Genomic DNA, 116,138 nt, shown 5'->3' with positions numbered 1-116,138 from the left:
GATTTTAGCACAGGGATGCTAAGCTAATAAGACCCTAGTAGATACTTATTTAACCTACTTAATAAATTATTTTCTTTGCAAAGATTCCTCTAATAAACAGTTTAATACCTGTCTTCTATAAAGCTATTATTCTCCACTCATAATAATTCAAGAACCCCTGAAATGTCATTTACACTTTTTTTTCCACTCGGAGGAAGTCATCTTGGTGGTTGTGTGACCGCTGAGTGGGAGGATCTTTGTACTACAGTTACAGCTGCTTATTAAAAATTGTAAATGTCTCACCAGAATATTTAAAGGACTCTGTCAAGGCATTAGTCATCATTTTGAAAATATTTTTTCTTTTATTTAAAGTAACCCACTATTTCCTTGCTAGACAATGTTTTCCCTGCATTTCACATGCATTTGCACCCTGGGTTATCAATAGAAGATTGCTGGGGACACTTGGCTTGGGGTTTCCTTGGTAGAAAAAGACCATTGCTTCAGCTCTTATTGAGGAGAAAGAGGAAAGCAATGAAGGACTAACATGGGGTTTGCAAACAAATTTATAACAAAAGAGGTAGATCAAGTTTTGAGTCTACCAAATATGACACTGTCCCTTGAACATTAGCAGTTTGCCTCGAGAGAGGGAAATCCGAAAACATGTTTGCTTTTGAACTTTTTGTTCATAAAGTATTGAAATGTAAATTATACTGCTAAAAATAGAGAGATGATTTGTCATCAAATCTTGTCTGGCAAAGTATTTTAAGAATGATTATTCAAAGGAGTTTTGTCCACTAATTTATTTCCTGGTCAATTGACTGAAACTTTAAAGTTTGAGGACATCTTCACTCTTTTCCTCAAATATTCATTGTGGGCTCTCATCAGAATTTTTCTCTATTTAGCCTAACTCTCCCTTTTTTGTGACCGACAGGGACAGATTAATTATTTTTTATTTTTATTGGCAGTTTAGGGAGTTTCCTTTCCTTTTACTGCAGTGCAAGTAATTCAATTTGAATTGGTTAAAATGGAATCTAGTCTTACTTTCTAAAAATCTATATTGAAAGACATTTTTATAGATGCAAACAAGGAATGAGACATGTTTCTTTCACAATTGTTGAGTTAATTTGCTATGCTCGATGTGCAAGGAAAATTCTTCTGTTCCTGATAGCTTAGTAGAGCCAAAGAAAACACAGAGCATCCCCTAGTGACAGAATAGAGAAGTGCAGCTTTGTAATTTCTGGGTCTCAACAATCTATTAGCAAAGTCAATGATAAAACCAGTTTTGTCTTGAAAATGGTCTTTGTTATTTTCATATTGCTATAAAACTATTAGTCTTTTCTGGAACAAAAGCCCTCTGTTAGCCGCAACATTTTTTTTCCTCCTTTCACGAGCAACAACAGATTTATTTATTTATTTATTTTGCAATGTTCTGGTATGTATTATAACTGCTGCATTACACCCAAGTTCATGTACTTCAGAGCAGTGATCCATGACATATGTTTATTGTCAGTTTAAACACATGAAATGATTTAGGAACTTTTAGAATGAAATGCTATATAAACATAATAATTTACAGCTAAAAATGTATAACTGTAAACATTGTCATTACATGGTGTCCATTGGTCAGATAATGAATACTAGTCTATATTGTCAGATGTTTGACTTGTATGTTTTTCTTCAATTGCTTTCTCCTTTAATAGCTTATTCATAGAAACGTAGGGCTGGAAGGGACCTTGAGAAGTCATCTAGTTCTAGTCCATTACCTTGTGCTGAGGCAGGACCAAGTGTATCTAGACTATGCCTGACAGGTGGTTGCATATAGCCTGTTCTTAAAAAATACCCTCCGATGATGGGGATTCCACAACCTCCCTTGGAAGCCTGTTCCAGTGCTTACCTATCCTTATAATTAGAAAGCTTTTCCTATTACCTAACCTAAATCTCCCTTGCTGCAGATTAAGCTGATTACTACTTCTCATGCTTTCAATGGACATGGAGAACAATTGATCACCAGCCTCCTTATAACAGCTCTTAATATATTTGAAGACTGTTAGCAGGTCCCACCTCAGTCCTCTTTTCTTAAGACTAAACATGCTCAGGTTTTTTTCACCTTTTCTCATAGGTCAGGTTTTTTAAAAACCTTTTATCATTTTGTTGCTATACTCTGGACTCTGTCCAGTTTGTCCACATCTTCCTGAAAATGTAGTGCTCAAAATTGGCCACAGTACTTGAGCTGAGGCCTCACCAGTGCGCAGTAGAGCAGAACAATTACCTCCTGTGTTTTATGTATGACACTCTTGTTTCTGCACCCCCAGAATATTTGCCTTTTTCACAACTGCATCACATTGCTGACTCATATTCAATTTGTGATTCACTATAACCACCAGATCCTTTCCAGCAGTATACTAGCCAGTTATTCCCCATTTTGTATTTGTTCAGTCTAAATATTTTGTGGCCTGGAATGAAAGAGCTGTCATTAACCATGCAGTGAGTGATGTAGAATGTTTGACTCTACCTGATGGCTATTTAAAAAAGCTCTTACACAAAAGATGCTGTCCCCATTTGACTTGTAAATATTGTACTTATTGCAAGTGATCCTTTATATGCCTGCGTATAACTGTCATATGTAAAGGTCTTGCACTTTCTCTTACTGGAGATGGGACTGTTAAGTATTGGGGTTGAGACTGGATGGCCATTGTTTGCATCTGCTGTCTTTTTGGTGGCCTGTTTGAAATGAGGTGATGGTTTCAGCCAATGCAAGTTCCTAGTGGACAGGTGATCACAGCACAAAATGCATCACCACAGTTGGTGCTAAATGAGCATAAGAACAGCCAGACTGGGTCAGACCAAAGATCCATCTAGCCCAGTATCCTGTCTTCCAAAAGTGGCCAATGCCAGGTGCCCCAGAGGGAATGAACAGAACAAGTAATCAAGTGATCCATCCCCTGTCACCTATTCCTAGCTTCTGGCAAACAGAGGCCAGGGACACCACTCCTGCCCATCCTGGCTAATAGCCATTAATGGATCTATCCTCCATGAACTTATCTAGTTCTTTTTTGAACCCTATTATAGCCTTGTCTTTCACAACATGCTCTGGCAAGGAGTTCCACAGGTTGACTGTGTGTGGTGTGGAAAAACTTCCTTTTGTTTGTTTTAAACCAGCTGCCTATTAATTTCATTTGGTGGCCCCTAGTTCTTGTGTTATGAGGAGTAAATAACACTTATGTACTTTCTCCACATCAGTCATGATTTTATAGACCTCTATCATATCCCCTTTAGTCGTCTCATTTCCAAGCTGGAAATTCCCAGTCTTATTAATCTCTCCTCATCTGGCGGCCGTTCCATACCCCTAATAATGTTTGTTGCCATTTTCTGAACCTTTTCCAATTCCAATATATCTTTTTTGAGATGGGGCAACCACATCTGCAAGCAGTATTCAAGATGTGGGCGTACCATGGATTTAGAGCAGTCTATTAGCAATGCCAACTCTGTCTACCCCCTCTCAACCCTACTTTTTAAAGCACATTGGCAGAGAACATACTGAAGAGAAACGTTTCAGAGTAACAGCCGTGTTAGTCTGTATTCGCAAAAAGAAAAGGAGTACTTGTGGCACCTTAGAGACTAACCAATTTATTAGAGCATAAGCATAAGAGAAACGGTCACCTATGTTTTGTCTGGACTTCAGATTACATTCTTTAAAAAAAAGGGGTAGGTGCAGCCTTTAGCCCAATGCGCATCATCAATCTGTGTCCAATTAAAATGTTTAAAGGCTGTAAATAAGGGTCTTCCATTTGTCATCTTAGTTGTGCTTCTATTACTTCATGTTACTTTCAGATGCCTCTCCGCCTAGGGGGGCTTTGAAAAGGCTAGCTGAAATCGTATTTTGAAATCCAGTTTACCATGCAAATGTAATCATAGCTAAGAAACTGTAAGTCTACAATATGGGGGTGTGGAAAGCTTGACCCAGGCACTGACTGTTAGCCAAGATGGAAAAGCAGGATGGTGGGTAAGAGCGGTAAGCAGCCAGTGGTCAACCACCTGGCAGGCAAGGTAAAGCAAGGCGCAGGTGCAGCTTTTAAAAATGTATTACGGGGCTGCCACCCCGGCTCTGTTTCCGCAGCGCCGTTTCAGGGCTCGCTCCCGGCCTGGGGCTGGGTTTTCTCCTTGCTTTACTTCCCTCCGTGGTGCCTGGGGGCGACACCTCTCCCCAGCGCGCTCTGCAGCGAAGCCCACCCCGCCCACACGTTGAAAGAGGCACGTGAGCGATGGGGCGAGACCCTGCCCCCGCACCCCCCATTCCAGGGGCAGGAAGGGGGCTCCAGCACGCAGCCAGCTCCCAGGGGCTGCAATCCCGGCACGCGACCAGCCCCGCCCGTCGGGGGACAGGCCACGCCCCCTCCTCCGGCCCTGCCCTCGCTCGGCCGGTCGGAGGAGCGCGTGACGCGGCACGTAGAGCGAGGGGCACGGGGCGGGGCTGCGGCTCATCCGAGGCGGGGGCGGGGCTGCGCATCCCTTCGACGGCCTCCGCAGCTGGGGAGCCGCCACCGCAGGTGAGGGGGAGGGGCGCGCGCGCGCGCGCGGCGGCCGCCCCGTCCGTTGGGGGGCGAGGGGCACCCCCGGCTCTCGCTGGGGGAGGGGCTTCCCGGGCCGGGGCGCCGCCGGGCTCTGCCCAGGGGGGGAGGCCACAGCCCGTCTCCGCCCAGCCGGGGTCCCCATGGGGGCGGGGGGACGCGTGTGCCCACCCCCACCGACCTCCCCCGCCAGGGGCTGTGGCAGCCTCGGGAGTGCGGGGCTGGCCGTTACCCCGGGGCTGTAGCAGCCGAGCAGACAGCCAAGGCATATCACCAGCCCCGGGGGGGGGTTTCCTAGCTGGGCGCCCTCAGACAGGGCTCCTGAAAGGTTGGCGGCCTGGGCGGAGTCTCCCCTCCCGTCCCCAAAGCCTGGAGCAGGGACCTTTGCAGCTGCAGCCCCGCTGCATAAGGGTCACTGTTCACCTGCATATACTTGGGTTTGGTTTTTTTCCCCTGTGGTGCCCTGAGTGCCTTTCTCCACCTGGATGTAATCCGAGTCGTTTACCAGGGATGTTTTCTCCCTTGCGATAGTGGGATGCCTGCAGGCAGATGGGTGGATCCAGTAGTGCTTTTCTAATGGCTAAAAAAAAAAAAGGGGGGGGGGGGCGGCAGCCCAAGGGTAGACACCTACACGCTGTGGTGATGGATGTCGTTTTGGCAGGTAGCTGTTTATTTTGGTTCTTAAAAAGCTGTCACTCCCAAGCATCTAAGTGAGGAAAGTTGCAATAGGGTGAGACAAAATCAAAATGGAAACTGTATAGGTCTAATTGAAATGCACAGCAAAATTTTTTAGCTGAGAGCAGTACTCCCAAAACTGCCTTAAAATTACCACCTGGCAAGTGGGGAAACACTCCCTCGAAAAGGCCTGGTAGGGCTGCAACAGGTGTTATAGAAACCAACAAAAATAGGTTCCTTTGGACTGTTGCCACCAGGTGGCATAAGAATGGTTGTCGCAGTATGCTGGCCCATTCTTACAAATAGCGCTGCTCCTGAAGACTGCAAGTGCCAACCTGTCAGGTGAGAAAAATAATTTTGTAGGAAGAGCTGTTGAAGGGGACAATGTGCAGGCTTCTGGTGTTAGTCAGTGTTACTGTCAGCAAATGCAGAATGGGCAGTACACACAGGCAGACTTCATCTGTTCTCTGGCATCCTCTGGTTAGTTTGGATAACCTCTACTTCTAATGCAATTTCCCAGTTAGGGTTGTTACTGCTGGTGATGCTGCTTCCAGTCATATCCACCTACACAGTATGTCTTTTGTTTTAAACTGTTCCTTCTGGTCGAACCAGACAGAATTAATTAATGGTATGTGTGCAAGATACCCTTTTGTCTTTTGCTAAGCATGTCTCATGTACCCAGGCCTTTACATTTACAATCAGTTCTATTACTGACATGTTAAACTGATTTGTAGCATTCTGCTTACCACATGTCAGGGGTTCTTTTGCTGTTTGAGAATATTCTCTCTCTTGTTTGGGGGCAGCTTTCCTTTCTCAGACTAAGGTAACTCTTCTTCCCCAATTTCTCTTCTCCGCTCAGTACACACAAACCCTTGACCATATGGGATTCATTTCAAATGTTACTCCTGATCTTCCAGTAGGCTGCTGTTCAGCCATGCACAACATTCTGTCCCTGCAAAAACCAAGGTTCCCTTGAAATCTTCTAAATCCTCTTAAAATTCAGCACAGAATACTTTTTTACATTTGAATAGCAGTGCTCTGGAAATAGGGTTGTAAAATGAACAGGCTAACTGATCCCTTGTGTTAACTTCACAAATGATACTGGATTATACATTGTTTATGTCATTTTTCATGTACATAACTTCACTGACACCACATCTCTGGAGTACTCTGCCTCAGAAGCAGTTAATTAAACCAATCTGAAAAGAGCTGAGAAAACAGCAATTGTGATAGCATTTGTATGAAACACTACACATACTCTTCCTTCAATCTGGGTTACAATAGAAGGTGAGACAGTACTAGGCATGTTGTCTTCCCTAGAGAATGAAACAAAACTAGCAAAACAGGATCATTCAGTAACTCTGAGATTAAGGAAAAAAACATATCTAGGGGAAAAATGTCAGTTAACAAGTTATGGGGAAGTAATCTTGTCCACTAAGTAGAACAGCAGTTTGTAAATTGGGAGGATATTTCTTTATAATTGGATTATTAGATGGGTCTAAGGTATCTGATGTCTAATTTAGAACAATGATACATCCTATTAAGGAAGTGTCTCCATTCATTTTCTTTTCTAGATTTGGCCTTAGTATGATGTTCTAGAAAAATTAAAGGGGCCCCAGCTACTTAATTTAGGTCCAAAATTTGTTTTTTTAATGTAAAAAAAAAAACGATTTACAAAACCTAATGTGAACATACTTTTTTAAAATAATGAAAATATTTATCAGTTAAACAATTAAAGCAGGATTTTATGAAGGGAGGAGGAGTTTGGGAGCAAATTACTTATTCCCCTGCGCTTCTGTGAACCCAAACATAAGAGCATTGGATTAGTGCCTGAGAATCAGAAAGTGGAACCACCCACTCAGAAAGATTTGCTTATCTTTTTTTCTTTTAGGCAGACTTCTTGTTCCGGTGCTGGTCAACAGTGATAGTGATGTCAGTAATCCATTGCATGCAGGGGTGTCTGAGGGCGAGCAGGAAATGAAGCAGGTTTAGAGAATAACTTCAGCTGCCTATAAATGAACATCAAAATTCAGGTTAAACAAAATAAGAATATAATTTTAATTTTTTTCTTCTGATCATTTATTTGAGTATTCATCTTCTTTTACTAATGACTGAAGCATCTTACTAACAAAATCAATCTGTTCACCTTTTAAAAAAGATAAAATAAATGTTATTACAAATCCTTGTTCTTGGGCTCTGATGATTTACTCTGAGCTTCATTATAGAGGCAATTGTATTGCTGGAAAGTTCAAATGGAAATGCTAGTTTTGTAGCCAAAGTTTTCAAACTTGGGTGCCTAAATGAGAACACCAAATTCCATAATTGGGCAGTCAAACAGGATCCTGTGGAAGCATATTAAATACTCATTTTAGAGGCAGAATGGAAATAAACATAGAAATAGTCTCTCAAATATAGGTGCCCAAGTTTCAAAATTGAGTTCAAAGTTTGAATGTTATCGCTGTGAGTAATCCTATAACTAAGTAACAAGGACTAAGGTAATATCAGTATTTACCAGTTTAGAATCAACTGGGATAGGTTCTACCAATTTTTCCTTTGACTGACCAGTGAAAGCTGATCTTTAAATAACGGATAGATGGACTGTCACTGTTGGATTGCTATTATATGTCTGGATAGAAGCATACTTTTATTTTTCTCTTTCTAACATTTTTTTTCTTATAAAGTTTGGATGATAAAAGTTGATTAAAGGCCTTTGGAGATGGAGTAGGGAAGTTGCAGAGAAACACTCCTAATAATTCCTTCTTCTCAAAGCCTTACTTTATTGGAAAGAGGGAATTTTTAATGAGATTTTGTCACTATTGGTACTTCACAGATTATGATATTCCATGGTTATCCAAAATTCATTCTTTCTCCCTGAAAGTGACATTCATATAGAATCTGAATTTTGTTAATTCAAAACAAACTCCAATGATCTGAAAGATTTGGGAGTCCCCGGAGAAATGTGGATAATTATCGCTTATCAGTAATAACTGTACATTATTATCTCAGCTTCTGTGAGATAAGAACTGGCAATATAGTAGCCAAAGCACTGGCTTTCAAATGGCAGTGTTATAAATAATACATTACCTGTAAATAAGATTGAAAACCTTTCTGTGGCACAGTGCAAGATGTAACCATGCAGCTGAAGGCTCTTGCAAGCTACCATGCAGTTTTAGGCATGTGAAGAAATTATCATTGAAGGAGTCACTACCAACATTATTTTTTGCTTGAACACTCTTGTGCATTTGGGGGGGGGGTGCAGTGCACATGACTTTTGAGTATCAATTGTATTAGATTAAAAATAGGTCTTTATTTCATAACAAGATTTAAAATAATTGCCAAAGCCAAGTCCTTCTACCTTCATATATTTGCCTGTGCATTTTATATTGTGATGAAAAGAGGGTTATGGAATGAAAGCTCATCATCTTTGTAGTTCTAAGATGTTTTTCTAATTACAGTCAGCGCCCATTTCTACCATTTGCAATGCAAATGTTTCTTATTGTGCATATGAGTAATATGTGGCATGGTCTCTAGGCCAGTCCTGTTTGTCAGACCAAGAAACGCGTTACAATCTGATAAAGCAACAAACCCATTTTCTGTTCTCAGAGGCCATATGCTCTGGGTAAATGAGGTTGGATCGTCTTAGTTTAAAAAAAAAAAATCATCTGATCAGCTAAACACAGATAGATACCACTGCCAAGGAAATGAAGTATAATTTGTCTTTGCGGGGTCTGTCTGTAAACTCTGCCAGTGATGGAAAATAATCTATTTTAGGGTTTTATTCTGCTGCCCATCTGCTGAGTATCTGAGCACCTTATGTGTAAGATCAATAGCAATAATAATACTAGCTCTTACTTATCATTTTTCATCTATACATCTTGGAGCACTGTACAAAAGAGGTCAATATCATTATCCTCATTTTGCAGATGGAGCAAACTGAGACAAAACAGAGGTATCCTGATGTGCTCAAGGTCACTCAACCTGCCAATGGCAGAGCCAGGAATAGAACCAGGTCTTCTGACTTCCGGTCTAGTGCTATATCCATTATACAACACTGTCTTGTAGTGCCCAAAAGTGAAGTCCCAAGTGGACTTCATGGACTCATTTCTCCCTTTCAAGGGTCAAAATTCTCTTAGGAGTAAGGTTTTTTTTGTGGGGGTGGAGGGTCATCAGAATTTGGGAATCAATGTGGTGTTTGAATTGCGAGTTTCATTTGTGCGGAAAAATCATTTACAAAATTTTTTTTTTAATGTTTCCTGAAGATGGTCAGATTGTGGATTCATTTGATCTCCTCTGGAAGATTGTTGCATAGTTGTATCCACTCTGTAATGGTGGTTTTATAGCAGCTTGAAAGAAGGAACTTGGAGTGATGCAGAGCTGTATAAAATATTAAAGAAGTACATTTTCTTTGTTGGGATGATATTGTGTAGTCAGATACACCCACAGCCCTGCAAACATAGGGACCTCTGATTACACCAAAATGTAGTAGTAAAGGAATAGCAGTATTTCTAGCAGAAATATAGGATCCTCTGCTCTCTATTTCTCACATTCTGCTGATTACTCTAGTTTGCAGTTTCCTGGCTTGTTATTAACCTATTCTTTACCACGACTGATGCTTCCCCTTTGTCCACCTCCACAGCCTGGGCCAACATGCTTTTCTTCCAAGCTCCAGAAGAGGTAACAAGATATTAGATGACTAACTGCCTCTGTTTCTACCAGATTGTGTCCAATTGTCCAGATCGCTCTTGGTCCTTGAATGACTTCATAATACTTTGCCTCTGTGCTGCAGAGCCGTTTTGTCTTACGTTTACTGAGGCAAAATATTTTGAATCCAAGCGAAGATATTGTTAAACTTGAACAAGTAAAGTCACAGGTTGTTATGATGCTTTGCTCCATGTGTTGACCACATAGGGCAGCCCAGAGCATCACATGGCACCTCAGTGCTGGAAGCTGAATGTAGTTCTTTAGTCTGGTCACTAGTGTCTCAGACTAATGTGTTTCTCTCAGGTGTTGTCAAGAATGATCTCTAGCCACTAGATAATAGTGACCGCAATATAGTTCTTCATCCTTGGACGTGGAATCATAAAACAATGACACTAAACTTTGGAGAAAAAAAATTTTTTAAGTGGAAACTATTGAAAAAGAATCTAAAATCAAACATAAATAGATTAAAATCCTTGGATTTAGCATGGAAGCTACGATATCTTTGCAGAGTTCCAGAAGGAATGCCTAGCCCTAAACAAAAAAGGAAGCTGCAAGGCAAAGACATCACTAGAATGCCTAAGTGGCAAGATTCAAGAGGTAACTCAAGCCCAACAGTTACCCTTCAGATAATGGAAAACCAATAGGAAAGAGCATAGACTATTGCAGGTAAAATGTAAGATGGAAACTGGAAGGGTTAAGAGAGAACAATTAACCGAAGACATGAAAACCAATTAGAATAAATTGGCTCTGGACAAAAGACTAGAGGTTGAGGATAGTTCCCTTGATTACAAGTCTTCTGAGGGAGCTGTTCTCCAAGGAAAGGGTTCCTCTTATTACTTTCCCACCTTTTGTTGCAGGACTCTCTGTGGGAACAGTATATAAATCTCAGTAATTCCAGCTCCTGAATGTTACTAATCCCAAATCTCCCAATGGAGCCTCTACCATGATTTCTTCTTTTACGTTTGCAGTGTTTGAGCTGCAGAGAGCAAACACAATGTTTTAGGGTCCCAGTCTGATCTGCTCCATTAGGCAAAACTGATATGCTCCGTCAGGCAAAATCACCTGGATATTCAATATTGATGTAGGGTCTAGGACTGCTTTTAGCTATCTTCATTACAAAAAGGGCATCTGCTCCATTGCTTTAGCTTTCACAGGTCTTTAATTGAGGATGCTACATTTTGTTTGTTCGGAGATCTTCTGCTAAATCATCTTGCCCATTTCCTGGCTCCAACAGATGAAACTTTCCCTGGCATTTGTGGTGAGTGTGGAGTTAACTCTGTTCCTGTTGTGCCTTTTGATGTAAAACACATTCCACTAGCATAAGACACTTGTTATAAACCTTTATGCTGTACTCTTTAAAATAAGTTGTGTATCTTTTTGTAATACGCACGATTGTAATCTGTTATCTTCAGTACTGTATATTTCCTCCCTAGGATGTTTATGGAAAAGAAATACTGACAGTTTTTCCTATAAACATGTTAAAAATATGTGTAGTCACTAGGCAAGAAATGACCTTGTTAATTTCAACATCCAATAAAATATTGGTGGTAGGATCAAGCAGTTCTTAGGGAAATCTGATTAGGGAAAATGGAATATTTTCAAGATAAGAGGCTACAAACAGTGGAATATGAAAATATAGTAGCTAAGTGACCTTTTAAGGTACTTACCCCTCCTTTTGTGCTAAAAGTGAGTTGGGAGAATGGTTAATATCCCCAGTGGAATGCACATGCAAAGTATTCTGGTGTGTGTTGCTTTTGGAGTAGTAGAGAAGGGAATTCTTTGCAGTTAATATAGCTGGAGCGTTCAAGTAAAAAAATATTTGGCACCAAGAGCTATTCCAAAGCTAAAAGTTGAGAGGTTTATTAATGGATAATACAGTCTTCTGTTAGGTCTGTATTTCCCATCATGAATAATTAAAGATTTTTATTTTGGGGCTGGTTGGGGCTCAATTCTGCTTGCGGTACATCAACTGGCAGAAAAATTAAACTGTTTCCTTTTCAGAAGAAATAGAGGCCAGTTGGTTGCTTCATGAAACGCTTGTTTTGATTGTTTTCATCTATTGCCGTGTCTGTCAGAAAGACACTGAGGTGGCTGTTGCTATTATAAGCCATGCTTTCCTTTTTGTTCAGTCTTTTTAAAAACACTTTTTTAGGGGGTTGGGGATTAATGGAAGCTAGGGCCAGTGAAAGGTGTTGAACTGACAACCCATGGAGACTGCAGTTCTCCAGCTGCAGGACAGATATAGTATGGGAGGCTTTCTACCCTCAGCATTCCTCAAATCTGAGCTGGATGTATAGACTCACCTCTAGAAGGTATTTTGGTATCTATGTCCATTAAATCATTAGTTGTTAATGTTAACTGCCCACTGCACCTTGAATAGTCTCTTGCAACATGTTAACTCATTATTTGTTCCACCCTTGTATTAGCTGTGACACTCTGAGTACCTTTCCCAGACCTGAAGATGAGCTTTGCGTAAGCTCAAAAGCTTGTTTCCTTCACTGGCACTAGTTGGTCCAGTAAAAGATATTACCTCACCCACCTTGTCTCTCTAATATCCTGGGACCAGCATGGCTACAACAAGGCTGAGACTGCCAACAAGATTGCTAGTTTTGGTGATTTTTTTAATTTTTTTATAATGTTTAAATTCTATTCTCTGTGGGTTCTTATGCTGTGTCCATCACTGTAGTGTCTGATGGGATCCCCCGGAGATCAGGAGTTAGACCACCAAACTCACTTCACATAGCCTGCTAAGTAACCATTGATGGTGGTTGAAACTCTCCTACAGGAATAATGTTTCAGTGGTTAGGATGCTAACTTGGGAAATCTAGCTTCAATTACCTGTTCAGCCACAGACTCCCTATATGATCTTGGGCAAGACACTTAGCCTCTCTGATCCTCTCTTTCCTCTGTGTAAAATCGGGACAATAGCACTGCCCTTCCTCACAGGGATATCATGAGGATACACACAGTAAAGATTGTGAAGTGCTCAGATTCTTTGGTAATGGGAGGCCATATAAGTATTGTAGTACATAGCTAAGTTGAGAGTGCTGGTGTATCTGACATTGGGGGTGCTGATGGTTGCAGTTTTTTAAAAAAAAGCTGTTGTAGACATACGTGGACACTATCAGGGATAGCTGGTCCAAAATTAGGGTTTTTTTGGTCAGGTGGCAGAGGGTAAAGTCAATTCTCTCACTCCCTTTCAGATAAATGATTTGGTCATATTATTACTATTAATTTATTTTTTTAAATAACTCAGTGCTGGTATCTGTTACCTGTGAGCAGCTTGGCTTTGATAAATAAGTGACATCAGATAAGGAAGCAGATCACTGTTAATGTAGAAGCTTAAAAACAAGAGACACTTGAAGTGCTAGGTTTTGAAGGACTACTGCAGACGGGATCCGAGAATGGAGAAAAGACTCCAGGAACTCATGCTCCTTCAACCAGAAAGGGTAGGAATGTGGGGTGGAAGCAGATGGTAGCTAATTACAAAGAGCTAAATTGTTGTGGGAGAGGCTACTGGTAGCCTGTTTTCCTGTGAAATGGAAATAAAAACTGCTTAATAATACAGTTCACAGGTTGGTTATACTAAAAACTGCAGAGTTTCTTTATTTTACTTTCTGACAGACTGAGAGCAGTGGTGATGGGTTTTGAAGGGAATTCAGTCCCCAGGCTGGAGGGATGATGAGGACACCCTGTGGATGTGTTGGAAATGAGGCTAGAATGCCAATGTGAGAGAAAGATAAGACCTGTAAGCAAAGGTCCTAATATTGGAGTGATGCTTGCTGCTTTGAGCAGTCCTGTTCGTGACAAAATACCAGTGTCCAGCCCAGAGTAATAACGTAAAAACCAGCTGCAAACTTAAGTGAGAATAATAGGATAACAAAGTGTGCATGCACTGCTAGAAATCTAAAAAGTTGTTTAAGCTGTGGTGTTTTTCCACTTGCAGAATGTACACAAGTCTTTTTAAAGGAGCAAAAGACCACAGCGAGAAAACAAAGTGTAGAGAGTGGTGGCAAAAGAGGAGGATTCAGTGCTGCCTGCTGTCTTCCCTGTTCCCTCCCTTACTAATTCCCCCCCACACTGCACAGAAGAGAGCACAGTATTTCCACCTGGTTGGCCTTGCTTTTCTGCTACATAAGATGGGCCTTTATTATCCACATCATGCTGCATCGGTCTAAATTCACAACAGTGTGAGACTCAATTCACAGGAAAACTTCGTCAACGTGTTTGTGGTTAGAATGCTAGATTTGTAGCTCGTTTTTTGGGGTTAATATTTTACATGAGTTGGTAGAACTGCACCAGAAGCCTTCAGGTAAGGCACAATGTGCAGAAAGCCCTGCTATAAGCATCTGAAGCTACTGCACTAACACACAGCAGAGCCAAAACTGCTTTGAAAGATGCAAGATGATTAAATGACTTGACAACATTATTGTAAACAATGACGGGATTACTACAGCACAGTCCAACCAATAAGAGAACAGCTTTCAGAACACAACTCTGTAAACAGCCAATTGCAATTTAGCGGCAGGTGAACCAATAGTTAATTGGAATTCAGCTGGGAAATGACAGCTCTGCTGCTGAAAAGAACTAAGCCAATCAAACACTGAATTGGGCAGCGTATGAAAATCAGCATTTTATTCAGCCAGTGACAGGGGTTCTCCTGCTCTGAGTCTGACAGGAGATTTCTTGGCACTGCTGGGCAGACTGCATTCCTCCAGATATATGTGCATCTGTGAGCTTGACTCACAGCACAATAATAATCATCCCTCTAATGATTCACTTCCCAATAATAACAGTGTCCTAAATTATTTGTACAAAGCAGGACAATTATGTCTCTCTGTCAGCCCTGTGATTGTCTGCAGCTGGTAGGGAAAGTATCCAGATAATTTGGGTCTTGTCTCTCATTTAGCATTGCCACGGCTGTCTGCCCGGCAGACCTGGTTACAAGAGCCAGAGGGATGGTGGTAGTCACAGCGCAGAACAAAGCCAGTGGAAATCTGGACGATGCCATGTCGAGTTCAGATGCAGAGGATGATTTCCAAGACCCTGGCACTCCTACTGCAACTCAGGCAGGGCACTTGCTGCCTCAGCAGGTAAGAGTGGTGTAAGACTGTTCTCCTCTGAGCTGGTGAGGTGCTTACATTTGAGCCTCCATTGTACAGTATCAGGGAATCCATTATTTCTCATGCTGAAGTCTCAAGAGTTTCTAGTTTAATTTCTATTGCCAACTAGCTTGGTGAAGGAAACTGAACTCCTTTTTTGCATGATAGCCAGGCGTATTACCCGCGAAACCCGTACCCTCCCCTCATCCACATTAGGATTTATCTGCTGTCTTCTACCCTAGAAAGAGAAGTGCTTGCTGCCTTATTGTAAATATAGGTAATTCTTACCCTCTAAACTCAGCACAACTCTTCCTTGACCTATATCTGCCAAAAGTTGTTACCCGCTCATTTCTTTCTCTGAACTGCTTCCTTCATTACCTTGTTTCACTCTTGGGTTATTGCCTTTCATGCAGCGGCTCTATGCTTGGAACAGTCTCCTCCTTCCTTTGTGCCAGGAGGTTCCCTCTCCCTATTCCTCCGCTCTTTATGAAACCTTCAGACTTCGATCTCCTCGCAGACTGTGTCTTTGTGCCATCTTGGATCTGTAATCTTATCCTGTGTTTCGTAGAGATTCTCCTCTGTGTGGGTCAAGGGATCTTGTCATATACATGTTTGTGAAGCACCACAGAATAACTTTTAAATAGTGATATGATTGCTTTTCCAGTTCCCAGAAGTTGTTCCGCTTAATGTAGGAGGCATGTATTTCACTACCAGGCTGTCAACACTAAGACGCTGTGAAGATACCATGTTGGCTGCTATGTTTAGTGGAAGACACTACATTCCAACAGATGCTCAAGGCAGATATTTTATTGACAGAGATGGAACTTATTTTGGGTATGTGCACTGTCCTTATTACTCTAATTTTGAAACTGTTACTGTGTTAGGAATCATTAATTTTAAGAATGCAAATGAATTCTTGCCTGTCTTCTGATTCAATCCCATTTGAATTGCATCTTTTTATCAAAGATTGGTGTGATTAACATGCAACTACAGTTTTTAAAACTTCTTCCAGAAAACTGTCAGATTTCTTGGTATGTTGTCGTGCAAAAAACCCTATTATTTAAAAACTAATTATTGTAACTCACTTTACAAAAAAACCTGAACAATGTTTTAGTCCTCAGCAGAAGTGTGTGTACATACAAACACACAAAAAAGCTCCATCCAGGGAGCCAAGTTGCTTGTACATTAAAAGTTGAGTATTTGACACCATTTCTTGTAATAACATGATTGTGGCCTCTTTTTTGTGATTTTTGTTGGTATTATCTTGTTGTTTTTACCCTAAAAGGGGATGGCAGTGATGTTCCTAGGATATTTGATAAAGTCCTCTTTTTGGTTGTTATGATTTTCAAATGTTTTATGGAACATTTGTAGAGATTCGTCCAAGTTTAGAGTATAACAGTGCTGTTAAGGAAAACACAATGCTAGTTGTCTGACTAATTTACAAGCTTGACTTCAGTGTAAAATATTCTTCCCTGTTAATCATACTATAATACTTAGAGGGGCCAAATCTTGTTTTGGATAAAATGGCAAATTTTTATCTTTTTTTCTTCCTCTTTTCTGTTGTCTGCGTTTTTATTTGCCTGAATTTCACATATCTGAATTTCAGGTATATGTAAATTCAGGTGAACAGATTAACACTACATGCTGATGAAATGTGTGGCACTGTTTCAAGCCTGCAGATATTTATTCACCTCCAAAATTGCCAGATTTTCTCTGAAAGAGAAATTGTTGTTTGAAATCTGGCCCAGCTCTAATTATAATGCACTTTAGAAAGCTGAAGGTTTAGGTAGAATCTATGCCTTTCGGGGATTTTCACTTTCCAACAAATAAATTCTGCAAAATGTAGTAGGATTAATCTTTGTTTTGCACGTGGACCAGCTACTCCCTGGACCAGTGAGAAAGTAAGCATAATAATTTTTTATTGTTTTAAAAAGACCTGTTTACATATTATAGGTGGAAAAACAATGCAGGGGTCAAAGAACTTCTTTTAAATTGCTGATGTCTGGTAGTGTTATATTCAGAGCTCTGTTATAATCCTTCTAAAGGTCTCAAACAAGATAGTAGCTTTCTTTTTATTATTTATTTATTTATTTTGAGCATGATTCTGCTAATATTTAGTTCCACTTGTTGGCAGTAATTGCTGCTCCAAATAATAAGCTTTTTCATGATCAGATCTTTGCTTGTAGAAATATATATTGGACATTCTAACCTCATTTCCAAAATACTTTTCCCAGAGGGATGTTCTTCATCTATCCAGTTGAGGACCTAATTCTCTTCAAAGCCAGTCAGTGCTTAATCCACCACAAAGTGCAATCTATATCAAGACAGAATTTCCTAGTATGATTAAGCTGATTTGTTTATTTGAAAACAAGTGTTGGCATTTGTGAGTTTCTTATTGCTGGCAACTGTCTTATTGGAAATTGAGTTAATTGTGATATACACTATCGAACCAAACCAGCACTTTATATATTTCCTGCAACATTATAAAGAAGGGCCAAGTAGCAGGTGTGTTCTTTGTTTTAGGTCATATGTTCACTAATAGGATTAATTAGTGAATGTTTGTAAAGTGGTTTTTCCATCTTCAAAGCATTCTGATCTAAACCATTGTTAAACACATTCAAATGAAACACTTTTTCTGTTGTCAGAATAATTGCAGAAGGCCCTAATCCTGTAAAGACAACTCCACAGCCAGACATTACAACCCCACCTGGAGCTCTTCAATGTTAGTGAGGTTTTCAGTGGGCCGAGGGATCTGCCCACATAGTTCTTTAGCAAAATCGGGTACTTAATGAATACAATTATCACTGTGAAAAGAAAAGGAGTACTTGTGGCACCTTAGAGACTAACAAATTTATTTGAGCATAAGCTTTCGTGGGCTACAAAAAAACTTCAAAAACAGACTCCACCGAGAGACTGCTGAATTGGAATTGGGGTGGGATCTGAGTTACTCAGGAAAGAAATTTCTGTAGTATCTGGCTGATGAATTTTGCCCATATGCTCAGGGTTTAGCTGATCGCCATTTTTGGGGTCGGGAAGGAATTTTCCTCCAGGGCAGATTGGAAGGAGGCCCTGGAGGTTTTTCGCGTTCCTCTGTAGCATGAGGCATGGGTCACTTGTTGCAGGATTCTCTGCTCCTTGAAGTCTTTAAACCATGATTTGAGGACTTCAATAGCTCAGATATAGGGGAGAGGTTTTTTGCAGGAGTGGATGGGTGAGATTCTGTGGCCTGCGTTGTGCAGGAGGTCAGACTAGATGATCATAATGGACCCTTCTGAGCTTAGTATCTATGAATCTATTTCCCCATGTTTATTCCCCCTCCTCCCCCTCAGATGTTCTTGTCAACTGCTGGAAATGGCCCACCTTGATTATCACTACAAAAGGTCCTGTCCTGTCCCGCCCCCGCTCTCCTGCTGGTAATAGCTCACCTTACCTGATCACTCTGGTTACAGTGTGTATGTTAACACCCATTGTTTCATGTTCTCTGTGTATATAAATCTCCCCACTGTATTTTCCACTGAATGCATCCGATGAAGTGAGCTGTAGCTCACGAAAGCTTATGCTCAAATAAATTTGTTAGTCTCTAAGGTGCCACAAGTCCTCCTTTTCTTTTTGCGGATACAGACTAACACAGCTGCTACTCTGAAAATTATCACTGTGTTCTCAGTGAGAGACTATAATCTGTGTCCTGTTTCAGTTTAAGAGATTAAACCGTCCTGAATGTTTTGTTTGCTGTGTTTTTAAACTGGGATCCCAACACTCCTAGCTTCACATACATCACATTTTCCCGCTGGAGGCTCAAAAATGCCAAATGCAACTCAAAATGTGCATTTGAAAATAGAGTTCACAGTTCATATAAGAATGAGAGCTGCTGCTTACCTTCTGAATTTGAAAATTGCTGGACTGAGTAAAATGGTGTCTCCATTTCATGTCAGATTAACAATTAAATTCTTTTTTTTCCCAAAATTTTTTTGAAGACTTGTTATTGAATAATATTTTCCCCCCTTCTGTTTAGAGACATACTTAACTTTCTGCGATCTGGTGACCTGCCTCCGAGAGAACGGGTGAGGTCAGTTTACAAGGAAGCTCAATATTATTCCATAGGACCATTGCTGGACAATCTAGAGGAAGTCCAGCCTCTTAAAGGAGAAAAAGTTAGACAAGCTTTCTTGGGCTTAATGCCATATTACAAAGGTAAACTAAAGAATATTGACAATGTATATTGTATCTTAGTATGTGTAGTATAAATAATGCTCAGAAGACTGAGTTTACTTTCTTCCTGTTCATGAAAACCCCCTTTGCGTATTTACCTCAGAACACTTAACACTATTAGAAAGTCCTGCGGTTCTGATGCTATTTCCTCTACACTGGAGTAATTTTGACCCAGATCCTCAAACTTATTTAGGCTTCTGATTTCCATTTCCAAGCTTCAGTTTTTGGCTTTGCTTTTGGGTAGTTACGCTCTAACATCCTAGCTCTTGACATCTTTGAAGCCCCCACACAGCACTTCCACCTGCATCATTCAAGGTGATGAGTGTTTTTCCTTAGACTTGAATGAGAGCAGGATCAAGCCCATAAAGTGTGAGAAGAGATTCTTGAACAAAACTATTTCTTTGAATCTGCATTGGTGGTTCTCTTGAGGCCTGCATCTCTTTCCTTGCATAAGAGGTTGTGCGTTCAAGGTCTTTAGGAAATGTTTCAACAGCTATTTATTATTTCATGTATTGTGCCTAAATGGGCTAAATACTTTATGGACATACAATAAACAGGCCCCTGCCTCAAAGAGCTTACAGACGACAATCAATTTTTTTGAGACAATAGCAAAACTACTGTGTTTTGCATTGTTCCTTGTAGACACATAATAACATTACCAACAGATCTTATCTGAACACAGCTTATATTAAAAATACGCTAGTCTGAGACCAGCCTTGAACTGAAGAGAATAATGCCATACATGTGACTTCACACCTAACTTAAAGACCAAAAAACCGGAGTTTTCTCAGTCTTGTGATTCTTTGGTTATTTCACAACTTGAACTTTTGGCATACTGCTCAAGCAGTCGTTATAAAGCTTGCAATCATAAGGTTGTGTATAACTGGAATTTAAAGTAGGGGTATATACATGCACACATAAGATATAAAATCAATATCACAGACACTAAACTCTCAATATGAATATGGATAATTTCATTATTGTAGGCCGTATCTAACTGCAAGCAACCCTTGAGTATATCTTTTGTTGCCTCTGGCATTGTTTTAAGAATAATTCATGCCACTTTGATGCAGTAATTAGATTCCACATGAAAACATTGTGTTCTGTTCCTCGCATGACATTCACTGTTTGTAACTTTTGTTGTTGTTTAGAACACTTGGAACGGATAATTGAAATAGCTAAGCTTAGAGCCATGCAGAGAAAAGCAAGATTTGCAAAGTTGAAGATCTGTGTTTTCAAGGAAGAAATGCCCATCACCCCATATGAGTGTCCACTTTTCAACTCTCTACGTTTTGAAAGAAGTGAAAGTGAGACAAAACTGTTTGAACATCACTGTGAAGTAGATGTATCTTTTGGCCCCTGGGAGGCTGTAGCTGATGTATACGATCTTCTGCATTGTATTGTGACAGACCTGTCAGACAAGGGAATTGCTGTGGATCATCAGTGCATTGGTGTGTGTGATAAACATCTGATAAACCATTATTACTGCAAGCGCCCCATCTATGAATTCAAGATTACTTGGTGGTGAGTTATTCTTTTCAGAAAGTGCATAAAAAGTCTTTTCTAGACAACAATTGCTTTTAATATTATCTTTTGCAATATGTCTCTGGAAGTGCATTGCTGCTGAGATGCACTGGAATCGACGTGCTGAAATGTTGGCTAATGCTTAGCTGTTCAGCAAATGGGAACCTGTTACATGATAATGTCTTGAAAAAACGAGCCTGAAACAAGATTCTTGGCTCAGGTATCTTAACTTGACACCTTCTGAAAGGTCCCCACCTGCTTGGTGCCTTTTCTGTAACAGCAGGGTCTGAAAAGTGGACAGTGCAACTTTCACTCTCTTTGGAGCAAAGTCATGGCTCCTGGTGGTGCTAGCACCATTTGAGAACATCTGTGGCTTCAATTTTACCAGCTGGTGTAATGGTTTTAGTCACTTCTGCTAGATTGATCACTCTATAAAGCCAAATACCACTCCGGTACAAAGATATTGATAATGCAACTCAGAAATACCTGATAGTTTAAATAAATAAGGGAAAAATGTCCTAAATGTTAATGTTGGTTGTGATTATTTCAGTTTTTCAAAAAATAGCTTTATTGAGACTCTGCATTACAAATATGTATTATAATAGTTCAATTATTTCCATTTTTATGACCAGAAGAACATCTAACAAATTCAGGCTACGTTCCTTAATACATTTAGGACAAATTACAATTCACAGAAAGCCTGTTCTCAGCATTAGAAATTCTAAATGTTTATTACACCTACAAAAAAGAAGCTATACAGTATACAGTAAAAGTATATATATATAAAAAAGTATACAGACGGGTCATTTGGAAAGGTTTTTGGAAAATGGGAGAACCCTACTGGTATGCCCCAATTAGCAAAGATAAAATGGGCACTCAAATATATGAATTACTGTAAACTTAACTCTTCCAGATCCAATGATAATTCCACATGATTCTGAAATGGAAGCTGGATGGTGAGACTTTATAAGCCAAGCCCTGAAAAAAAAAATTAAGTTACATGATGAATTTCCCTGTTTGTAGCAATAAGAAGTGTAATTGTTGACTTTGTAATTAATCTTTAAAGATTTCTCCGGCTACCAGCCAATGTGTCTCTGTAGCAGATTTCCTTTTAGACTGAAAGAGGCTATCCCAGGATCATCTTTCTTCCCTGAAAGTGATAGTTGAAATACCGAAATTTGTAAATGTCTCTCTTGAAAGCTCAAATACATCATTTTATCTAAAATGTAGGAATATATTTAAATCCTGGAAATATTACTATTAATATGGAGTATCTCAAATCATCTCCACTGTTTCAGGAAAGTCACTTGGGTTGGCCTCAAAATTTAATCTTGGAAATATTTATGTAAATTGTAGGCTGCTGTGTTACATTTCATTGGGTTGATTAATCTAATTTGTTGACCAGAAAGATCTTTGGGAAGGCAACTTGCATGTAAAATGTTTATCAAGAATTTCAGTAAGAGTCTTTGAATAGCATGTTCTGAACAAAAAAAATTGATTAGCCCTCATCCATACTGTTTAATTTAAGAGATTAGTGTAATCTCTTCTTTATAAGGCTGTACTTGGGGGGCTCATGACTTTGTATCTTTGTAAAGGAACAGTGTCAAGTGCTCGGGTTTAGGACTAGAATTTAGGTTTTGGAAAGGAAAAGGGGGAAGGGAGATAAACAGATTTTGTCCCCTTTTTTGTTTTTTTTTTTAATTTAGTTGAATCTTTTTTTAAATGTTAGGATTTCCCTTCAGTCTGAGAAAAACACCACCAACCTATTAGTGCATGAGAATCTGAAACTGAAACAATCTAGAAATGGCAAATGAAACTAACCAAGGTAGTTCACTAAGGCCTGATCTACACTGCAGAGGTAGGTCGAAGGAAGCCACCTTAAGTTGACCTGTTAATGTATGTGCCTACGCTACCGGGTTCTTTATGCTGACCAAGTCGCCTCTAATGTTGACTTCTGTAATCCACTTCTACGGGAGGCATAGCACTTAATTTGATTTTCATGGGTCGACTTCAAGGTAGTGCAGACGAGGCATTGTGTAATTCGACTTAATTGGCCTCCAGGTGGTGTCCCACAATGCTCATCTGTGACCACTCTGGAGATCATTCTCAATCTGCTGCACTGCAGCCAGGTACCCAGGAAACAGCCCCTCCCTTGCTAGAGCACCGGGAATTTTTGATTTCCCATTTCCTGTTTGATCAGCATTGGGAGCATGCCAGCTTAAGCACAGCTAATCATGGAGATTACATGCCCCAAACGTGCTCCAGCCTGGTCTGCACAGGAGGTGGTGGATCTCATCGCTGTGTGGGGAGAAGTCTGTGCAGGCAGAGTTCTGATCCAGCAGAAGAAACGCTGACATCTATGTAAAGATCGCTCATGGAATGGGGGAGAAGGGCTACATGAGGGACACACAGCAGTGCCGTGTGAAAATAAAAGAACTTCGCCAAGGGAGGCAAACAGTCGTTCTGGTGCTGAACCCCACACATGCCAGTTCTATAATGAGCTGCATGCGATTCTTCGGGGTGACCCTACCAGTTCCCCCACAAGCAACATGGACACATCACAGGTGTGTGAGTCTAGGGACAACAAGGAGGACAATATGGTGGATGAGGAAGAGGAGAATGGGAGACAGGTGAGCGGTGGGTCCATTCTCCCCAAGATCCAGGAAATATTTTTAACCCTGGAGCCCTGTGGGTTGCAGGACATCATGGTGACCCACCATGATGCTGGGGAAGGCACCTCTGGTGAGTATACAGTTACAATCAAAGTCCAGTTAAACTTTAGCGGGCGCACACATTCAGTGGTATTGCATATTTACTCTGAAGAAAAAGTGAGGTGCTGTGGCTCTTTGCTTACAAGAGGCTGCTCCAGCTACGCAAAGGGTGGCCCCCGGAAGTGACTGTTTGTGTGGACTGGGCTAGCCCGGGAATCATCCATGGATATCTCTAGGACACTTTCATGGAGGTACTCTGCAATCCTTTGCAGAAGATTTCTGGGCAGGGCAGTCTTATTTCTTCCACCACAGTAGGACGCTTCCCCATGCAACTCCTGAATTAATTCTGCTGGCATCATTGTGGTACACAGCATAGCAGCATAAAGACTGGGTACGTACCCAGACGCTTGCAGCATCTCCTTCCTTTCCGCCTCTGTTACCCTCAGGAGACAGTTAGCACATAGGGTCACCTAGGGGAAACGGTTGAAGTTCTCAGTAAAAGTGCTCTTACAAGGGGTAAAAAAGAGCATGTAGACCTCCTCCCCCAACCCAGATGCCAAATCGCCAAACCACATGGCCGCTAATGTGCCTTTACTGTTCTCGGCATGGATTGACAAGTAGTTTAAGTGGCTGATAGAGGATTGGGGCCCACATGTGAGATTCTGCAATTTGAGAGTGAAAATGCCCCCCAGCCCCTGTTTGTAAACAGCTTCCCGTGGTGCTATGGGGAAAGGCCATTGTTTGACTAGCTACCTCTGCTTCCGACATGAGCCTGCCATAAACTTCATTAAAAGTGCGGTCACCCGTGACTTGGGGGGCTATTCACCATGGCTGGAACAGCAAAACGCACAGTTATGGATTTTGATTGTTCTGGCTTGCACCTAGTGTAATAAAAGTGGGTTGGTTTGTTTTTTTTTAATGAAAACAGCTTTGCTATGGAAACATTTTATGCATGTACAATGGCTCCTTTCTTTTTTCCCATGACTGACCCCCAGCTGGAAATGTGTCCTTTGGCATGTCATCAACACCTGAAAGCAGACTTTCGCTGATTAGAAGAAGGTGAAAGAGAACACGGGAGGACATGTTCACCGGGATAATGAACACCTCCGGGACAGCTGAGACAGAGCTGAGAGCGTGGAGGATTTAACTGTCTGAGAAGTTAGACGTGAACATGAAGAGCAGGAAAGCTTCCAGTGAGCAAGAGTGTGCGGTGCAGGATGAGATGCTTTGGATTATGAGGGACCAATCAGACATGTTGAGGCATCTGGTTGAACTACAGGAACAGAAGCAGGAGGGTACAGTCCCTCTGCAGACTCTAGTGGACAGCCAGCCAATATCGCCTGGCACAGAATCACCCTCCGCCAAGCGTTCCATTAGTCATGGGAGAAAAGTCCATTATCCCTTTCACTTACCTCAGGAGGAGGGTACAAGGAACAGAAGGTGCTCGTTCACAGATCTTTAATGGTCTAGAATGCAGTGTTACGTTAAACAGCTAAAAATTTTACTCCTGTTCCAACTTTACAACCCCTTTTCCCCAAGGCTAACTTTTTTTTCTGTTTTCCATCTTTACTTATGTTTGTTAAATAAAGTAAATGGATTTGAGAAATACATGTTCTTTATTGAGTAGAAGGAGTGGGTGGGGGGTTGGCTTTGCAGGGACAGTGATGCAAGGCAGGTGAAGGTTTGGGAAAGCACAGTGCAGACAAGCAGCTCACATTACTGTGCCTCATTATTGAAACGGATTTTCAAAGCCTCGTGGATACGCAGCACCCCATGCTGTGCTCTTCTTATTGGTGTGTGGCTCTTCAAAAATGGCTGCCATGCAATCTGCCTCAACTGTCCACCCCTGCGGAAAATTTCCCCTCCTTTTTCCCCCACAGATATTATGGAGCACACAAAAGGCAGCTATAACCATGGGGATGTTCTCTTCACTAAGGTCCAACCTGGTTAGTAAACTTCTCCAGTGCCCTTTTAAACGACCAAAGGCACATTCAACCTCCATTCTGCACTTGCTGAGCCTATAGCTGAACTGTTTCTTACCGCTGTCCAGACAGCCGGTGTATGACTTCATGAGCCATGGGAGCAAGGGGTAGGCTGGCTCCCCCAGGATAACTATAGGCATCTCAGTGTCGGTTTATATACTCTCTGGCAAGGTGGTCTGGTTCCAAGATGGGAATATGCATGCCATCTATCGCCCCATTGCAATTAGGGAACCCCATCACGGCAAAACCATCCACTATGTCCTGCACATTTCCCAGACTCACTACCCTTCGTAGCAGAAGTCGATTAATAGTCCTGCACACGTGGAACACAGCAGCTCCCACGGTTGATTTTACCTACTCCAAATTGTTTCTGCACTGACCGGTAACTGTCTGGCATTGCAAGCTTCCAAACAGCAATCGCCACTTGCTTCTCCACTGTCAGAGCAGCTCTCCTTTTTGTGTTGCTGAACTGCAGGGCAGGGGAAAGCTCTGCACAAAGTTCCTGGAAGGTGGTCTTCTGCATTTGAAAGTTCGGCAGCCACTGCTCGTCGTCCCATACCTGCAAAACGATGCATTTCCACCAGTCGGTGCTTGTTTCACGGGACCAGAAACGGTGCTCAACAGAGTGTAGCTGCTCTGTGACTGCCAGCACCAACTGTGAATTTTTTTTTATTTTATTTTTTTTAAAATTTTCAGTGGCTTGCAGCAGGGCTGCTTGCAGGACATCGCGATGTTCCGCGTGGCGGACCCTACTTCAGCTCTGGAAATACTGCAGGCAGAGGCGTGAGGTTTTTGAGATGCTCACAGCAAGAGTGCACAACTAAGCAGGCTCCATGCTTCTGGGGTTATGGCTTACGCGTGGCAGTTTTAAGGTGTGAAAACCGCTGGGTTGTTTGCCATTGATATGAGGGAGGGAGGACGGTGCATCATGGGATGCCGACGCACTGTTCCCATTCTCCTGTGCAACATTTTGGTCCCATGAGGCATTGCACAAAATTCCCAAAACACACTGTTGCAAGTTGCACTTTGGGATAGCTCCCCACAGTGCACTGCTTTGTGCATCGATGTAGGCGCTGCTAGTGAGGGCGCACTCCATCGGGACAATGAGCATGGTGTGGCCACACACAATTGACTTAATTTGGAGGCTTGAGGTTGAATTAGACAAAGTGACTTAAATTTTGTAGCGTAGACAAGCCCTAAGTTGAGTGAAGACTTGAATGAGTTCTTCACTTGTCAGCTCGCTCCTCAACTTTGGTTTCTTTGTAGGGGAAGGGATCCTTAAGCCACAGACAGAACTTTTTACTAAACAGCCTCCTTCAGATCCAAAATACGAAACTTATGAGCCTAAGCTTCTTGTTAGGAGAAATGCTTTATTTAATGACTAAGTAGTCATCATGAACTGGGTAGTTCAGTGGTGCTTGCCCAATTCTCATGTCTTTGTATAAATGGAACATTGCTGTGGTCTGAGTTTCAGCATTGTTGACAGAAATGGGAATCTCAGCTGCAGTGATTAAAAACATACTTTTGGGCTTGACTATCTTCTGATCACATTTTAGAAATTTCCAAGAGAAGCTATGATGGGGATTTTGTTCTTTTTTATCATGTTTATTTCATGAGGTAATATTCTGGCACTAACATTTGTGCCAGTAGATTACATGCCAACTTATTCTGGTTCACTATATTAAAAAGAAATGGACAGGAGGAAGAAAAACTTGTTCTTGTATCATTTGTAACTTAATTAAAGCCCTACCACATTCTCTACCAGACATTGAAAACTTTAAGTCCAGTTTAAAGAAAAGCCCAGACATAAGAACCATTGTGCTTTCATTATGAGCATACTTTCTGTGTCTTGTGATTTTAATTTGTGAGAGTTGACAATATTGCTATTGGCTGGACTTGTTCTAAACAAAATCTTTTACCGTGATTTAGATGTTGTTACTGCCTAATATGTGTTCATTTTTTGACAGAAACTGAGAAGAATTGTGCAGGAGGATGTCAGGGGAGTATACTCCGATAACTGCTTTAAATAACTTTATTGACTTAACTTTTCTTGGCAGATACCATCACATTTTGCAAGTTCTAAATTTGAAAAATAAAACAAAACAAAACACTGATCAGCTAACCCTCATATATATTTAATGAATGATGTGTAGTTGTATAATGACTCCAGACATCTGCATAACACTGAATTTTTTTCAATGACTTTAGAACCTTTCTTAGGGCTTATACCCAGGCACATCCAGGAAAATTCATCCAGATAATTAAAGGTGTGATTTTAAAGTGGATTAGTTAAACTTCATTAAATCTCTTTGTGGGCGCTGTTATTCAGAATTAAAGTGGCCTTAATTCAATTTAGTTTAGTTAACTTCCAAACTGAATTAAGGCCATTGCAAGTTTTGAATGAAGAGGTTCTTGCAGGATTTTAATTTGGTTTAACTAGTCCACTTCATATTCACAATTTTAGCTAATTCAAATTAATTTTTCCTGGATGTCCCTGTGTAGACAAGCCATTAGTTAAACACTCTGTCTCTATTCAGTTATGTCCCTGCACATCTCTCCGCCTATCTGCCTATTTCTCTATCTCTGCCTAGTCTAAAGGCTGGTCTACACTAGGAACTTACATCTGTATAGCTACATCTCTCAGGGTATGAAAAATCCACACCCTTGAGAAACATACTAACCTAACTCCAGGATAGATAGCGGTAGAAGAATTCTTCTGTTGACCTAGCTACTGCCTCTTGGGGAGGTGGATTACCTATGCCATCGGTGTAGGTAGTGTCTAAACTGAAGTGCTGTTGCAGTGCAGCTGCAGCATTAAAGTGTAGACATTGAGTATTTATACCATTCTGTCACTGCAGTATCTGAACACTTATAAGGTATATTTCCTGTGCAGAATCTCTCGCTTATCTGGATAAACATCAGGGCCTCTGTTCCATTCTGATAAATGGATCATGTGATTGTTTCATGTCATCAACATCGTTTTGTTATGAATGTCATGCTGCCCTGCCTGTTGTCAGAGGAACGGTAAGTGCAGCCTGTTTAGCCCCCAAATGTATATACCTAGAAGTATGGTGCATCTTTCGCAGCATCTTTGGAGAGGACGACTATCATTTTTTCGTTCTCCAGTGATGCCGAAGGGAACCTGCTAACAGTGAGTGGAATATTTCATGTAAACCTTCCAATTGTTTTCAGTGTGCAAATTGCAAAAGCTGGATTACAGTGAAATCTCTGCTAATTGTGATGACTTAGGGGAGAGAAATTGTTAAGAACTGAGTTCTGTTTAATTATTTTTTAGGTTGCTGCATGCTCAAATATTTGCATTAAAATTATTAGCCTCTTAAAAACCTCTGTATATGCATTGGCTAGTGGTCTGAACAGAGCAGAGAGACCTGGATCCTGTTATTGGTTTTCCAGCTGACTTGTTGTGTGGCCTTGGGCAAGTTGCTTAACCTCTTCGTGCTCCAGTTTCACATCTGTAAAAAGGGAATAACGATACCTCCTCATCTTTGTGACATACTTTGAGAGCTTAATATTAAAAGTGCAAAGTGGTACATTTTAAAATGTTGTATCTATGAAAGGCACCCGCCAGGAATGGGATGAGGTTTATTTTACTTTAAGGAAGGTATGTTTTAGTGTCCCAACTAGTTGACAATTGCTTCTTGAAAGGTAACTACAGATTCGTAGGACCTAAGAATGTAACAAAACGAGACAATGAGCCTTCCTTGTGCTGCTCATAATGGCCCTTTTTGCCTATATACCACAATACTACATGAGGGTTGCCTGGCTATGATACAGAGCAGAACACATTAGCTGTATAGGCAGCTAAATAGTGGATTAAAATAGGTGGTAATTAATAGTTGGAATTTTTTGGGACATAAATTATACATTTTGTCTCATGGGTGTAGAGATTTTGTTCCCCTGGTGCTGGCATCTTTGTTGATTAATGATGCAGACTGGCTAACAGCCACTGGCACAGTTTACTTCTTTCCCTCCGCCCTTCCGTGTTCCTGTTTTTCCTTTGAGACCCTTGATTTGTTTTTGTAAACTGTTTTTAAACCTAGTTCCTGATCTGTTCTTTACACTCAACATAGCATGTAACTTTTTTTTTTTTAAGTATTGCCATTGGTAGAAGCAATAAGATTCAGATTTGCACAGCAAAAATGTTCTGGAGTCGCCCTGACAGATTGAGTAGAAATGTAGGGAGTCTATCAGGGGAATACTGTACAATCTAGTAACAACAAAGAATGAATTCATTAACCTGAAAGCTGTAGGTAGGCATCTTTTCTTACTTTGGCTTTCCCGGCTTCAAGCACTCACTGGAGCGGAGACTAGCACAGGGGCTTGGGGACACTCTTGCCAGACACTCAGGGAGGACGTTTATAATTTATTTTTTCCACAGGGGACACCAATGAACCCTAAAGCCCTCCACATAGCAAGCATCAGTGTTGTGTGTGAAAGATATTTCAATGTATCTAAACTGAGCTGCACAAAAATCCACAGTAAATGGTGTGTGCATTTGTTTGAGGGAATAAATGAAGAATGGTGCATTGACCGTAATTTTGTATTTCTAGACTTCTTATCTTTCTTTTATTTAACACAGTTATTATATACTAGGTCTTTTCTATAAATATTTAGCTGGGTCATTGAGAATGAGCAGAAGTATCAATTTACATTTGCAGTGTAATTCAAAAGGGGGTAAATGTGTCTAAAATGTAATTCATGTAGGCCCCAATCCAGCAAACAAGCCTATAAACTTTGATGGGATATATTTGACATTAAGAACGTGTTTAAATGCTTTGCTGGATCAGACTCAGACTGAATTTTAAATGTGCTATTGTGACTTTTAAATATGTAGTTCTTAGAGCCTGGTATGGACATTTCGAGGTCTCTTGTTTCTACACATGCATTACTCCTGTTACTGTCAGTGGGAATTGTGCGTGTAAAATAATTAAAATACATAGCCCTGAGTAGTGGTGTTTAACCTTCAAAGCAGTTTACAAATATTGACAACTGAATTCTCACAATAGCCGTTTCATGTCACGAGCTAGCCTTTCTGTTTTACAGATAGGGCAACTGAGTCAGGTAGATTAAATGACTTGTCCAAGTCCACAGATCGTGTTTGAGCTGGAGTGAGCATATAGGATATCCTGGTTCCCTATCCTTGTGCTCATACCTATCCCTAGACTATAGACTATCCCTATTTTATTTAAATTGCTTATGTATGTCAACATTATTTGAAATCTTGATCACTGACTTTCTTCAGTAACAATTTTCCTTTTGAACGTAGTTAGCCAAGATATGCTGCAGAAACTGAACTTTCTGTATCCTAATGTATGTGTGTTTGGCTGGTACAGACACTTAAAATATTCCATATATGGTCAATTGTAAAATATAGTTCAACTAATCATCCATTCTGGAGTCTCAGAAGATTCAAATGCGTGGCACAGACGAGCATGTGGATATTTGGGACTAATTGGATTAATGCTAACCCATGAAAATGATTGTGAACACTTGCCAGGGGAATGCTTTTTAGAGCATGTCTCTCCTGTGTTTAGGAATGTTATGTGTGGAAAACTTCCATTGAATTAAGTAATTCTATCATGATCATCAGCAATTGGTTTCTGGATTCTTGCAGTGAGGTTTGCTTTAGCTTATATGCCCCCCCCCTCTTTTTAGACAAATAGGCATAACCTGAAAGCATTCCAACAAATACAAAGTTCAGTCTGTTATTTACAGGAACTCTTCCTTGATTCTTAATAAGCAAGTCCCTAAAGAGGATCTAACCATGTACTTGGCAATCTAATTGAAATGTATTTCGACAAACCTTTGCTTAGAATGACGATTGATTAAACCGCAAGACATAGCAGTCAGCATAGTGGAGCTGGGTAATACAAGTCCTTGAAAGTAAGAGCCAAAGCCTCCTGTGTATCCAAGGATGCATTAATTTTACTGAATACACAGCCTGGCTAGCTTTAGTGCCATTTTAACACAGACACTTTGCTAAACTCAAAGGGTTAGTGGTACTTTAAGGTTATTTTTTTTAAATGGTTACTGTGTTAAACAGTAATCAAATTTTACTGAAACTTTTGGGGGCAAATTATCCTGATTTATACCCTGTAAAAGTCATGGCAGAAATTAACCAGTTTTCTTGTTTACGGTTTCCAATATATTTTTATGCTTCATGACTGAATATCTATGTTCTGATGTATTTTTCTATAATGCATCCTTCCCAGTGCTTTTAGCATTTTTAGCATTTTAGCACTTTTTATTACAAACACTGGAACTGGGAAGGTTTTTTTATTTCATAACTTATTTCCCCACTCTAGTTATGAATGACAATTTCAGTGAGATACTGCTCCCCTCCGCCCCCCTTCCAGTTTTCCAGCTTTAAGAGGCATAAGGAGATCAAGTGACTAGCCTGAGGACACACATGGAAGTAATGACTGTGACTGGATTCTTCCTTGTTCCCTGCTCTTTGTTCTAACCTCTAAATCATACATATGTAGTCTACTTAAATGCTCTAGGTTTAGAAAGTTTATCTTGTATGCAGGAGTTTCAATATCTACAGTGAGAGCCAGAATACACCTTAATTAAAAAAATCCCTGAAGTTATTGGTTGGCAGTTGCTATAGAGACACTGAAGAGGTGTCCTTGAGTCAAACAGTGTCATCTTATTTCTGTTGCGTCTCCCTTTATTTCACCACTCTCCTTTTACTCCCTATAGAGCATTAGTAATTTTTTAAAAGTAACATCAATTTACACATAAGCGAGTTCATAGTTTTTGGAGGTTGTTTTTAGTAACGTAAAGAAGTTAGGCCAAGGATGCCCATACTTTGGGATTCTGAGGGGCTTACTGGTGGACTTGCCAGATCCTGAGGACTACATCATATGTGAGTGTCTCTTCCTGTTGTTCATCTTAAATTAGGACTTGATTCTATAAACATGGTGGCAGGTCATGATCTTTTGGCCTCAGTCAGCAATAGTGGTCAACGAGGCACATTCTTCCCCTAGCTTTATCTTCACAGGTCACCCTGGCTTATGGATGACCTGGGGAAAATGACATGATAGGGAAGACAGATGCACTGGTGGTGAAAGTCTCATGCCAAAGCTGATAGTTTGCATCATACAGACTTTTTGAATTCTCATGCTGTGGTAGTGCCGGAGGCAAAGAAATGTTTGTCTCCATCATAGCATCTGTGAAGTCTGTCGGTGGATCTGTTCCTGGTGGTGGATAGCTTGGCTAATCTGGGTTGTCTGCACCTGGTTGCCAATGTGAGTCTCTTCTGTTGTAAGGTTTCAGAGTAGCAGCTGTGTCAGTCTGTATCTGCAAAAAGAAAAGGAGGACTTGTGGCACCTTAGAGACTAACAAATTTATTTGAGCATAAGCTTTCGTGAGCTACAGCTCACTTCATCAGATGCATTCAGTGGAAAGGTAATGCAGGTTAGTTTGGGGGCGAAATGGATCAGATTTAGACTGAACTATGTCCATGGAGGCAGGGTTTCCCCTGCTTGAGTTTCAGCCAAGGTCGCTTAGAGTTTGTGGATGTGTTGGAAGAACTTCATGCCATATCCTGTGCTTAGGATCCTTGTGCTTCCTGGGTGGCAAAGATCAGTGCAGAAGTACTGGGTCATACAACTGATCATCAGCCAGAAAGGGCAATGATACAAAGCACAGAATATAGCATGAAGTTCTCCCAACACATCCAGAGCCTCTGTGAGCTAGTGCCCGGGACACTTTGGACACAGGTGGCTTTAAGTAAGCACTGGAAGTACTGAGCCTTGTAGTTATGCTGATCTATATAGTTACTTACAGCTTCAAAAAAGAATAAATTTTTGTAATGCTTTTTAGATTGTCCCTTGCACTATAGAGGAGATCTAAGATGGCTTTAAATTTTCTAATTGTTTAACATTTTTAAAAACAAACCCTCAAGGTTGTTTCATTTTTCTTTCTGTGAATGAGCTGAGTCTGATCTGGGAATTCTATTTATTTATTTTATATACAGATCTTCAGATGGATGTTACTTTCCAGGACAAGAATTTTTGGTCATTTTACTTTCACAGGTTTAGTATGAGTTTACAGATAGTGCTTTTATAAGGATTTTTATTTTGTCATGTTTTACATTTTGTCAGCAAGATGTTGTCTCTATGCATTATAATCCTGAATGCCTTTGAAAAACCAATCCTAGATACTGATTGAAAGTTGGAGATATTCAGTGTCTGCAAATGTGTGGGGTTGTTTTTACATTTTAAATAAGTTTGTGAATAATGTTAATTTAATATTGTGGATATTGTAGCACTTTGTCTTATGTATTTTCAATTCCATGTAAACTATGTAATCTATGTATTTCATTTAATGTGTAAAAGAAAAAAAATTATGTATAGTCTGTTGTGAAATAAAATATATTAACTTGTTTTTTTATAATCTGAACAAATATAGATGTGCACAAAAGCCTCTCAACCAAAATCTGATTTCAGAAAGTTTTGAACAAAGTATTAATCTATTGGATTTTATCTACAGTAGAGACAGAAATGGCCTTGCCACACACTAACTAAAACATTAAAGGTATTCATAGGATAGGTAGGGTTTTTCTTTGACTTAATGGATCCAGTGCTGCTCCTGTTGTCGTCTTTCTGGATATGTGTTTGGTTTGAGCTCTGGTATCTTGGGGGAGGGGGGGATCAATGGCTGAAGTCATAGCCTTGGAACTCTGCCCCACTACTCACTACTACCTCCTGAAATATTGTTGAGCATCATGACTAATTGACATCAATGGCCTGCTTTCCTCTCTTTGGTATGCCTATGTTGGGGCTGTTGTGCATGAGAGATGCTTCCCTTGCTCTGTTATTGCAGTGCCTCCTTCCCCAGCTTATCAAGTGGAGTGGATGGAACCTAGGGTCCTCTGTGTAACAGACGATTGATTATGGGTGAGAAGTAAGACACTACACAACCCGTTCAAACTTACTTAGGTGGTGGCGATTCCCACTAGAAGGATTAACGCAGTGTTTACAGTCTCACTTTGTGATGGAAAGAGTTTGCCCTTGTTTCAATTAGACATTTACAAATCCCTCCCCACCACCTCATTCAAATTCAGTTGATAGTTCTTTTCCTACCTAGCCACTTGCAGCTCTTGCCACATGCTATACAACGCTAAAACTAGGAGCAAGAAGCTTAATGGTAGTTGCTGAGCTGCATGTACTCAATAAGTCAAATGCAGCTCAATTCATTTAACCGGAATTTACCAAAAAACCCACACCCCATGCACAACCAACCCAACAAGCACTGCTCATGTCTGTGGTGAGAGCTGGACGGTTTCAGACCCAAAGGTGAAAGTTAGAGCCTTTGTCAATGAAAGGCAGTTGGGGAGGGAGGGAGGAAACTGTTTTTGTTTGAATAGAAGTAATCTTAACTATTTTTCTCCCTGAGGCAAGCACCATAAATAAAACATGCCTCCTAAGCATTCATCGGGCTGCCCAGTCTGGAAAATGCCAATGTTCTGATTTAAAGGCTAAGCAGCTGTGGGAGTAAGGCCAGTTGCAGACTGTAAGGGGAGCAGGGATGCCATTTCTGATGGTTTTGGAAAGAGAAAAATGTGAGCTTTGCTCCTGCAGAGAGGTCAAATTCTGAGTGTGGGTCTCTTCCCTCATTCATACACTATGTAACACATGTAGAATAGCATCAGAGGGGTAGCTGTGTTAGTCTGGATCTGTAAAAGCGGCAGAGTCCTGTGGCACCTAATAGACTAACGGACGTATTGGAGCATAAGCTTTTGTGGGTGAATACCCACTTTATCGGCTGCGTGTAGAATAGTGAGAGGTAGGTCTCTTGACGTTATCACATTACAAGTCAGACACAAGCCTGGGGTCACCTCAGTATTATCGCAGCAACAGGCTGTTCATGATGCAGCAGCCAGGATCATCCTTTCCCACTTCCCTCACCATGTCTTTTCTTACTTGAATCTGCAGTGGCTTTTTTCTCCCCTCTGCATGAGTCAAGCTTCTCCTTGTCTACATTCATTTTCTCCATCTGCCCTCCCTTATCTGTGACACCCACTTCTGCTTTCTTTCATGTGATCCTTGGAGAAATTTCCCATTAATGTTCATAAAGCAGCCCTCCTTTCCTTAGTTCAGCAATCCTTTTTTAAAAACAAAAAACAAAAAAAATCAAATATGTTTCCTGAAGTGTAACAGCAGTTCTCAGAACATGGTCTTCTGGGGTCTTTCATGCTGGCCTGCAGAATGAAACATTTTGAGAATCATACATTGTGGTACTGGATTGGTGGGAGAGGGACGTGGCCCATGATGGGATCTTTCTCTTATAAAATGGCCAGCAGTGTGAAAAACGGTAATACCCTTTCAATATCTGTTTGTTCATTCTGTACTGTATTTCACCCACTTGTGATTTTAGACTGTAAGCTCTTGGGATAAAGACTGGTTATTTGCTTGGCACAGTCCATCCAAACTGCAGTGCAGCATACCCTTCTGCAGCTGTTGGAGTAAGTTACTTATGTCAAAAATGAATATTCTTTTAATGAAAGTAATCATTTATAGGCGCGTGTGTGTGTGTGTGAGAGACAGAGAGAAAATTTGGTACTAGTGAAAAGTGTGATGGCTTTGGAGACTGAAGCACATTTATTCAAAGAACAGATACCAAACTGGCAGCCTGGAGCAATCACTATTAAATGTTGGATGAGGGAAGTAATTTTGTCTCCAGGATCTGTTCATGTCTGGTGAGATGGTCAGCAAGGAGGCTGATTAGCCCCAGCTATGTGCATGGCTTTCATAAGGGGGACACCTTGTCCAATAGGAAAGAGAGAAAACTTAATGTATGTTAAAGAAACAAATCTGGCATCAATTGAAGCTACTACTTTCCTGATTTTTTTTTTCTCATCACTTACTTGGTTTTGCAGATAGTTGAAAAGTAGAGAGAGCAGGAACTCAGCATTGTTGGTTATATTGTCAAGATTCTGATATCAGTGTGGGCTTTAATTTTGGCTGCTTTGTGGAGCAACAGAACATGTATTTTTACCATCCATTCCATTAGCTAAATTTCACTTAATATTGTAAAATATTATTTGAGTGGTTTTCTTTCATAAGCTCTACAAGGCTTAAATCTATTAGCAGTTGTCATGTTTTATATCCTTTTGTCTTCTACAGTTTTATACAGTAGAACCTCTGAGTTACGAACACCAGAGTTACAAACTGACCAGTTAACCACATGCATCATTTGGAACTGGAAATATGCAATCAGGCAGCAGCAGAGACACCTCCCCCCCACCCCCACCCCGAAAAAAAGCAAATACAGTACAGCACTGTGTTAAACATAAACTACAAAAGAAGAGAGAGCACCATTTTTCTTCTCCATAGTAAAGTTTAAAAACTATATTAAGTTGATGTTCAGTTTTAAACTTTTAAAAGACCAACTATGATGTTTTGTTCAGAATTATGAACATTTCAGAGTTATGAGCAACCTCCATTCCTGATGTGTTCTACTATATAAACTTTTTTTTACTGGTGCCCCCTTTCACCTAGACAGCCTCTGAGTGTGACACCCCCCCTTCATAAATTAAAAACATGTTTTTATGTATTTAACACCATTATAAACGCTGGAGGTAAAGTGGGGTTTGGGGTGGAGGCTATCAGCTCACAAACCCCCCCCAATAGACTCCTGAACCCCTGTACTATACACTCCTTAACTGGTGGGCTTATGCTTTTAATAGTTTAAATTACTTTAACTATGCTGCCTGACTATACTGTAGAAAATAACCCTAGGTTCAAATTGCACATGAACATTCTTTAGAATTACAATAACAATCTTACAGACTGTTATAGCCCTTTATTTCTGTCCTGGTATAGCATATGCAGCAAAAACAGTAGTGACTGACCTCAGACTTGAAAAGCGCTGTAATAACACGCTCACTCTGGTAAATCGGATATTTGTGATGTGAGCATTTATGTCCACACATTGCAGCTCGGAAACAGTCAGCAACCACGAGGCTTTGTCAATGGAAGGATCAATATTCCGCATGATCTGCTTGGTAACAGTGCTAAACACATCCTCTTTTATAGCCCCGATGAGCTATTGTGGCAGTCCTCTTCGTTAGCTCATTTGCCACCGTTCCTTATTTTAAGGGCTATTACAGATCTCAATGAAACTGTCTCCATGTCTGGCACATCAATGAAATGTCTAGGGGATTGTTGGCGCTCTTAGGAGGGGACAGATGCATCACACTATGGTGACATACATTGTGATACAGAAATTCTTTGGGGCAGCTGGAAACCACCCTGTGCCCCCTGAAGGAGTAAGACTTGAGTAATAGCCTCATCCTTGCCAACACCACGCCCATCACAATCGGACTCTAGGCCAGCCGTTCTCAAACTGCTGCAGGACCCTCACGTGGATGGCAACCATGGGGTCCCCAGGGCTAGCATTGCATGCTTGGGAGCTGGGGCTGAAACCTGAGCTCCACTCCCACCCGGGGCAGCGGGTCTCAGGCTCCAGTCCCCTCTGCCCCCACCCGGGCTCATGTCATAATGGTGTTGGCCAAAGGGGGTCATGGTGCCACCACTGAGCTAGGCAGCCCCGGGCCCGGCTGGCTGCAACATCCCGTTGCCAGTGACAGGGCTCTGCAAGCAGGGCCAGTCCTGCAGGTCCTAAATGTGTGTGGGGGGGAGGGCTTAACCCTCCCCCCAGCTGGGGACAGGGCCTGCTACCCCGATTGCCCCCCCCCCATTCCCTCTCCCTCAGCCACTGCCCCAGGTGCTCCGCCCACTCCTTAGCCCCGCCCCCGCTCGGGCCCCGCCCCGCCGAAGCTACCCGGAAGTGACGGCGCCGCCGCACGCACGCGCACGCGCGCTGACGCAGCGGCAGAGGCTCTGCCGAGCTGGCCTGAGCTGAGGCGCGTCGCGTTCGCAGGCGGCGCAGTTGGAGGGGCCGGAGCGGGACTGAGACGCAGGTGGGGCGGCCCCCCGCGGCGGGAGCCGGGTGCCTCCTCCCGGCCGGGGCGAGCGTGGCGGCGCGGGGCCTTGCCAGCCCCCGGGGCGTGGGGGGAGCGGGGCCGTCCTGCCTCTTGCTGGGGGCGTCGGGGGGTGTCAGGGCAGCGCTGAGCCGGTCCTGACCCAGTTACCGGGGGGGGGCGGGTTCTCATCCCCCGACCCCGTAGGGCGGCCCCTTCTTTTCCCCCTTCCCCTCCCCCGCCGCGAACACGGGTGTTTCCCCAGGGCCGTGTCAGGAGCTCGCCCTGATCCCGCCCCCCCCGGCGAGCCCCTCCTAGCCCGGCCCGGAGCGGGGTCAGGCAGGCGGGAGGGAAAGGCCGTAGACCGTGGGGTGGGGCTGTGCTAGGAGTCCCTGGGGTAAAGGGCCCCCCGGGGCTGCCCGCTCCAGCCCCACCCCCCGCGCGGAGAGGCTGCGCTCTGAGCCGGTGAGCGCAGGACAGTGGTTCTCAAACTTGTGAACTTGGGTGACCCCTTTCACATACCAAGTCTCTGAGTGCGACCCCCCACCCCCCCCTTATAAATGAAAAACACTTTAAAATATGTTTAACGCCATTATAAATGCCGGAGGCAAAGCGGGGTTTGGGGTGGAGGCTGACAGCTGGCGACCGCCCCCACGTAATATCCTCGCGATCCCCTGAGGGATCCTGACACCCAGTTTGAGAACTGCTGATATGAGAGGAGGGATGGGGTGGTGGTTAAGGCACTAGGCTGGGGCTCGGCAGCCCTGGTTTCAATTCCCAGTTCTGCTGCAGACTTTCTGTGTGTGATCTTTGGCAGATCTCTGCCCAAATCTTGTGTCTCTGTGCCTTGGTTCCCCATCTGTGAAAGGGAAAAACTTCCTTTTTTCTATGCTTTGTCCATGTAGACTGTAATCTCTCTGGGATAGGAACTGTGTCTTACTGTGTATGGTGCCTAGCACACTGGGGCCTCTATCTTAGTTGACCTCTAGGTTATATGATAATATAAATAATAATTTGTGACAATACTGGTGAAACATAGTTTGATCTTTCTGGTTGACTGCTGTTCAGTTCAAACATATTTTATTGGCACAGCAGGCTATACAAGTCCTGTCAAAACATCAGGGAAACCAAGGTTTGTGTGTCATGGGCGTATATCAAGCTTCTGCCTAGAGCAGACTTCACAGACATTTGGAGACGTTGTGGCAGTGGGGAAAGGCTCCAGCAGCTCCCTGTTGTGGGGAAAGGCTCTGGCAGAGAAGCAGCAGCGGGAAGAGACTCCAGCATTCCTCTGCTGCTGAGCGTTTCCCCACTGCCTCCCCCTTGCCAGAGCTTTTCGCTGACACTTGTAGCTCCACACCACAGCGCGGACGCAACTTCTCACTGCTGCATGTAGCTACGCATACCCTACACATGTTGCTGCAGGTGGCATGCAGTGTAGCCATAGCCTTTATGTTATTGCTGTCCATTTCTGTTTTTTGACGGGCTGCTCTATAATGAGGTGCTGTGCCTTTTTTTTCTTTTTTAGAATATCTTGTACTTCTTATGGACGGACTGGTTTATAGGGAAACATAGAAACTGCATGGAATAACCTTCAGGTGATTTTTTTTTCTCTTGCGTTAACTCTGGCGGGATGGGAGAAATAAACTTGTTTCACTCATTGCACACTTCAGGCTATTACTTCATGCTGACTTCCCAAGAGCATCCTGGAAAATTTGTCTACTGTCTCTTCTACTTTTGGTTAACAAATAATGTAGCTTAATCATTCAAATAGCAATTGGTCCAGCCTTGAAAATGTATTTTGAATGCTTACTAGCCCAAACAGTCTACTCACCTGTCCATTTCTATGATAGCCATTTTAATATAGTTCCCTGGGTATCAAAGGTTTATTATTTTTGTTTGTAACTTACACATGCATTTAGTGTTCATAGAAACTATAGAATGACAGCTCTGGAAACTGAAGTTATCTGTTTAAATACAGGCCAAGTACAATTTGGGGCAGCTCCAGTAAAAGTTTATACAAACAGTACTGCAGGTATTTCAATCCTGACCTTCAGGAGAGCACTTCTAGGGTTGAAAGAGTAGTGCAGTCTTAATGGCTAGTTCACTCCATTGCCAAATACTTAGTGGCAATGCCAGTGAAGTTACCAGTAGTTGTTGTGGCTTTTACAGTGTAAACATGTGTGACCATTGGAAGCAAGACTTGAACCATTACTGATCTGGACCAAAACTGAACTGGTGATCTCAATGTGAAAGGCTCTGTATCCCCGTGACCATTCCCCTGAGTTTTTGTTTAGCGGTCAGGTATTTTAAAAAGACATACAATGTTAGCATGGATTGTGACACTTTTTTGGTTAGCTCACTCATTTGAAAGCAAAGTTTGGAAGGGGTAAATAGCATAATTAAAATGGCATATTAACAATATAAATTGGTTATGTAATATATTTTTCAAGCTAATCATTTTTCATCGACATGTCTTATTTTAATTCCGTACTGAGTGCTCCTGGACAGCAAGACATTTTGACCCATTGTATAAGGGAAAACAAGGTAAACTTGGATATTCTGAACCCAGCTAAGGAGTCCTGATTAAGTTTCCACGGAGAGCTAATGCTTAGATGATGGCAGTTGTTAGAGGTCAGAGAAATTGAGATTGTACTACGTCATATTCAAATGCTTTCAAGCATAGGTATAGTAGTATAATTTGAGAAAGTTAAAAATTCTGTATTAGGGACAGTGGGTAGGTTGGAAAGTTTACAGTGGTGTTTGATCAATAAAATAATACTACTAAGCATGATCTTTTGGTGGTTTGGGAGATTTTGTAAGGTATTTATTGAGTCTTGAATCTTAACGTTATACATAGCTAGGAATATGTATGGAGTTTAAAAACAACTAATTGGTGGATTCCTACAAACATTTGTTTCCGGTTAGTTCATAAAATATTTATTCAGTGATAAGTGAATAAAACTGTGCAAAGCAAAAATGTTTTTTTCCATGTCTCTCAGTGTGTAAAGTGCTTGTCATGCAACGTGTGATAGTATCTTAATTAAAATGGCTGTTGTATTTGCTATAATTAAAAAATTGTAACTTCCTCAAAGTTGGCAATAACAACGCAAAATAAAGTCATTTTTTGTGATGAAGGGAAACCTTGGTGTTATCGAGAGAGTCCATTAATAGACTCCCCTTTGTTCTGATAAAAAAGCATAGCTGAACTGGAATAGCTCATTTTCCTTTACTAGAGAGCTATATTGCAGTCCACATAAGGAGCTTTCCCTTAAGACTATCCAGTTCAGTGTATAGCATGGCTCCCATATTAATTTATTTTAAGTGTCTTTCTGTGGCTCTTGTCACCATTGTATCTAAGCATTTCACAGTACTACTTCTGTAAAATCAGGAGTAGTAATATTCCTGTTTTACACAAAACTGAGGCACAGAGATTAAGTGACTTGACCAAAGTAACACAAAAAGACTGAGTCCTAGTCCAATACCTTTGCCATAAGACCGTCTCTGAGAGGTGCTTCTTGCTGCAAGCACATTACATCAGAACTTTGGGGTCTGTGCTGGCTTCTTGTTGGCTTTCAGATTGAGTTTAAAGTGTTGATGTTGATCTACAAAACCCTGACGGCTGGTTTACACTGGGAACTTACATTGCCACAGCCACATCTCTTCAGGATGTGAAAAATCCACCCCCCCGAGCGATATAGCTATGCCGACCTCACCCCTGGTGTAGACAGCAGGAGGTCGACAGAACAATTTTTCTATAGACCTAGCTACTTCCTCTTGGGGAGGTGGATTACCTATGCTGATGAGAGAACCTCTGCCATCAGTGTTGCTAGTGTCTACACTGAAGTGCTGCAGTGTTACTTCTGCAACATTTGAAGTGTAGACCTAGTTTAAGTGGTCTGGGTATCTCACTCCCTGAGACATCACTTCTGTCCACGTGTTACCGCATCGGTTCCACTAAAAGGGAATCCAAGCTTGTGGCCCTATGGCTTAAAAGGAAATGGTACCCTCAAGGAAGGTTACTTGACTGTAGGAAGCAAGTCCTCCAACTAATATCTGTAAAAACTTGAAATTGTTGACCACCTGGGCATGCTGTAAATCCCATCATTAGTATTTTGTGGAGTGGAAGTGGGGCAAGAGGACTGGGAAGAGTTGTGATGGCTAGATCAGGAGGGTTTTTTTGTAGAATGATCTGATGGAGCAGATATTTCTATTTAGGATTTTTATCCTGTGTGTGTGTGTGTTTTACATTGTGCAAAAGGAAAGCTCAAGTTATGGATGGGTGCTTATTTTAAATTTATTTCAATTTGTATTACAGTCTAGTCTGTAAGTCTTCCTTAGCTTCCCCTTTCTCTTGCTGCCATTTGTCATAAACTCCTGTTATGCTTAGTCTCTCTGTATATCATTGATGTACTTCTTGTGACCAAACAAGTCCTCAGACTGTAACATATAGTCACGCTTGTGATACTGACAACACTTCAGTCAGGTGCAAGTTTACACTAAGAATTGGATATCAGATGTCAACTCCTTAAAACTGCTTCTCTCTGCCTTCAAGCAGGCAAGCAACATAATCTAGCATTTTGATAATGTATATGTGGAATAGAATAACTGATACTTCAGAAAGCTTACTTTCCATCTGGATTTTTGGATCAAAATTTATTTAAAAATGCATATTTAATGTGATACTGAATTACTTGTTTCCTTTCTTCTCAGTCATAGCAGGAAGCAATTTTCAGGTATATATTGCATGGGATTTTATTTGCCTCCTTTTCTGTATGAGGCACACAGGGTCAAGATATAGACACCTGGGTGTGATCTGTTAATTCACAATGTTCATTGCCCTCTGTGATGGATAAAATATTATCATTAAAGATGGTAGCTGAGAAAGATCTGAGATTCCATAATAAGATATACAGACAGTGGGCATGTGGACAAATTAAATTGTGGTTTTAGTTTGCACTGTCAGCACTGCTGAGGGTGGTGCTTTACTTGCATATAACATTTAAATTACTTTTTTAGAGTTGGAACAAATAGTGAATTATGTTCACTAAGATTTATAAAACTTGTGAAGCCTGGTGACCAGGACATTGGATTCCAAAAATGCTAAACAGTGGATGTAACTTCCTTTGCCAAATATTGTTACGAAATCTTATTGTGATGTTTCATTTCCATGTTGTTACCAATATTCTAACCTGGCATTGTTGCTTTAAAGTAGTGTTTGAGCAGTCGTTTGAATTCTGAATAAAAGATAAAACAATTTTACTAAAATCTTTTGACTCTCTTCCTAATGAACATATATTTAATAGGCTATAGTAAATATGCAAGAAAATAAACTTGTCTCTAATTTCTTAATATTTTTAGTGTGAATTGGTTGCTGATTAAGTTTTGGGGATTAAGTGCTGGTTCTGAACAAAGTGGTTACTGTATGATTGGGTTGATGTTAGCTTGTTTTGAAGTTATTTGTTTTCACAGAATCATGGATGGAAAATATTTACGTCATCTTGTCCCTCCCTTTTCTATGGGGGAAACTGGTTCCTAGTTTATTACAAGTACATACTAATTATATGCCTAAATGATTATTGTAGAGTAGTGTGTGAATCATGAATATTTAAGCACTTACATGACTTATAAGAAATTTATGTGCCATGCAATTCAGTGATTGCTGTTCTGAATTGAATAAATATTTGAATAGTGATTGAAAATAGAATGGTTAGTTACTTCAGTCTCATAAAGACTTGTGGCATTTAATTAAAAGAAAATTACTTGAGGTTCGTAATCACTCTTCTGAAGACGCTACTGGTAATAATGACATTACTGTTTCACTCAGGCGCAGCCAAAGAAATGCTTGCTTTCTAATGGACGCCTTTCTCCTTTTTGAAAATTTCCATTTTCGTTGCCTTTGCTCTGTTTGGGAATGGGTTCATGTGGGAGCGTGTCGTAGCCTCACATACAGTGTTTTTTCCCCCTCCGAAGTTATCCACCATCACAGTTGTACTGGTACAGCTGTACTCACGTGAGTGTTAGTGTGAATCTGCTGCTGGCAGATACCGCTGTGTCATTTAGATCTGCTCTGGGCAGGTTGGACAACTCGATGGCTAAAATCCAGAGATGCCATTCTATATTAGACTGGACTTCGGAAGAAGTCTTTACTTTGCAGTAAAGACACCGTGGTCCATCTCGTAGATTTGTACATGATTGTGCCTGGTCTATGCTAGAAAATTAGGTCTGCTTAACTACGTTGCTCAGGGGTGTGAAAAATCTATACCTCTGAGCAGCCTAGATAAACCAACCTAAACTCCAGGGTAGCCAGTGCTAGGTCCACAGAAGAATTCTTCCATTGACCTAGCTACTGCCTCTCCTATGCTGATGGAGAATCCTTCCCAGTGGCTATGCTGAAGCGCTACACAGCTGCAACACTGTAGCATTTCAAGTGTAATCAAGCCCCAGGTGTTGAAAGTGTGCTGTGAACTAGAGGTGAGCCCTACCTGAAAGCTTTCTAATCTGATGTGGAATCAATCGGTCATTCCTCCGCTAATAAAATTTAAAGCTTCAGCTGATATCTTGGCAAAATGTATACAGTCTTCCTCACCTTCCCCTTCTCATCCTGCTCTGAGGTTTAATGCTTAGCACCCAGAACATGACAATCGGGCAGTCTTGATGTTTGTTTTTGCTTCAAGAGTTCAAAAAACTTCCTTTGAAACATTTTTTGACCAGTTCTAATTAAAAGAATTAATAATGCCCACCATGAAATTCATTCCAAAGCATGAATAATAGAGGTTAGACTTAAAATAATAATAATAATCTGGATCTTGGGCAGATCAGTCTGATAGAAAGAGCAGTCTGGATTGTCGCGAAGGAATGTGGTGGAATTCAGGAATACTTCTGAGTCTCTTTGCTTGCTTCTGGAGATAGAGGATAAAAGCTGGAAGGGAGGGATTCAGGAGTCAAATGATAACCATGTTGGGTCACATGGCATTTTACTGCTGTTGGTCATAAATTATAAATGCTGGCATACGCTTAGTGTGCCTAATTTAATATGAAAGTGGATGACTTACCTTTTCCTACTAGCCTGTTTGGGTTTTTTGGACTTTCATACATATTTAAAAAAAGGAAACATTTGTTTGAACCTGTGTAACTGAAATATCATTGTTGACATTTACTGCAGTCCTACAAAGTCACTTCTTTAACCTTCACAAAGTGCAGTTATTGCTTATGTTAAGGAACCATTTTTCATGTGTTGTAGTAATTACATCATTGACTTGTACAGATGCTATCCCAGAAGTCCAGGCGCTCATAATATATGTTAATTTCTGCTTAACTCTGCCAGATTTCTGGGTTAGTTTTTGTTCTGCTGTGCAAAGATGACCCTAAACAGAATTTACATACTGTTGTATATTATAGGAATGTCATCAGTTTCATTGGCTGTGAGGATGAATTTATTTGCCTATTCTGCTTCTTGGGAGGAAAAGGCTAGGAGAGGTGGCAGAAAATGTGACTGAAGTACTGTATGACTTTTACATGATAAATTCTAGACCTAGTATGGATGTGTTAGTTAACAAACAACAGTTTTCCCTGAAGTCACAATTTTGCCTTCAGTCCTTGTAAACACTGATGTATTCTGCAATTTATTTTGATTACATAGCTGAAAAGGACGTCATTACATAATCTCAGTCTTTTATGTGCACACTAAATAAATTATGCGTGATAAATGCTATTTTGATGATGAAGGTGCCCTTTCTTTACACTATATTAAGGCTGAGGTCACAGCATTATTTTTTGTAGTCGTTCTGGTAATTTTAGTAGCTCCATCATGGGTTTGGTGCTGTGTGTTTGTAGATATTTTGCAATCTGTGTTCCCTATGAAAACTGATAAAATATAGCCTCTTGTTCCTCTTGAAAGAACTTTATTCTTAGCACAAGATGTACAATTTCCCAGGAGAAGGATCACTGCTATTTCTGTGCCTGTTGTACAGGACTGACAAATATGGCCTCGGGGATTTATACACATGTGATTGGGGGAGGGGCCCTTTTTGGGTTTAAGGCTGGCCTTGTATGTTATGTAACTGACTTAGAAATAAAGCTGTTTGCTGTGGTGTTGTAGCCTTGTTGGTCCCAGGATATGAGAGAGACAAGCTGGGTGAGGTAATATCTTTTATTAGACTAAGTCAGTGGTTCTCAGACTTTTGTACTGGTGACCCCTTTCACATACCAAGCCTCTGAGTGTGAGCCCCCTTATCAGTGAAAAACACTTTTTAATATATTTAATACCATTATAAATGCTGGAGGCAAAGCGGGGTTTGGGGTGGAAGTTGGCAGCTTGCAACCCCCCATATAATAACCTCGTGACCCCCTGAGGGGCCCTGACCCCCCGGTTGGAGAACCTTGGACCAACTTCTGTTGGTGAAAGAGACAAGTTTTTGAGCTTACGCAGAGCTATTCTTCAGGTCTGGAAAGGTTTTCAGTGTCACAGCTAAATACAGAAAAGGAGGACTTGTGGCACCTTAGAGACTAACAAATTCATTAGAGCATACGCTTTCATGAGCTACAGCTCACTACAGAGGTGGAAGAGATAAGGAGTGAACACGCTGCAGGAAACCATTCAAGATGAAGTGGGCAGTTAACACTTCTACAGTCATAGAACAAGGAGGGTTAGTGGATTATACGTTGTAATGAGCCATAAATCCAGTGTGTTGTTAAGTCCATAATTTTTAGTATCTAGTAGAATGAAGTTAAGTTCCAGGTTCATCTTTCAAAAGTATTGTGCAGGTTTTAGTTGGGGGTGAGGAATAAGAGGTCAGGAATAAGAATGATCCTTTTGTGAAAAGTGCTTACCTGTGGTTGATGTGATTGGTTTTTTTGGTCTTTTATAATTTTTCTGTATGAGTTCTCCCACTTTGTCTCTCTAGAAATAAAGATAGTGTATAAATTCAAGCATATGAAGTTTGTTTTACAAGGTGCATTCTTATTATTATCCTCACGATTGTATTGTGAAGCAGTGTTCATCTGAGGGTTGCATGTTCAGTTCCATTAAGATTTTAATGGAAGATGTTTGTGGAGATAGGTTTAAGATGCGTAAACTGATCACCGTAGACTTTCTTTAAAAGAAAGTAAGACAAGAAAATCATGTCGTCCTTCTGGTTGCACTTCCTATTTTACTGTGAGCTAGCTAGCCTCGTATCTCTGTTGCTGATCAGTTCGGTTTGACATACAAATAACTTAACTGTCCAAAAGTTGGCTAATTTCTAAGACCAATATTTTCAAGAGTCCACTAAGTTTGGACATCCAACCTGAAACACTTCAGAGTCTGAAGGCAGGGGTGGGCAAACTTTTTGGCCCCGAGGGCCACATTGGGGTTGTGAAACTGTATGGAGGGTCGGGTAGGGAAGGCTGTGCCTCCCCAAACAGCCTGGCCTCTTTCCCCTCCCACTTCCTGCCCCCCTCAGAACCCCCAACCCATACAATGCTCCTTGTCCCCTGACCACCCCCTCCCGGGACCCCACCCCCTATCCAACCCCCTTCCTGTCCCCTGACTGCCCCAACCCCTATCCACACCCACGCCCCCAGACAGGCACCCCTGGGACTTCCACGCCTATCCAACCCCCCCGTCTCCTGACTGCCCTGAGCCCTAGCCACAGCCCCGCCCCTAACTGCCCCCCAGGACCCCACCCCCTATTCAACCCTCCCTGATCCTTGACTCCCCTGCCCCCAGACAGGGCCCCCCCACCCCCTTCCGGGACTCCCACGCCTATCCAATGCCCTCTGTCCGCCCTCCCCCCCCCAAACCTTCGCCCCATCCAACCACCCCCTGTCCCCTGACTGCCCCCCAGGACCCTTTGCCCCTTATCCAACCCCGCCCTTACCATGCTGCTCAGAGCAACAAAGCCCTGTTGCCTTACCAGAGCCAACCACGCCACTGCTGTGCTGCCCGGCAGGAGCAGCGAGCCAGACCACTAGCGTCACCTCCCGCTGAAGCTGCAGGAGAGAGGGGACAGCTGGGGAGGGGCCAGGGGCTAGCCTCCCGGGCGGGGAGCTCACAGGCCTGGCAGGATGGTCCCGCGAACCTTAGTTTGCCCACCTCTGAGCAAAGGGGTGGGCACAGAAATATGCTATAATGCACCATAACACTGCCCCTTTCCTCATCTTTATACTCCCAGGTAAATCCATTCACCTCCCCCTAGTGCTCTGGCACCTGTTTGTCACATCTCTCAACTGTATTGTGTATGGAAGTTCGGAAGGGAGTGGATTCAGCCTATGACTGGGTCACAGAGGATGCCTCCTTTCTGGAGTGTGCCCGAACTATTCCTATCTTCCTCCTAGAGGGAAATGCAAGAAAAGGAAACCATAAGTTTATCTACAAAAACAAAATAAACAAAATAATGCACAAATATAAACTGCATAACTGAGCTATCACTATTGTCTGTAGTACATAAACTTGTACAGATTACTATACTCCTGAGAACAGGTCATTATTGGGATTACATAGTCAAATCCCTTTGTTTTGTTTTTCAAGATTTCCATTTAAAAATTTTAGTTCCAATCCTCCAGTGTGCTTCTATGATAGGGTCTTTTCTTTGTATTTAAATGAATGTACTACACACAAGCAATAGTTGTCTGGAGCCTACATCTGGAGGAACTTGACTTAATTAGTTTGTTGAACAGACTTAATTCAGAAGTTTATTTTAATTGCATTATTTTGTTCCTTTTTTGTAGATAAACTTATGGTTTCCTTTTCTTGCATTTCCCTCTAGGAGGAAGATAGGAATAGTTCGGGCATACTCCAGAAAGGAGTTGTTTTGGTCCTTCCCCCCGGTCTAGAACTTCTTCCTTTAATAAGGATTCATTCAGCTACTTCAAATCTAAGTTGCTGAGTTTTTACATTGAAAAGAATCTGGTTTTTTTTGTTCTGATGTACAGAAGAGCATTTGCAGCACACTAAAAAAATCTTCTTGGCCCTAGTATCTGGCTTTTCTCTTTTCTTTTTAAAGCAGTTAAAGGTCTGTTTCGATATAGGGAGCCAGATTTGTCTGTATCTCTGAACTTAGAGTTGCAGAAAGCTGTGGTAGGGTCTGCATCACTTGGATATAAAGGCAAGCCCTTTCATAAAGCAAGAAATGATGCAAGCTCATAAGTGGTTTGAGGGTTTTGTGTCTGTGGGCACTTTCAATTTGCGTCCCTTATTTCCCCAAATTCCTCCTTCATTGTGTCTCTCAAGCACCATCCTGCTCTTTTTAGCCAAAGAAATTTAAATATCTAGATAGTCAATGGACAATACTGAAATATTATTCTTGTTACAGTATGGAATGTAGGTGATTGTGTGTGTGTCGGGGAGGTAATAATTTGAGATGACAGTTGAAAAATATATGGCTTATTTCCTATAATGGTTAAGGCAGTCTTATAGAATGGATATAGAATTCATGTTGTTAGAATATTCTATGTAAAATCTCTTTCTTAAAGCTCCCAATAACTTACAAAATTGGCATATTTTTCTTCAAGCTGATCCTTCCATTGACAGTCAGCTCAGCATTGATGGAAGCAATTGAAGTGTACATTGTCACTTTCAAATAAATCTGTTGCTGATGCTGTGTGAAAAGCCTGTGGCTCTTAAGAAGTTAACATGCGGCTCCTTGTCTAGGCACCAACTCTGGGGCTGAAGCTACAGGCGCCAGCTTTCCAGTGTGACAGGGGTGCTCACTGCTCAAACCCTGGCTCTGCCACAGGCCCTGCCCCCACTCCACCCCTTCCTGCCCCCTCCTCGGAGCCTGCAGTGCCCTCACTCCCCCCCCCCCATTGCATGCCAGAAACAGCTGATTGGGAGGTGCAGGGAGGGAGGGGGAGGTATTGATTGGTGGGGCTGAAGTAGTTTGGTTTCTCTTCTGCATCAGGTCTCTTAAAATCTCTTACCTAAGTCATTGGGAAATGTCGAACATTGTCATAGTTTCTAAAAAAATAGTCTATTATATACATTTTAACCTGGTACAAAATGTGTGTGTCACTTTCCATACTATAAAACTGTGTTCATGGATGGTAATGTGGGGGAATAAATTGGTTTCTTATTTCTTCCGAAGTGAAATAATACTATGTTTCTCTAGATACTTTAGTTGCTGATTGAGCAAAATCAAACAAGCTTAAAACATGTTTTATTATCCACAACCTTTGTATGTGTGAATTTCAGAGGAAATGGAAAGATCTTTGGTCATGTTCTTTTTCCCTTTCCAGTTAAGGGCTACTATTGAATTAAAAATCAGTTCAAGAAAACAAAACAAAGCACCTTAACACCTTAAACTAAAACCATTTTTAAAGAAAAAATATTTTTCACTATGCTAGTTTCATTTTTGCATTTAACTCAGTCTAGTCCATATCAGCTGTGTGTGGTCCAGTTCCTTTTTCATGTTCCCTTGCAATAGTCAAACATATTTTGGGGTGGAGGTGTGTGTATGTAGGAGGATGTTCAAATCCAAGCTTTAACATTAATATATGCATAGTGCTTTAATGCTGAGTTGCTTATGTTTAGAGTCATAAGTGAATTTGTTTGTTTTGTCATAAATGGAGCCAAGCAATTGAAATTAGAATGAAGCTATCTGGCAGTTAACTGCTCCATCACTGTGAAACTGTCCATGGGACAAGCTGTCCTAAAAGAGTAAAGACATTTACACAGTTTATTTCCAATCTGTGTATTTGAGTCAAATTTAATTATTTTCAAACAATTCAGAGGCTTAGGTCAGTAAATGTAGTTTCATTTGTCTTGTTCGGTACTGCATCAAATAGTTTAAAATTCTGAAAGTTGAGACCTACTGCTAGATAATGAATACCTGACTCTCTAATACTATGAGACATTGGTGCAAATACTGATTCTTACTCAGTTGTATAGACTCGTTGAAGACAAAAATGAGAAAAATGATCAGGAAACTAGGGATCTGGTTGCTTATTAAATTCTTGGATCAGTGTTAGATGGTTGTAAATCTGTTCAACAGAAATATTGCCTTACTTGCCTCCATGCTAAAATGGCTGACAATATTGGATCTGTCATGTCTTATTACCATGGCCCTACCAAATTCAGGGTCCATTTTGGTCAGTTTCGCAATCTACAATTTTTAAAATCCTATAATTTCATGATTTCAGCTATTTAAATCTGAAATTTCACTGTGTTGTAACTGTAGGGGTTCTAACCCATAAAGAGGCAGGGGGGTTTGCAAGGTTATTGTAGGGGAGGTTGCGGTACTGCTATCCTTACTTCTTTGCTGCTGCTGGTGGTGACGCTGCCTTCAGAGCTGGGAATCTGGAGAGCGGCGGCTGCTGGTCAGGAGCCCAGCTCTGAAGGCAGAACCACCGCCAGCAGCACCGCAGAACGAAGGATGGCACGGTATGGTATTGCCACCCTTACTTCTGTGTTGCTTCCTGCAGAGCTGGGCCCTCAGTTAGCAGCCACCCAGCTCTGAAGGCAGCCATGCAGACGTAAGGGTGGTAATACCAAAGCCCCTCTTCTCCCCCTAACTCTCTTTTGGTTCAGGGCCCCCAATCTGAGAAATGCTGGTCTCCCCATGAAATCTGTACAGTATAGGGTAAAAGCACACAAAAGACCAGATTTCATGGTCCGTGATACTTTTTCATGGCTGTGAATTTGGGGTAGGGTCCTACTCATTAGTTTGACTTCTTCAGAGATGGTTAGATCCTAAATACAAATCTAGTAAATACAAATACATCCTGTATCTGTTCATTAAGGAGCCATGTATTTTACTATGTTTGACATTCTCCTGCCTGGCATGTTGTGTAATCACTCGTACCCACACACTACCCTGGTGAGAGTGGAGTGTTCTGCTTTGGTAGCCTTTTACGTTTTTTTCAGAGTTGTATGACTACACAAGGTGCAAGACAGTGAAGAATCAGACCTCCTGTATTAAGAGTTGACCTGTACATAGCACTTTACATTGACAAAAGCTGTACACATTTACATTCATCCTGTGACTGTTTTGGTACTGTATGATTGTATAACCATCAAATGATGGTGTTCTAACTAGTGAAAATTGCCCTGGATCCTCTAGCCTTTGTGTTTTTACTACTTGAATTATCGAATAATTCGAGAGAGGATAGCTTCTCTCTGTAAGACAAATGGACTCTTCAAAATATTTACATTTCTTTATCAAAGTATTTTCATTGGATTTCTTTAACTGTCTGTCAACAAGTTTCTCTTCAGTTCTTTAAACAGGAAGAAATGAGCCTAAAGTCTGAACGCAGAGGAATTCACGTTGATCAGTCAGAACTACTGTGCAAGAAAGGATGTGGTTACTATGGAAACCCTGCTTGGCAGGGCTTCTGCTCCAAGTGCTGGAGAGAAGAGTACCATAAGGCCAGGCAGAAGCAGATTCAGGATGACTGGGAGCTGGCAGAGCGGTAAAGATGCCTCTTTATTCCTTCATCCCTTGCAGTCAGATGGCTTTGCCAAACAGTATGGCCATCTTTTATTTTATAGTTCTTTTTACCCTTCTTGCCTTCAGTTGCCAGCTGTGGGCTTTGCAGGAGGAGACCGAATCAAATTTCTGATCTCGAGGAAGAAATTTGTCATTTGTGACATTTTTGCATAAAAAACACTTCAGAAGAGCATTGCTATGTGGTAACTAAGGACAACAAAACAAAACCCCAATAAATATTCTGCATAATCTACACGATAAAGTCTGGAATTCCATGACTAATCCTTGGCAGTGTACAAACTCCTTTTATTTCAGTCTTTTTTTCTTAGATGCTGATTAGATTAAATTACAGTTGATTATACTTCTCAGCTAATATTTTTGTCCTGGCAGTAGCAAGGATTAAAAATGCCACCATTTTCAGCATTAACTGAAATTTATAGTTCCTCTACTGTGAAACATGATCAGCAGCATCTTGGGTTTAGCCAATAATTAATATGAAGTTTCAGTTTTAAGTACTTTCGTTACTTTATAAGCAAAATTGGCAAAAGTACATCTTGTTTCTTTAATATAGGCTTGTGTCCCCAGGCAATTATTTCTGATTAGCTATTTCTGTTTAACTCCGCATGTGGACATTCTTATTCTGGAATAAGAGCATCCACACGTGGAGATAATCAGAAATAGTTAATCTGTTTTAAATGCACATCCTACCTTATTCCAGATCAAATTTCATGTGTAGTCAATCCTAGCAGCAAAGATTTGTTTTTTACATCATGGGTGAGATGATGTTTTTGCTTTATGCCCATTCAATAAATGGCATTTTAGTAACTTCTGCTATCTTCAGCTGGCCTGGAAATGTCCAGCTGTGATTTCCAATGCATACTGCACCACAATTATCCATGCCTCCATTACCTACAGGCTGCAGTACTATAATGCTTAAGTTTACCTTTGAAGGTTGCTTGCATGTTTCACCTAGTGGAGAATGTGGCCACATCTGTCATTAAGGGTTTGTCTACACTAAAGTTTTTTTTTTTTTAAAACTTTAGTTGATTGCCAGTTAACTTGCATTTGCTACTCCACAAACATTGGTTCCAGCAATTGAACATTTGTGGCATATCCTAGAATTCAATCTGGAATAAATCTCAAACTTTTTTGGAATGTCCAGGCTAGAATGTAGACACTTGTTAGCTAACTCAAGTTAACTGGCAATCAATTAATCAAGTTCTAAAAAAAAAACTTCAGAAAAACCTCATGTAGACATACCCTAACTCAGTGGTGGGCAACCTGCGGCCCGTCAGGGTAATCCGCTGGCGGGCCGTGAGACAGTTTGTTTACATCGACTGTCCGCATGCACGGCCACCCGCAGCTCCCGGTGGCCACGGTTCGCTATCTGTCACCAAGATTGACATAGACGAAAACAAATTTATAACCTCTTCAGGAGGGAATAAAGGGGGCAGGTAATAAGGGTGGTGGTATTTTTGTAACTGTCCAAGTACCATGGTGTTGGGTCTGTAAGAAATCCTTTTAATAAGTGATAACTTTTCACTGTGGATGTTGAAGCAGCAGATAAGCTCTTTATGATTATGATTAACTTGTTTAAAATAGTAAATACAATCCCTGCCTTGAAGAGCTACAATTAAGGTGAAAGGAAAAATGTTTTTACTGTGTTGACCGTGAGGAAAGGAGAGATTTATATAACGACAAAGAAGTGATGCTTGGAAGAAGAGTTGATAGAGGGGTGAGGGAGGAGAAAAGAGTCTGGGAACAGGCTTGGGGGGCAGAAAGGATAGTGGATTTGACAGTGCTTATTAATTTTTTGTTGGCGCTAACTAGCTACACTGTCCCAAATTCTTTTAATTTTAGACTTCAGCGTGAGGAGGAAGAAGCCTATGCTAGTAGTCAGAGTACACAAGGGGCACAGTCGCTCACCTTTTCCAAGTTTGAGGAAAAGAAAACCAATGAAAAGACACGCAAGGTGACAACCGTCAAGAAATTCTTCAGTGCGTCTTCCAGGACAGGAGCTAAGAAGGGTAATTCTTACATTTCTTTAACCATTACTATATAATATATCCTTTATGGATTTTTAGAAGGCTGTGTATAATGGTTTACCAAATATAAGCCAATAACTACGTTGTATATGGACCTCCATCCTATACTTGTATAATTACAAGGTCAGAGTCATCGCCACTGTTAAAAACAATACTGATAAAACTACTGTTTTGAATCTGCTCCATTGTTTTCCAGAACTACCATGCTGTTTTACAAACTGTATGCCCAAATAAAGCCTCTAAAACCTTAATTCCCACTGAGTTGTTAGTAGTTCCTCTGATCAGCATACAGGGGAAATAATACCATCAGATGTGACGGCTGACTCTGTATTGATGGAACTCCTGGATCACTTTACACTATTGACAAGAGTTATCTGTGTGAATAGTTTTAAGTCTTCCCAAGCTATTTGCCACTAAAATAAGTTGTGAAAGGGACTTGAAATTCTAGGGTCTGTAGACAGTGCATGTCTGTGATTAACTCAATTTAAAACAAGTTTTGTTGGTCTTGGATTAGTCTAAATTAGTGGTTTTCAACTTTTTTTCATTTGTGGACCCCTAACAGATTTTGGATGGAGGTATAGACCCCTTTGGAAATCACAGGTTGAAAACCACTGGTCTAAATGAGCAGTGGTTCTCTTTGCAATATACTCCATGTAATTTGGCCAAGTTGGGTGTCCAAACTGAAGCTTAGACTAGTTAACAGAAAATGAGTTACCTGTCTTCCTAAAGGCGCTGGGTGAGGGTGCCACACGCTTGCGTCCAAGGCACTTAAGTTTATTAATTCAAACCTTTATTTGAATGAAAAGCTTTTCTTGCAATAATAATTACACTATTAAAGCAAGATACAACAGACATACAGAAAAAGATAATGGCCAGTTACCTTCTCCTGGGTTATAAGTCACTCATGGTGGGTTTCCCCAATGAAGCTCCAACTGTCCCCTCACGTTTTAAGACACTTACACACATCCAATTACATATTCATTAGTTCTTTTCCCACTCACCATTAAGTATCATCAATATTATGTATCTTATGTAATTCATACAATAGGCATGTGTAAGCTTCAATTTGCAGGACTTTTGCAACCTGTGCTATTTTCATGTTTCTCTTTTCTAATTGGGTTATTACCACTGACCATGCATACTTTGACCAGGTCACTTTATCTGATATTAGGGACTTTTTCTCTAATTGCCTTTTGGCAGCACATTTTGTTTATCTGTTGTCTTCCAATTTAAGCCCATCCTGTGCTCAAAATATTCCTTTTGTCCTGTACAGCAGCAGCTGTAAGCAAGTTCACTTAACAAATTAGAGCAATGCTACACTCATTCAAACAAAGCTGAGGCCAGCCAAGTCATAAGTGTCTTGATCTGTCCAAACTTTTTATATAACCCATTCTTATGACAATTCCCAATAAAGGCCAGTGTGCTGACATTAGAAACTGTTCAGAAGATCTTTGTTCCCTTCACCACTTCTTGTGTTAATATATCCCTGAAACAAAGCAAATGGAATTTTCTCCTGGTATCACTGTTTGTAAAAGATCCTATAACTACAAAGCTGTGCTAAGGAAGTTTGCAGCTAAACTTCTTGTGTTTTTTATATTGAGCATGAGGAAACTTAGTATTCTTTCTGGGTTGCTTTGTCAGTTAAAATCACTGTGAATAATCCTATAAAATGTAACTGAGGCTTCTTTACGTATGTTTTATGTAACAAACTATATGGAGCAGCATCTGAAGTCCTATAAGTATTAATTAGGGCTTCTGATTTTCAGTTTCAATTGATAAACATGAATAAAACACTCCTGATACAAAAAAAAACCCCATACTTTTATCTAAGGCCTTGTCTAAACAGAGCAGTAATGCGGAGTACAGGAGTGTGATTTCTAAAATGCACTAACCATGTAGATGCTGATGGTGCACAATAAAGATTCCCTACTGCACCTTAAGATAGCTCAGCTGGAAACGTAACTATGTTAAAACACATTGGGAAACATTACAAAGATTACAGTAGTATACACTGTAATGAGTAATGCATATGATTTACATTACTCATTACAGGTTTCAGAATAGCAGCCGTGTTAGTCTGTATCCGCAAAAAGAAAAGGAGTACTTGTGGCACCTTAGAGACTAACAAATTTATTTGAGCATAGTGAGCTGTAGCTCACAAAAGCTTATGCTCAAATAAATTTGTTAGTCTCTAAGGTGCCACAAGTCCTCCTTTTCTTATTACTCATTACAGTATATGCAAGAGAGCTCTGAAAAACCCTGATTTTTGTACATGTACATAAAAGTCAAAAATTGCTAAAAATCCCAAAAAATGAAACAAACCTTAAAAAAACCCAGAAGCCCTAATGTTGTAATGATGTAAATAAAGTTACTAGTTAACTGCCAGGAGTCATAAAAGGTAACCATAGATGATACCATGGTACACTTCAAGCAAAGTGATTTACTTTATCAGAGCAAAAGCAAACCATGATCAGCACTTGCAGGGAACAGCTATGATACACTTTAAAGCAAGCACCTTGACGAATGTCGGCTCCAGTAGAGGTGTAACAAGGAAATGTACATATTGGTCAACCAGTGTAATAAATTCCTTCTTACACAGGACAACAGTCTCTTCACCCAAACAGTTGTTTTAAGAATTAGCCTTATTAAAAGTGACTTTCAAATCATTTAACAAAATGACCTTTATGTTAGCAATATGTGCTTAATGTTTACAACAGCCAGACTAATAGAAAATTCAGTTTAAGACTAAACTTTACAAAATAGGCTAAATGCAGGGACTGAATGAAGCATATGTTTGAAATGGCTGGAGTAACAATTGTTTCTGGCAAGCTCTCCTCAAAATCTTTTCAATAAAGATGCATATGGACATGGGTATCTTTTTGACTATATATAAGGTTGTTTTTTTTTCAGAAACATAAGTTTTTAAATTAGTGGACAATATACAGTTTAGAAATAATGTTGAAAGTGGAATGACTTCAACTCATGTTAAGGGAGAAAGCTTTCAGGAACCTTATTCATCAAAAATGCTTCCAGCTGGAAGTTCTATCACAACTTTATTGTAAATAGCTGGGTGGAAGGGCCCTGTGACTTCTGTGAGACGGGTTTTTGTTGGAACCAAGAATCAGCCACATTTTCAGTGTGATGACTGTATGGTTTAGGAATTGTAGGGGAATACTCTATGAATAATAATAGATTATAGGGCCCTGAGTTTTAGTAATATTCAATAAACAGATGTCTAAATGTTGTGGAAATGCACTTTTGAAGCAGTAAGCAACACGTGTTCTGAAGACTTCAGATAATTTTGTAAGGAAAACCAAGATTGTGTAACCTGTGTATCCTCAAGGAAAATAACGTGAATAAACATTGTTTTAAAAAAAACAAAAAGGGAGTTTCAGGAGGAATACTAAGTTTGTTCTTCACTAAATATTTGTTATCCATTGTAGAGTCTGTTGAAAGAGAAGAAGAAAAATTGCATCATTGTCTTTGCATAGCAATAACTTAAAAAAAGAAACTAATTTTGTAATTATGCACTTTGGCTTGGGTAGTAAATGGCTGATAGAGAACTTGACTCTTGAAGAGGAACTCCAAAAAGCATGGAGTATATTTTCCTATAATGGAAAGGTGACATTGCTGGGTCTCCAGTTTTGTAGACACACTGCATATTTCCTTGCGATAAGAAATTAAATATACTTTGCCTTCATTTTGGAGTGTCTGCCTCTCAGTGCATGAATGCCACCTGGTTAAACACAAAAGCATCTCAAATCACTGATGTCTTAACTCCTTGTCCCTGATCCAGAATAGTAACATTCATTCTTCTCATTCCCATGTTCTTCCCCTCCCCCTTTTTTTTGGGGGGGGTCCTATTCTCCTTACCACTTGACACTCTTGCTGTTGGTGTCTTGCTTGCTTTTGCATTTATTCCAGTGGCTCAAGAGAGAAACCTTAAGCAAGGACAGCTTGGGAGGGAACGAAATGCTGATAACATTCTCAGGGACTTGAAGGAGATTTTTACTCCCTCCTGGGAGCTGGCTTCCCCTACTGAAGGTAACACAGCACAGCTTGGAGAGCTGTCTGCTTGTTCTAGTAAGCTTATTTAGTTGGGCTTTGCAAAATCCAAACTAGGGTTGTGCCAGCTATAACTTAGGCCATTGAATATGATGACGACAAGAAAGGCAATGCTTGAAATCATTATGTACATTCTAACGCTGGTTTATGATATATGAACTTTGAACCAACAAGTTGCCTTTAGGGGAAAAAAATGAAACTCAAATTTCTTAGAAGAGATTTGTTTCGTTGCACAATACTTCAGGAATCAAACTATGAAAGAAGACAAATTTCCACTTTTTAAAAATAGTGAATGAATCCGTGCTGCTTCATCTTTATTTTTAAAAAAAAGCCTCTAAAATGCTGCACTAAAAATAACTATGCTAGAAATGGGACTTTAGTTTGTGTAAATTTGCTTGAATTATACCCAGTACATTCTCAAAATGTGTCTTCAGGACATAGTTACATAAATCAGGGGAAAGCAATTTTATGTTATGAGAGAAGCGACATTTTTATAATCTGAGTTGAATAATAGCAAAATTGACAAAGTAACTGCTTTAGGATCTTGTCCAAAATCTTACCTATAGCATGTTTGGCATTCTGATGTTCTGGTCTCTAAAGAAATTCTAAATTGCAAAGTGTCTTTATTTTACAGAATATATCGGGTATATACACATGTTAAGGGAATTTTTTGGGGGGAAGTACTAGAAAATACTTTTTTTTCATATTCTTATTCATTGACTTTAGTCCAAGTAATGGCACAACCATAGTGTGAAGCAGCTGGAATGCTAATGTTCTGCTGGGGCACCCAAACGCCACATAGAAATGAAAGAAAAAGGAGATATTCATGTAGATGATGATTATCCTCCTTGTAAAAATTATCCTTAAATCCCCACACTTCTGTTTTTTGTATTGTGTTGATATAGCTCCTCTTGCAGGCTCTTCCTAACCTGCTCAAATGGGCTTTATTCCTTTTCTGTGATTAAATTATCAGTAAATACGCATGCTCACTTACTATGGAATAAGTGCAGTAAGGTATATAACTGAAATTACATATCTTACAGAATGTAGTGAGCAATACACAGTATGCTGCTTCACATGTCTTAAGCCAAAATTTCTGTGTAGAGAGTAGTAGCAAATAAAATTGCAACCTCCCTGATTCATATTAAATCATTACAAATTTGGGTGCTGTAACTATTAAAGAGTGAAGTTATTTTAAACTAGAGAGCAAATGAAAACAGCGCTCAAATTTTGTAGCCATGTCTGTAGTAACTGTATCTAGATGGAGGCTATTAATATTTTACCTTTACTAAGCTAAAAGTGTCTCAGATGAAGCTTTCTAAACCGAGCTTTTGTAGTCGTTAAACAAAAACTAGAAATAGCAGAATGAGGGTGCCATTTTTATGGATATCTAATCAGCCAAATGTCATAAGAATAGATGGATGATAAAACTTCATGCTGATAAATTTGAATATTGAAGGAAGCCAATTAGCTAATACTCCACATTGATTTAATGGTGAATTAAAATATATCATAAGATTATTTGATATAATTTAGAGCGAATACTTTTTCAAAATTAGTGCTTTTTTTCTTTTTAATTGTATCTTATAAAGTGCATATTTGTAACCAACTAGTTATGTCATACTAAATTTAGTAAATTATTTACTCTGTTATGGTAGTCTACTAGATTGCATTTAAGTAGTATTCAAATTACTATGTAGACTCAATCTTGAATACTGCTTTGAATCTTCAGAATTTTTTAAAATTCCTTTTTATACTTAAAGAACAACCTTTGGGTATAAATAGAAATGAATGGATTTGCTTTAGCAATATTGATCTTAACTGATAGAATTCAAATATTTCTATTTATATGGCTTATAAGGAGTAAAATTTTAACACACACCGGTACAGTAACTCCTTGTTTAATGTTGTAGTTATGTTCCTGAAAAATGCTACTTTAAGCAAAACGATGTTAAGCAAATCCAGGTTCCCCACAAGAATTAATGTAAATGGGGGGTGGGTTCGGGTCCATGGAAATTTTACATATACACAGTATAAGCTTTAAACAAACAATTCAATACTGTGCACAGCAATGATGATAGTGAAGCATGGCTGAGGTGGTGAAGTCAGAGGGTGGGATATTTCCCAGGGAATGCCTTACTGCTAAATGATGATCTAGCACTCGGCTGAGCCCTCAAGAGTTAACACATTGTTAATGTAGCCTCACACTCTATAAGGCAGCAGGAATGGAAGGAGGAGAGACAGCATGTGTGTGAGAGAGAGAGATGCATTGCCCCATGAAGTATGCTGACCCCACTCTAGGTACACTGGCTTTTTAAGTAGATCAAAAAGTTGAGACAGCAGCTGCTCCCTCCATCCTGAGCCCTGTGGTGTCGTGTCTCTCCCCCCACCCCCCCATTCTGTGGAGATGGGGTAAAGGAGTGGGGGGATGGGACATCCTGACATTAGCACCCCTCTCTCCCCACCCCCTGCACAGTAAGCAGGAGGCTGGGGGAGCAGTACACGGCAGTGGAAGGAGGGACAGCTGAACTGTCTGGCTATTGATAGCCTACTGGGCGGCTGCTGCACAGGGAAGTTAGGGGAGCTGATGGGGCGGCTGCCGGCCCACCCTGGTTCCAAGCCCCCACCGCCAGCTCCAATGGGCTGCTCTTCCTGCAAGCAGGGACAAAGCAGGCTGCTGCCAAACAACATTATAAGGGAGCATTATGCAACTTTAAATAAGCACGTTCCCTAATTGATCAGTGATGTAACAACGTTAACTGGGATGACGTTAAGTGAGGAGTTACTGTAACTGCATTACTGCTAATAGTGTCCATACCGGGGGTGGCCAGCCTGCAGCTCTGGAGCTGCATGCGTCTCTTCAGAGGTTAATATGTGGTTCCTTGCATAGGCGCTGACTCCAGGGCTGGAGCTATAGATGCTAACTTTCCAATATGCTGGGGGGGCACTCACTGCTCAACCCCAGGCCCTGCCCCCACTCCACCCCTTTCCCCAAGGCCCCTGCCCCTTCCCCGAGCCTGCCATACCCTCCTTCCTCCCCCCCGAGCCTGCAGCTCACGCAAAACAGCAGTGTGGCAGGCAAGAGGCATGGGGAGGAGTAGGAGGTGCCTGATCGTTGGGGCTGCCGGCGGAAGGGAGTCACTGGGGGCTGGAGGGGGGAGCTAATGGGGGCCTGCTGACGTATTACTGAGGCTCTTCGGCAATGTACGTTGGTAAATTCTGGCTCCTCAGGCTCTGGTTGGCCACCCCCGGTCTATACTGATTTCTATCAAGAGAAGACTATATTGCTAAGTGAGAAGCCCTTGAAGAGTCTCTCTCTTAAACATTGCTGTTCAAATTCATCACTGGTGTACAATTCCATTGAAATATGTGAAGTTAAAAATGAGAGATGAATCTGAGATAGTGTTGAGCCTATAAAAAGTCATATTGAATAAGAAACCAAATGAAATACATGAACTTAATGGACAAATTATTTTCCTCTTATTTAAAGTCCTGCATGTATGGCTACTGACACAGTGCATTCTCTTGTTCTGCATGTTATAAATGGGTTTGTTTGCGCTGAAAATCTGCTTATTAAGAATATTTTCATGTTTTTTCTCTCTTTGCTTTTTGCTTTTCATCATGTTCATTTACATCATCTTGCATTCAATCATTCATTTTGACAGTGTTGGCTGGCAGACTGAGAGGTGGGTGTGCTAAACTTGGGTAGAGAAGATCCTATCAAGTTTGTATGACTGTCTTGTAAAGTGCAACCAATATTTTCTGAAGTACATGTTTCCCGAAGAGAAATGTTTGGAAGCCCCATGTTAATGTATACATTTCCAGCTTTGTAAACTTGCATACACAACTGGAACAAATTCCACTAAAAAAAGGGGTAGGTTTTTTCCCGTCTGTTGTTGAGTTCCATGTAGAAAACTGGACCATATTTGGTGTTTTTGCTCTGATTCAAACATTAAAGCCAGATTCTCATTTACACTAACACTGCTCTAGCAATATAAGGGGATTTTCAAGTGAGCATGGAACTGTAACTTGCACCCACTTTGTCTCCTTTATACTGTCAAAATTAATGTATAGGGTCATTAATGTAAATGAGAATCTGGTTTTAAATATTTGTGACTGTTAGCTTAATAAGCAGTTTCATATAGTTGTATTTAGTGATGGTTCAACATGTCACTATTTAATCCTGTTCTCTTCAAAAGAGAAAAAATCATCTTTATGTATAGAAGTTTAAATTAGGTTTGTCCTTCTATAATTTTTTTAATCTGATACATTAATTGATTAGTACAATTAATCTCTAATTGTTTCTAATTTTCCCAGCAGAGATTCATGAAGCTAAGGCTCCTAGCCCTTCAATAAACAGGCAGGTCAGCATTGAGACAGATCGAGCGTCCAAGGAGTTTATAGAGTTTCTCAAGACCTATCAAAAATCTGGTCAAGACATTTATAAGCAGTGCAAAATGTTTTTGGAAGCAATGCATCACAAAAGGGTTGGTATATCACATGCATTATATAAGTGACACATTAAAAACGAGGGACTTAGGCAGAAACAAAAGCTTTTAATCCTTTATGCAAAAGCTGAACCGTCAGTCCTCCGCTGAAGTATTGATGTGGCTATGGTGCCACCTAGGGTTGAAATGATCCAGCATTCATAAGGCCCTTCCGTTTTGGTTTTAATTTTGTTTGAAATTTCTCAAGAATGTATTGGTGTTTGTTATAAAATTTGAAAGGTTTAAAAAAAGGTGCAAAAAATAACTTCACAGATGTCTGGGTGAATATTGGGGGACAGGAGGACAGAAAAAGCAACAGACAGAGAAAAGTAAGAGTATCGAATGTGAACACCGTTTAATGCTGTGGTTTATTTCATGGACTATACATTAGCAGTACACACACTTACACAAGCACGTGTTTGCATATATTCCATTACATTGGACTAATTTATTAGCATAAATGCATTATTGGATTTTTCTCAAGATAATCAGTATTTTTGTGTACTCCAAAATTTGGGGAAAATTGATGATAAAAACAATAGCTTTTATAAAACCTGGGAATTTTTTGGTAATTGTTTTGTTTTTTAAAATGAAGGGCTTTAAATATTGAGTATCTACTGTTAATACTATTTTCTTCTGCTTCAACTATAGCAATACAAATGGCAACCTGAAAATTAACTGGAATTTTAGATTGTCACCATTTTCATTACAGTCCCCCTCCCTTTCTCTCATTTATAAGTCATAGGAAAATCAGAAGATTTGTGAACCTGTCTCTTTATTTTATATTTAAAGTAAGTTGCGTGTAAAATGCTTTTAGGGCTCATGGAACTTTAAAATGTTAAAATTATTCCTTTTGTCATTCCAAAATATAAGTCATTGCGTTTGCTCCTTTGAAAACTGAGGCCACCCTCAGCTTTCTGTTGCCAGTTTGCCTGTGTACTTGCACGTTCATGTACAAACACCACTGAAGCTCCAGGAATTGGTCAGCAGCTGAGGAAGACTGCTTCTCTATTACTACCTGTGCAAATGGTTCTGTCATGAAGTTTTCCCTCCAAGTAATACTTATTACCTTCTTACAGCACTTGTTGCTCTTTCTGTGCACACAAAACATGTAAGCGCATGCTTAAGTTCCATTGACTTTAATGCGACTTGAGGACATGCTTAAAGCTAAACAAGTGCTTAAATGCTTTGCTGAATAGAAATGGCTTGCTGAATCATGGTCCAACACTAGAAATTAATCTTGTAGTGTTCCAAAGTGCCATTGTCAGTAGTAACAGCACTTGGCACTTTTGTAGTGCCTCCATTTAAAATTGCTTTAAAAATACTAACAAAGTAAGTGTCACAACTTCTCTCTTAGGTTAACAAACTCTTTCCATTTTACAAAATGAGAAAATTGAAGCATGAAAAGATTAAGTGACTTTCTGCAGGTCACACAGGAAGCCTCTTGCAATGCCTAGCCCCATACTTTAAATACAGCTCCATCATTCCACCCATTCGGGTTCGTGGTATTGTGCAGAACAAATAAATATAGTCTTCAAATCACAATACGGAGAAGATAATTTGTCCTGTGTTCTGTACAACTCTTGCTGCTGTTAGATATTTTCCATGAAAAAATAGGTACATGACTACTTCTATGTCATTTGCATGGCACCATGCTGTTTTTTTTCACTTAAGATCAGTGTTCTGTCCTAGGAATTAAGTATTGAGGAACAATCTGAATGTGCCCAGGACTTCTATCAAAATGTAGCGGAGAAATTACAGACCCGTTGGAAAGGTATCAGACTCTTCTTTCTCTCACACCTTACCATTGAAACAGTATAATGTTTGGGCCACTTGCATCTCCCGAATCTCTCATGCGTGTGCTCTCTCTTTCTCTCTCTGTCCCCATGTGACATTGTTACTTTTTAGTAGTAAACACTCTAATTAGAGCTATTCCAAGTAACATCACTATATTTAAGATTCTGTAAAGTTCTGCTATCTAAATTGATTGTCAGAGGGTATTTAAATATTTTAAAGAAACCCTGCCAAGTAACAGTTCAGTTCACAAAACATTTGTTGGTCCAAAACTTAAAAACAAAAACCAAAAAAACCCCTTAATTGTTGCTGTTTTTAAACTGGTATATTCAGTCCCTTTTTAATTTTCTAATTTTCATACCTATGCTTTCATCTTTCTTTAAACTGTTCTGCAATTTAACTTGTATTATTTGTATGTAATCTAACTGTCTGTTTACCCAGTATTTGGTGTATTCCCTACTCTTGGAGTGGGAAATATCCCAGGGAGTGTATTTTGAGTGGCACGTACCTTCTTGTGATTATTCTCAAAAACTTTAAGCCGCCTTGCCTCTAGGTGTAGTTACATGTGCATGGAAGTGCATAGTAAGTTCATGAGGCCTCTAGCTCAGATATTTCATACTATAAAATGCATAGCAGCAGAACCAAAATTAAAATTCATAGTGCAGAGTAATACTTCAGTCCACTTCTATGTCTCTCGAGCATGTCTACAGTCAGTACAGGTCTGACTGTACAGGCATGACTATTCTGACCCTTGAAACAAGCCCACTTTCCTTTTGGTTCCTGAAAGGCAGAAACTCCAAAATTGAAAGCAGAGTATATTAAATGTCTCCACATTGTAAACTGTGTCAAGGACCATGTCTGTTCAGGGGTTTAAGTAATTTTTTTTAACCTAGATATTAAACCTCTTTGGAGCTAGGAACCTGTTTGATCTTCAGCTTCATGCCTTGCCTTCATATGCCTAGACATATGGTTATCTCAGAGCATCCACACTTGCTCCTTACTGTTGTATTATTCTTTACTTCTGAAAAGCATTAGATTCAGTACATCGGTACCTATTGTTTAACTCACATTTGACTTGAGCAGTAGAAGGGAATAACTCATACCTGTGCTGACTCAGTGGTTATTGTGGCCAACTGGCATTAAGTCTTCACAAACAATCTTATGGGTCCGTAAACCATCTAATTTACTACGTTTGGGGGATGGGTTTGTATCTTTCAGTTTCCCCAGAAAAAGTTGAGAAAGCAATGGACCAGATTGAAAAATATATCATGACTCGATTGTATAAATATGTGTTCTGCCCTGAAACAACTGATGATGAGAAGAAGGATCTGGTTGTCCAAAAGAGAATCAGGTAAGGATTTCTGAAGAGAAATAATCTAGAAGTCCAAAATCGCATGAGTGGTGTCTGCCATTCATGCCGAAACTAGCATGCTGAAATCTGGTGCAAGAGTGGCACTAATTTATTAACTGAAGACAATGTTTTGGATTAATTCTTTTGTAGCTTTTTGTTAAGGTAATAGAAATGACTACACTGGGTTATTTCATTTGAAATAATCATGCACTCACTTGTAGCGTATTAATTATAATATAAATGTTTTTCTGGGTAGTAATCTAGTTTCCTCAGTGGGTTGAAGTGCTTGCCTTGTCAAACAGAAGGCTCCTTATATGATAGCTTAATTAAAGAAGCTGTTAGCATACTGTTAACCTTTGCCGCTGACCTCAGACGACTTCATTGCTAGGGGTGGTGTGTGTTTTCATTTGTTTCTCTTGATAGGGCTTTACACTGGGTTACTCCACAAATGCTGTGTGTTCCTGTTAATGAAGAAATTCCAGAGGTCTCCGATATGGTTGTGAAAGCAATTACGGGTTTGTGAACTATAAACTAGCTTATCTTCTCCAAATTAACTATCTGAAGAAGTAAAAAGTATAAACACTTGCTTTTTCATAGAGACTGTATTTTTTGCTTTAAACAAGTGGCTACAATCCTGAATATTGTATACATAAATTCATTCCTCTGCAGAAACGCTTTGGACAAATTTGCTTCTGTAACTCACATTTGTTCACTGGTATCTTAAGGGGTAGATATGCCTCACTTAGGCCCCAATTCAGCAAAGCACTTAAACCCAAGCTTAACTTAAAGGATGAGAGTAGTCTCATTGAGAAGGTTGAGATTGGTAAAATTGAGATGCTTAGCAACCATACTGAATCAGGGCCTTGGAGCATAGCTGTTGTCATTCTTCTGTGAATCCTAATATTTGTACTGTTTACTTTGTCAACTATTGAAATCAAACAAAACTTAGTTCTGCTTTTTGGGAAATGGGTTCAGTTTTTGGATCTGCCACAGACTAGTAGAGTGATGTTGGGCTAGTTTCCCACCTATAAAATGAGAATAATATTTCCTTACCTCATGGAAGTGTTGTGAGAATAAATCCCAACAATGTTTACTCTGGAACTAGGTTGAAGTGGGAGGCATATAAATACTTAGTTTTCATACAGTATCAAGTGGAGTAAATTAAACACAAATAGTGCAATCTGATAGCAATCCAGTGGGTCACCCTTTACATATGGATTTACTTTTGTGGGCTTCTGATGAATGGAGATCTAACTATATAGGGTTTTTATTTTACAGATATTATCGAAATGGATTCAAAACGTGTCCCTCGTGATAAATTAGCATGCATCACCCAATGCAGCAAACATATCTTCAACGCTATAAAAATCACAAAAAACGAACCAGCTTCTGCTGATGACTTCTTACCAACACTTATCTATATTGTTTTGAAGGGAAACCCACCCCGTCTGCAGTCCAACATCCAGTATATAACCCGCTTCTGTAATCCAAGCAGGTTAATGACTGGAGAGGATGGCTACTATTTTACCAACCTGGTAAGTTCAAGAACAGTGTTGAAGCTCTATACCATACTATCATCTGCTGTTTGATCAAGGCATTCCCAGCAAAGGTGAATGTCTTAATACTGAAGGAAACAGAAAATGTAGTCGCAAGATAATGTGAAACTATTCTTATGAAACAGTGTACTGCTGTTCAGGCTGGAGTGCACTCCCTTCCACTTTTCATTTCTTCTTCTCCCCCCCCCCCCCCCTTCTAAGTTAGGTGAACCTAAGAATGCCTTGGTTTCCTAGCCACTTCTTTAACCAGTTCAAGCCCTTGATTCTGACCAGTATTTTGCCCGTGCAGACCTGGGCAAGCTTTTATTATGTAAGAAAAGTGAAAGTTCAGCTACCACTTGATTTACGTTAACCTCAAGGTTCAGGCATTAAAGATATAACAGATGAAGAACCATTAACTTGTAACAGTTTTGAGAAGGTTGACTTGACTACTAGCTATTCAAAATCTGCTGAGGCTCGATTATGCAGCGCTTGTGCATGCTCGGTTGCCATTTGAGTTGGCAGGATTTCATCATGTGAAAGGCCTGCAGGATCCAGCCATTGATAGAGAGGGACAGTCCTATGGAAGTATCCCTAGAACAGGGCCGGCGTGTGTGTGTTTGGCTGAACAAAACTATGAATTTGGATACCCTGGAATTTGCATATGTAACAATTCTACAAGAAAAATGAATTTTTTTCTTAATATGAAATACTTCAGTGTGTGTTCTAAATAATGCTTTCAGAAGGAGAACACTTCAAGCTGAGATGCATTCCTCCCATTTACTTTTTCAGAAACAGATTAGAGGTGTAGCATGAAATTATGCTCAGTACATAACTAAAACAAATGCACCTAGTATAGAGTGCTGCTGTCAACTGTGTCTTTTCATTCTTTCACTTACTGTTCTTTTTCAAAATGCAGTGACCCCATAGTTTGCAATGGAGCTTCCTCATTCAGTCAGCACACAATTGCTTTGTACAGCCAAGATGACCTGCTCTGAATGGTGTTCTGCAGTTTCTTAAAATGTTAGTTATTTTTATTTTTTGTGAACGGCCTTATTTTAACCAGGCTACGCTGAGAGGCTTTTCAGGAGAGCAGCAATTTGCTGTCAGGTGATCTATTGAACCATTAAACCAACCACCATATTGTTTGTATAACAGCACGATTAAAATGCAGAACACTTGTTGTTTTGGGTTATGACTTGCATCATGTACCCTGCAATGACACTCTCTCTCTGTTCTGTGTGTAGTGCTGTGCTGTGGCCTTCATTGAAAAGCTGGACGCTCAATCTTTAAATCTAAGCCAGGAGGATTTTGATCGCTACATGTCGGGCCAAACGTCTCCAAAGAAACAAGAGTCTGAAAACTGGTCATCAGATGTGTGCCTAGGTGTTAAACAGATGTATAAGAACTTAGACCTCCTATCTCAATTGAATGAGAGACAGGAAAGAATTGTCAGTGAAGCCAAGAAGCTTGAGAAAGACCTTATAGATTGGACTGATGGAATTACTAAGGAAGTCCAAGATATTGTTGAAAAATATCCATTGGAAATAAAACCAAAAAATCAACCCTTAGCAGCTATTGACTCTGAAAACGTAGAGAATGATAAATTGCCCCCACCATTGCAGCCTCAGGTTTATGCTGGATGATAATTTACCATGAAAGTATTAACTTCAAAAGGAATTCTTACACACCTATTACTATTTGCTGCTTGGAAAGGGGAATAAGTTTGAGGCTAAAAAAATCAAATGAGTTTAAATCAGTACATTTTTAAAGGTACAATTATTTTGTTTAGAGTGTAATAAATTGTATTTATTTTAGTCAAAGTAGGTTTCTATTAGGCTTTTTTGTTTTTTTGAACTGAATTTAAATTTTCTACACAAAGCCAATGTAATTTTTAAGCAACACTAGTCCATTGACAACTTTTTCCTGAAAGCTTTCTTCTGGGCATGCACTTATGTGTTTTTAAATAATGAGTTTAATTTAAATTTAAGAAGAAAAAGATTAGCAGTACTTCTTGAATAATGCAAGGCTGGGAGTTCTAGCAGAAACTCAAAGGTACCAGTGTTCCAGGGTCTGAATTTATTCTGTAGTTGTAATGATGAAAGATACAGTGTAAAATAAATATGTAGAATTGTAAATAGGTTTAAAAAAGTAATGTTTCAACTGTGCATGGCACCTTGTGTATTAGTACAAAATGATATATAAAAATGTCCATTTTTAGCATCTTTTATTTAGTTCAATATTAACTTCACAGTATATAAGGAAGTACACCATTAATGTATTTTAGCAAGCTGGATGGTGCAACGGAATGAACTGCAGATTTGAAAGCTTGACAGAATTATATCATAGTATTCATAGCTTTTAAACGCATTCTTTATAATAACTCTTGGGATCTGAAAATTGAAATATTTTTTCATCTTAACATTTCCCTCCATTTTTGTCAGTATACTGGTGGTCTGTTGAGTTGCAGGTAGGTGCTGGTGTTGCTTATTTCTAAGAAGAAAGAGCATTGAAGCAGGTTTTGGAAGGAGAGGAAAATGACAGACTTGGAACCCGTGGTGATAGTTGTGGGGGAAATGGCTCAAATGCTCAGCCAACAGTGACTGACTCCCTTTCCTAATACAGTGAGTTTGTATTGTTTAGCCATTTCCCACTAATGGGTTGGGCCTTGACCACTTTCTCTCCTCCTTCTCCCCCCCAATCAAGGCATGCATCATATGAACCTGTTTTAGAGGCTGCTTTATTAAGAGCATGACCCTTTGCTGTTAGCAAGAAAGAGCACATTTACTTTTACAAAATTGCACTATTCTGGGCTTTAGTGATTTTTGAGTACTGAAAGTGAACAAGCTAAGCATCAAGGTTAATACAGTTCACTTCCCAAAAGCTTTAAATCGCTGTGTACTGTATTTCATTTGAAAAGTAACCCGCTGGTTCACTCCACAAAACGTGTAACCATTTGCAGATTTTTTTATATTCCGGTGAAACATTTTATATATCATTTTAAATATCTTCCAGTTAATTTAGTCTGCCATGGCTTCTATGTGTACCTGTGATATTTAATGCTTTTCAGAGATACGTTCCTTAGCTTGGCTAAGGGCTGTTCTTAAGCAACTTTAAATTTTTTCCATCAAGGGGAGGGTACCTACCTCTTCATTGTATTCCATTGCTTTAAAATTACTGATACTTCAAAATTTGCACTGCAATAATTTCAGACCAAAACTGTGACTTGTCCTATTTTTAATTCTCAAATTGCTGTGTTTAACGGTTTGAACTATGCATTCCTAGTGTTTTAAAGATAACTAATTACCCACATTTCCCTGCAGAGATGCAACAATGAGTCAGTTGATCATAAGAAATTACTCTGAGAAGTTACTGTTCATTGATGAGACTCTGCTCCTAGACTGTTCAAGACCTTATCAATGCTTGTAGTGAGCCTTTATTTTCTCTACATACATTAGGTGCTAATTCTGATATCCAGGTACACATTTGTCTCTTTCCTAAAAATAAATAAGTAAATAAATAAAATGTACACATCTTTTAGCTACTGCATACTAAATTGCTGTTAAATAAAAATATGTGCATTCTTCCTTTGTTAATGAGTTCTTTAAAAATCCTGCTTTTATTGTAATGCCGCTATTGTTTAAATATTTGTTTACTTATGTCAGGCACCTGTTTTTTCCATATTTGTGGAGGGGAAGAAACATTGGGTTTTCGTGTGTTCTAGATTTTGGATTTGAACTTCTGACTCTAAACACATCAGAGTCTCAGTAGCAGAACTGTTTTTGACCTTGGAAAAAGATCACTGAAGCAGAGAGCAGTGGGGTAATCAAATGACATAATTCTTCTAAAGTGCTTTTCTAGCTAAGGTATTTCTAATTCATTTATCAAACCACCAGAGTTCTGTCACAGGCACAAATTAGTTCTCAATACCTCTCTGAGGTGGGTGAATTAGTTTCATACTCATTTTACAAATGGGAAGACAGGTGGAAAGGTTGTGTGACTTACCCAAGGCTCTAGAAGAAGCCGGTGTCAGAGCTGTAAGGAGAACTCAAATCTCTGCATGCTTCCTGGGGTAATTCGGGTTCCAGTCTATCACTTATATAACTAGGCTGTGTCTGCGATGGAAAATAAAATTGTGACAGGTTTTTAAAGGAAATGGCTTAAGATATTTAGCCTTGCCCACGGGCGGACAGTAAACAGACAAATCAATCTACAGTGTAAGCTATTTAGATGGCATATTTAAGCAATAATGTACTTTGCAGTGTTTAAGATATAAAAGGAAGTTTTTCCCAGTCCCAAACAGATTATAAGGAAGACAGACACGAAAAGACAGGATACAGTGGGAAATCCAAAGCAGGAAATAACTTGAAGGGTTTTTATATTTGTATTGGCCTGCTTTTGAGGAATCAGAGAATAGAGAGTCTTTTTGACTGCTGAAATAGCAGCAGTAGCCATGAACATCTGTAATAGTAAACAGGAGCAAGTACTTGCCAATCAAAATATTCAGCTACCCGATAAGGGCAATAGAGGTCGCTGAAATGGAGAAGACAGGCTGCTAACATGTCATGTCACAATAACTGTATGTAGTTAGAGATTGCTTCTCATTTTTACAAGTGTAGAAAATCTGTACCATAGTTGGTTAATGCTACTGAAAATAGAGTGTTAGGGAATTTCTGATCAACGAGCGGCACAAAGTTGTCTTTGAACATGAGCCAACTACTTACTGTGCCTAGATCAGAGAAGCTACTTTACAGTAAGAACTGTTACCAAACTGTGCATTCTTCTTTTAGTAGTGTCCGTATGGGTACTCCATGTGAGCCTGTGTGCACGCCTGTGCACTCTTAACTGGAGATTCTTAGCAGCAGTGTCTGCATCTGTATCCTAGACACTCCTGTGCTCCGGCATGAGGGTACACAGCACGGGGCTGATCAGCCAGCACTCCAGTTCCTTCTCAGTCACCTGCAGCTTGAGACAGAGCATTGTGGTGGTCTGTTTAGCTAGCCACTTGGCTTGCTACATCTCTTGCTCATATTTTCTTTATTTCATAGTATTTTCCTTTGATTTTATTTTTTCTGTTTTAGCACAGTTTGTACTTTTGGGGAAAGGGGTTCCTTCTTCCCCTTTTTTTCTTTGCCTGATCTAGGCCTCTGTTTAACTTTTCTCAGGCCTCAATCTGCAGCCTTGAGTTTGGGTTATGCCCAAGACCCAGAGGTCAGACCTGCAACAGGTCTTTTCCCTGCAGTGATGGACATTCAGGCTGTCTCCCTTGATTTGGGGAGTCTGACATCCCCTCTAAATGAAACATCTGTGGAGGTTTCAAGAGTAGATCTAAGAAATTGAGGAAGGACAGGCTAAAACTCCTGTTAATCAAGCAGTCTGAGACCCACGGGGCCTAGGTCACCCCCGTGTACATCAAATATGCCAACCAGCTTTGCTCTGGCAGTAAGTGGAGACGTTGGGGGCCCTGTGCCACCACTCAGAACTCAAATGTCACCCCTTTGGTATTGGTCTTAGGAGACCTTGTGTCTTGTTACAGGCTCCCATCCCCTCCAGTACCAATACTAAGCTGCTGGCAAAGAAAGAGTGCACCAAGAAGCCTCCCAGAATGGCACCAGACTCAGTGCCTTCAAAGCATGAGGCCTCCAGAGTCAAGGCGAAATGCTCGTCATGCACAGTTTGTTTTCAGTACCATCTCCATTATCACCTGACATACTAACTCCTGAAGATCCCTATCCAGAGTCCCGATTGCTCTCCTGACTCCTGTTCCATGAGGACCTTCGCACCCTGAATGATCCTGAATCACCTCTTCTAAGCAGGTTTGAGAGAGACTCTTTGCCGGTACCAACTCTTTCTAGACCCTACCTACTCTCCATCCCTGCCATATATGATGGTAACTCATCCTCTAGTGCTGCACCATCCCCATGCAGACTCAGAGGGTATTGAGAGATTTCCAGATGGTACCAACTTGACATCTCCAGGTATCTTCTCACTAGGCAGCCTGCACCTCAGTATCATTACAAATTCAGGTCCTTCTCCAGGCCCAGTACTGGCACCCTCCGCCCCTGTGTTGGACATGGGATGATACCTCATCTGACTCAAGTGTCCATACGAAGGTCCTCTGACTTCCTGCCTCCCTCCTCCCTCTCTCCTTCAAGGTTCAACCTGAGGAAGAAACTTTCAGCAGGGGAAATATCCAGAGACACTGGCAAGGACAGCCTTGGGGCCCACCCTTATGCTCCACTTCAGTGGGCACAATGGAACCCAGTTCTACTGCATCCCAACTTGTAGAAGGCATGTCAGGAACAACAACCAGTGCCCTTGACCCTTGCTTCTCAGACACATCTCATGGAGGAGCAAGAACCAGCTGAGGAGGAAGAAATACCTCCTTCCCATAAGTCCTCCTCTTCAGCAGTCGAGGCTGTCATACCTCCTCCACCATCTTACTCTGATGATTTCAAGATCTTTCAAAACCTGATGAAACACGTAGTGGACAATACAACTTCCATTGGAGGGGACACAGGAACTCCAGCATTCCTTGTTGAACATCCATCAGACATCCAAGGCGAGCTCTCCCCAAGACTGTGCCCATTAACAATGCTCTCTTAGCAAGCATAGTGTGGCAAAATCCAGCTCCCATCCCACCTATGTCGACCACAAGTGGGCACTGAATGACGAGGTATTCTGAGAGAGATGTCTTATGTGGGGTCATCCACAGATAGGTCTCTTTGTAACTCTATCCAGTGCAAAGGGCAGATGATTCTGCCTGAGGGGAAGGCATGGCTGCAACTTGATGGGAGATGCCCCAGTCATTCCCTTAGCCTCACATACTGCTTTTCACTTACCCTCCACCTCCCTTTCTGATCAAGGTCCTGAACAAATTGAAACAAGAAAAATTATCCATCTTCATAGCACCATCTTGGCCAAGACCTGTGGTTCCCAGAGCTGATCTGCCTGTCCTTGCAACCACCTCTCTCTTCTCCTGACGGTGAATCTCCTGACCTAGAAGTCAGCATCCATTGCTCAACCAAATTTTTTGACACCTCATCTCATTGAGTCCTCCTGGGAGCTAATACAGAGGACTTTAACATGGGAGTCAGGTTATATATGCATCTAGACTAACCCAATACTGAGGTTTGCTGCTGAATTCCAAATGTGTTGGTGTCTGGTACCCCACTTGCTAGACCAGCATACAACATTAGTCATCTGGCTCCTCCATGTTCTAAAGATGGAATTACAATTTTCACATTATTTTAACCTAACACCACCCAGTGAATGGGTTGGACTGAAAGGTTTACTAGGGAATAAATGATTGTTTTAGTTGAAGACTTAAGGTGAACAGGGGCATTCTCTTGGCAGTGGTTCTGCAATACCTATTGTCCCACAGTAAGATATATCATCAGAAACAATTATTGGAGCTTTTGGAATGAAGTACTTAGAGACTGTCAAAATACACTGTAGTTAAAATGTCCCTTACTCCTGTTCCGGAAACTGACAGTGAGCTGACTTCAGATCTGGCCTAATGGGCTACAGCTCCCTCTTCAGTGGGTGTTTTACACCAGACATTGATCCTTTAAACAGTTGTCCAACATCTGATAAAGCAATAATACTTTTCAGCTGTAGATCTCAAAGTGCTTTACTATGGGGGAGGAGGGGAGAAGGAGGAGATCTGGCCCTATAATTGTAGGGCACCTTAAATGCCTCTTTACTCATACATTTGCAAGGTTGGGCCTTATACTGTGGTATGTAACTCACAACAGTAAAGGAGATTATATAGGGCTAGTAGGTGGGGTCAGTGGTGAGCTGGAGCTAGTTCGCACGAACCAGTTGTTAAATTTTGAAGCCGGTTTAGAACTGGTTGTTAAAGGGGTGGGCAAACTCCGGCCCGCAGGCCACATCTTCACCACGGGACCGTCCTGTCCGGCCCGCCTGAGAATCCCTTTTTAATTTTTACTCACCCGGTGGCGCTCTGGATCTTTGGCGGCGGGGTCCTTCAGTCGCTCCTGGCCTTCCGCAGCGGATCCTTCAGTGCCGCCAAAGACCTGGAGCAACTGAAGGAACCGGTTCTTCAGCTTTTGGCAGCTCATCACTGGGTGGGGTCATGCATTTGGGAATCTTTCACTGCAAACACTTTGGAGTATCTACTAAATAGGATAGGTGAACTGCCGAAGAACATACTGTAGACCTTTCAAAAGAGTAACTGAATAACTTTCTTTTATAGAGTTTCTGTTGAATTGGGCTCTTATTCGTCATGCTTTATTGTGTCCTTGCAATTTAGATTTCCAAGTTGTAATACTGCTATAAATTGTCTCACCAATGATAAAAGCAACCTGAACCTAGTGTGACGTCCAGGGGATGGAATTGTGTTGTTGAAGGTCCGGATTGCTCAGTGAATTTGTGGCCCGCCAAACATGGGTTTTCCAGAATCTAAACGTTCTTTTCAAAAAGGAAAGTTCCTACTTCTCCTGGATGCAGAGATAATCTTCCAAATGTGAACTAAATATAAACCACTACAGCGTTTTCATATCAGTAAACAGACATCATGGCTCACAGATTAACTACGCTCTCATTCAACTTGATAGAATATTAATTTCAGAGCATTTTGTTACTTCACGTCACCTATAATTATTTAATGGCTGGTCATTTTAGCAACTGTGATGGAGTTGAGAGCAAAGCCCACATAAAAGGGAGTTGAAAATGGGAGAGACCAAACCAAGGGCAGAAACAGCAGTGCTTGTAAAGATGAGTAGTTGCCCAGTGAGAGAGAATGAATGCAGCTAGAAGGGACTGAATAGAGTTTAGTGATGACATAATGGCAATATTCTATCCTTGATCTTGGTGTAAACCACCTATTGATATCAGTAGGAGGCCCATTGTGGACTGAGGGAATATGGAGTTCTAACTTTATACCCCAGTCTGTGGACATAAGTAAACATTTAAGTTGGTCCTCTCTACAGCATGAGCTTGCCGCTTCATTGCAGGTCGCAGATAGTGCTGGGAGCACTAGCTGTCACATAACTAATATCACACTGTATGGTAAATATACACATTGCCCTCCATGTAGGGTGACCCTACGTCCTGTTTTGGCCGGGACAGTCCCTATTTTAAGCCCTGTCCTGGCCGTCCTGACTTTTTTGGCAAAATTGGGTATTTATCTAAAAAACAGGGTGCAGTGTGGAGGAACATGCAGAGGGGCAAGTGGTAACCCCAGCCCTGTGTGGGGTGGGAGGGCTCGGGCGAGCAGTGACCCCAGCCCCATGAGGGGTGAGGGCTTGGGCCAGTCCGCTGCAGGGTCCAGTTTTCCCTTTGGGAAATATGGTCATCCTACCTCTCTAGCTCACCTTTAAAAGAATATTAAATATTATAAAGGCACAAAGCTGTTCAGTTCAATTTTTTGCACATTTATTATGACCCTAAATTTTTACTTTTTTTTTAAATTAAGATTATAAATTCATCTTCCTCCTTTCCCTCTTCTCCCCTCCCTGTTGTTCCTGGAATACTATGTGTGTGAACGGTGGACTGGTCCATCTGACCTCCTAAATGTTAAGGAAATGACACCTGATTAAGAGGGGAAGGGTTTTTTTGCAGATTGTTTAAAATTCATTGTCTTCTGTTTTGTTTTTATTTAACTCAAAAGTCTGACAAACAGCTGAAAGAAAAGTTTTTGTCAGTTTTAGCAAAATACGTGCTGAGAGTACAAATCCACATATGAGTCCTTTCACAGACCTCCAGCAAAAGCAAGGTAGACAACACTTGATATGCCCAGTAAGTCTGACGTTTGGGAAAAATTTTTTTTTTAAAGATGCGTGTTGGGTCTTTATACAGCATAAAAAAAGCAATTGTACAATATCAACTTCTATGCATCCCTTTAATGTTAGTATTGAAGGATCCTTTTAGGTTGTCCAGGTACCAGTAGCTGGGTTGTCATAGCAGAACAGTGTATGTAAATTAGAATTAGCCCTAACTCAAGATTCTTGGAATCATACACTTTAGTGAGAATTTCTCTTCTTTTAATTTTAATCTAGTTATGTATGACCCAATGTGACTCAGTAAAGGGAACTAAAGACAATTTTTGTAATGGAGAAAAAGTGTTTGAATCCCGAATAATAAACAGAAGGAAACTTAAACGTCCAGTTGCTAAGTGTACTCAAGAGTAGCTGGACTGAACTGGCCAGCTGCAGGTGCAAATGACGTTATGTACAACTTTTAAAAGCCTGGCTCTACCAGCTGTGCTCTCTCACTCACTGCTCCAGAATGCCTCTTATCCCAAAAGGCCCTGAGGATAATTACAAAAGTTGTGTTACTTTTTGCCACACTGGCAGATATAAAAGAAAGTTTCTGAAAAGTTGCTTCTGTGGCTGAAGTTGTGACAGAGGAACCTAAAACCCAGAAATCAAATGTGTAGCATGTCAGGCACTGTAAACACGGCCTGTACCCTCCTTTGAAAATGGGCAGGGGCTGAGGGAGTCGATTTCCCCCCCGCAGTGCCCACTAGTTGCCAGAGGGCATTCAGGGGCCAGTTTTGACCAAGTCTCCCCGTTTGCCTCCATGAGGAAGCCTGTGGGTAAGCTCAGACTATAGGGCTCTCTTCCCTTTCTCCCTACTAGTCCCGGGGGAGCCTGATGGGCCTCCCTGGCTCAGCCCACTAGCCACTGGGGGAGCTTTGGGGGCCTCCCTGGCTCAGCCCCCTCCCCACTAGCCACTGGGGGAGCTTTAGGGGCCACCCTAACTCGGCCCCCTCCCCACTAGCCACTGGGGGAGCTTTGGGGGCCTCCCTGGCTCAGCCCCCTCCCCACTAGCCACTGGGGGAGCTTTAGGGGCCACCCTGGCTGAGCCCCCTCCCCACTCACCACTGGGGGAGCTTTGGGGGCCTCCCTGGCTCAGCCCCCTCCCCACTAGCCACTGGGGGAGCTTTAGGGGCCACCCTGGCTCAGCCCCCTCCCCACTGGGGGAGCTTTGGGGGCCACCCTGGCTCAGCCCCCTCCCCACTAGCCACTGGGGGAGCTTTGGGGGCCTCCCTGGCTCAGCCCACTCGCCACTGGGGGAGCTTTAGGGGCCTCCCTGGCTCAGCCCCCTCCCCACTCGCCACTGGGGGAGCTTTGGGGGCCACCCTGGCTCAGCCCCCTCCCCACTAGCCACTGGGGGAGCTTTGGGGGCCACCCTGGCTCAGCCCCCTCCCCACTAGCCACTGGGGGAGCTTTGGGGGCCACCCTGGCTCAGCCCCCTCCCCACTAGCCACTGGGGGAGCTTTAGGGGCCACCCTGGCTCAGCCCCCTCCCCACTCGCCACTGGGGGAGCTTTGGGGGCCTCCCTGGCTGAGTCCCCTCCCCCCAGCTACTGGGGGAGCCCCCCCTCTGCCTATCCACTCCCGCTACCGGGGCTGCCCTAGCTCTCAAAGCCCCGCCCCTTCCAGCGAGGGGGAAGGAGGCCGGCGGGGCTGGGCTGGGCGCGGCGTTCCTGTTGGCCGTCAGGGAATCTTGTCCCCCCTGAGCCGCCGTCCGCGGCTGGCTGGGGGTGAGAGGTGACGTGACGGCTGCGTCCCCGGAAGCCGCGGGACGGGAGGGAGGGAGGCCGGCGGAGCAGGGCGTCGGAGCAGCCGCCTGGCCACAGCCTCCCGCAGGGCCGGAGAATGGTGCAGGGCCAGGCGCCCCGCCGCCTGTGAGCCCGGCCGCCGCCTCCGGGCCCCGCCCTGCTCCGCCCCGCCCGGGGGCTTCTTCCCCTTGCGCCGCCGGTAAGAGACGCCGAGGCGGGCGCGGGCCTTGGCGGTGAGCTGCGCCCTGGGGCGGGGGCCGGGCGGGGCGGGGCGGGGCAGGCGAGGCGAGGCGAGGCGGCCCCGCCCCCACGTGCCGCCCGCCCCGCCGCTGGCATGGGAGGGGAGCCGCCTGGTCCCAACGTTTCCTGTGAATTGTGTCCCCCCCCCCGTCCCCCCGAGAGAGGCGGCGGCGGCGAGAGAAAAGCGGGTGGGGCGTTCGGGGGTTTCGCAGCTCCGCGGGGGCAGAGCTTGGCCCCGTGTCAAACGGGGTCCCCCCCCCCCCGGTGTCCGCCTGAGCGCTGCGGCTTGTTGTGTAACGGCCGCCTTCCGCTGGCCCGCTGCAGCCCTGGAGCAGGAGTCGCCGCTGCGAGCTATTTGGTAACGAGGATCCTCCGCCGATCCCCGAGCACGGGCCGAGTGAGCTGACTAGGTCTCCTCTGCCTCTAGCTTCAGGCCTGTTAATCTCCATGTCCATGTATTTGCGCTGCATACTTTACAGAAAGGGGATTAATGATCAGGACTTGATTTACCTGGTATTTTGAGGTCGCCCTTAAATCACGAAAATAAAGGTTAGGTTGCTCTTAGCTGGATTTCCATATTTTAGGCTTGAACTACTTCTGCGGATTCGTGATCGATTAGTAAAAAGAATAACTTGAATGGCCACAAAAGCTGGTTCAGATTCTGAGTGATTTTGTAATTAGTTTACTTTGTTTACTACACATATGCTATTTATACTGATTTGCTGTTAATTCATACAAGTGAAGATGTTGCTGTATGCCAGAATTTTCTTATAAAAGATAATGTATCTGAAACAAGGCTGCTAGATACATAGATTTGAATTTGAGCCACGTCTCATAATCATAGTTACGGATACCCTGGGAAACATTCCTGAATGTAGAGGGAAGGACTAAATTACAAAACAACTCTTTCTCCTCTCTTCTCCTCCCCTCTTTTAATTTGTTTCTAAAGGCTTGCCTACCTAAGGAAATTTTACTAGTATAATTATAACCCTGGAATTATACGGGTATCACTGAAGCTGTATAATTGTGCCTATAAATTTCCCTGTGTAAATAAGTCCTAAGTCCAGATATGAATCTAAGTAGGGTTGCTTTTCAGGTCGATGTCAAACTTTTGAAAAGTTAGGTGGCTTAAAGTTCAGAATTGGATGTGTACAATTTAGGGCTGCCTTTCATAATAAAACCTAAATGCATTTTAAAAAAAAAAACCCCCACAGGTTAAATTCTGGGGATTGTGAAATGGACACTAAGCCTTTTATCGCTAGGTTGCTATAGTAAGTAAATATCATCACCATCTCACGGCTTTTCACTGGCCTATGTGAAATGACCAAATGGTTTCAATCCAGTTTCTAGTGGGCATGTGTCCACATATCAATTGGCACCTTTTGTTGGCAGACAGGGTATACAGACTGAGGATTGAATTGGCCTTGGAGACCATCTCTGATTCTAGATATGGTCTCTTGAGGCACATTCTGAGAGGGTGGCACTGGTGAGTTCCATTCTTTACAGGCTTTCAGTAAGACTTGGAGGATTGGTATCATTGCTGGGGAAATGTGATTCTCATTTTCCATTTTAAATTCTTTTTTTAATCAACTATGTAAAATGGAAACTGTTTCTGCAGTTTAAAAAAAAAAATCAGAGATGTACATGCATCTGAAGACAATAACAACCAGACGTCTGTGTTATCTGGCTAAGCCAGATGCATCCAGCAACAGACAGGATCTGAAAAATACCCCTGCCACTGAACGATTATTGTACTTTGATAGTGCGGCTCTATTTTTAGTGATTCACTGAGTGTTCTGGCAGTTTTGGACTCCTTTTCAATATGAGCAGCTTACAATTTTTTTGTTAAAAGGAGTTGAGACTTTTTTTAATTAAACATTTACATGTCTGGGCAAATAAAACAGAATTTTAGGGGTCTGTTGGGTAAACTAGCACTTAATAGGATTTCTTGATGACACAGTTCTGCTGCTCCCCACCCTAGCTCTCCTTGCAAAACAATTGTGTACTGCAGGTTCTGTTTAGGGGACCAGCCAGACTAGTGCATTAAATGGGACTGAGAGTCACAATTCCTGGGTTTTGTTCCTCATACTAACCTTTTTTGTAGCCTTCAATACATTATTCTTTGCCACAGATTACCCATCTGTAAAATGGAGGCAGTATTTGCCTGCTTAATTTAGGAGTTGAGGTTTAACAAAGTTAAGTTGTAGTTTGTTTTGAGACCTTTGCGTGAAACAGGATATAGACATGAAAGGTACTCTTTCTTTGACTCTTTTTTTTTCTCCAAGTTTTTCACCTTAGCTATTTTTTTTTGTTCTTTTGCTGCACCGTGTCCTCGGTTTCCTTCACAACTGTCCACTGTTTTTTTTGGGTTTTTTTTGATGTTTTAAACAAACACTTTATGTGGTTATATGCTGAATGCCTAAATATAGCAGAGATAAGAGGGGCAGGTAAGTGATCATAAACCCACCTCCTTGTTTCTTTGCAAGTTTGAAGTTTCTTTAAGTTTTGTTTTTGCTTTCCCTAAATACCCTATGGTAAACCTGCTTTTTGTTGCACTCTGCAAGTATAGGTTCAGTTTCTGCAGTTGGATCTACTTGCGTGGACACCCTCCCCCCACTTCCACATAGACATCCATTGAAATCTGCATTGGTGGGTCTGATACTATAATTGGACCCATAGTAATTTTTAACAAAAATGTGCAGATCAGCTAGCAAATGTAACTTGACATGGGCCAGTGTGAAATCTAGCCATAAATTACTAACGGGGGGTGTGTGTGTGTCACATTTTGGAAATGCATGTTTTGCAGAAGTACTACTGGTTTCCATTAATATCGTAAAGACACTAAATGATTCATGAAAATAAGGAAACATGGGAAGAGCCTAGAAAGGGCCGAGATTAACTGTGCAGCTGGAGATATGGAAACATCTCTTCTGAATGCTGAGCTGCACTTTAAGCTGCTAATAAAACAAAATGTCTGTTTATATTTGGCTGTTGTGATGTAAAGATCTTAGCTGGTGGTGTAATTAGGTTTTTAAATCCATGGGTCTTACTCAACAAGTCTTGATTCCTGGTCTTGTTCTTTACTTTGTGAAAAAGACGGATGTCATTTAGTGTTTTTCTTTGTTTCCTGTTGTATTATTCTTTTTTTAAATCCAGGACACAGAAGAGTGGGAGGGTAACTTGAACGTTTGAAAGGGCTGGGCACTGGAAAATTTACAGTCAATGTCAGAGCCTTGAAGTAAGGCTCTCGGGACACCTCTGCCAGGCAGCTTGCTGTCTGTTACTGGGACAAGTTTTGAAGCCATTCAGCTGGGAGCTGATGTGATTCTAACAGGATGAATAAAAACATCTGTGAACTCTTAAATTCTTAGTTTTCTCCCATTAAAATCAGTGGTGAAAGAGAAAATAAGAAAACTATGCAAATTAATAGGTAAAAACTTTTTTTTCTCAATTTCATATTTTCTTAGTGTAGCAAGAAGTAGTTCTGAAATTCCCATAGGAAGAGGGAATGTTGATAATTTATAACCTGCTTTCATTGCTGCAGTAAATCAATTTGTATGTCAGTTTGGAGACTTACCTTACTTATTGGTGGTTTTTTGTTCAGCATTCCAGTGCCTTTAGGTTCAGAATTATTAAAATGAATGATTGTCTTGAAATTAATCAGTCTCCAGAGTAGCACTGTAGAAGCCACTGGTATACCTAGCAATTGCAACAGGCAGTGTATGTTGCTGATCCTTTGGGATTTTATCTTTATAATGCCTGCCTGGCTTTGGGTTAACTACAACATCCCTGTAACTTTTGTGTGTGTGTGTGTGTGTGTCCTTAAGGTGGAGAGTGCATGTTAGTAACTTAACTCAATTTTAATACAGTTTTTTGTCTAGAGTATATGTAGGTATTGACAAAAGCCAAGTGATTTGGATCCAAGGCCGAAGTTCTGGACTGAAAATTTTTACTTATCCGGTTGTACTTGAGATAGTATGTAGATTGCAAAATAGTATGCATATCCTTAATCCTGCAAGGTTTAGGCACAGTGGAGAGAAGTCAAGGACTGTGCATTCACCTGCCATTGGAGCCTCTCTTTAAATTTTATTAGCTTAAAAAAAAGAAACCTGATGCTGTCACTTTGCACATTTCTAGCACAGTTCCTGTGAGGCTCAAAGTGTTTTGAATTAAGCCTCATCAATGCCTTGAGGTAGTTCCGTTCCTCAGATTAATCATTTGTAAAATTCATGTAATGGAGTTAGGGACTTTCTCCCAAGGTCGCACAGCAAGCCAGTGACAGATGCAGAACAGAACTAGAATTGGTAGCAAAACAGAGGTTCTGATAGGTTTCAGAGTAGCAGCCGTGTTAGTCTGTATCCGCAAAAAGAAAAGGAGTACTTGTAGCACCTTAGAGACTAACACATTTATTTGAGCATAAGCTTTCGTGAGCTACATGCATCCGATGAAGTGAGCTGTAGCTCACGAAAGTTATGCTCAAATAAATTGGTTAGTCTCTGAGGTGCCACAAGTCCTCCTTTTTTTAGAGGTTCTGATGCACTTTTTCGAAAGAGATGTAAATATGACTCAGGAGTTCTGATGCCCAGTCCCTGCCTGAACCAGTAGGTTACACCCACTCATAAAAAGTCTCATGGCGATGGAAATGCATATAAATATATTAGTCTGTGGCAGAAATATTTGGACACTGAAAATTTACAGGTTTCAGAGCGGTAGCCGTGTTAGTCTGACTCCAGCGAGAAACTGCAGAATTGGAATTAATTTGCAAACTGGACACCATCAAATTAAGCCTGAATAAAGACTGGGAGTGGATGGGTCAGTGCAAAAACTAATTTTCCCCTGCTGATACATACCTTCTTGTTAACTGTTTGAAATGGAAAGGAGTACTTGTGGCACCTTAGAGTCTCTAAGGTGCCACAAGTACTCCTTTTCTTTTTATGGATACAGACTAACACGGCTGCTACTCTGAAACCTGTTTGAAATGGGCCACCTTGATTACATTGGCCTCATTAGTACTACAAAAGTCCTTAATTGAATTGGCTCATTAGCACTGACCTTCCCCCCCCCCCACACACACACACTTGGTAAGGCAATCCCATCTTTTCGTATGCTGTGTATTTATACCTCTCTACTGTATTTTCCACTCCAGGCATTCGATGAATTGGGTTCTAGCCCACAAAAGCTTATGCCCAAATACATTTGTTAGTCTCCAAGATGCCACAAGGACTCCTCACTGAAAAAATTAGTTGTGTTTAGGTGCTGTGCTCCATAGTTTCAATCAGGAGTGTGGAATCATTCCGAAGTTACTACGGATTTGTATATGAAGGAGTCTTGATACACTGAGCACGTGCAATTGCTGGTTTTCTCCTCACCTCTGATATTAACCACCCACAGGTTTTGTTGTAAATACTCAAAGGGCCTGTTATCCTTTGGAGATAGCATCCTATAACACTTCCTGACTGTTTTCAAAGTTCTAGGACAGTTTGGTTTCCAAACTTTAACAACCTGTGAACCCCTTTCAAGTCTTGTGAACCTGCTCTTAAAAATGAATATTTCCAGGGATTTTCTCCTTTACCTGAGTATAAATTATAAAAGCATTGATCTTGGACATATAAAGTTTGTTTTTATGATATGCTTATTACACACTATTTATTATTATTATTATTTATCATTACAGTATTTTTATTACATTATGAAAATGGCAACACTCTTTCAAGATCTCACTTTCGTAGCTTGTATCACTTTGAATAAGTCTGTTATAGGACAAGGCTCCTAGGTTTCATCAAGGAGTATCAGATGTGAAACAGCATGAAGGGATTTAAGAAGCCAACTTAAATCGTTCCTCCTACACAAGCATTCAGGTCTTGAGCAGTCCAGGCAAACAACGCACGTTACAACAAAGCTTAAACTTGTTCTTCATAATAATTTAAAAAACAGCACTAGCTGCCTATTTAATTTTTAAAACGGCAAAAAATATCCACCTCCCTTTCCATTTCTTATAAGGAGTCTGAAGTTTAAATCTCCTCAGTGTGATAGATATGCTTGCTTTGATCCGCTTAGCACTTGGAATTCCAGGGGCTGTGGGCTGCTGTCCCCGTGCTGCCCGGTGTTCCTAGGGGCAGCTCTGTCTGCCACTAGGGAACTTTTTCGTGAGAACCCCCTGTAACATTTCGCAAACCCCCAGGGGTTCACAAACGCCAGTTTGGGAACTACTGTTCTAGGAGGATGTTTGGCAACAAGTCCTCAGAAAAGCTGGTGCTCTTTTAGCAACAAAAAATATTTGGGCAGATTTTGTTTTAATGAGTTTTAGCACATCCATTTTGGTGGCTGACTGAAAAGAAACCCCTGGGGAAACCAGAATTCTAATGAAATTGCTGACGGTCCCTTAAATTTACAGTAAGCTGCAATACTGTATTTGCTCCTGGGTAACATTCAGCTTTGATTAAATGCTGTAATAAACCTTGCCTCTTGCTGGGTGGGTTTTTTTAATAAGAAAATATGGAAGGAAACATTGAATACAACTCTGCTCTTGGTTTTTGTTTTGCTCTGTTTCCATCTCAACATGTCTCCAGTGTTTCTAGACTGACATTTGTGATGAACCCTAGTTGAAAAAAAAATTTCAGAAATTTGCTGAAATGGAATCCTGTCCTGCCAGTGACAAGATAGGAGACAGAACTTTAGAATTGGGTCATACCCAATTAATTTTCTTATCTGAGGCAATTCAGCCCTCCCCTATTGCACCTGCCTTTTCTTGACACCTTAATTAGCTTTTCTAGCAGTAGCGCTGTGTGTCTCTGAGAAGTGTGGGCTCTGGTAGGATACGCTTTCTCTTCTTTCTACCTCTTCTTTCCTTTTTTCTCCCACTTCCTTCTCTATAGCTCTTTCCTATATCCCTCTCCCCCTGCCCACCCACACACAGGATTTTTACCATTAGATGCTTGTAGTGCTGCTACTGATCATTGTTGGCACAATGGTGCTGGTTACCTTAGTCTTTGGGGAGTGGATAGAAATCAGTTAGTGGAGCAAGGTTGTGCACCCAGGATACGATCCTGCACTCTGAAATGAACCCTGTTTTAAAAAGTTGTACCAAGGAAAAGAGAGAGAGATTGTATGTTAAAGTCTGCTATGTTTGGAGGAATGCAATAATCTCCTCACTGAACTTTTCTGTCTCCATTGGAGCAAAGTGATTTTTTCTTCCTAGAAGAAACTGATGACAAAGTGTAGGCCAGTAAAATATTAGGAATACTGATGTGAAAAGCTGCAGTTATTGTATGGATCATACGTACCGTGTGCTTCTAACAAGAGAGCACAAGGCACACAAACTTGCAGGGAGCAGAATCCCTGACTTAATGAAAATTCCCAAGAGATGGATCTTGTTTTAGTCCTGGATTGCTGAGTCATAACCATTAAAGTGCTATGCTCTTGAGATGCTTGGTTTGCATCTTTCAATTGCTCAAAATTCGGATGGGCAGCACTGGTTTCTAGACAAAAGTCCTTTCCTTTCCTTCTGTGTACTCTAAGGATTAAGATATTTTAGCATGACTACAGGTAAAGCAAATAAAGGAAACAGGATTGCTTGTGGTGTTCTCTGCTTGCGCAGTTTCTGAAGTAGAGCCTCAGAGCTGCACTTTAACACTTGACTGCATTGTTTTCTTTTTGGGTGGGGGTGAGTAATTCCAATAGACCTTAATCCCCTTCACTTGCATAATGGAAAGACAGGAAAACTCAAAAGAAATGGAGAATCAATAGGATTAAATGGAAAGTCTGCTTCAACTCAGTAGACCAAGGGTAGTCAATAGGCAGATCACGGCCATGGGCCAAACCCGGACTGCCATATGCTTTTGAACAAACCCTGAAATCTTTTTATTTACGTATTATTGTTATCTTCTCTGGAGTCTGGACCTTGACTAAGAAATTTGGATCTTGACAAAAATTGACTACCCCTGCAGTAGACTTAGGTCTGTAGAGTAGACCTGGCCTATCTCAGTGTAACTACATTGCAGAGGTGTCTGGAAAATCCACCCTCCTGGGTGGTGATGTTATACCTACCTAAACCCCCCCGCCATGCAGACAGTGCTATGTCGACAGGAGACTTCTCCTGTCAGCATAGCTACTGCCTCTCAGGGAGGTGGATTGACTATGCTGATGGGAGAAGCTCTCCTGTCAGCGTAGGAGTGTCTTCATGTTCGTGCTACAGCAATGCAGCTGCATTGGTGCAATTGTGCTGATGCAGCATTTTAAGTGTCACTCTGTGTGTTCACAGTCCTATCTGCTTAATTTACTGACTCAAGTAAGTTTGTACTTCTTTTCATGCTGGAGAATGAACGGAGAGATGAATCTTCTGGCTCATTCAGTAAATGGAGTTTCTGATAACAGGACTTTAGTTGACGTGTCAGCTGGAAGTGTTGCAGCCTGAGTCTCAGATCCCAGTTTGCACATCCGATGGCTAGAAAAAACATTGGTTTATTGATAAACTGATCAGATTTGGTCAAGATCCAAATGCATAACTTCATGAGGCTTTTCTCTAACCAGATCGCTTTTCAAAGTGGAACAGTACTTTGCAGCTACATTGAATAATTCTCACTTATAAAGTGCCATCATCTATTTCACACTTGGTACAGCTGGGTCTTAAAATGGCTTTTAAAGGCTTTTGTCTTAAGTTTGGAAGTATAATAACTTAACTGGAAATTTGCAGACCTTATCTGTGGGCTTCATTGAAACTACATTTCCATTATAATCTTATTAATTCAAATACTGTTCTTATGGAATCCAAATACAGCTGTGTATGCTATGCTGGGTGACTAGTCAAGGAAATAAAATAAAGAACTGTATGGACCACTGATTCTCATTGGCTGTCAGTAATAGGAAGCGTGTTTGATTCTGTTAAAAGCTATGGCATCTTTCTTTTAATTCCATTCTTTCTGGAAATTGTAGTGGTTGGGAGAACAAAATCTGGCACCTTTTCGAGGAATTTTTTTTAGATTTGTTTAATCCGCAACCACATTTTTCTGTTGATTGATTGACTTAAATTATCTCTTGGAAAAAATCACGTTCTTCCTATGTGTCACTCTGTTCTAATGCTCTCCATTTTCAGGTGGATCTAATCAGAATAATGTTCAACATAAACCCTTTGGAGAATCTGAAGGTTTACATCAGCAGTCGCCCTCCTCTTGTGGTCTTTATGATCAGTGTAAGCGCTATGGCAATAGCTTTTCTGACACTGGGTTATTTCTTTAAAATCAAGGAGATCAAGTCACCGGAAATGACAGAGGTATGGTATAATAAGATATGTATACTGACATCCTGCAGTAACACACTTCCTGGCTTTTGTGATGGGACATGCTTATTTAACAAAAAGAAAAGGGAGGACTTGTGGCACCTTAGAGACCAACCAATTTATTTGAGCATAAGCTTTCGTGCTTACGAAAGCTTATGCTCAAATAAATTGGTTGGTCTCTAAGGTGCCACAAGTCCTCCCTTTTCTTTTTGCGAATACAGACTAACACGGCTGCTACTCTGAAACCTATGCTTATTTAACAGTTTGTATGTTTTCTCCTGTGCTAGTGCACAGGACCTGATTGTTTTCATTTGCATTACTGTATTTTAATCTCTAATCTAGAAGCAGTCATTTACCTTGCAAGGAATAATCTCGATACAATTCATTTGACGGGGTCGGGGGGGAGGCGAAATTAATGCTCTCTCATTAGGAGAATGTGTTTGTAAGACTCCCCCCTGCAACTGCTAACCTTATTCTGTTCTAACAAATGGCTTGATTCATGGAACTTCTTCTGATCTTTGTTTTAAGTTACCTTGCAAAACTGTTCCATAGTTTGAGTGCATTTTGATAAAAGTATGTGAGCTAAACTTCATTGGGAGCTCTCTGTATGAGAGAGACCAGGGCTCCTCACTAAACAAAGTTAATGTAAGTACACCAACATTATTAATTTCATTTGTAGCTCTGAGGAGAGTATTATTCTACCATGCTCTTTATAGCTTTGAAAATGAGTAATTGATCAGTGGGGTGAAGTGGGAATCAGAATTGGCATTTGATTTATAAAAACAAACAAACACAAGCATCAGATATTTCTCCTATTGAGAGTGTTGCCGCTTACTTCAATGGAGGGTAGGATTCAGATTGTCTTGGTGACATGGAATAATATAGATTTAAAACTAGATATTAAAAATCTGAACTGCTCTTTGAAGAAGTGACAGTACCGAATAATTTTGCTAATCTAATCTGTCATCTAATCTAGATTTTTGTCTCGCTTTTTAAAGGACTGGAATACTTTCCTCTTGAGGTTTAATGATTTGGACTTCTGTACATCAGAGAATGAAACCTTAAAACATCTCATCAATGATACCACAACTCCAGAAAGTACAGTGACTAGCGGACAAGCCAGATCTTCTACACAATCTCCACAGACTCTTGAGGACTCTGGTCCAGTAAACATCTCTGTGACAATCACTCTGACACTGGACCCACTCAAACCATTTGGCGGGTATTCCCGTAATGTCACACACCTAAGTTCCACAATTTTGGGGCATCAGATTGGACTCTCAGGTATGCAAAATTTGATTGTTCCAAGAGTGAATAATAATTACACTTCTAATATTACAAATGTCTGAAGAAGGAATATAAAAATCTAGCTCGTCACTAAAGAAATGAATCATTGGCTTAGACATTATGTGCATTGCTAAAATTTTTGTCAGTACTTCACAATCATGAGCCTGTCTCTCTCCTTTTTGGCAAAAAGTAACTTTTCCCTGTATTTGGGGTAATAGGGAAGATGTATGTACAGTCAAATATATACACACTACTTTGCAATCTAAAAAAGATCCAGCAGCCCAGTCACATTCGTTTGAAAGTATTTTCAAAACAAATTTCTGAACTGGAAAAGCTGCTTCTTGCTTATGCAGGGTACACTTGAGTGCTGCTGATCAGTCCATCGGTTTTGGTGGTGGTGAATCCTTCTGCATCAATGATCCAGCTGTACATTAACTGAAAACCTCTTGTTGATTTAAAATCTAAAATACAAACTCGTTCAGGATAAAGCTGCTGAAAAGAAGGAACGATCGTAAAACTTTCCAGTGATGCTAAGATGATGAAAGAATCCTAACCTATTCTGTTGGCTTGCCTGGCCAGACAGACAAGTCAGTGGGTTGTGGAGACTTTGTAAAGTGGTTTACAGGAACTGTTTAGAGTTGAAGTTCAGCATGTTTAATTTTACAGTGGTGCTATAACATCAGGGTGGCTTGCACCTGAAATATCCTATAGCAAACACATGCCACAACTAAAAATCTCTATTGCTTACAGCAACTTTCTCTACTCTTTCCTGAACGATATTGTGTAACTTCTGTTGATCAAACCACCTGGTTTTAATCTGCATATCAAATCTGGTTTATCCCTGGGGACCTACAGTTTTATCATTTGGAGAACCCAGCGGTTTAATCTTATCTCTTATAGTTTTATCTATTGATGAGGTTGTGCATATTAAGGCGCTTTTCAGCAGTTATATCTGCATGGATTTCTCTATAGTAAAAATTAAACTGCAGAAAAAGCAGATGATGAACTAAGGTTTTAGGAGGGGAAGGGCTAAAATTCGAAGATGTAATTACTGATAAAATTGTTGCAGACAGTGGCCGGATTATGCACAATTATAGAGAGGTTTTCTAAATTCAAAAGCTTGTAAAGGCCCAATGGTCATGGGACCAGGTCCAAAACTGTCATCAGTGCTAATAACTGGGTGGTTTGGGGCAGGAGGGGAAATGGGAGTCTGTAATTTTCCAGATATTTCTTTGCTTCCCGCGATGATGGCCACAAAGCTGTGTGTCCACAAAAATACAATCGACCACACGCCTTTTCCTAGTACTTGTTGCTGTTACTGCTCTCATCATACCAACAATTTCTTTCTTTCTAAAAGGCAGAGAATCCCACGAGGAGATAAATATTACGTTCACCCTGCCTGCTGCTTGGAATTCAGATGACTGTGTTCTCCATGGTCACTGTGAGCAGGTGGTATTTACAACCTGTATGACTGTCTCAGCAGCCAGCAATGTGTTTCCTGTCACAGTGTAAGTGCCTTTCTAATTATTTGTTTTTAGGGTTACCTCAGATGTACCCACTACTCTCTTAATGCTTTGGATGCTTTTCTTATGCTCCCCATGACTCTCTAACATTGACTTTGGAAGTAAGTGATACATTCTCTCTTTAGTAGTATAAAGTCCAGTTTGTTTTGAAAAGACATTTGGTGACCTTACTAACACAGTAGAATTTCCCTGGATGTTGTTTAGCTCCATCTCTCTCTTTCTTTTCTCCCTCCCCGCCTCCCGTTATTGTGTGGTGGTGGAGTTCTAGCCACAATCCAGGGAATGTGGACAGGAACTATGGACAGGAACTATAGAACTCATAGTTTTGAAACTATCCAGATAAAGTTACAACTGTTTAATAATGACTCTCATGTTGGAAGGATATTTACACCTTGTGCTTCAAGTTTAAACCAGTTTCTAACTATTAGAGACCAGGATGAGACCTATTTGGGGTCAGATTATTCCACATATGTCTACTGCAGGGTTCTTACACCATTCTCTGAACTGTCTGGTTTTAGCTACCCTCAAAGAGAGGATACAGGGCTGGGTAGATTACTGGTCTGATCATAGAATCGTAGAATATCAGGGTTGGAAGGGACCTCAGGAGGTCATCTAGTCCAACCCCCAATTTTTGCCCCAAATCTCTAAATGGCCCCCTCAAAAATTGAACTCTCAACCCTGGGTTTAGCAGGCCAATGCTCAAACCACTGAGCTATACCTCCCCCCTCAGGTATGGCTGTTCCTAGTTGTGTTCACCTGCAGAGTTTCATTTTAGTACTTGATGTCCTAATATCAATTTTTCCTTCATTTCAAAATAGCATCACTTTGGTTTTAAAAGTGCAAAAGTATTCAAGGGCTTTCCGGACTTCTGCATCCCTAACTTGCTGAAAAGGGCCAGTTCAGAGCCAACTTAGCCTGAGTCATGTCTACTTTAAAGCCTCTCAGAAATGATGCTGATTGTCTTCAACATAAGCAAACTGCGGTTGTTGTAAGAGAGAGAAATGTTTTCTGAAAACCTTCTTTAAACTGTAATATCTTTAAATGGAACAATGAATACAGCTAAAGTGATATACCATGGGGAAACAGATGGTTCAGGGGATTGGGATGGCATATAGATCCTTTAAGTGCTATCTAAAAGCTAGGTGGTCGTATTATTTATTATCTCTAAGTAGGTAGCTTGATCAAAGCTCAGATCATTGGTGACCAAAAGTTGATTCTTTCTGGCAACTGGTCTGTATCTAATGAGTTTGGTCTCAGTCTCTTCAGCAGTAGAAGGGTGTTCACAAAGAAGGTATCATGATTGACTTCCCCCCACTTCAACAACTGTGTCAAGAGGACAAGGCTGAATAGGCATTGGCGAGTGAATGCCTCTCTTGCATTGAGGTGGCATTGCCAGGTCAGCGCCGGGAAGCTAACATTACCACTGCCTGCGCTGTATCTGTTCTTTGGATGGAATCCTTCAGTTAACAAAATCACACCCTCAAAACAGTAAAATCCAAAGCAGGTGGAGTGTTAGGTGAGGCAAGTGCCACACTACTTTGTTCCTGATGGTAACAAACTTTCCCCTTGTCTTCTCTACACACCTGTGGATCAGGCACACCAAGTTCTCGTTCTTTATCCCCCTTCTCTTCTAGAGCTTGGGGTGGGTTCACCTGAAAGCTGTATTAAAAATATCAGAAGTTTTTTTGAAACCTAGTACATACTCCTCTCGTTAAATGACGGGGGGTTTGACTTTTTGAAACAGATTGCAATGAAAGTTTAATGTTGCTATCGGTTCTAGATTTTCTTTTCCTTTAGCATTATATTTTGCCATTACACTAGGGATGATCCTGAATAAAAACAATACACTGTTTACACTGTTCAAAGAGAGAATGACCCTTACTATGTTCTGAAAGTCAGCCATACAGGACACTGAAAATGGCAATTCATCTGCTTGTTTGTTTGTTTTTGTTTTTTTATCCTCAGTCAGCCACCGCATTGTGTTCCTGAGACGTACAGCAATGCTACCCTCTGGTACAAGATCTTCACTACAGCCAGGGACTCAAATACAAAATATGCACAAGATTATAACCCTTTCTGGTGTTACAAAGGAGCCATTGGAAAAGTCTATCATGCTTTAAATCCCAAATTAACTGTCATAGTTCCAGATGTAAGTGTCAATGCTCTATTCTGACTGAATACCTCCTGTCCATTTAACTGAATAAGGTAGTCTTCTCTTGCTGACCTAAAAGAGTTGCATAGCACTGCATTCTTAAATAGTTGCTTGCAGTGGTGGTGTAGCCATGTTAGTCTCAAGATATTAGAGTGACAAGGTGGGTGAGGTGGTCTAACAAAAGATATCAACTTCTGTTGGTGAGAGAGACAAGTTTTCAAGCTACAGAGGTTTTTCTTCAGGTCTGGGGAACCTGCACAACACCTTCAAAAGACATGCCTGAGAGCTTAAATTCATATCTTAGCTAGATGCTAAAAATCATGGTCTTAATAAAGACACTGGATTTATGGCTTATTACAGCGTGTAACCCACTAACCCCTTTTTGTCCTATGATTGCAGAGGCATTAACAGGCCACTTCACCTTGAATGGTCTCTTAGAATACGTGTTAACTTTTTATGCTAAACAATCTTTCACCTTGTATTTAGCTGTGAGATACAGTACCTTTCCCAGATCTGCAGGAGAGCTCTGTGTCGCTTTAAAACTTGTCTTTCACCTCCAGTAGTTGGTCCAATAAAAGAGAGTATGTCACCCACCTTGTCTGTCTTAAATAGTTGCCGTAGCTATGTCAGAGATGGCTGCATTTCAGTGGTGATCTCCATATATCTCAATATGCCTAACAGCTTCTTTAATTAAAGATTTATAATTTGAAATCCTCTGATTAAAGGTGCCACTGTTTTATAGAGAAGTGCAAGAGTAGTGTAATGAATGTTGTTAAAATGCAGTCACTAGTGCAAATTAAATAATGTTAGGAAAATGTGTAAGTTATCCTTAACTGCCAAAGCTTAGAGCTCCCTTACTACCTTCAACTTTCAGAAGTTCTGCATTAACAATGTAGAGGAAATCCTTTGTATTGAGAAGAAACAAGGTTGGGAAAGTGGCTTCTTTGCTAATCTGCTAAACGTTGCTTGAATGTCAAATGCCTTCTCTATGTACAGAATCAGTAAACGGTTTTATTTCTCTGTGCAGGATGATCGCTCACTAATAAACTTGCATCTCATGCATACCAGTTATTTTCTTTTTGTGATGGTGATTACAATGTTCTGCTATGCAGTTATTAAAGGTAGACCAAGCAAACTGAGGCAAAGCAATACAGAATTCTGCCCTGAAAAAGTAAGTTTACTTAAGATAATACATACAGCATTGATGGGGGGCGGGGGGTGGAAATTAGAAAAGATCCCTTTTATATACAAAGTTTACATTATTTAATTGGTATACAATGATGATTCGCTTCTGTCCCAACCTAAAAAGAAAAGGAGTACTTGTGGCACCCTAGAGACTAACCAATTTATTTGAACATGAGCTTTCGTGAGCTACAGCTCACTTCATCGGATGCAAGCTCACGAAAGCTCATGCTCAAATAAATTGGTTAGTCTCTAAGGTGCCACAAGTACTCCTTTTCTTTTTGCGAATACAGACTAACACGGCTGTTACTCTGAAACCTGTCCCAACCTAGTATCTCATTGGAGGACAGTAAATAATGGCACTGTAAAAGGTGCCTTGTTCTCTGCCTGTATAATCCAGCCCATGGATGTAGTGGAGAAACAAGGCAGAAGATTCCATTCAGCAATTAAATGCCTTGATTAAGAGTAGGGTGTATAATCTGTGGCTAAAGCAGAGGATTGAGAATCATGACTACTGGAGTCTCTTGTATCTCAGCCACTGGCACTAAGACCTTGAACAAATCACTTAATGCTTTGTGCCTCTGTTTTGCCTCCTGTTTGCAAGGCATAGAATAGTCCTCTATGCCCTGCGGGTGCTCAGAAACTTAACAAGTACGTATGTCTATAGTGCTGGTAGATCCTTCAATTAGAGATTCTTATTCTGTAAGTATAGGGTATTAGTTGCACTTCAGTAAATGCAGAAGTGATTTGGCGTTTTTTAATACCTCTAACATGTAACATCAAGTAAACTGTATTTACAACACCGTATATTATTTGCACTTTGGCATATATCAAGTATGTCTTACGCAGCTTGAAATAGTCTTAAATTCTCTTATTACAAGAAGACAGCATACATTTATTAAAATATTGCTATCACAGCTAGTTCTAATGGTTGTAATCAGCATTAACGAAAATTAATACTGATGTTGGTTTAAGGGCAGTTAAACTAATTATATATACGCATACACACATTCACTTCGCTTAATGGATTAAATATGGATGTATTTAACTATGTAACAAGAAGCTACAATGTACTATCCTTCATTATTAGGGAAACTTCCTACCAAGAGCTGAATATCTTTGAATATTTGATAAATACCAATTACAAAATATCTTCAGATATATTTTGGTGGTCTTTCCAACCTGGAGTCCTCAGAATGGCAATGACAGACGTCCTAGCTGCATAGAGATAAGTAATGTGCAAATAGAGTTGATTTCAATTATACACAAGCTCTTAATTCTGTAATTTTTTTTGTTTTACTTCCAGGTTGCTTTGTCAGAAGCATAATCCATCTCCTTTTACTGAAAATGGCTGAGAACCATAATCATTGCCTGCTGAACCCAGACTGGGTCTTAAGACTTTGTGAATACATTATCTTGCAATGTTGGTTTATTCCAACCAAAGACATTTCAAGTGCCTGTAATTGATTTGTACATATTTATAAAAGTATATTCAGATGACGCACTTGTTCCGCACAGTAGTGCGGCGAGAATCTTTAAATCTTTACCTGTGGACATAGCTGAATGTTTGTGTAGATAATAGATGTGTGTAGTGATAAGGATCACGTAGTCAGAGCAAGATATTTTTGTCTAGCTGCATCTGGGCAGGTTAAGATGCCTTTCCAAATGTCTCAAACAATACAAACCCTTTGTTTTTGCCCAATGATATGTACAGCGTGTTTGAAACAGTATGCATCTTTGATATAATATTGCATTTCCAAAGCCACTGATCTACTACATAAATTCAGTGTGTGTATGTGGCTTAATACTTTTTTCCATTTTCTCCTTGCTTGCAAGAAAAGATATCAACATTTCTAGATTTTTTTTAAGAGAAATACATATTCACATTTTAATATTGCTGTAGTTAGGACAAACTTGTGCTTTTATCCAGAATTTAATAAAAAAGGCAAAGTCTTATTTTAAAATCCTTTCTATTGTAAAGTGCTAAGATTCACTTTTCATGGGGCCTGCTGGAATGGCAGAGCAGTGATCTGCATTGGGGTTGTATGGAAAGTTTTCCACTTACTTTGCCTCTGCTCCACAGCCTTCAAATCAGCAACTTCCTTGGTATAAAATAGCTTTTTATAACCTGTCTAAAAAGTGGATTTAAAAAAAAAAGGATGCATTCTATTAATAGTCAGTTGTGGCTCCATGGAGCCTGGTCAAGTGCAAATAACAAAGGGAAAAGGAAGATATAGTAACTTAAAGACCATTGTAAGTGCTTCATGTTGGACCTTCCATACATCTCTAAAGGGCAGCTGAAAATGACATATTTTTATCTACTGTTGTCTTCTGAGGGGAAGATGACAACTAGTGGGCTAGTCCTGTTGTGAATAAGTTGAGGGAAACCTTACCTGAGAAATTTGTATTGGTCTTTTTGTCCATTGTTAAAATCAGAGTAGACTTGATTTCTTGGACTGCTTTTGTTCTGTGGGTTTTTTCCCATTTCTGGCTTATTCCGTCTCCTTCCAGCCTGTCCTCCAGTTACCTTTTTAATTCTCGTAAGACAGAAGTTTCCTGTAGACACTTCCACCACAGCTTTTAAAATCTCACTGGTTGCCTTAATGACCCTTCATGTCATCTTTCAGCTTTCCTGTCAGGTAGCGCAATTCTAAATGTGGGTGTATACATTTTTCTTTGATACGTTTCATACTGCCATGTGATACATGAAACCATAAATCCAATTCAAAGACTGTAATCGCTGATATGTTGGCATAAAATCCTCTGTCTAGACACTGTTGATTGCACATTGCTGTGTTCTGCACACCATCTTATATATTGTATAAAACCACTTTTCTTCAGAAAATAGTTCCTCATATAATTGTGATCGCTGTACACAGCGTATTGGTTATTTCACTAAAATGTGTTTTCTCCAGATACCTTAAGATTAAACTTTAGAGACAGCCGTTTAGTTTGAAATCCATAAATGAAATAACTAAGGCTTCTGATCTTCAGTTGAAGCTACTGTTCACTAGTAAAACTCCACCAACGAAGCAGTAAATTTACTAAATAAAAATATGTAGAAAGCTTAAAGTGAAATTCTATTCTACTGCTCCTAACTTACGCATTCCCCACCTTTTATTTAGTACTCGTCTTTGAAACTGACTGAGGGGTGGTTCAGAATGGATAACTGCGGAAGGAGGTTAGTGCTGGTACAGTCAGTACCGGAAAATGCCCCGAGAACACTTACATCATCATGTAAAGATACTTGAAATAAATCCAAAATCAATGCTCTAGTTCAGCAAACTAACGTCAAACCCCAAAAGCCCCAAACAGAACTACCTAGAAAGAAAAACACAATTGGATGTGTTGGGGGAACAGGTTTTTATAGGAGGTGGTTTTGGTAATTAGAGGGGCCAGCTTCAAAAATACATAGTCAAACCCCACAAACAACTGTACTGCAAATAAACATTAAGCTCAGATTGCAACCCACAAATGCAAGGAGATTAGCATTAAGGGCATATTTTTCATTCTTAACTTACCCCTTTGTACCTAGGTATTGCAGCACACAGGTGAGGTCACCCAGTAGGCTAAGACTTTATCATACTTACGAGTATTGGATTGTACCTAGGCACAATATACAAAAATTAAATGCAGCCAAGCAGAAGGGTAAAAACTTAATATTAAAGTGGTTGTTCAGATCATATTGATCTTTCCTTTTTGTTTTCTTTTTCTTTTTAACTATGACTTGAATCAGTTTTGATTCTATTTGTAAGTGTTTTCTTGTTGTTAGAAAGCTGCCATTTCTGTTGCATTTTTCTTTGGCATTACATAGAAAGTCTGAGCCTTGGTTTACAGCCTTCCTCTGCAGGTGATGTAGGGTTAAGATGGTATTTTTAAAAAAAAAAACAACACATTTCACTTGTATTGTTGCATGATGGTTAATAGCAGATTTGGTAATGACACTTCTCTCCTATATTAATTTTGTGTTTGTAAGATGTGCATATTGCTTTGCAGAATAAAAAAAAGTTTATTCCGTTGTCTTTTTTTTTTTTTTAACCAATTCCTTATGGACGTTTCATAAATCCTCTCTTTAGGTTGTGTGCAACACAAGGGAATTTGTTTTGACAGTGCACAGTAGTCTGGAATTTCAAACCCTATCTTGTGCGTATGCTCCAATAAACACTTCAGTTTAGAATTTAAAAAAAAAAAAAGTAAAAATGTGTGTTGTGCAGGAGGAGACAGTTGTTTTGATGTCCAGCATGATAAAATGCAGCACTCATGACACTTAAACCCATTTAACCCAGATATTTCTCCTTGTGCTTGAAGCTCCGGTATCCTGCTGTGCAGTTAAAGGTAGATCGGCAAGCTTCATCAATGCAGTACAGATTTCCGCTCTGAAAAGGTAATGAGGGCTAAGATGAGAAATGCCTGGTGGGGGAAGGAGTAGAAAATAGCTTCAGTTACCTTTGAGACAGTGCAAAACAGGACAATTTCACGCCTCAGTAAGAATATTTTTTGTCTTGACCGTTTCCCTTTAAAAGTTAATCTCCTTGGCTATGTTTTCCTGTAGCACTGTAGATTGCTTCCTTTTGAGATCTCTAACAGTGTGGACAGTGAAGGCAAAATGGTCATTTTCCCTCTTGTCACTTTTGCTTTCTGGTTCTCACGCCATACACACGCGCATGGGCTCGCTGTTTGGCGGGCGGGAACAGCAATGTAAACCTCGACTCCAAACGATACCATTCATGAGCATTTTGTCTAGTCCCTTCACCGAAGCTTGCCTCTAAGTTTTTGCACATATATAAATGTTTTTGCAGCTTTTTGCTATTCTCTTTCCGGGTCACTTGTCTTATGCCAGAGGTTTTCAAACTGGGGGTAGCACGGAATGTATTCTGGGGAGGATGTGAGAAGCTTTGGGGGATTAACCCATGCATTTTACCCACAGCAATAAATCACCAGCAAAGCTAATTCCTCCAGGTCCCCAGATGGCGCTGTCCATTTTAATGGATTTCTTTTAAGCTGGCATAGCATAATACAAAGTCATTGCCATCCGTACATTCATCTGTTTTGCTATGACAGTGTGCACATTTAATTGTGAGCATCGAGCACAATCACGGTTTTGCTTCAGCTCTTATTACAATGGATCGTTGACTTTGTTTCAATCAATGCCTTACTCTTTCGAACGTTTAGTGGAAGTTTGCATGTTTTGTTTTAATATGTACTTTGTGGGGCAGCAGCGCTGTGTGTGTAGAGTACTGCAGACTCACAGAAGGGGAGTGCTCTCAGATAAATTTGAGAACCACTGTCCTAGGCCATTATGAATAAGGCCAATATTGGAGGTGGAGGATGGGGAAATGCTGATCTGGCTAAAAGTTGAAATAAAGCGAATCAGACGGGGGCTTGTTCTTTCCCTGCAGTAATCTCCACCGCTATGCAGTGAGCGGCTTATGTAACTGAATGCCGAAGAGAGGCCTCCTTGCCACAGGCATGGCCTAAATTATTTAACTGAATGAGATGTTGCCCCCAGCATGGATCCAGGGGACTTGAGGGAAGGATGTAATTGGCTGTGTCAGTTGGTTACTGTTGGTATATAAAGGTATGGAGCAGAGACGAACTAGTTCAGTCTGCCTGGAGCCAGTTGCTACACCCTCGTTTCTGTGTCTGGTGCAGAGGAAGACTGAACAGCACCTCATGGTTCGCCTGGGCCTCACACTAGGGCAGCAGTGGAGGGCAAAAGGGACGCCATGCAATCAATCACAGCCCAGGCACTCGATGTTTGACGAGCACAAGAAAGCCCATCCCCCTTGAGTGGGGTGCAAAAAGCTGTCTTGCTCTAGCTTCTTCTGCACAGAAGCTATCAGCGGATGTAACCTCTCTGTATTGTTTAAAAGTGAATGTTAAGTGGCTGGGCCATCATCAGTCTCATGGAGAGGAAGGTCTGATATCTGTAGCAGGACCCCCTCAAGGCCCTAAAAGAATGTTTTCCTAGAGCTAGCAGGCTCGGGGGTACCTAGGTGGTGTAGGGTAGCTGTCCTCGCTTGTAGCACTAACGCTTACCTCATCTAGCGCTATGCTGGCTCCTGTTGTAACAAAAAGATCTTCTCCCTCAGCCCATGCTAAATCCTTTGTCCCAAGGCTGACGAAGTGGAGGAAGCAAGACTCTAGGACACGTATTCATTTGTTTTCCCTTTAAACAAACATACTTTTATAGCCAAAGGAGGAAGCAATACCGGTTGGCAAACAAGCGAGTTTACGCTCTGAATTTCCTGGCAATGCTTATGCTTCCTGAAAAATAGATTTGGTCTGCAAACAGCGCCGTATAATACATTTGTGTAACCTTGGAAGGGCAGCGGGGGGCTGTATTTCTCGGTAAGCATTTGAAAATACGTAACCCATGGTTTAATCTGGTCTATTGTAAGGATGGTTTGTTTCAGTACATAAGAGAGGCAGAATTTTAACATAGATCCTTGGGCTACCTCCTTCTGGTATATGCTAGATTAAGCATCTTGATCAGGTGGGGAGCATCTTCCACTGCTCTTGATAGTCAACAGGACTCCTTCTGGAGCAGGACAGGTAGAGGAAGCCGGATGCAAAAGGGATTCATTCTGTAAGAAATTAACCCAGATGCCATGTCCAGGCTACGAATGTTTTTATAAGAAACCCCACTAGGAGCAGTGAGAAATCCCGTAAAGCTTGCACATCTGGAAACAATGCCAACACCCTGTTTGCCATCCGATTACAGCAACCATTAGCTAGCTGTTCCACCCGTGAATGAGACGCACCATCTGCCACCAGCCATGACGTTTCCATGATCAAATATTTTACCCCCACTATTTTGATACTTTTGTGAAAACTGGAGCCCAGGACCATGTCCCTCTTTACAACAGGGTGTTTTTTAGCAAATGCCTTCTGCATCCCTGTCATGGCACAATTTTCATAGAAACAGTCTCCTCGCAATTGCACATCAGCAGATCCATTTGCACTTGCTGATGTTCAGATTGTTTTAGGGGGCTGGGCTGTAGACTTCATAAAGACTGTGTTCATAGAGTGGCCTAAAAGGACAAGCAAATCAACTAAGACTGAAGGGTTGAATGCCATAGGGAAGGGTTTAAACCCTTCAAACTTGGGGACCTGAAATTAGGCAGCTTTTCCAGATGTGCTGAGACCCGACCTGCAGCTTCCATGCAGCACCTCTGAAAAAACAGGCCTCCAATTTAGGTGTCTAAATCTGGATTACAATTCAAACCAAAGTAATACCAGTTGTGATCTCTTGTCCACAGGCTCTGCAGGGCCTAGTGCATAGTGTACAGGACTGGGCCTCAGGAGATTTGGGGCCTATTGCTGGCTCTGCCAGAGACCAGCTGCATGACCTTGGGCAAGTCACTTCACTTGCCTCAGTTCTGTGCCTCAGTTTCCCATCTGTAAAATAGGGATAATGATACAGACTTTTGAACAGTGCTTTGAGACCTATGACTAGGAAGTGCTGTAAAAGAGCAAGGTGGAATTATGCACCTTGCACTTGTTAACCTCAGCTATGCTGCATATCTTTAATAATGCTTTGGCCTTAGAGTACTGTTCATCTATGGAGCTCAAACAACTTTACCAAGCTGTCTAAGCATCATTGTCCCTGTTTTGTGGATGGGGAAACTGAGGCACAGGAAGGTAGGGTGAAGGTGGGGGTCTTACTACACTTTCAGACTCTATCAGCTGGTTTTATGATGTCTAGGCTGTGTAATCCTTTGGCCCACCGTGCTTCCCACTTAATAAAAGTGCTACTTTGCAGAGACCTCTTATGTAGAAGTGTTTGCGCAGGAGACAGTAGTAGTATCACCGCTGTCTGGGGCCCTATTTCACCTGTGCTGTCAGCTAGTATTAGCCTTCGTACTGTGACTCATACACCCTGCTCAACCAAGTGACAGACTAGGCTGAACTGTAGATCTGAAGCAATAGTGGGTGGCATGAACAAAGTTGTGGACCAGTTTTGCTGTGGGCTGAGCTACTGCCCCTTTGAAGAGTACCTGCTGGACATTGCTTAGCACTGCTTTTTGAAGAGGAGATGGATGAGTTGCATTGGGCTGTGCTTGAGCTTTCTATCGCCCTGGAAGGGTGAGATCTCTAGGGACCCTTTCCTCCTAAGGCACGTCCCAGAGAGGAATCCCCTGCCTTACCAGTGTGATGTAGCCGCTGCTGATGTGGAAGGTGGTCCAAGCATGCTGTAGCTACAAGGGAATTTTGGCTAAACACCTGGGGGCAACCTCAGTCTCTTAGGTCCTTGTATCCGTCTCATCCCAGAGCCCCCCCATTCCAGTGTCAGCCCTAGTTCTTCAAATCTGTGGCCCTAGGAAGGCTAGGTACTACAGACTTAGGCTCAGGTTCTCTGGACTGTCTAAGCTGCAGTCAGAACAAGTCCAGGGGGAAGGGGGCTTTGAGTCCTCTTCACAGTCCCTTGCTCCTGGCCCTGCTAGGCATCAGCGTACTTGCCACAGAAAATAATATTTTCCACTGACTGCAAATGAGCAGCAGGCTGTCCTGCCAAGCAAGGAGCAGCTCGTTTCAGGGGTTCCCAAGCCATCTGCACTACCCTGGGGCCTAAAACAGGGTGGTGTATGAGATAATAGAAGGGCCTTACAACAGAGCTGAAGACCTGGCCCTAGAGGTGTAGATCTCTAGTTACCCCAGCTGTCATCAACCTACTGCAGGGACCACAACTAAAAAGCCTGGGTGGGATTTTCGACAGCAGCCAGCAGTGGCCTCGGTCTGTTCCCAGGGGGCTCGAGCCGTTGGTTTCAGTTGGGAGCAACAGTTAGGCCAGCGCTGAGCACGTTAGAAGATCCCAGCCCGTGTACGTGGCCCTTGGCAGTTTGTCTGGGTTCCCCAGGCTCTATAAAAAGATACAGACGCTCTCGCAGAGCGATTTGGGGCCTTGCTCAGTCTGAACAGTCACATTACCACTCTGGGCAGCACCTCTGAGTCTCAGAGCAGCAGTTCAACACGTGCTAATCAAGGCCCATGGCACCTGCTGGTTAGACTGACATGGCATCTTTCCCAGGTGTGGGTGATAACCTCTGATTGCACCTAGGCCTGCCTGACGGGGAGGGCACTAATTGAGCAGCACCTGTGTGAGCTACCTGCCATTGAGCCTCTCTGCTCTGAAAGCAGCTCGCAATCTTAGCCGAGTCCTGGGGCTGTTTTCTTTTACAGACTTTCCCAGGATGGGTCAGGAGGTGAGCTGGCTCAGTTTGGATTTCGTAGCCCAGCAAAGCAGGATTAAACACCCAGGTGAAAACTGGATTCCCTCTCCCAACAGCTGAGCTGGCTGCAGGCTGTAGTTTCCTGGGAGGTGAGTCGCCCTACTCGGGCCTGTGGGGAGCTGAAGAGAATGCGATGATTGTGATTTTTGACAAAATTGTGCTTCAAAGTGAAGTCAAATGGGCTTGAATGGGGCACTGAAAACTGGTAGGCCTCTAACCCAGTGGTTCTCAAACTTTTGTACTGGTGACTCCTTTCATAAAGCAAACCTCTGAGTGCAACCCCCTCTCCCTCAATTAAAAACACTTTGTTATATATTTAACACCATTATAAAGGCTGGAAGCAAAATGCGGTTTGGGGTGGAGGCTGATAGCTCATGACCCCCCATATAATAACCTTGTGAACCCCTGAGGGCTTCCAACCCCCAGTTTGAGACCCCCTGCTCTAACCAAAGGGGAATGTGTGATGGTGGGGTACTGAATTGTGAGGGGGGCCAGTATATCATGTGGGTTAGTGTTCAATCCAGTTTTATTTACCACCGCTATTAATGAACTGGAAGAGAGTAAACAGCCTGGTAATAAAATCTGTAGAGGAAACAGGGCAATTTCCAATATTGCTGAGATGAGAACTAGATTAGCAGGACTAAGAGACATCAGAAACATGGCTGGGGAGGAGGGCATAATCTGAACAGATTAGGAAGAGACCTTTGTGGGGATCTAATTCCAAACACCCGCCCCCCATGGGGGACGGGGGAGAGACATAGGAAGTAGTGAGGCAGGAGAGAGTGTGGGTTGCAGACGAGATATGATTTTGTAGTGCAATATGGCGAACGAGAGAGGCTGGCCTGCAGGGATGATACCCCAGGGCAGGGAGGTCATAGACTTTCCCCGTGGAGCTCTGGGGCTACTGCCTGTGGAATATCGCGGTCGGCCCTGGGCACCCCTCTACCAGCAGACTAGTGGTCCAGGGGGTTCAGAGAGCAGCAGAAACAATCGCCGGGGCTGGATGATCTCATTTCTCAGAAGAGATTAAAGGAAGTCAAGCAACAGGCTGGCTAAGTGACAGAGAGATGAAGGCCATCAATTCCAAGGGGGGGGGGAACATTCCTCAACTGTTTAGGGTGGCCCACTGTATATAACAGAGCGGGGGCAATGTCTCCAAGGCAGGAATACATTCCTGACAGTGAAGGCCTGTCACGGAGGTGGGCAAACTGCGGCCCACAGGACCATCTTGCTTGAGCTCCCGGCCGGGGAGACTCGCCCACAGCCCCTCCCCTGCTGTCCCCCGCAGCCTCAGCTCGCCGGGCCGCCAGCGCTCTGGGCGGGGGGGCTGCGAGAGCTGCTAGCCGGCCCCGGTGCTCTAGACTGCGCGGCAGGGTGGCTGGCTCCGGCCAGGCTGTGCAGCTGCCAGTCCTGGCGCTCTGAGCGGCAAGGTAAGGGGGTGGGGAGGGGGGGTGGTTGGATGGGGCGGAGGTTCAGGGAGGGCAGCCAGGGGATGGGGAACAGGCGTGGGAGTCCCGGGGTGGAGCCTGTCAGGGGGCGGGCGTGTGGATGGGGCCAGGGCAGTTGGGGAACAGGGGGCAGTTGGCTAGGGCATGGGAGTCCTGGGGGGGGGTGGGGGTATGGATAAGGGGTGGGGCAGTCAGGGGACAGGGGGTATTGGATAGGCGTGGGAGTCCTGGGGGGCCTGTCAGGGGGCGGGCGTGTGGATGGGGCCAGGGTAGTTGGGGAACAGGGGGCAGTTGGCTAGGGCATGGGAGTCCTGGGGGTGTGGGGGTATGGATAAGGGGTGGGGCAGTCAGGGGACAGGGGGCATTGGATAGGCGTGGGAGTCCTGGGGGGCCTGTCAGGGGGCGGGGGTGTGGATAGGGGGCGGTGCAGTCGGGACAGGGAGCAGGGGGGTTTGGATAGGGGCTGAGGTCCCGGTAGGGCCCACCAGAGGGTGGGGGTGTAGATAGGGGTCAGGGGGCATGGGAGTCCTGGGGGGGCCAGTCAGGGGGCGGGGGTGTGGATAGGGGGTGAGGTCCTGGGGTGCAGTTAGGGGCAGGGGGTCCCGGGAGGGGGACAAGGAGCAGGGGGGGTTGGGGGTTCTGAGGGGGGTGGGAAGTGGGCGGAGGCCAGGCAGTTTGTGGGGCACAGCCCTCCCTACCCGGCCCTCCATACAGTTTCGCAACCCCGATGTGGTCCTCGGGCCAAAGAGTTTGCCCACCCCGGCCTATCAGAATGGTCTCAGAAGGGGGCCATCACATGGCTCCCTTAAGCGATGAGAGGACCCTGCGTGAGTAAATGTTCAGTAAGGAGCAGTGCTGGAATGGCTTCTGGACTAAACAGGATCCACGAGGGCTCTTTCGCCTCTCACGTCTCTGCAGTGAAATCTCTTGCGCTGCTGCTCTCTTACGGTCTTGTGTTCATGGGGGGGGGGGGGGGGGCAGTTTACACTTCAGGGCCACGAGGTGGCAGTAAGAGTCTGTTAGGTAGGTCTGGGCTGGCCGCGTAAAGTCTGAGCGGCAAGCAGTAGTTCAGAAGGACAGCTGCCTTCTTGTACGGGGCTGGGTAGATTCAGTGGCCGATGCAAAGTCTTATATTATCTGCTTGTTGCATGGTTTGCTATGCGTGTCAAAATTATCTGTATGACGTTATGAGAGGCCGTGTTGTGCTCGGCGCTGTACATACAGAGTAAGAGACTGTGCCCAGAGGAAGGTACAATTGAAACGGACAAAGGGTAGGAGGGAAACAGAGGCTCAGGGTGGGATTCTCCTTAAATCAGGCAGGAAGTTGGTGTCAGGGCCAGGAATAGAACGCAGGTCTCCTGACCCCCAGCAGGGACCCCTGGTTCCCTACCTATCCTTTGTCTGTTCACACGGGAAGCTGCCCCTTGTTGTGGGTTTGTACGATGCCTAGCATGGGCGGTACTAGTCTAGGTGCTCCTGTGATACCAAGAAAGCTGCATGAGTTGGCTGCTGCGCGTGTTGCTGAAAACTTCAAGGGGCATATTGTCCCGTCAAGGTTCGGGGCATAGCAGCACCTGTTCATGCTAAAGGAAGGCAGACAGGTAAAACCTGCATTTGCATGGCCTGTATCTGGACTGTTTTGTGCTGTGATTTTCCCCTGGCCGCACAAGCCACGCTGGGACAGGCCAGCTTGGTACTGGGACGGGAGGTGGAAGGTGAACACTTTGGTGTTGATGATCGAGCACGTGGTGCTGCTCCGTCGGGCACAACGCCTGGGTAGAGCAAGGGACCTGACCTTTCGTGGTTATTTAAGATCCCGTCAGGAGAGGATTTACCATGAAACAAACCATGCGGTGGCTCTGGGCCCCCAACGTGCAGGACAAATATCTGACAACCTGCCCCTGAGTCCCGGCCAGTGGTGCAGCAGGGCTCAGGCAGGCTGCCTGCATTGCCATGGCTGGTGGCCCCACGCTGCTCCCGGAAGGGGCTGGCTGCTGGCATGTCTCCGCATGCCCCTGGTGCAGGGAGGGGCAGGTGGCTCTGTGCGCTGCCCCTACCCTGGGCAGCACACAGAGACCTGCTGCCCCCCTCCCCCCAAGAGGTGTGCAAAGACGTGCCAGCAGCAGGGCTAAGGCGGTTCCCTGCTCGCTCTGCCTCCCTCCCGCTGCGTCACTTTACTCCTGGAAATGGCTGGCATGTCCCTGCAGACCCTGGAGGGGAAGAGGGGGGGGTTTCCGCACGCAGCCCGAGCCCTGACTCTGCAACTCCCATTGGCCAGGAACTGCAGCCAATAGGAGCTGCGGGGGTGGACCTGCATGCAGCGGGGCGTGGAGATCCCGTGGCCTCTCCCCCCCCCCATTTTTGTGAGCCTAGGAGCTGCTGCTGCAGTGGGGGGGGAGGGGTGTTCCAGTCACTTTGGGAGCGGCGTCGCCCCCCTCCCACACCTGAACCCCCACCCCAGCCCAGAGCCTGCATCCTGCATCCAAACTTCCGCCCAGAGCCCTCACCCTCTCCCACACCCCAACCCCCTGCCCCAGCCTGAAGCCCATACCTCAACTTCCTCCCAGAGCCATCACCCCTCCTCCCAACTCCCTGCCCCTAGCACCCAAACTTCCTCCCATAGCCCTCCCCCTGCACCCTTTCCTGCACCCCAACCCTCTACCCCAATCAAGGTTCCTCACTTTATTTTCATTTACTTCCCATCACTTATAATATAGGAGGAGGATGAAGGGGGGAAAAAAAGGAATGTTATTTTCCTTGGCTGGGTCTTGAGGGAGGGCCTTGAAACTGAAGCTGTGCACAGGGCCCCCTAACTCTCAACCCGCCACTGTCCCCTGTGCGTTTTGCAGGAGCGGGGGGAGGGGGGGATGTTAGTGCTGCAGCCCAAGTTCCAAGCAGGCCAGTTACATTCTGGCACCCTGCAGTTCCCTGTGTGGTTTCAATTGGGCATCGCGGGTTTGTTTTCACTTCCTGCGCTGACCTCTAACGTTGCAGCTTAAACAAATGAGCTCTGCTCCCTTACTGTGCCGCCCTCCCAGGGGTATGCTGAGGCCGCTCGTGTCTGCGGAGCACGTCTCTATCGCTTCCCCCCGGTGTGCTTGCAACCCATTTACTTCTTTGCTCACCGAGCTGTGACTGATGCTGACCGGAATGAGCCATCTGATACCTCCCGATTACCCTGCCCAGATTTAGGAGCCACTTGAATTAGTTTTGTTGTCTAATCTTACGTCGCCCAGGAGAGACCCCATACTCAGCAGTAATCTGCTGTCAAGCCCCTGTGAGGAGGAGAGGGGAACTACTGTGTCTGTGGCGTATCCCAAGTGACTTTGATTTGCTGCAGAACCAAGGCTCAGCAGAAATGGCTTCTCTCTTAATACCTAGGAGGTGGTGGGTGCTTGTAATATTGTGACCAGTGTAGGTAGAGCTGTGGGTTTGATTTACTGTGCTGGCTGCTGTACAATTACCAAGAGCTCATTCAGTTAGCCCGCCCGTTGCCAGGTAAGCACACACACCTTACCAATAACCAAAAGACAATGCAGGGAATCACCTGCTGTGAAGTCTATTCCCCCCTCTCCCCTGCTGGTGGGCTGCATAAATTGGTTTGACCAGGCTCAGGAGTTGCAGGGAGGCAAAGAGCTTTGGGCCTGACAGAAGGACGGGCCTTACTTTGCCTCCAAGCTTTGCTTAGCCAGGGGAAGGGAGAAGCCTCTTGCCAGCAGGAGCTGATACTGGCTTCAGAAGATCCCTGTGCCGAAGCATACACGGTGTTGTTCCGCTCTGCCTTTGAGACCTCAGCGTGTCAGATCAGGACAGACCCCAGTGACACATGATATCCAGAGCGAAATGATTTACGTCATTAAAGAGGGCGGTGTGGTGTGATGGTCTCTGTTTTCGGAGGGAGCGTTTCCTTAGGAGACGCAAGCGTCCCTCCCCTCCAACAGCGTCAGCTCATTGTTAGCCGTAGCGTGAAGGGTGGTGATGCCGGGGATATGTTTTGTTTCAGAGGCTCTTCGGTAGCGGGGCGTGAACGTGGCAGGGCACAGTGATGACTGAAGCACGGTTGGTTATGTCTGCCGCATCCCCCATCACAAGGCAGTTTGCCTGGGCGCAGGGGATGCCCCTGTTACTGCACCCTGAGCTTTCAAGCTCGGCGGTTCTCTTGCACTGTGGGTGTAGAAGCCCTGCACATAGAGATGCTGGATTATTTTGTGGGGCTTGGGGGAAGGGAAAAGGTCCAGGCTCAAGCTAGGGCGTGTCCAGCTGGAGAATTGGAACTGGACAGTAATGCAACATGGCCCCGCTTTATAACCCCAGGAGTGGCCCTGAAAGGGGGGGCAGGGCGCAAAGATGGCCAAACTGAGGCCCCGCCCCCTGCACCGCCTCTTCTCCCTGAGGCCCTGCCCCATTCACTCCTCTCCTCCCCCTCCCCCCGTCGCTTGCCCTTTGGGCCAGTAAAAAGTGGGAGGGCCCCTTGGCACTCCCCTGTTGCAGCGCCCCTGTATAAACCCCGGCTCTCCCAGGGTGACGGTGCAGTGCGGAGCTGCTCGGTGCATGAGCTGAGTCAGCTCCACTTGCCTGTATTGCCACGTCCCTGACGCTGGCTGCAGCTGCTGAGAGAGCTGCCTGACACCCTTCTGCTGCCCAGCACTGAGCGCAGCCCTGATGTCCTTCCTCCCCCATGGGCCTGTGACTGGAGAGCACGTTCCCAAAGGCCGGCCGCCAGCCCAATTCCCCATCCCCGCCGCTTTATAGGGTTCTAGCCTGAGTCCTCCTAACAGGGCCCTGGGGCATGTGCACAGCTCCCAGGGCAGGGGCAATTTTTGAACAGTGAGAGTAATTCACCACTGGAACGATTTTAAGACCCTGTAGGCGAATACCAAGCTCCACAAGCCGTCCATTCGCCCCTCCCCTGTAAATCACTTTCTTCGGGCTGCGGCGGATAGCGCCAGCTGAGGACAGGATGGCTCAGGTATTAGTATTGTCCCCTGCCGGCAAGGTTTCAGAGCAGCGACTGCGGGGGCTTCTCTAAAAAGTGGAGCTGGGCGAGACTGAGAGAGAAAATAATTGCCACCCAAGAGGCCTCCGCCTGAAGCTCTGTGTGAAATTCAGGCTGCGTTCCTTTATGTGCCCAGGGTCTGAGTTAATGAACAAACTGACCCAGGCAGCCGGGAGAAGCCAATAGAATAAAAATCATTGCCAACCCCATTTGAGGTGCCTGTTAACCCCTTAGCTGGCTGTTCGGGGTTGTGGCGAACGAAGACGTAGGTCAATTTCAACAAGTGTTTGGAGGGTAAGAAAACAAAAACCCTGTGATTGAGGCTAAAGCTGCCCCCTGCTGGCCTCTGAAGTGTTCGCCCCGCTTTTCACAAGGGTGGATTGTGCCGGTTAGAGGGATGACAAACCCGCCTGGGCAGGGTCAGTCGTGGTTTCCCAAATTGTAGGATTCCTGACAGGGGACCATCACATTACTGTGATGGCTGCCAAACTGTCTGTCTCTTTCCTGGGTTACCAGCCAAGGGCAGTCCTGTGAGGAGGTGTCATCAGAGTCACATGCTTGTCTCGGCGATTCTCTATGTCCAGCCATGTTTCCACATCTCTGCGTATGACTCTACAGCAAAGAAAACCCCATGGCTGGCCTGTGCCAGCTCGCAGAGCTCGGGCTGCTGGGCAGTTTCACTGCTGTGTAGACTTCCGGGCTCAGGTTGGAGCCCAGGCTTTAGGACCTTGCAAAGAGGGAGGGTCCCAGAGCTCAGGCTCTGGCCCAAGCCTGGAAGTCTACACAGCAATGAAACAGCCCTGCAGCGAGCCGTGGGTAGCTAGTTGCTGTGTGGACGTACTTTTAGTGTGTAGGATTCTATTATTATTTAATGTTTCTATTGTGGTAGTACCTAGAAACCCACCAGTTTGTACAGCACCTGTCCCAGCAGGGCCCCAGACGCTGTTTTTATTAGTTGTACGTTTCCCCTTCCTCGGTGCCATTTTGAGGCACTGTTCTCTGCTCTGGGAGAGAAATTAAATCCATCTCTTTCTGAAACGGCCTGAAAGCCTTGCTAAAAACCTCATTTCCCAAATGCTCCCTGCATGCTAACGCCTTCCCCGTGAGAAACCTGCATGGCTTTTTGGTCACGCTGTTGGATCTCCACATAACAGCTTTGCAAAATTCAAAGGCATCTCCTGGTCATGAGCTTTCGATTGAATGTGTGGCATGTGGAGATACAAAACCGAAGCAGCAGAATAACCGAATGAGCCAGCTTGGCTTTAGGAGGGGCAAGTCTTTTCTGCAAGTGTCTGTAGCTTTATATCCGTTGGGAAAGATGGGGTCTCTAGCGTGCTGTAATGTATCGTACCTCCCCAAACTCGCTGTGTGATCCTTGGCTAGTGAGGAAGCAAGTGACCGTTATGGCTGATGAAGAAAGAGCTGTTGGACCAGATTTTCCCAAGAAGCTTATTAAGCAGCCTAAATACCTTGGCTATCTAGTGGGGAGGCTCAAACTCCTAAAAAGACAGTTGAAAAAATGTCAGTGAAACCCACTGTATTCCCCTGCAATCCTGCTGGGAAGCCCAGCAATCCTGATCATCGGGGCTCCTGCCCAGCTGTCAGGAATCTCGCTCCTCTTACACAGAGGGAAACTGTAATAGGGTCGTCTGTTGAGGCTTCATTATTAAAACGCTCCGATTCCAGTTCTTCTGTTTTCTTAGTCATTCCATCACCGTTTTCCTGGGGATTCCATGGCTGGGATCTTAACGGGCACTAGGCCAGATCCTCCCACATGGCAGAGCTGCAAGGGTTGGTGGGGCAGGCCTGGGAGGGGCTCAAAGACAGCTTTTAAGCCTCCTTTACGCTTCCCTGATCCTGGGGACAAGTGGCGGCTAGCCTGGCCCCCAAAGCACCTGATCCAAAGCCAATTGAAGTCAATGGGCTTTGGATCAAGCCCCAAATTATGCCTGGCTGTCCCTGGACCTGAGCAGGGGGAGAAGGGTGGTCCTTCACAGCCAGGGCTTGTCAGAGCACAGGGATGTCCTGGACACACCCACTTCCCCTGACTGTGCCCCCTAGCCTTGGGACGGGTTGGGGAATGGGCCAGGATAGCTGCAAACAGAACTAGAAAGCATCAGTCCTGGTGATCTCAGGTTCTAACCCCAGCCCATCAGTGGGAACAGTCACTATTTAGAAATACCAACATTGAGGAATGATGAGACAAGTATCTACCTGCTGTTGGTTCAGATGCTGGTTCCAGAAAGGCCCAGGATCACCACTAACTAGGAGTGCTAAGCACGATACCCATATGAATAATTATTACATTAAAATAAAACCCACGACACTCCCACGACGTATCCCACTTCAAGCCATAACTAAGAGCAAGTACAACTGGGATAATCTCTCTGGTTTACCCCTTCATGGCAATTTTAAATAAACCTTTAGCCCCTCTTGCTGCTGCAGTGTGTAGGTTACTTCCCCCTACCTTCCTCACCCCTTGTTTTCTGACTAAGATCCTCTCCAGCTGTCCCCCTGGGAGGCCCATCGCCCTGTTGGGGATTGTTCTGAGCAAGGGAACAAACTAAGTGGGGATAATGGGGGAGTTGTACTGGTATAACTGTATCCGTATAAAGGAAAAAATCACACTATAAGAACGGCCAGACTGGGTCAGACAAAAGGTCCATCCAGCCCAGTGTCCTGTCTTCCAAGGGTGGCCAATGCCAGGTGCCCCAGAGGGAATGAACAGAACAGGTCATCATCAAGTGATCCAGCCCCTGTTGCTCATTCCCAGCTTCTGGCAAATGGAGGCTAGGGACACCATCGCGGCCCATCCTGGCTAATAGCCATTGATGGACCTGTCCTCCATTAACTTATCTAGTTCTTTTTTGAACCCTGTTATAGTCTTGGCTTTCACAACATCCTCTGGCAAGGAGTTCCACAAGTTGACTGTGCATTGTGTGAAGAAATACTTCCTTTTGTTTGTTTTAGACCTGCTGCCTATTAATTTCATTTGGTTCTTGTGTTATGAGAAGGCATAAATAACACTTATTTACTTTCTCCACACCAGTCATGATTTTATAGACCCCATCATTTTATATGTATAGTTGGGATTTATGTTTTCCAATGTGCATTACTTTGCATTTATCAACATTGAATTTCATCTGCCATTTTGTTGCCCAGTCACCCGGTTTTGAGAGATCCTTTTGTAGCTCTTCGTAGTCTGCCTGGGACTTAACTATCTTGAGTAGTTTTGTATCATCTCCAAATTTTGCCACCTCACTGTTTACCCCTTTTCCCAGATCATTTATGAATATGTTGAATAGGACTGGGCCCAGAACAGACCCCTGGGGGACACCACTATTTACCTCTCTCCATTATGAAAAGTGACCATTTATTCCTACCCTTTGTTTCCTATCTTTTAACCAGTTACCAGTCCATGAGAGGACCTTCCCTCTTATCCCATGACTGCTTACTTTGCTTAAGAGCCTTTGGTGAGGGACCTTATCAAAGGCTTTCTGAAAATCTAAGTACACTCTATCCACAGGATCCCCATTGTCCACATGCTTGTTGACCCCCTCAAAGAATTCTAGTAGATTGGTGAGGCATGACTTCAACAACCTAGCAATACACGTACAAAATGCAGAGGAGACCAGCTCTGAGGCTGCTGAGAGGGGTAGGCCGTGATGAATGTGCAGCAGTGATGGAGCACCAGGTTACCATCTGGCCATGTTCTGCAGCGTGGAGATTTTTGCATGAATTGTGTATGGCTCATGGTGGAAGGTAGATCAATAAATGCCACTTCAAACTGCGGCTTGACAGCTCGGGGATCACTGCTGCTCTTCCTTTTAAAGAGACTGGCTGGTCAGTCGTTACAGATTTATTACGAGTGGGGTGACCCATTACAAATGAAATTCAACGTCTCTGGGGAAGGACGGGCCAGGTAGGCTGAGCGCTCCGTGAACAAACGGAGTGTGAGTGGCTTTGCTCACTCGTGGCAGCCCCCATTATCCCTCCACCTGCTGCTGGGCTCCTGGTCAAACTCCCTCGCAAGTCCTATGTCTCTGGATGATCTGGCAGTCGTGTGAATACCTTAACTATACCAGCTGAGGGGTGCGCCCTCTGACCTAGAAAACGTTTGTCCTGCGGGGCCTGGAGAAGGATTACAGGTATTAGCCACTTGATAAAAACCGGCTTGTTGGGTTAAGGTCACAGGCAACAGAAGTGGAAACTCAGTGTGAGGGTGAGACTTTTGCAGTGCTGAATCCGTCACTCTCCAGCCGTCGGGTTATTGCCCGATAAAGTGCGTGGTTTGTGGCTAGCTTTGTGCACCTCTAATTTCCAGATCAGCAATCAATCTCTGAGCTCCCCTGCCCCACACAGCTGGGTCACAGGCCAGCGTGACTTGCACTTACACTGATATTTTTAGGAACACCTGTAAAACACTGGTAAGTGCAGTCCCTGCTAAAAACCTTGTTGAACAAACTGCACTGGCAGCATCTCTCATTGGAGGGGCTTCGAAGCCCCTCACAAACATGTAAGGTCACCACATGGGACGTTTCTCGCTGCTGCTGGAACTGACGCAACCCCGCTGGTCCTAGCAGCATTGGGCACCCTGGTATACGCGGATAGCAAGCTGCTGCATGCAGGCTCTTTTAGTGGGAGAGAGAGAGCACAAGATTTTTGCCATTTTGGCCCAAAATCTCCTGAAAGACGCTTGCAAGGTTTCAGTACTACTGAATCCAGGTGCTGCCTAGTTTTCTCTATGACCTGAACCCTGTCCTAATCTCCCTCTGGACATTAACTCCCCCGCCTTAGCCTCTCTGAATGAGAACCGGCTGAGAGAGTGCCTAGAGCAGTTAGCTATCTGACAGATTGCCAGCCACCTAATGGGTTTAATATCTGACGGTTCCACGAGATGCACAACAATGGTGGTATTTTCAGCTATGCAGCTCTCATGCCACGTCTGTCTCTTCTGCGTGCTGCACCTTTTACCTTTCCAAGTAGTTTTCAGAGCCAGGCAGCCATTTTGCTTTCGGAGTTGACTCTGCATGTTAGACACAGACACTGTGTTTTCGCTCGCTCTCTCTCTCTCTCCTGGAAACTTTGCTTTCAGTCATTGTTTTCATGAAACTAAAATAGGTCACTGTTCAGCTGTAAATATGTGGCTTTAACTTTGTCTGTGGGAAACAGACTGGCTCTAGCGAAGACTC

The 116,138-nt window shown here is 42.4% G+C and overlaps 3 protein-coding genes across 24 annotated transcripts; all 3 read left to right on the top strand.

Annotated features, from left to right (window-relative positions):
• The first annotated feature begins 4,452 nt into the window (after positions 1 to 4,452).
• On the top strand, positions 4,453 to 33,832 carry KCTD7 (potassium channel tetramerization domain containing 7). 11 transcript variants are annotated; one of them, XM_073315065.1, is made up of 9 exons: positions 4,462 to 4,526; positions 7,114 to 7,255; positions 9,859 to 9,896; positions 11,069 to 12,535; positions 14,833 to 15,016; positions 15,690 to 15,859; positions 19,038 to 19,216; positions 20,386 to 20,758; positions 22,488 to 33,832. In XM_073315065.1, the coding sequence occupies exons 5-9, from the start codon at positions 14,882 to 14,884 to the stop codon at positions 22,570 to 22,572; spliced, it is 942 nt and encodes a 313-aa protein (XP_073171166.1). In that variant the 5' UTR covers positions 4,462 to 4,526; positions 7,114 to 7,255; positions 9,859 to 9,896; positions 11,069 to 12,535; positions 14,833 to 14,881; the 3' UTR covers positions 22,573 to 33,832. The 11 variants fall into 11 exon arrangements, with proteins under 11 accessions (XP_073171173.1, XP_073171166.1, XP_073171168.1 ...); XM_073315067.1 differs by lacking the exon at positions 9,859 to 9,896 and having other exon boundaries at positions 12,350 to 12,535; XM_073315064.1 differs by lacking the exon at positions 9,859 to 9,896.
• A 4,440-nt stretch (positions 33,833 to 38,272) lies between these two features.
• On the top strand, positions 38,273 to 72,370 carry RABGEF1 (RAB guanine nucleotide exchange factor 1). 9 transcript variants are annotated; one of them, XM_073315048.2, is made up of 12 exons: positions 38,273 to 38,403; positions 39,929 to 39,998; positions 52,592 to 52,788; positions 54,666 to 54,832; positions 58,775 to 58,894; positions 62,581 to 62,601; positions 63,233 to 63,402; positions 65,095 to 65,176; positions 66,415 to 66,547; positions 66,971 to 67,062; positions 67,826 to 68,082; positions 69,330 to 72,370. In XM_073315048.2, exons 3-12 carry the CDS (start codon positions 52,610 to 52,612, stop codon positions 69,726 to 69,728), a joined length of 1,620 nt encoding a protein of 539 aa, XP_073171149.1. In that variant the 5' UTR covers positions 38,273 to 38,403; positions 39,929 to 39,998; positions 52,592 to 52,609; the 3' UTR covers positions 69,729 to 72,370. The 9 variants fall into 9 exon arrangements, with proteins under 9 accessions (XP_073171149.1, XP_073171150.1, XP_073171151.1 ...); XM_073315049.2 differs by having other exon boundaries at positions 52,581 to 52,788; XM_073315050.2 differs by lacking the exon at positions 39,929 to 39,998.
• Positions 72,371 to 79,577: 7,207 nt separating this feature from the next.
• TMEM248 (transmembrane protein 248) lies at positions 79,578 to 99,288 on the top strand. 4 transcript variants are annotated; one of them, XM_073315057.1, is made up of 7 exons: positions 79,578 to 79,810; positions 88,943 to 89,119; positions 90,124 to 90,409; positions 91,770 to 91,920; positions 93,901 to 94,084; positions 95,115 to 95,258; positions 96,360 to 99,288. In XM_073315057.1, exons 2-7 carry the CDS (start codon positions 88,961 to 88,963, stop codon positions 96,390 to 96,392), a joined length of 957 nt encoding a protein of 318 aa, XP_073171158.1. In that variant the 5' UTR covers positions 79,578 to 79,810; positions 88,943 to 88,960; the 3' UTR covers positions 96,393 to 99,288. The 4 variants fall into 4 exon arrangements, with proteins under 4 accessions (XP_073171158.1, XP_073171162.1, XP_073171161.2 ...); XM_073315061.2 differs by having other exon boundaries at positions 79,578 to 79,844; XM_073315060.2 differs by lacking the exon at positions 79,578 to 79,810 and adding an exon at positions 79,904 to 80,209.
• The last annotated feature ends 16,850 nt before the right edge of the window (positions 99,289 to 116,138 follow it).

This window comes from Lepidochelys kempii, chromosome 17 (assembly GCF_965140285.1).
Source record: "Lepidochelys kempii isolate rLepKem1 chromosome 17, rLepKem1.hap1, whole genome shotgun sequence".
NCBI classification, from domain to species: Eukaryota; Metazoa; Chordata; order Testudines; family Cheloniidae; genus Lepidochelys; species Lepidochelys kempii.
The sequence above is the reverse complement of the archived record's forward strand: the minus strand, read 5'-3'. Positions and strand labels throughout refer to the sequence as shown.

What these genes read in the sequence shown, in the direction of transcription:
- KCTD7 (XM_073315072.1), top strand. Translation starts at nt 14,882, where the DNA reads ATGGTGGTAGTCACAGCGCAGAACAAAGCCAGTGGAAATCTGGACGAT. An exon ending in GGCACTTGCTGCCTCAGCAG is followed by an intron (nt 15,017 to 15,689) that starts GTAAGAGTGGTG and finishes TTGCTTTTCCAG; the next exon opens with TTCCCAGAAGTTGTTCCGCT. An exon ending in AGAGATGGAACTTATTTTGG is followed by an intron (nt 15,860 to 19,037) that starts GTATGTGCACTG and finishes CCTTCTGTTTAG; the next exon opens with AGACATACTTAACTTTCTGC.
- RABGEF1 (XM_073315050.2), top strand. Translation starts at nt 52,610, where the DNA reads ATGAGCCTAAAGTCTGAACGCAGAGGAATTCACGTTGATCAGTCAGAA. An exon ending in GTTGGCTGGCAGACTGAGAG is followed by an intron (nt 62,602 to 63,232) that starts GTGGGTGTGCTA and finishes TAATTTTCCCAG; the next exon opens with CAGAGATTCATGAAGCTAAG. An exon ending in GCTACTATTTTACCAACCTG is followed by an intron (nt 68,083 to 69,329) that starts GTAAGTTCAAGA and finishes TTCTGTGTGTAG; the next exon opens with TGCTGTGCTGTGGCCTTCAT.
- TMEM248 (XM_073315060.2), top strand. Translation starts at nt 79,946, where the DNA reads ATGGGAGGGGAGCCGCCTGGTCCCAACGTTTCCTGTGAATTGTGTCCC. An exon ending in TCGCCGCTGCGAGCTATTTG is followed by an intron (nt 80,210 to 88,942) that starts GTAACGAGGATC and finishes CTCCATTTTCAG; the next exon opens with GTGGATCTAATCAGAATAAT. An exon ending in GCATCAGATTGGACTCTCAG is followed by an intron (nt 90,410 to 91,769) that starts GTATGCAAAATT and finishes TCTTTCTAAAAG; the next exon opens with GCAGAGAATCCCACGAGGAG.